We start from the raw sequence: 144,179 nt of genomic DNA, 5'->3' as shown, positions 1-144,179 counted from the left end.
CAAAGGGCAGAGCTCAAAAACGTGCACCAGAGCCATTTTCAAAAGAGGAAGTGAATATGACTTTCTAAATGGTTGCTGTAGCAACCAAAGGATGATCAGCATAGTAAAACAAATGGCAGGGGTTTAAAAAAAATGCAGATAGTATTATCTAATACTACAGAACCGATAAAAAAAAAAAACACATAGCATTTTCACATTTTCCTGCTTTACGACATAGATTTTCTAAATATAATTTTTCTAAATTGGCCTAAAGGCCAATTCCCTGCAATGGGCCTCTCAGGTGCTTGACGGTTTAGCAAATCTGATCCTTGGTGTTCCATGCTTCACTAAAAAAATATTAAGTCAACGGGAGCACAAATAAATAAAATAAAGTTGGCTATAACTGCAGTGTTATGCAAGTGCATGGACCATTTACCGGCATACCCCATTTTACGTACACCCACCTTACGTACACTCGCGAGTACGTACATATTTGCAACTACACCATACCCCTGTTTACGTACGCTCGCTTCGCGAGTACGTACACTAAAAAAAATTTCCCCAGCTGCTTGACGGCAGCGCGCGCGCCTCTCCCTCACCACTCGCAAACAATGAGAACAAGCAGGGAGGTGAAGGACTGGTGAGAGGCGCGCATGCGTACTTTACCAAGGGAAGCCTTGTTTCCCGGACCCGAGGTGGGAATGTGGGAGAAGATGTGAGGCTCCCACACACGGAGTACAGACACTGTCCCAGGTAACCTCATCAAGTCATATGTTTTACAATGAGTGATATGTTTTGGAGAGGAAGAAGGCAGGGGAGGGTTTGCTCCTTGTGATAATTGTTATTTTTCATCAATCACTTGCAATTTGTCTAAGTGGACAGGACAGTACAGCAGCCCTGCTGACTGAGGTCACAGTCACAACACAGCAATGGAGAAGAGCAAATTGCATTTGCTCACAGATCCAAATTACTGCCTTTGCATAGAAGGGAAGTAAAGGAGAAGTAAATGCGTTATTTACATCAGTTATGCACGTATATGACACATATATGGACTTTTGCAGTAAAGTACATGCATTGTAAAGTGTAAAAACGGTAATGCTTCACTTTAAGTACATTTTCGCTTTACATACATGCTCCTCCGGTCCCATTGCGTACGTTAATGCGGGGAATGCCTGTACTCTGAAAAAGGGATTAAAAAAAATCCCTACAGATATTACTTTAATATTCTCCTTCTTGATCATGGCTCAACTAGGGTTGCCAGGTGTCCGGTTTTCACCCGGACAGGCCGGTAATTCCGTTGCCTGTCCGGTATAAAAACGGAGGTAATACCGGACACGTATGCCTCCGGTATTACCATTTTTGCTGTGGCGGGGGGCAGAGCAAGCGCGAGGGCGGTGCGAGGGCAGGCAGTGCAGAGAGTAGTGAGACTGGGGGCGAGTGCGGCGCGAGGGCAGGCAGTGCAGAGAGTAGTGAGACTGGGGGCGAGGGCGGCGCGAGGGCAGGCAGTGCAGAGAGTACTGAGACTGGGGGCGAGGGCGGCGCGAGGGCAGGCAGTGCAGAGAGTACTGAGACTGGGGGCGAGGGCGGCGCGAGGGCAGGCAGTGCAGAGAGTACTGAGACTGGGGGCGAGGGCGGCGCGAGGGTAGGCAGTGCAGAGAGTAGTACCGAGACTGGGAGCGGGGGCGGCGCGAGAGCAGGCAGTGCAGAGAGTAGTACTGAGACTGGGGAAGGCGCGAGGGCAGGCAGTGCAGAGAGTACTGAGACTGGGGGCGGCGCGAGGGCAGGCAGTACAGAGAGTAGTACTGAGACTGGGGGAGGCGCGAGGGCAGGCAGTGCAGAGAGTAGTACTGAGACTGGGGGCGGCGCTAGGGCAGGCAGTGCAGAGAGTAGTACTGAGACTGGGGGCGGCGCGAGGGCAGGCAGTGCAGAGAGTACTGAGACTGGGGGCGGCGCGAGGGCAGGCAGTGCAGAGAGTAGTACTGAGACTGGGGGAGGCGCGAGGGCAGGCAGTGCAGAGAGTAGTGAGACTGGGGGCGAGGGCGGCGCGAGGGCAGGCAGTGCAGAGAGTAGTGAGACTGGGGGCGAGGGCGGCGCGAGGGCAGGCAGTGCAGAGAGTACTGAGACTGGGGGCGAGGGCGGCGCGAGGGCAGGCAGTGCAGAGAGTACTGAGACTGGGGGCGAGGGCGGCGCGAGGGCAGGCAGTGTAGAGAGTAGTGAAAGAAAACCTTATCAAACTTGGCACTCTGTATATCAAAGTGAGGGGTGTATATACAACAGTGAAGTGTAAAAGCAACTTAGAAAAAAATGATAGTGATACTCATACAAACACATATAACGAATGCCGCTGTAACCTGGTGTAGGACTGCTCTCTCAGTCCTCGTGACAAGTGGAAAGGTGTGGATCATCAGGAAGCGCAAACATGTGGAAACAAAAACATATTCTGATGGTGCAGTATTGTAATAATAATGGCGTGGGTGATATATTATCAGGTCTATATGCAGAATATAGAAAGAAAACTCACAAACGTGAGATGGATATGGACACGTAAAGGTATCTTTGGGTGGTGTGCTGCAAACAATGCAATCAGAATTGCAAACCGTCACCAACCAGGTAATCACTCCAATGGACCTTAGTATAAAATAGAACCGGACATAGTGCAGGAGAAACCGAGAAGGTGAAACGCGTAGAGTGACGTCGTTGCATCAACCGGAACCTCTGGAAGCGGATGTCGTCACTTCCGGTCTTCGGTGAGACGCATCCATGACACGCACGCCAGCACAGAGGGATAGCAGAGACACCATCACCCGGTTGCAGAGATCCACTGCGTGAGATCTAAATGCTTTTTTAAACATTTGACCATGTGAGTTTATTGGATTTTATCTACCTTTATAAAATATCCTGTACAGTCTGCACTATGTCCGGTTCTATTTTATACTAAGGTCCATTGGAGTGATTACCTGGTTGGTGACGGTTTGCAATTCTGATTGCATTGTTTGCAGCACACCACCCAAAGATACCTTTATGTGTCCATATCCATCTCACGTTTGTGAGTATTCTGCATATAGACCTGATAATATATCACCCACGCCATTATTATTACAATACTGCACCATCAGAATATATTTTTTTGTTTCCACATGTTTGCGCTTCCTGATGATCCACACCTTTCCACAGTGCAGAGAGTAGTACCGAGACTGGGGGCGGGGGCGGCGCGAGGGTAGGCAGTGCAGAGAGTAGTACCGAGACTGGGAGCGGGGGCGGCGCGAGAGCAGGCAGTGCAGAGAGTAGTACTGAGACTGGGGGAGGCATGAGGGCAGGCAGTGCAGAGAGTAGTACTGAGACTGGGGGAGGCGCGAGGGCAGGCAGTGCAGAGAGTAGTACTGAGACTGGGGGCGGCGCGAGGGCAGGCAGTGCAGAGAGTAGTACTGAGACTGGGGGCGGCGCGAGAGCAGGCAGTGCAGAGAGTAGTACTGAGACTGGGTGCGGTGCGAGGTCAGGCAGTGCAGAGAGTAGTACTGAGACTGGGGGAGGCGCGAGGGCAGGCAGTGCAGAGAGTAGTACTGAGACTGGGGGAGGCGCGAGGTCAGGCAGTGCAGAGAGTAGTACTGAGACTGGGGGCGGCGCGAGGGCAGGCAGTGCAGAGAGTAGTACTGAGACTGGGGGCGGCGCGAGGGCAGGCAGTGCAGAGAGTAGTACTGAGACTGGGGGCGGCGCGAGGGCAGGCAGTGCAGAGAGTAGTACTGAGACTGGGGGCGGCGCAAGGGCAGGCAGTGCAGAGAGTAGTACTGAGACTGGGGGCGGCGCGAGGGCAGGCAGTGCAGAGAGTAGTACTGAGACTGGGTGCGGCGCGAGGTCAGGCAGTGCAGAGAGTAGTACTGAGACTGGGTGCGGCGCGAGGGCAGGCAGTGCAGAGAGTAGTACTGAGACTGGGGGAGGCGCGAGGGCAGGCAGTGCAGAGAGTAGTACTGAGACTGGGGGCGGCGCGAGGGCAGGCAGTGCAGAGAGTAGTACTGAGACTGGGGGCGAGGGCGGCACGAGGGCAGGCAGTGCAGAGAGTACTGAGACTGGGGGCGAGGGCGGCGCGAGGGCAGGCAGTGCAGAGAGTAGTGAAAGAAAACCTTATCAAACTTGGCACTCTGTATATCAAAGTGAGGGGAGTATATACAACAGTGAAGTGTAAAAGCAACTTAGTAAAAAATGATAGTGATACTCATACAAACACATATAATGAATGCCGCTGTAACCTGGTGTAGGACTGCTCTCTCAGTCCTCGTGACAAGTGGAAAGGTGTGGATCATCAGGAAGCGCAAACATGTGGAAACAAAAACATATTCTGATGGTGCAGTATTGTAATAATAATGGCGTGGGTGATATATTATCAGGTCTATATGCAGAATATAGAAAGAAAACTCACAAACGTGAGATGGATATGGACACGCAAAGGTATCTTTGGGTGGTGTGCTGCAAACAATGCAATCAGAATTGCAAACCGTCACCAACCAGGTAATCACTCCAATGGACCTTAGTATAAAATAGAACCGGACATAGTGCAGGAGAAACCGAGAAGGTGAAACGCGTGGAGTGACGTCGTTGCATCAACCGGAACCTCTGGAAGCGGATGTCGTCACTTCCGGTCTTCGGTGAGACGCATCCATGACACGCACGCCAGCACAGAGGGATAGCAGAGACACCATCACCCGGTTGCAGAGATCCACTGCGTGAGATCAAAATGCTTTTTTAAACATTTGACCATGTGAGTTTATTGGATTTTATCTACCTTTATAAAATATCCTGTACAGTCTGCACTATGTCCGGTTCTATTTTATACTAAGGTCCATTGGAGTGATTACCTGGTTGGTGACGGTTTGCAATTCTGATTGCATTGTTTGCAGCACACCACCCAAAGATACCTTTATGTGTCCATATCCATCTCACGTTTGTGAGTATTCTGCATATAGACCTGATAATATATCACCCACGCCATTATTATTACAATACTGCACCATCAGAATATATTTTTTTGTTTCCACATGTTTGCGCTTCCTGATGATCCACACCTTTCCACAGTGCAGAGAGTAGTACCGAGACTGGGGGCGGGGGCGGCGCGAGGGTAGGCAGTGCAGAGAGTAGTACCGAGACTGGGAGCGGGGGCGGCGCGAGAGCAGGCAGTGCAGAGAGTAGTACTGAGACTGGGGAAGGCGCGAGGGCAGGCAGTGCAGAGAGTACTGAGACTGGGGGCGGCGCGAGGGCAGGCAGTACAGAGAGTAGTACTGAGACTGGGGGAGGCGCGAGGGCAGGCAGTGCAGAGAGTAGTACTGAGACTGGGGGAGGCGCGAGGGCAGGCAGTGCAGAGAGTAGTACTGAGACTGGGGGGGCGCGAGGGCAGGCAGTGCAGAGAGTACTGAGACTGGGGGAGGCGCGAGGGCAGGCAGTGCAGAGAGTAGTACTGAGACTGGGGGAGGCGCGAGGGCAGGCAGTGCAGAGAGTAGTACTGAGACTGGGGGCGGCGCGAGGGCAGGCAGTGCAGAGAGTACTGAGACTGGGGGAGGCGCGAGGTCAGGCAGTGCAGAGAGTAGTACTGAGACTGGGGGGCGGCGCAAGGGCAGGCAGTGCACAGAGTAGTACTGAGACTGGGGGAGGCGCGAGGGCAGGCAGTGCAGAGAGTAGTACTGAGACATGGGGGCGGCGCGAGGGCAGGCAGTGCAGAGAGTAGTACTGAGACTGGGGGAGGCGCGAGGGCAGGCAGTGCAGAGAGTAGTACTGAGACTGGGGGCGGCGCGAGGGCAGGCAGTGCAGAGAGTAGTACTGAGACTGGGGGAGGCACGAGGGCAGGCAGTGCAGAGAGTACTGAGACTGGGGGAGGCGCGAGGGCAGGCAGTGCAGAGAGTAGTACTGACACTGGGGGAGGCGCGAGGGCAGGCAGTGCAGAGAGTAGTACTAAGACTGGGGGGGCGCGAGGGCAGGCAGTGCAGAGAGTAGTACTGAGACTGGGGGAGGCGCGAGGGCAGGCAGTGCAGAGAGTAGTACTGAGACTGGGGGCGGCGCGAGGGCAGGCAGTGCAGAGAGTAGTACTGAGACTGGGGGCGGCGCGAGGGCAGGCAGTGCAGAGAGTAGTACTGACACTGGGGGAGGCGCGAGGGCAGGCAGTGCAGAGAGTAGTACTGAGACTGGGGGCGGCGCGAGGGCAGGCAGTGCAGAGAGTACTGAGACTGGGAGAGGCGCGAGGACAGGCAGTGCAGAGAGTAGTACTGAGACTGGGAGAGGCGCGAGGACAAGCAGTGCAGAGAGTAGTACTGAGACTGGGGGCGGCGCGAGGGCAGGCAGTGCAGAGAGTAGTACTGAGACTGGGGGGCGGCGCGAGGGCAGGCAGTGCAGAGAGTAGTACTGAGACTGGGGGGCGGCGCGAGGGCAGGCAGTGCAGAGAGTAGTACTGAGACTGGGGGCGGCGCGAGGTCAGGCAGTGCAGAGAGTAGTACTGAGACTGGGGGCGGCGCGAGGGCAGGCAGTGCAGAGAGTAGTACTGAGACTGGGGGCGGCACGAGGGCAGGCAGTGCAGAGAGTAGTACTGAGACTGGGTGCGGCGCGAGGGCAGGCAGTGCAGAGAGTAGTACTGAGACTGGGGGCGGCGCGAGGGCAGGCAGTGCAGAGAGTAGTACTGAGACTGGGGGCGGCGCGAGGGCAGGCAGTGCAGAGAGTAGTACTGACACTGGGGGCGGCGCGAGGGCAGGCAGTGCAGAGAGTACTGAGACTGGGAGAGGCGCGAGGACAGGCAGTGCAGAGAGTAGTACTGAGACTGGGGGCGGCGCGAGGGCAGGCAGTGCAGAGAGTAGTACTGAGACTGGGGGCGGCGCGAGGGCAGGCAGTGCAGAGAGTAGTACTGACACTGGGGGCGGCGCGAGGGCAGGCAGTGCAGAGAGTAGTACTGAGACTGGGGGCGGCGCGAGGGCAGGCAGTGCAGAGAGTACTGAGACTGGGGGCGGCGCGAGGGCAGGCAGTGCAGAGAGTAGTACTGAGACTGGGGGCGGCGCGAGGGCAGGCAGTGCAGAGAGTAGTACTGAGACTGGGGGCGGCGCGAGGGCAGGCAGTGCAGAGAGTAGTACTGAGACTGGGGGCGGCGCGAGGGCAGGCAGTGCAGAGAGTAGTACTGAGACTGGGGGCGGCGCGAGGGCAGGCAGTGCAGAGAGTAGTACTGACACTGGGGGCGGCGCGAGGGCAGGCAGTGCAGAGAGTACTGAGACTGGGGGCGGCGCGAGGGCAGGCAGTGCAGAGAGTAGTACTGAGACTGGGGGCGGCGCGAGGGCAGGCAGTGCAGAGAGTAGTACTGAGACTGGGGGGCGGCGCGAGGGCAGGCAGTGCAGAGAGTAGTACTGAGACTGGGGGGCGGCGCGAGGGCAGGCAGTGCAGAGAGTAGTACTGAGACTGGGGGCGGCGCGAGGGCAGGCAGTGCAGAGAGTAGTACTGACACTGGGGGAGGCGCGAGGGCAGGCAGTGCAGAGAGTAGTACTGAGACTGGGGGCGGCGCGAGGGCAGGCAGTGCAGAGAGTAGTACTGACACTGGGGGCGGCGCGAGGGCAGGCAGTGCAGAGAGTACTGAGACTGGGGGCGGCGCGAGGGCAGGCAGTGCAGAGAGTACTGAGACTGGGGGCGGCGCGAGGGCAGGCAGTGCAGAGAGTAGTACTGAGACTGGGGGAGGCGCGAGGGCAGGCAGTGCAGAGAGTAGTACTGAGACTGGGGGAGGCGCGAGGGCAGGCAGTGCAGAGAGTAGTACTGAGACTGGGGGCGGCGCGAGGGCAGGCAGTGCAGAGAGTAGTACTGACACTGGGGGCGGCGCGAGGGCAGGCAGTGCAGAGAGTACTGAGACTGGGGGCGGCGCGAGGGCAGGCAGTGCAGAGAGTACTGAGACTGGGGGCGGCGCGAGGGCAGGCAGTGCAGAGAGTAGTACTGAGACTGGGGGCGGCGCGAGGGCAGGCAGTGCAGAGAGTAGTACTGAGACTGGGGGAGGCGCGAGGGCAGGCAGTGCAGAGAGTACTGAGACTGGGGGCGGCGCGAGGGCAGGCAGTGCAGAGAGTAGTACTGAGACTGGGGGCGGCGCGAGGGCAGGCAGTGCAGAGAGTAGTACTGAGACTGGGGGCGGCGCGAGGGCAGGCAGTGCAGAGAGTAGTACTGAGACTGGGGGCGGCGCGAGGGCAGGCAGTGCAGAGAGTACTGAGACTGGGGGCGGCGCGAGGGCAGGCAGTGCAGAGAGTAGTACTGAGACTGGGGGAGGCGCGAGGGCAGGCAGTGCAGAGAGTACTGAGACTGGGGGCGGCGCGAGGGCAGGCAGTGCAGAGAGTAGTACTGAGACTGGGGGAGGCGCGAGGGAAGGCAGTGCAGAGAGTAGTACTGAGACTGGGGGAGGCGCGAGGGCAGGCAGTGCAGAGAGTAGTACTGAGACTGGGGGCGGCGCGAGGGCAGGCAGTGCAGAGAGTAGTACTGACACTGGGGGCGGCGCGAGGGCAGGCAGTGCAGAGAGTACTGAGACTGGGGGCGGCGCGAGGGCAGGCAGTGCAGAGAGTACTGAGACTGGGGGCGGCGCGAGGGCAGGCAGTGCAGAGAGTAGTACTGAGACTGGGGGCGGCGCGAGGGCAGGCAGTGCAGAGAGTACTGAGACTGGGGGCGGCGCGAGGGCAGGCAGTGCAGAGAGTAGTACTGAGACTGGGGGCGGCGCGAGGGCAGGCAGTGCAGAGAGTAGTACTGAGACTGGGGGCGGCGCGAGGGCAGGCAGTGCAGAGAGTAGTACTGAGACTGGGGGCGGCGCGAGGGCAGGCAGTGCAGAGAGTACTGAGACTGGGGGCAGGCAGGAGCACTAGTGTGTGTGTTTCTGTGTGCAGCCTGTCCCTGATTGGAGAAGCGGAGATCCAATCAAAGGACAGCGGGGGCGGAGCCCAGACCCCAACGGCCCAGAGACGTCTGTGTGACTGTCCTTCCTGGTAATAAGGCAAGGACACAGATTGGGGGATTGGGGGGCCAGGGTGAGATGGTGACAGGATGGGGGGCAGGGTGAGAAGATGATGGGGGGAGAGATAAGATGGTGATGGGGGCCAGCCTGGGGAGATGAGATCATGATGATGGGGGATATTTTAAATCTATTGGGGAGGTGGGGGTATTTTTTAAAAAATTTATTTGGGGGAGGTGGGGGTATTTTTTTTTTTTATGTATTTGGGGGAGGTGGGGGTATTTTTTTAAATGTTTTTGGGGGAGGTGGGGGTATTTTTTTTTAAATGTATTTGGGGGAGGTGGGGGTATTTTTTTTAAATGTATTTGGGGGAGGTGGGGGTATTTTTTTTAAATGTATTTGGGGGAGGTGGGGGTATTTTTTTTAAATGTATTTGGGGGAGGTGGGGGTATTTTTTAAAATGTATTTGGGGGGTGTTGGTGTATTTTTTATATGCATTTGTGGGGCGTGGGGGTATTTTTTATATGTGTTCGGGGGGCGTGGGTGTCCAGTATTTTTGTACAACCCACCTGGCAACCCTAGGCTCAACACATTTAGGAAAATAAATCTATGTTTCCATTAGCAGTGCATTTGAAATACTTGGGAAGAAAAGATGAGCAGACTGCTTTACTAAAAAAGTTTGTATTAACAAATTAATACACTACACACCGCTTTTAAATCGCTTTTTCAGGAAACCTCAGCCAGAACCTGACCTATGCCTTTTTAACACATTCTTGCTTTTCAATTCACATTCCTGTCTTCGCGTTAGATAGAATGAGTCACAGCCAGTGGCACATGCTAAAGTAATTCTGACTCATTTCAGCTATATAAGTGCTTTAACTTAAAGCATTAAAAAGTACGGTGAATAGAAAAACAAAAAGGTGACAAACCTTCCACTGTACAGTGTACAGTACATAAAAATACCACTGGTGATGCATTTACATGTCTCAGACAGGTCTGTAACCCGGTCTTTCCCCATTACGGCTTAGCAAACAGTGCTTCCACTGCAGCCAAGAATTCTGGGTAATGTCATGCAAATGAGCAGTGTGTCTCCACCCACACATTTGTGAAACCCCTTTATCATAAGGAGAGGGATGGAGTGGTGCAGATTTCTTATTAGATGGTTTACCTTTAGAAAAGTGAGTGTAGGGTACATTTTTCATTCATTGGCCATGGTGTCGTTTGAAGAGGTTCAAATGCAGGCAGCCAGAACAATTCAAGAGGAAATCCCTCCTAGGACCAAAGCGTACTAATGTCAGTGGCGTGTTTAAGGGGTTACACAATCATGTTTTAAAGTGCATTTGTGAATATGGTGAGCTAAGACTTGGGAGGGGTTTGATGTCTCTGGCTAGTTCCTTTTGTCTGATGTCACTGTCTGTTCAGCAAGAGTGTACAACCCACTTTCTCTCGTCTTACCTTCATTTGCTTATTTGGGGGGGGAAAGGGGATATTTTTTTTTTTTTTTTTTTTTTTTTAAAGAGGCCCTTAAAACACAAATCAGTAATTCATTTTCAGAGAAGCCAACACTTGTTTTAGCATGATTTAAGGAAGAGATCATGTGATAGAAATAAGAGATAAAAGACACGGCCTGGAGTCATGAAGCCGCAATGCGGAACATCACTCCCTATCTTGCGGTACCTGCCAATTACTTGAATAGCCGTTACGAGCAGATTGGGCGTCATGAACTGCATCACATCTCCATGCCTCCCGGCCAATGAGCGCTACAATTCTGGAACATTCAGGAACCATTCTGGTATAAACTTTGAGCATAGCCCAAAAACACACAGAAATTGAACCAGTAACAGCCAGAGCATTACAATAAAAACTCATTAAAACAAGTTCAGCTTGTAGCAGTGATAATCCTCAAAGCAGAAAAATACCTGGGCACTAATTACTCACTGGCTTAAAGATTCTCAGCACTTCCTCTGACCTGGAATCCTTCAGCTAGGACATTGATGACCAGGTAATGATGACCAGTTTTGAGGGGATTAGTACTTATTGCTATAAAGCAAACCATATTGTAAGGAGGACTGGCTCAGTGAGTAAAGAAACAGACTCTGCAAAACAATAACACCAGGTTGGAATCTGAAGAACCTCGTTGAAAGCTTCTTGTGACCTTGGGCACCTCACTATCTGGCAAGAGAGGGAGTGGCTCAGTGAGTAACAACACTGACTGGCACTGAGAGTTTGAAGCAGGGAAGCCCGGTGTCGGCTCCTTGTGACCTTGGGCAAGTCACTATCTTCCTGTGCCTCACGCACCAAAAACATAGATTGTAAGCTCCACAGGGCCTATGCCTGCAAAATGTCTCTGTAAAGCGCTGCGTACAACTAGCAGCGCTATACAAGAACATGCTATTATTAAGACAGCAAAAAAAAGTGAAAGCGCAAGCCTCTGTCGCCTCTATACTCCTGCCAGTGGAAGCCAAAACCAGAGCTTCCCTGATGCTGCCCTGTGGTGACGTTAGCTACTCGGAAGTGAGACTTCACAGAGAAGTTGGCAACTGCAGGAACGAGCGGTCAAATTGCTTTTACTTACCTGGAGCATGTGTCCTTACTTGGATTCTCTGTCCACTGCTCTAGTGTAAATGTTATATCTTTATAAAACCGTGTTGCACTACCTCTACACCTCTTTTCTCCACATAACCATGGGGAGCTCATACTATACAAACGTTCTAAAAGTAAAGACCAAGATTTGATAGAACAGTGAAAAGGCGTAATTTTTTTGATGCCACATGAGTAGTTTAGAATAAATTTGAGCACCATTTATCACCATTATCATTTTAGCACTATGTATATTTTTCTCCTTTTATGATCCTAGAGAGGCTCGGCATTGAAGTTTTTTTGCTGTCTTTGCTATATCAGATGTTGGGAAACATCTTTCGAAAGAGCTGCATTTCTTGTCCAGGGTGATACATTTAAATTAATTCACTTTCAAGGACTTTAAACTCACTTAAGTCTTTTTCCCTCACTGAATTTGAATATTTACATATTTTTGACTTTGTACTATTGGTTCTGTCTGCGCTTGTTTCATTGTTCACTATCTCCGTGCCTCAGGCACCAAAAAAAAAAAAAAAAGGGAGATTGTAAACTCATCCTAGCAGGGACTGTGTCTGGAAAATTCCTGTGTGCTGCATACCGTGCACTATACTGCAATTGTGAAGCACTTTGAGTCCCATTGGGAGAAAAGCGCTATAGGAAATAAAGTTATTATTGTAAGGCAAAATTACAATACTGTATTAAACAAACACTTATCAATGTAATAATTAGACAGTCACTCTCCACTTGGACAAACTTTAAGAGAACAATAGTATCGTAGACTGGAATTTAACTTTAGTTTTGTTGATTATGCCAAGATCTTATTTCAATATAAAACCTGTTTACAACCAAAAGCATGCAAAAATAATTTTAATTTTACACAAAGTCAGAGATTGTTAGAGAGAGAAAATAAGTAGTACTTTACAGACCAACCATGATAACAACATGCATTAGTGGTGTGCAATTCCCATATGGACTGTGTTTTTAGCATTAAGAAGATGTTGTTATCTGTTATTGCAATCAACGCTGAAACCATTTTCTTATGGTTCATAAGCTTCAGAAAAACAAACTAAACTGAATGAAACGTGGCAACATTATAGTGATTCCACCTCTGAACTGATCTACACATTTTCTGAAAATGAAAATATTTTACTTTTGAGACCATTGAAAAACAGAGCAATATAGGAAGCAACATGTAACAAATACAAATAGTAATAAAAAAAAAAAAAAAAACAACCTTTTAAAATAAAACCTTTTGAAATAAATTCCAGGTATATTGAGAACATTTTATTTATTTTTTCTACTTTATTTTGCTAAAGTCAGAAAGTACAATGTACTTGCGTTCTGGATCTTAAAATCAGTTTGTTATGTGCTCTATGGGTGTTATTTAAGATACTGTACTCCGTTTAAAAGGCTTTGTCATCAATTTTGCTAAAAAAATAAAAATAAACCTTATTCAGATCGCTACATTCAATAAAAATTAAACATTACACTTTTTGGGTGAGGAAACTTATTTGCATACAAAAAAGGAGGAAACAATTGTGATAAAGTTTACAGTTTTTTTCCTGTTTGCTAATCTGCTTGAAGCTTCTGCCTTCTCTAAAGAAGATGCCAGGGATGGTAAAATCCCAGTCGCCTGGTCGCCTAGAATTCCCCCTCAGCGACGCCTGTGCTGTGCGCAGTGATGACTGACCTGAATGACCAGTGTGACCGGCAACAGCACCTCTCTCACTCACAGAGACTCTCAGAGTCAGTGTGTGTCACAGATGCACACTGACACACGCAGACAGCACCTCTCTCACTCACACAGAGACTCTCAGAGTCAGTGTGTGTCACAGATGCACACGGACACACGCAGATAGCACCTCTCTCACTCACACAGAGACTCTCAGAGTCAGTGTGTGTCACAGATGCACACTGACACACGCAGATAGAACCTCTCTCACTCACACAGAGACTCTCAGAGTCAGTGTGTGTCACAGATGCACACGGACACACGCAGACAGCACCTCTCTCACTCACACAGAGACTCTCAGAGTCAGTGTGTGTCACAGATGCACACTGACACACGCAGATAGCACCTCTCTCACTCACACAGAGACTCTCAGAGTCAGTGTGTGTCACAGATGCACACTGACACACGCAGATAGCACCTCTCTCACTCACACAGAGACTCTCAGAGTCAGTGTGTGTCACAGATGCACACTGACACACGCAGATAGTGGAAGCCGAAACCATCTCCCCCTCCCCCCCCCCCTCCCCCCCACCAATTGCTGGCTCCTACAAATTCTGTTGGGCTCCTGAGTATTTGATATTTTTGTCCTATATACAGCAGGGCTCTTTAACTTGTTCTTCATAGGGGTCAAATTAGAAAACATTTAGAAGTAGAAGAGTCACAAGTTTATTGTAAGTCACTTTAGAGCCATTTAAATTACAAAATATTTACTATATTTCAACGCTTTGCAATCATGTTTAACATCTATACATTATATATTTACATTAACTTACAAGTGAGTTTCACTGTGAAAAACCACATCAAAAGCCCTTTGCCACATCAAAGCCCTTTGAGAGCCACATTTGACCTGCAGTCCACCAGTTAAAGAATCAATCCAAGCAGCTTTAAAAAAAAAAAAAATGTTTTAATATATGCCACCTTTGATTACTTTTATTGAAAACTAATTACCTAAGCTGCCAATCGATTTGTTCTCCCCAATCAGCAAATCCCCAAAACCCTGCTTCCAGGGTTCACTAAATGGCTGCCTTTCCGTTACAATTCAACCCTTCAGTCAGTGTAACTCAGCAGCTACAATGTATTCTTCATATTACTACGGTAACATTATCTATTGTTACAGTTTGCAGCTCAAACTGCTGTGACTATTGGCAAGAAATTATCACAAACAGGAAAGTGATACAAAAATCTTGCACTGCTGGGGGTGTGAAGCCCGCTATAGAAATCAAAGGATGCTCAGTATATTAAAACACATTAAAAATGGCATTAAGAGTTTATTAACCCTAGTGTCCAAAAAGGCAAGTACGATGCATGACTGCTAGGGTGACCAAGGAGTTCATGGCAGCATTGATTTTTTTCTTCTTCAGTAATTCATTCTATGCAATTGTTCTTTAATATATATGTTGGCCTTATTAGATGGAAGTGTAGTTGGGGTAGGTGGAGTGTGGAATTCAGATCCTGCAGGGGAGAGAGGTTGATGGGTTAAGATGCATAGCCAGTATACCAACCCCACGCTGAGGAGACCCATTAAGGTCGAAATGGCTATCTGTGAGTGGGTTTACTGGCTATGCATCTCAACCCAGGCTGTGCTCAAAGCTGTGACCATGCAGCAAGCTTATAGGGGACCATGTTAAATGGTTTTGAAGCAAAAGGCGTGCTCATTTGCATGTCATTTCCCAGAATCCCTTGCTGCAGTGGAAGCGCTTTTTTTTTTTGGCATTGGAGCCAATTATATTTTCTATATGGTGAACATCATACGGATAGCTGAATCAGCCAGTTCACCCTCCTGAACTAGGTGAAATAAAAATTGTGAACCAGAGGGCTGACACTGCCATATCACTGCTTTGGACTTTTATTGAATAGCAAGTCACTGACTCAAAGACTCATTTGCATAGCAATTTTTGCATTCAGCCAAAGAGAGACTTCGTTTTTAGCTCTGCTGCTTTGAGTACCTCTTCCGTCACCCCCCACCCTATATCAAACAGTGTGAATCCACTGCCCAAGCACATTGAGCAGAATGACTCCTAAGTTCCCACAGTCCTTTTCCTTTTTTATATCCTAGACCAGGGGTGCGCAAACTTTTCCCCGTGCGCACCCCTGTCTGCTCTCCTCTGCGTCTCGCAACCCACCCCCCGCTCGATCCCGGCATCAAGTCAAGCGCGGTAATGTGACCCCGCGACGTCATTTTACGCCAGGATAAAAGGACGACGCGTTGCGGGAAGGCAAGTGTATTATAGAGGCATATATATATATATATATATATATATATATATATATATATATATATATATATATATATATATATATATATATATATATATATATATATATATATATATATATATATATATATATATATACACCCCATCGGCTTTACGCCAATCTTGTGGTACTGAGCCTGTGGAAATGGAGTCCTTGAATATTAAATATAATGGTTTTGCTATTACTGAGCTTAACTCCTTGAGAACTCTTGGATGTATGCCATCGGGGCCAGGTGCCTTATTTACTTTAATTTTTTCAAGTCGCTTATGAACTTCTTCCTCAGTTAACCAATTGTTCATTAATATGGAGGTTGTGGCTTCCTCCTGCGGCACTACTATTGAAATTGATTCTTCCCTTGTAAATACAGAGGCAAAGAATTTGTTTAATAACCTCTGCTTTTTCCTTATCTCCAATAATCTGCCTGCCCATCTCACACTGAAAGGGTCCTATATTTTCTTATTTTTTTGTTATTAAGGTACTTAAAGAACTTTTTAGGGTTGATCTTACTTTGTATTGCAATCCTTTTTTCATTATCCATTTTTGCTAATTTGATTGCCTTCCTCTTGTCCATTTCCTCCCCTACCTGTTTATTTAGCCACATTGGTTTAGACTTATTTCTTTTATACTTATTACCCAAGGGTATACACTGATAAGTGTGCTTTTTTAGCAATGTTTTAAAGACTGCCCATTCATCTTCTACATTTTCCCTGCAAAAAACATCATCCCAATGTATTACTTGTAGACATCAGTTTATTAAAATCTGCCTTTCTAAAGTTTAAGGTCTTTGTTGAACCCAAGTAATCTTTTTTTGATAATTTATTTCAAATTAGACCATGAGCATCGCATGATGGATGTGCAGGGATCTGCTTCTCAGCGACAAAAATATGCCTATTAAAAAAAAAAAAAATTTAAACCAGGTTAATGGATTAAGAAATAAGAAATGTTGGTAATAGCAATGATTTTCTGGGTTCGCTGCAGCACTGACATTCAGGATGAGCAGTGGAATTCCTTCTGTGAGTGCTTACATAAAAGCAGTGCAGAACAGTTGAAAAGGTGTGTGTGGTGTGTGGCGTGTGTGGCCAGAATGTAATTTCTGACAATTTAAAAAAATGAAGATATTTAGCCAAATACTTTTAGAGCATGAACGTCTTCAAATCATATCCAAGTTTAGTGCAGAGTTACGAGTGACTGAAAATGCAATACGTACATCTAAAAGATAACACAAACAGGTTCTTCATACCACATAGTGTAATATATTCCAGGAATACTGAACCATCAAGAGATTTGCAGACGTCTGTAAAAATGACCTTTGAATGCATCCAAATAAAGTAATTTCCACAAAGCGAGAGAGAGAGAGAATGAGAGACATAGAAACATTTTCATCTGAAATTTCCCATAGAAGGCAATTGAGAATTCCGGACAAAAAATAGCCTGCAGGGCCGCTTAGGCTGAATAAGCGCCAATACGTAGTAACCAATAAAAGGGAATAGTAGTAGTGTCTGACCAATTGGGCATCACATTGTTCCTTTGTTCAATTAAAATCAGAGATGGACATGCAGAACAGATCAGGAATGTAATGCAATGACGTCTCAGAAAAATGAGTATGCAGTGATCCAAGTAGCTTAAAAAAAATAAAAAAAGTAGTGGTACCGTGCCAGACTTCAAAATATTCAATATGCTTAGCATTGCTTTTCCTCAATGTTGACCATATTTGAGAATGATTTCTAGAATGGCTAAAAAGCACAAAAAGAGTGAGGCTTCCTAACATACAGTATAATAATTTCGTTTTTTCTTTAAAAAGTGAATTTAAAATAAAAGTCATGGCACGCTAGGATTGTAAATTTAGAAGTAGTACACACATACACACAAATATTCTTAGTAGTTGGCAACATGAATGCTTAATGAGCCAAGGAATGGTATGAACAACAAATAGGACAACACAGAACATGACCAGGCAAGCATTACTAAACTGTGACATGGGAAAGTAAGTGACACTGTCTTCAGGGGTGCGCAAACTTCTTGAGCTGCGGCCCCCCTTCCCGGGAGCCGCAGCGTTCGCGTTCCCCCCTCCCAATGGCTCGGCGTCAAATGATGTCGCGGGTCATGTGACGTCACGTGACCCCATCGCATCATAACGCGCGTTGCCGAAGACCCGGCTGGCCGCAGGTGAGTTACAGAGGCCTTAATACTTAACTGTACCTTATTTGTATTTCCCTGTACTGTTGTGTGTGTACCCTGTGTTTGTCTCTTTAGTGTCTGTGTCCCTGTTCCAGAGTGTGTGTGTGTGTGTGTGTGTGTGTGTGTGTGTGTGTGTGTGTGTGTGTGTGTGTCAGTGACTGTGAGTGATCCCTTCAACTTCACCCCTTCCCTCTTCTCTCCTCCCCCACCACCTGCCGACATCCTCCGCATCGCATCCCCCGCACCGTGGGCCATCCTTCTGCAGGGCCCACCAGCCCCTAACTGAGCCTCCCCCCAGGCTAACTGAAGGCTCATCCCCAGGGCTAACTGAATGCTCCCTCCCCCAGGCTAACTGAAGATCCCCCAGCCCAACCACAGGCCAACTGAAGGCCACCCAGCACCCCTCCCCCTCCCCCCGGCTAACTGAAGGTCCCTCAGTCCCCACCCCCCAGGCTAACTGAAGCCACCCCCCGCCTCCCCCACGAGCCAACAGAAGCCACCACAGCCCAACCGCGGGCCGACTGAAAGTCCTCCCCCTGTTAACTGAAACCCCCACCCGCTGGCTAACGGAAGGCTCCTCTCGTGGGCCAACTGAAGAACCCCCCAGCTCAACCACGAGCCAAATGAAGGCCCTCCCCAGCCCAACCGCGGCCCGACTGAAGCCCCCCGGGCTAACTGAAGGTCCCATCGCGCGTCAACTGATGACCCCCCTGCCGGCCGACTGAAGACCCATCCCGGTGGACCGACTGAAGAGGTACTCCAATTCATCAATACTGTACCCCTTACACCCTTTAGTCCCATACTGTACTTGTACCTTACCCCCCACCCCCAGGCCCATACCTTACCCCCAAGCCCATACCTTACCCCCACCACCCAGGCCCATACTTAACTCCCCCCCAAAAAAGATTCCATGGTGTGTACGCAATGGGTGGGGGGGGGGGGGGGGAGGAGAGGCCTGCTCCCTGCATTTGTCCTGGGCCCCAAGATTTGTTGGCGGCCCTGTATAGAAGAAACCCTTGTCTTATCAATGTATGCATATTTTCAAGCATGTTAACATGTGAAATGATAAAAGACTATTCAAACATTTTTGGGCATGATGTCATGGGACAGCATCTCAAATATGTGCTTAGGAAACTGCAATCACAAAGTTAATTCCGTCATGTCATTTGAAAATATAAAGACTACAATTTATTAAAGACGTAATGTGCTTCTATAGCTATGAAAACATTTGTTTTCAGGTGAAAATCCCCAATGACATCACCAGGGATTTTAAGCAAAAACAAGGGCCGAACAGACTCGTACGACAGTACAGAAGTGACCCCCTAAAAGTTGCCACATTTGACACCCTTCGTTATTACTAGTAAAATGACTTCGCCTGCAGAAATGCAGTTCAGTGCTCCTAGCCTAAAGATTCTATGGATAGATGACAGTAACGAAAAAATACACTCAAAGTGCATCCACACATCTCACACAGGGTCCCATGACCGTTTTAGTACCTCAAAATATCACACAAGTTATTGAAATGCAGATATCGAGATTGTGCATTGAAGATGCAAAATAAATTCACAGGTACCCTGCAGTAACATTTCATATTTATGAGTGCCATTTTTGCACAATATGACTACAATACATTTAGCACCCTTGCATGAATACATTACATCAGCCATCCTGATCTATTTCAAGTATTAATGATCTGCAAAAGCATTAAGTCTAGAATTAATGTTGTCTAGCAACCAGTAATGTTTTTCATAATTTTCATTCAATTGCAACCAATCTTTTTTTGTCCATGCAGTCGCTGTTTCAATGAATCACAAACAGCATGCTTGGTTCCATCCAAAACAATACCTATGCTACAAAATGCAGTGGGAAATGTCTTTTAAGTGCTGACAAAAATTACTGGAACTTCATTAATGACTTAAATGCATGGGATTCATGAACAAAAACGACTCAGACTATCTGCTTTAAGTGTTAAATGGGCAGCTGAAAAACTGTAATTGGCACATCAAGGAGAACCCTTCAAGTTGTGCTCTATATTCCCATTTAAAAAAAACTGCAATCATGAACACAACCAAAGAAAACAGAGCTAACCTATCCAATAATGTAGCATTAGAAAGCACTAAAAGTGTACGCACTGCTGCATTTATATAAATAAATCAGTGTTCTGAAGAGCTAACAATCTAATACCAGTGACCAATTAACCAGGATAAACATTCTTGCCCAAGGTCATGCACATCTGTTGCAATTTCAACATGGCAATCCTACTGAAAAGAATAGGACCAAAATATACACACCTAGGGCATCCCTGCATGTAATAATGTCACTCACAAAGAAAATCAAAACTGAACATAAATTTAATGAGTAGTTCCTATTCTGCGCACCCAAAGAGAGAGAAAAAAAATCTGTTATATATTCACTAAGCAATAAAAAGCCTCTTCTTTCCCATTTACAGCACTCCTGGGTTTGCACAACTTGCTAGCAAGCTAGGACGTGGCTGTATCCAGTTGGTTAGTTAATTATTGTAAAAGTACTAGCCCGGCTTCTCTTTCCTTTCACATCGTACAATTTGATGCTTTTTACTGCAAACTGTTACTTCTCCCAACACGATCCACAACAAAATCTTAAATCCACCAGATCATCTCAGGAGTAGTAGTAAAAGCGTTGATCAAATCCCACCGAGACAGCAGATTCATTTTAACATAACCCACTCTCTTACCCATCTGTACCCCTGCAGGGTCCATGTCAAACTACCATTTGTTGCATGATGATACACTATGTAACCCTTACACAGCTTCTGATCTCTTATTGTATGCGTTAAATACTCTGCCTGTCACCACGCTGTGGTTTATTACCTTTCGGTTGCTGACAGTAGTGCCCGAGTACATGTAATAGGCGATCCCAAGCAGCCACAGGAACGCGAAGCACAGCAGCATTCTAGATTTTTTCCTCATTGTTGGGCGATCGATTGTTTCCAAAACGCAGGGGAAGAGGGTAACGAAGAATGCGAACCAGCTGACGGATGTTCAGAACGTTCTAAGCCAGCTGAACGTTCTATCCTCCTAGCTGAACGTTCTATACTGGCTCACGCTTCCTCCTCCTCCCTCTCCGTCCCGTGTCCCTCTCCTCTGCAGCGCCGATCCCTCCCTCTAGCTCTCCCCCTTTCCGCGCTCAGTGAAACAAGGCCAGCTAGCAGGAAACAGCCAGCATCACCAGGTCATGGGGCAAAGGTCGAGCTTTGCTTGGTTGCCCAATCACAGATCACGGAGAGGGGTTGCCGGCCGAAGTGGGTGGGATCGGAGGCGTCTCCATGGTTACTGCACGCGGTTTCTCTTGAGCTTCCCTCCCCATTCTCCTTTATGTATGGAAGGCTTCTAACACGGTGTGTGCCAAGTGCAGGAATAAATAGGGGGCGTGGGACTGGCCGCGGTCCCAGAACACGGCAGGACTTTCATGTAAAAGGCTTCTCTTGTGGTCTGTTTAGGAATAGGAATTAAGCATTTGTGCAGCTTTATCCGGAGACTCTATGATTTGTAGCTGAAACATTGTCTTTTTTTCCTATTCCTCTCTGATGAAATCCCATCCCACCCAATGCATGTCAGTATAAGGTCTCTTGTTTCTTCACAGATCTGTCTGGTAGGATGTTTCATACGTTGGTAAGTATAAGCTAAAGTCTTCAATTGGGTCATTGATTTCAAGATCCAAGCACATGAAACATTTTAAATATGTGGGATCTGGGCTAATAGATGCAATTTTAATGAAGAATTATACATTCAAAGAGTGAGACACCGCTGATGTCTGTGAGACCATGGATGCTATCAAAAAAATTAGATTGACTATGGAACTCATTAAATTAATGCAACTTCACAGGACTGCAAAACAATTAATTACCAGGAATAAACTCGGTCAGATTTCATATCTCCATTAGATTTCCATCAAAAATGAGTTGGGCGGTCTAGCTGCAAAATAAGTACTGGATCACTAAAGGTAATGTTCACCTGGATATTTATCATAAATGCAGCCGTTATTTATTCTGCAATTGTGTAAATCTTTCAGCTGCAAAACTAAACAAAAAATAGCAACAATAATACCAAAGAAAAAAATCTCATAGCAATCAATATAATTTTTGTGCCATACCCCTACTTCCTTAGTTTATCATGTCATCTGAATTTTGTCTGTTAAAGTATAAAAGCATTTAAAATGTCTTGATTTTGATTCAGGCATCTACTTTACAATAAGTTAATAATTTATATAGTAGATGACAGCAGATAAGAATTACTTAGCGCACATAGTCATTCCAATTTTCTACCTGTGTAAAACCTCAGACCCAATTAGACCTTTTGGCTTTTTCACATTTAGAATATATTTGTCTCTATCCTTAGTATTTTCTTACTGTATTAACCCCATGCCTCTTTTGGGAGGCTATTCCATTAGTGGTATGTCCTCATATTTCTAGCCCTCTAGCTTCAAAGCCTGACCTCATGTTGTAGTATTTCTCTTTCTTGTATTTACTAGAAAAGAAATAATCCCCTTATGCTGCACTGAGAGACACCCTCAATTATATAAAATAAACTTTATTGGATTATTTAAAATATATATGTTTGGGAATAAATCACAACGGCGTAAAAACAATTAAAAATGGAGATCGGCGGGTAGGCGCTACCTGTTATATTACTAGAGGTGTTATCTGTCTTAATGGATATTATTATTATTATTATTATTATACCAATAGTTAGTAGTTAACACAGGAAACACCCCTTGTTGGAGTTTAATTTATATAGAGCAATATCTAGCCTCTATGTCTTGTCACTATTTGGTAACAAGTGTAAGGGTTCCAGTCCAGTCACTGACTGGAACCTGCCCTTACCTGGCTGCTGTGAACTCTGTTATTTGATGCACCTGTTCCAGGGCTTAAATAACAGCCAGTGACTCCCAGTCGCCACCCGAGCATTGTATAAGTTTAGTTGTGTTCTTGGCCACCCTGAGCCTTCCCCGTTCCTGAGCCTTCCGTGTGGCTTGTCTATTTCTGTGGCGTGCCTATCTCTGTGGCTTCCCTGTTCATTGGATTTCCCTGTTACTGACCCCAGACCGTGACTCAGACCTTGCTGCTTTCAGCCTGCCTGTCTCCTGGACTTTGCACCTCTGCTGCTAGCCCTGACCCCTGCTTCCATACCCACTACGGATACTCTTACATGACTCTGTCCCGAGGCCCTGGTCGGTTTGTTTGCATCCCTACCTCAGCCCTGCGGTTCCGCTTCCATCGGAGACGAGCACCGTCACAACAAGATAATCTATTATACTGAAGCTGTATAGAACAAACATTTATGATGCTCGAGCCTAGTATCCCTTAATGCAGTTTTTAAGCCAAAATAATGAGTGGGTTCCTAATATTAGGACCTCTCACCACTAAGCAGATATTATATTTCTGTTTAGATGGGTAATATTCTATGTAGCACTTGGACATTTAACACAGTGTCTACTATAGCTGATGACTACTGAGACATCAATAGAGTAGTAAAGCTTTCTACTGAGTGTTCTATTAGATTCATTACAAATTAGCAACAATAATGTATACTATAAACGTTGTCAGAGCACTATACTGACCACAGCTGCAGTCTCCGAAGTGCCCTATAAAGCCAACCTGGTAAAACGTGCGTCGGGTATGTCAGACGTCACTTCCGGGTGACGTCAGCTCATCGGAGAGGCGTGGGCGTTTGGAGGTCAGAGCGCTTCGGAGACTGCAGCCGTGGGCAGCACAGCGCTCTGACAAAGTATATACTGCACATTATTGTTGCTAATTTCTCCTGTATCTAATAGAACACTCAGTAGAAAGCTTTACTACTCTATTGACCCAATCAGAATATTAACATATAATCCAAGAGCACAATATGTATCAGAAACATTTGTTCATTGCTGATGCCCTTTCAAGGCATCCCAATAAAATGTCAGAAATATTTGATTTGGACAATGGTATTGAAATTTATATTAATACACAAAAAACAAATAATCCTCTGCACTCCTTCCATGATTAAATTTGTTTGTATTCCATAGTACGAAAAAATAAGTAAATCCTGCTTGACACAAAATGGCCATGTTTCGGGTAGCAAGTCCTTTGTTCTGGGCCTCTACACTTAAACCTGAGGCATGGAGGGCCGCCTTGCACATTGAAGCTTATAATAATGTTGTTGAGGCCTGTCAGCCAATTAAGTAATCTCTACGGGAGGAAACCATGTATTCTACTGTGAAAGATGATCAATGTGTACTGAAGTGAAATGATTGGCTTACACACTCTAAACCAGTGACACCTCTGTCGATAGACTTCTTTGCAGAGCAAGAAAAGCTAGAAGGATCGTAAAGTATTTGGACTCACAGCTGTCAAATTGTTAAGCTTAAATCAGCGAGAGGAGATATGTGTAACGCTCGGCCTGTTCACAAGACAGACGAGACCCCGGGACTGAGGTGAAAAGGAGTAATACCACACACCTAACAGTAAACGGGGGCACGGCCGGAGTGTGGAAGTAGGGTAGATGGTCCGGGTAACAAAAATAGAAATGATACCGTACTTGACAGCTCCGGCGAAGAAGGGTAAAGTTCTTAAGCCAATGGTCGTGGATTGGAGAGAGCAGCGTAGTCGATTGTCCGTGAGCCGTGTCCAGAGGTTGTAGAAGTCTGCAGCGTAGAAAGTCCAAAGCGAAGTCCAAGGGGTTCCAGAGAGCAGCGTAGTTGAGTCCAAAGCAAAAGGTCAAATCCAGGGAGGTCAGCAGATTTTTCAGGGACAGGAACGGGACACTGTAAGACAAGAGAGGCTAGGCAACAGCAGACAGCACAAAGGTACAGAAGCTATGCAGAGCAAAGAGGAAATGGTGAAGGGGGACTAAATAGGGGGCTGTGACCAATCAGGGGAAGGGGAGTGGCAGAGGAGCGGCCCGAAGAAGGACCTGATAGGAGAGCCGAGTGTGAGAGTTTGGCACCAATCAGAGTGAGGGGAGGGACAGCGGAGCAGCCAGAGTAAGATCCAGAAAGGAGAGAATTACCAGAGGCTTTGGGAGTGGTCTGAGCAAGGGGAGGAGTGGAGGGACGGACAGGGGAAGGGTCAGGTGGAGAAGAGGGACCTGGGAGGCGGAACTGACGGGGCAGGGGCGTGCAAGGTAGGTGCGCCGCGTCAGAGGAGGCGGAGAGTGTGACGCCCGGCGCCAACTAATGGCGGCTTGAAAATTTTAAAGTAAATAAGGCACCTGGCCCCGATGGCATACATCCAAGAGTTCTCAAAGAGTTAAGCTCAGTAATAGCAAAACCATTATATTTAATATTTAAGGACTCCATTTCCTCATGCTCAGTACCACAAGATTGGCATAAAGCATGTGGTGCCTGTATTTAAAAAGAGAGCTAGATCACAAGCTGGGAATTACAGACCTGTAAGACTAACTTCAATAGTGGGGAAACTACTTGAAGGTTTAATATGGGATAATATTCAGGAATACCTAATGGAAAACAAAATTATTAGTAATAGTCAGCATGGATTTATGAAGGATAGATCATGCCAAACTAACCTTATTTGTTTCTTGGATGAGGTAAGTAGGAATTTAGATCATTGTAATGCAGTTGATGTGGTCTACTTAGATTTTACAAAGGCTTTTGCTACGGTTTCACACAAGAGGTTGGTGTACAAAATAAAGAAAATTGGACTCAGTAATAATATATGCACTTGGATTGAAAACTGGTTGAAGGACAGACAACAGAGTGTTGTCAAAAATGGAACTTTTTCAGGTTGGGCTAAAGTCGTGAGTGGAGTACCTCAGGGATCGGAACTGGGACCCCTGCTTTTTAACTTGTTTATTAATGACCTTGAGGTTGGGATCGAGAGCAAAGTCTCCATCTTTGCTGATGATACTAAATTGTGTAAGGTAGTAGAATCGGCGCAGGATGTAATTTCTCTTCAGGAGGACTTGGAGAGACTGGAAACGTAGGCAGGTAAATGGCAGATGAGGTTTAATACAGATAAATGTAAGGTTATGCATTTGGGATGCAAGAATAAAAAGGCGACTTACAAATTAAATGGGGATAAATTGGGGGAATCCTTGATGGAGAAGGATTTAGGAGTGCTTGTAGACAGCAGGCTTAGCAATAGTGCCCAAAGTCATGCAGTAGCTGCAAAGGCAAACAAGATCTTATCTTGCATTAAACGGGCAATGGATGGAAGGGAAGTAAACATAATTATGCCCCTTTACAAAGCATTAGTAAGACCACACCTTGAATATGGAGTACAATTTTGTGCACCAATCCTAAGAAAAGACATTATGGAACTAGAGAGAGTGCAGAGAAGAGCCACCAAATTAATAAACGGGATGGACAATCTAACTTATGAGGAGATGCTAGCTAAATTAGATTTATTTACATTAGAAAAGAGGCGTCTAAGAGGGGATATGATAACTATAAACAAATATATTCGGGGACAATACAAGGAGCTTTTTTAAAGAACTATTCATCCCACGGTCTGTACAAAGGACCCGGGGCCCTCCCTTAAGATTGAGGGAAAGGAGATTTCACCAGCAACAAAGGAAAGGGTTCTTTACAGTAAGGGCAGTTAAAATGTGGAATTCATTACTCATGGAGACTGTGATGGCAGATACAATAGATTTGTTCAAAAAAAGGTTGGACATCTTTTTAGAAAGGAAAGGTATACAGGGATATACCAAATAATTAAACATGGGAAGGATGTTGATCCAGGGATTAATCCGATTCCCAATTCTTGGAGTCAGGAATGAATTTATTTTTGTCACGCTGTGCAGCCAGCAGACCAGACCAGTCCCATGTACTGAGGTGGGATGTAGAGTATACGCACCGACAGCAGAGGGGGCGTGTCCGGGATGTGGCGTAGTAGCGTGGCCAGGCCTGGATGTAGATAAAGAATGGTCAAGTACTTGCCGAGTCCAAGGATATAGAAAGTTCTGTAGTCAAAATCCGTAGCTGAGTCCGAGCGTCTTTGAGGTAGATTAGTCTGTAGGAAAGCCCAGTTCAGGAGCCAGAGGGGGTATTCAGACGAGCCGGGTCAATAGCTGAAGGAAATAAACACAGAGAGCATGACACAGGTTCCAGGCAACACAGGTAGCCAGGAGCTTTGCAGAGCAAGGAAGTGAAAGCAAAGCAGTATATTTAAAGCGGCAGTGACCAATCCAGATGAGGGGCATGGCGGGGGCTTGTCGAGGAGCTGCTCGTGAGTGGCTGAGAGACCAGGAAGTAGTAAAGCAGAGCTGAGAGTGCTGGAGACATGGTGAAGACTCCCACGCAGAGTGGGGGGCAGAGACAGGCATAATGGATGCGCTATAAATCCTTGAAGGAAGCGCGCGCTCTGTAACACCAGCACCAGAATCCAAGATGGCGGCTGCGGCGGAGTTCAAGGTATGTGCTCGGCGGCGGCATGGGTAGCGATGGGAGGCAGGGGCAGCAGCCGCTGCAGTACTGGTAGTGGGTAAGGATGGGTCATGCCGCAAGGGACGTAGCCCCCAATTCCTTACAATTTTTCCCCTTAATGGTATTTTTTGTTTGCCTTCCTCTGGATCAATGAGTATAGATATAGGATAAAGTATCTGTTGTCTAAATTTAGCATAGGTTGAACTTGATGGACGTACGTCTTTTTTCTACCTTATCTACTATGTAATGGGGGGAAAAAAGTCAGCTAGGGCAAAGAGCATCGGATAGCAACTACCTTATCAGAATGACCATGGAAAAGATTGGCAGCTGATTTGGTGAATTGAAAAGGAAAGAATTTCTGGTTGTGATTGATTACTACTCTAGATGGCTTGAAACATTGCAATTGTATGTATGTCTTTATATAGCGCCATTAATGTACATAGCGCTTCACTGTAGTAATACACGTGACAATCATATAATGTAACGGATCGGGGTCCCCGACACCTCTGTTCCCACGACTTCCAATCACCCCTCTTTCCTGCGTTCTCACTCTCTCCCTCCCTTCTCTCGCGGTCGCTCCTCCGCGGCGAGGTTTGCGTGCCCTGATGCTCGTTCGGGTCACGTGCACGGCTCCCGCGCGGTACCAGCACCCCTCGGCGTGCGCCTGTCTCCCCAGCCCTTACATTACCTTGCTCCTCCGCCTCTCCTTCCCTTCCGCCTCGGGTGCCAAGCGTCCTCCCGGCGGTGCGTCCCTCGCGCCCTGTGACACGCGCGGTGCACATGCATAACACACTTACAGAAGGTGCGCGAACCCACTCCAGTTATTTGCCGCCCCAAAACTCTAGCTCCGCCCCCCGTGGCTTACAAGCTATTTCCCTTGATTATTTCCATTTCTCCTCCCCTGCTCTCTCAGACCTATCCCTGCAAACTCTCACTCAAGCCTTTGCTCCACCTCTCTTCCCTATTGGTCCTCCTTCCTTTATAACCCCTCTCTGTCCTCTTAGTCATTGCTCTGCATAGCTTTCCTGTAGCTCCTGTGTGTGCAGTGTCTTTGCCTAGCTTCCTTGTCTATTTCAGCGCTGGTTCCTGTCCCTGCCCCTGTTTGGATTCCCTTGGTTTGAACTTGTGTACTGCTTTGGATTTGACTACTCTACCTTCTCCTTGAACTCTGGCTTACGTACATCACTATGCTGCTTTCTCCAACCCTTGAACCCTGGCTTACGGACATCACTACGCTGCTCTCTCCAACCCTTGAACTCTGGCACACGGACATTACTCTCCGATCTCTGGCACCCCGGACTCAGCAAGTATACGTTAACCCTTTCTTACCAGGCCCGGCAACGTATTACCACACTCCGGGCATGCCCTCACTGCTGTGGGTGCGTGTTATACCCTTACCCACCTCAGTACTGGGGACTGGCCAGGTCTGCGGGCATACAGGCGTAACATATAAATAACAAATAATACAAATAACAGATCATGGAAATAAGTGCTTCAGACATAAAAGTAACATTGTGGAAGAGGAGTCCCTGCTCAGAAGACCTTACAATCTAATTGGTAGGGAGAACCTACAGAGACAGGAGGGCATTTTGTAAGTGCGTCTGCAGGGGTCCAAGATTTATCTATCATGTATAGTATTAGCCACGGTGCTACTCATGCTTCTTTAAGCAAGTGGGTCTTAAAGGTGGATAGAAATGGTGCTAGTCGGTATTGAGGGGAAGGGCATTCCAGAGGTGTGGGGCAGTCAGTGAGAAAAGTTTAAGGTGGGAGAGGGCTTTAGATACAAAGGGGGTAGAGAGAAGACATCCTTGAGCAGAACGCAAGAGTCGGGTTTGTGCATAGCGAGAAATTAGGGCTGAGATGTAAGGAGGGGTAGAAAGGTGTAAAGCTTTAAAAGTGAGGAGGAGAATTGAGTGTGAGATGTGGTATTTGATTGGAAGCCAGGACAGTGATTTCAGCGGGGGAGACGCTGAGACAGATTTAGGAAAGAGTAGAGTGATTCTGGCAGCAGCGTTAAGGATAGATTGTAGGGGAAAACGGCGGTGCATCTGCTGCTGCTGCTGAAGATTGGAAACCACAAACTGCAAACCACAAAATATCCTAGGTGCAAAAATTTATTTTAGGGCATAGTAACAGCCAAAAAGAACACTCTGACGCGTTTCCTGTGGTATCCCACGCTTTATCAAAGAGTAAAATCACTTACAACGATCACATACTTAAATACCCACAATTCCCTCTCCTCTCCTATGACGCTGTGTAATTTGGGCCAATCGGAAGCGTGGGAGGCGTCACTCCCCTCTAGCTGGTGTAAGGCACATTAGCCTGAAGCAAACCCAGATGTAGATCTTTGCCACGTATATATCTGGTTTCACTCATAATCCATTTTGTCCCTCTGGAACTTGGATTGTTTCTTGGCAATGATGGTTTTGTCTACATTCTTGATATTCACCAACAACACTTTTTATAAAGAGGGTAAAAGAATTACTTAAGTGAAGAGTCTGTGATTATAAAAGACACAAGTTTGGAATACGTGCAATATTGTTTGATCCAATTGTACCTAATATTGAAAGTTACACCACGGTATAATGAGTTTATCAAATTGATTATTTTAATCAAATGATATTCAAGGCTAAGTGTCCTTATTTCAAGAATACAAATTTATTGAAATTAATTCCTTATCTTAGCTTAAACTTGTAAATTGTACTGCACCTATATTCGTGTTTGATGGTACAATCATTTTTGATCTTCTTGTAACCATATAGTCCATAGGACCCCATCCTGTTAAACTACAATGTCATTTTGAATATCATTATGTTTAACTAGAAAGATTTAGCATGATCTAGATATCATGCATATGTGGCAATTATTCCTAACTTAGGTTCTAACTGTATATATTTTCTTTGTGTACTGTGAGGGTAATACACAGCAATTTGTGTGTTTTTATGTATTACTCCACTATAGTGTTGATAGTGGTTTTTTAATTGTCTTACTTCATTATATGGATCATTGTTCCTTTATATATTGCAGCGTTGAACAGTGCTAGACATACTGATTTAATGTGTCTTGAGCGATGATCCTAATGTTATTTGTTCTTAGGAGTATACCCACCATTTCCTTTTCTTGAATAAAGCTGTCAGTCAGTCTTTGTTTACATTCAGGACGTCCCGTTTTTTAAGGCCTATGATTGGCCAGAAGGGCCGTCGCGTCATCAAGGGGAGGATACATTCACCTCCCATGCAATTGCACTGTGAAGCACAGCTGGGTTTGCTTCAGGCTAATGTGCCTTACACCAGCTAGAGGGGAGTGACGCCTCCCACGCTTCCGATTGGCCCAAATTACACAGCGTCATAGGAGAGGAGAGGGAATTGTGGGTATTTAAGTATGTGATCGTTGTAAGTGATTTTACTCTTTGATAAAGCGTGGGATACCACGGGAAACGCGTCAGAGTGTTCTTTTTGGCTGTTACTATGCCCTAAAATACATTTTTGCACCTAGGATATTTTGTGGTTTGCAGTTTGTGGTTTCCAATCTTCAGCAGCAGCAGCAGCAGATGCACCGCCGTTTTCCCTGTACTCTTTTCAATTGTTCCTTGGTAGGAGCACGCAGGACAGGACCAGGATATCCCCAAGGTCAGCAGTGAGTAATCCATTTACTTCATTTATGTGATCAGTCCCACACACGGTTACCTAGACCACCACATAAGACTTACCTATATGGCTAGTGGCATAATCTATGGGAGTGTGTTTAACATTGGACTATCTGGAATCCTGAGTCTTATGAACTGTCCTATGCTATGAAGATGTTTATATTTTTATATCATGATCAAACATTGCCTACTCCTGGTTAGCATCACAAGTGGGAATTAACCCTCCCCTTCCCTTCCATAGATTGTAGGGGAGACAGGTGAGAGGCAGGAAGGCCGGACAGCAGGAGGTTACAGTAATCAAGACGGGAGAGAATGTGGGCCTGCCACCCATGGGATGAATAGTTCTTTTGAAAGCTCCTTGTATTGTCCCCGAATATATTTGTTTATAGTTATCATATCCCCTCGTAGACGCCTCTTTTCTAATGTAAATAAATCTAATTTAGCTAGCCTCTCCATAAGTTAGATTGTCCAGCCCCTTTATTAATTTGGTGGATCTTCTCTGCACTCTCTCTAGTTCCAAGATGTCTTTTCTTAGGATTGGTGCCCAAAATTGTACTCCATAGTCAAGGTGTGGTCTTATTAATGCTTTGTAAAGGGGCATAATAATGTTTACTTCCCTTCCATCCATTGCCCGTTTAATGCAAGGAATGAAACCAAAGAAAGCAAACCCTATTGCAAGCACTCGATATGTTGCGGATGATATGATTATTTAATTAAGATAAATTTTAATGATATTAAAGTAAAATATAACAGAGTGAGTAAGTCACTATGGTGATCAAAACACATACAACAAGACAAACAATGTGTACATAAATAACAAAAACTGCAAACCAAGGTGTAACTGAATAATGAGTACCAATACTCCATCTAAATGATGAGACTTAAATAAGTCACAATAAATAGTTACTAGCTCTTGGGTACAGCACTAATAAGGTGAGTTAAAAAACCTGTTTAAAATAAACAGGTTATAAGCAGACTGAATCGTATGTATGTATGTATGTATATATATATATATATATATATATATATATATATATATATATATATATATATATATATATATATAATTAAATGACTAATATTGTTCCTCCAAAAGCAAAATAATTATCAGCAGTGGTGGCTACTCACATAAGCAAAAGACAAAATGTAATGCTAAGAGGCACGGATCAGTGTCCGTATCAGTTGATAGCCCCTAGTAGTGCCTAAAGGTGTACACAGCAAACGACTAAGGAAGAGCCCACAAAATGTGTTTAAATAGCTCAGAGGCACGGATCGTATCCGTATCAAGTTATAGCCTCCAAAGTAAACAAATAGTCATAAAAAATAATGAGTAGCTATACCATATAATAGGAATAAAGTGAGGAACAGGGGTATCGCAAACAGGTAGGGTGAATTAATGCAGGTGGTCAGGAGTGTATCAAGCAGCAAGCATGTCAGCTGCAAGTAGTACCCAATACAATGTAATGTAATAGATAGCCTAAGAAGTTGCTACTACCACCCTTATTAAGTGGTGTTTGGCACAACCTTAGATAGTTATATGTAGCCAGTGTAGTAATGTAGCAACAATATGTATAATATCCAGGCTCATAGTAAGTTTAGAATGTCAGACCTGCATCTCGGCGACTTGTGAGTCCTACAAGCACTCCGATCAGTTCAACCCCTTACTGTTGCGTCCCAACGTCATGACGTCAGTCTGGTCCTGCCTCCCACCTGACGTACGTTTCGCAGAGGCGCTTTGTCAAAAGTGGTGACGTCTGTGTGGACTGAGGGAGTATTTGTATGCAACTAATCACCAATGAAACAGTGATACACAGCAGCTGAGTATAACCAACTACAGGCTATTGAACTAATGAGGACAACAGAGAGACAGCTCAAACAAAGCAAAACCCAGGAAAAAAATTACATAATAAAGTCTATCTTAAAGACACAGTGTGGTAATTGTGTCAGAAAGAAGCAGAACCCAGAGATGAAACAATTGCATAATAAAGCCTATCTTAAAGACACAGTGTGGTAATTTTGTCAGAGAGAGTGAATAACTCACACATACATGTTAAATGAGATAATCAGAAGCAGGTAAGTAGGGTGAGTGAGGTCAACGACCTTTTAGGATGAAAGTGTGTGGGGGAATTTGAACCACTGCCAAAGTGTGAAAAATTGGGTATAAGCTTTCAAATAAAGGGAGAGAATAAGAAGCCCTCATTAATTCCCCTTGGAGCTAATGTTCCCAGGATATAAATCCATTTGGATTCTTTCTGCAGGATTGGACGGTTCCAGTCCCCACCTCTTGGATTGGGGGGAACACTTTCTATTCCCAGAAATGTTAGGTCAGTGGTATCTCCTTTGTGCACTTGATGGATGTGATTAGCCAAGGGGGTATCAAGATGGTTGCGGATAGCCCCCAGATGTTCTAAAATACGTTGGCGAAATTCTCTTATTGTCTTGCCAACGTACTTTTTATGGCACTGGCATACAACCTGATAAATCACACCTTTCGTGCGGCAGTTAATAAACTGGCGTACCGTAAAGGATTTGGTGTCATTCCAATTGGATAATTTATTCGTTACAGAGAGATGTGAACAGGCTTTACAGCCCTGGCATTTAAAGTTGCCAGTGGACCTATTAGTTAGCCAAGTGTTCAGTACAGGTGGTTTAAGATGACTATGAACCAATTTATCATTGAGGTTCAAGGACCTCCTACTGACCAATGTAGGTGTTGACTTCAAGACTTCTTTCAGGTCTTGAACTTCGGTGAGAATATGCCAGTGTCTGCTTAGTATGGTATTGATTTCAGACCACTGATTATTATAAGTTCCCACAAACCTAATCAATTTTGAGTCCTGAGACTTGGTTGAGTTCTTGCTCAATAAAGTGTTTCTATCAGTAAATTTGGCTCTTCGATATGCTTTAGAAATCGATCTATGGCTGTAGCCATGCTCTGTAAACCTCTCTCTCATCTTACTTGCTTGTATCTCAAAAGCAGTCAGAGTCGAACAGTTTCTGTGGGCTCTCAGAAACTGACCGATGGGGATACCTTCCTTTAATCGTCTTGTATGGTGACTCTCAAAACGTAAAAGGCTATTGGTAGCAGTCGTTTTACGATGTATAGTCGTTTCGACTTTGTCATCAGTACCCCTCATGATTTTAAGGTCTAAGAATGTTATTTCCTGTGAGCTGATCTCATAGGTGAGAGGTAGATTAAAGTGATTGGTATTGAGGATTTTGATAAATTCAATAAACAATGCCCGTGTCCCCTGCCACAGGATCAGGACGTCGTCTATGTAGCGGACCCATAGAGAGATGTGTGAAGTGAATATCTCATTCACTTCTTGAAAGACCACCTCCGCCTCCCACCAGCCAAGATAGAGATTAGATAGGTGGGGGCACAGGTGGTCCCCATCGCCGTACCTCTTAGTTGATGATATATGGTACCATTAAAGGTGAAGTAGTTGTGGGTCAAGATGAACCTCAATAGGTCCAATACCAATTGATTATGTGTTGTATATTCACTGTTTAATGCAAGATAAGATCTTGAATGAGGGCCTGAGTCAGAATTTTAGCAGTCGAGCAACAGAGGAAAGGGCGTATCTTTGTAATATTGCAGAGGAAAAAGTGACAGGTTTTAGATACGTTTTGAATGTGAGAGGAGAATGTGAGAGAGGAGTCAAGTGTGACCCCTAGGCAGCGTGCTTGGGCTACTGGGTGAATGACTGCTAAAACTTTGACTCAGGCCCTCATTCTCTCCCGTCTCGATTACTGTAACCTCCTGCTATCCGGCCTTCCTGCCTCCCCTACAATCTATCCTTAACGCTGCTGCCAGAATCACTCTCCTCTTTCCTAAATCTGTCTCAGCGTCTCCCCTGCTGAAATCCATCTCCTGGCTTCCTATCAAATCGCGCATCTCACACTCAATTCTCCTCCTCGCTTTTAAAGCTTTACACTCTTCTGCTCCTCCTTACATCTCAGCCCTAATTTCTCGCTATACACCATCCCGAATCTTGCATTCTGTTCAAGGATGTCTTCTCTCTACTCCCTTTTGTATTTAAAGCCCTCTCCCGCCTTAAACCTTTCTTACTGACTGCCCCACACCTTCGGAATGCCTTTCCCCTCAATATCCGGCTAGCACCCTCTCTATCCACCTTTAAGAACCACCTTAAGACACAATTGCTTAAAGAAACATATGAGTAGCACTGTGGCTAATACTATACACGATACATAAAGCTTGGCCCCCTGCAGACGCACTTACCAGAATGCCCTCCTCCTGTCTCTGTATGTTCTCCCTACCAGTTAGATTGTAAGCTCATTGTAAGCTCTTCGGAGCAGGGACTCCTCTCCCACAATGTTACTTTTATGTCTGATGTACTTATTTCCATGATCTGTTATTTTTATTGTTTGTTATTTATGATTGTCAAGTGTATTACTACTGTGAAGCGCAATGTACATTAATGGTGCTATATAAATAAAGACATACAATACAATGATAGTACTTCCAACAGTAATGTGGAAGGAGGTAGAAGGGCCAGGTTTGGGAGGAAGTATTAGGAGCTCTGTTTTTGCCATGTTAAGTGTAAGTCGAGAGAGGACCATCAGGATGATATCGCAAAGAGACATTCAGAAACTTTGGTCTGTACAGCAGGTGTAAGGTATGGGGTTGAAAAGTAAATTTGTGTGTCATCAGCATAGAGGTGATATTTAAACCCAAGAGATGTGATTAGGTCACCTAGAGAAAGTATGTACAGAGAAAAGAGAAGGGGTCCCAGGACAGAGCCCTGGGTTAACCCCACAGAGAGATTGATAGAGGAGGAGGAGGTGTTAGCAAAAGAGACACTGAAAGTACGATGGGAGATGTAGGAGGAGATCCAGGATAGAGCTTTGTTACGAATACCAAGAGTATGGTGAATGTGAAGGAGAAGAGGGTGGTCCACGGTGTCAAATGCTGCAGAGAGGTTGAGTAATATGAGCAGAGTGTAATGACCTCTGTCTTTGGCAGCATGGAGGTCATTAGTTGTTTTAGTGAGGGCTGTTTCAATGGAGTGAGCAGTGCGGAAGCCATATTGTAGAGGGTCTAGGAGAGAATAGGTGTTGAGAAAACAGAGCAAACGAGAGAATACAAGACATTCAAGAAGTTTGGAGGCAAAAGGCAGGAGGGAGACAGGTCGATAGTTAGAAAGACAGGTAGGGTAATGTTTGCTGTTTTTGAGTAATGGTTTAACCGTTGCTTGTTTGAAGGAGGAGGGAAAGGTACGAGAGTAGAGGGAAGAGTTAAAAATGTGTGTGAGCGTAGGGATTATAGTAGGAGCAAGAGGTTTTAGGAGATGGGAGGGAATGGGGTCAAGAGGGCAGGTGGTAGGGGGAGAAGAGGAGATCAACAGTGACATATCCTCCTCCGAGATGGCGGAAAAAGAGTCAAGGAAGGCAGGAGGAGAGTTAGGAAGTGTTGTGGGATGGGAGGAGGAAACAGAGGAGATGTTCTGATGTATGGATTCCATCTTTTCCTTGAAATAGTCAGCAAAATCCTGAAGTGAGATGGTGGAAGAAGAGGAGGCAGCAGAGGGTGGTCTGAGTAGAGAGTCAAAGACAGAGAAGAGTCGGAGTGGGTTAGACTTGTGCGTGTTGATTAGTGAAGAAACATAGGTTTGTTTAGCCTGAGAGAGGGCAGAGTTGAAACAGGACAGCATAAATTTGTAGTGAACGAAGTCTGCGAGAGTGTGAGATTTCCTCTAGAGGCGTTCAGAGGAACGAATGGAGGAACGCAGCATGCGCATATGGGAATTTAGCCAGGGTCTGGGGTTAGAATGGCAAGGATGGCAGAGAGAAAGCTGGGCATGTAGATTTAGAGAAGAGGATAAGGCAGAGTTGTAGTTCCTGACCAGGTTGTCAGGGTCTGGAGCAGAACTGCGGGAGGAGAGGGAGGAATGTAAAGTGGAATTGCCAAATATTATAAGTTATGTTATTATTATAAGGCTTTCAAGCATATTTGTCCAATTTGGCATATCAGAAATCGTAGTATCTGATAATGGACCTCAGTTCACAGCTAGTCAGTCTAAAAACTTTGCTAAGATGTACTGTATGACCGCTAATTTCATCAATAGTCCTTACAACCCACATGCAAATGGGATGGCTAAGAGAATAGGTCAAATTGCAAAACGAATACAGTACTAAAACAACATGATCCTTACATTGCACTAAGTTATCGCACTACTCCAATTAAGACAACAGGAGAGAGTCCAGCAAAATTAATAATGGGGCGACATATTCGGACCACTTTCCACACACTGATTGAAAACTTAGTTACTCAGTGAAAAAGAGTTGCTGGTGCACTAAAAATATTCAAATAAATATTTCATTCACAGTGGTATGCTAATTAATTACAGATATGGTGTAATTAGGATTAAAAATGTATATGAATACATGAATAACTTTCAATGTGAAATTCTAAAACCTATATAAAAAGTTGCAAGAAACGATGATGCTCAACAAGTAAACATACAGCTGCAGCGGGCGTTATTCAAACAAATCACGCGTTGTGTACATCGGAATACCGATGTCATGACGCTGGATGTCTTCCAACCGTTCCGCCTTAAGACGCAAGTGCAGAAAATTGAATTTTAGTGTTCTGGTTTTTAAACACCATAAATTGACACAATAGCACAGTACTGTACACATCGCAATTCATTCATTTCATTGCACCCAAAGAAACATAATCCATGAAATTCAACAAAGCAATCGCGATAAGCGCGGGTGCCTGGGGCGATTGGCCGCGTTCTTGATGCGTGGAGTACAGCAGAGCACACGAAATCGGTGCCGTGATTTGTTTGGATAACGCCCGCTGCAGCTGTAAATGTATTATGACCAAAATTTCTGAAAAAACTGAGTTCATGATGTTGGCCTTAACCCACTATGATGTAGCAGGAGGGTGCTACCTGTGCACTGGTTTGGAACACTATAAACCAACAATAGAGAACTCTGAAAAGAATATCAGAGGTCTTTAGAGAAAGAAGCACACTATTGGAGCATAATCATAAGGCATACAGTATAAAACATACCTTTTATATATATAGCCATGCATGATAATGGTATATTACTTTCCTCTCTGTTGGCAGTAAGTCCTGGTAAGTACAGGTATGCCAGCAGTAGTTATGGAGGTTTTCCCTCACACCAGGGTGAGGTGCCCTATGTATGGAGGGAAGTGGCTGTATGCTCTGAGTCCCTGGATAGTGACATCAGGGATGCGCCTGCCTCCTGAAGTATATAAGGCACAACACAGTTAGTTAGAGGGTGGTTCCAGCAGCTGTGGGAAGTTGTTGGGAAGTTATATGTTCCTGCATAAGGGATTGTAGGAACACTTTGTGACCCTAGTGCAGTAACTAGCGGTCCAGGTTGACCAATTAACCTGTCTAAGCCACTCTGTGTCCAGGGACCTGGCACAGAGAGGATATCCCTAGGAGAAGAGGGAATCTCACTTCAATTTGGGAGGGCGTACCTGGCGAAGGGACAGCACGGAGAGATGTGCGGCTAGAGCCGGCAGCTGCATGGGGCAGTCTGCTACATCCCAATCTACAATAAAGATGACCTTGTTAACGAAACCCCCACTGTGTGAGTGTGAAATTACTCAACAGTGGCAGTCACCACCAAGAAGGAGTTCCTCATCAGGACCATCTCCCTGCGGATGCACAGACCCTGATGAGGTGGAGGCGCTGCACATGATGTAAGTTGAACTCGCACCCACTACCTCAGCTGCCTGTCTGGAAAACATCCCCCAATACCATCAAGCGGGAGACTCAGGAGCCCTGTTGCCTGCAGGTGCACCACCAGACACGAACACGTAATGGGGATTAAGTAGACCACCCGGGCCAATGTGAGATTGGGGGGGGGAAAACCCGTTACAATTGGAGGCGCTGCTGAGATATATATCTGTCAACAGGACAGGCTTTAGCTAGGCACACTAGGAAACAGGGAAAGTGTATGCTGCCACTTTGTGCTGTGTTGGGATGGAACCGCAGGAGTAACCTGGGAACCTGAGAGGAGTTAGTGGATCTGGAGAGGGGCTATAGCTGTCCGAGTCACCTTGAAGTAGCGCTAGGGGTAGGATGCCTGAAGGGATAGCCTGTTAACTAGGTCAGGACTCCTGGAGAGGGTCTGCACTAGGCTGACCAAGAGAGGTAGACGCCCAAGTACTGCATGGAAGCCCCAGAGTACTCTAGCCCATTCCAGATCACTTACCGAAGGGAGCACAGACTGGGGGGAAGGAGCTACAGCAGACACGAAAGAGTGAGCCTAGCGTGAGGTAGTGAAAACACGAGTCAGATCTATGTTAGGTACACAAGGTGGTGCACAAGGCATGTTTATTGTACTGATGTGGTAGCTGCCCCGCAGAGCGGAGCTCCATGTACAGTAACCCAGTATACAGTGATCGAGAAACAACCGTCAGAATGGAGGATCTGCAAAGAGCAGAAGGTCCAGGATGCCGGACTGAGGAAGAAGAACTAGCTACAGAAGGGACTTTTGTGAGCTTGTTATGGAATGGCGTGAAAGCCGTGGCTACGCCGTGTTTGTCCTGTCTATGTTCTCGGGAAAGTACCCTCAAGACTAGTGAGGACGACAGTCTTGCGAGATGGGAGGAACGAAATGGACTTTGTTATACACCAATAAACAAACAGCCAGACGCTACCTCAAATATGAAGAAGGACCGTACTCACCAAAATGGCGGTTCCCGTGTTCCCGGGACACCGCATGGGCCAGCTGCAGAAAGTCTTGCAACTTTGCAGTTTGCTAATTGTTGGCCAGGATTGGCGGCAACGAGAAAACTCCACCCTGTTGGGGAGTTTGGCGCGAAAGCTGGAGCCGCGCCCTCATGGACTATGACTCACTCCGCCCCTGTGCTGGGTCAGCCTACAAAGCTGCGAGACATCCCCCTAGTTTCAACAAGGGGGAGTGGTCTGCAATTCCACCCGATGCCGATGGAGGAAGTAGGGGGAGGGATTGCTCAACCATCCCCTGCCCTTCAGTTGCGAAGAGCCATTGATCAATACAGACCTCTAAGACGAGTGCCTCCATTGGTTACTATGGCTGAACATTCTGAGAAAGTGGAACAGAGTCCCTTGATCTCTACCCATCCCTATTCGGTTCCAGGAGGCTTCCTGATTATCCGCGTAGAGGGTGTGGAGACAGTGGTCTGTCTCTGCCTGCAGTGCAGACTGCCGGGCGGAGCTGTGGGCAGCGAGGCTCGATGTCTTCATTGTGGACTGCAATATATGTGGCCCATGACGACGTGTGTGCCGGTACAAGCTGTGGGAGTGAAAGATTCTACCCCGATGTCGGCGGCGGAGCTTCCGGGTGCATTGTGGCGTGAGAGTGCAGGCCCCGCGGAGCAGGAATCAGGCCGGGTTCTCAAGTCAGAGAAAACTAGCCATCGGAGAGGTGACCGAAAAGGAGCCCATCGACGGTCCCCTACTGGAATGCCCCGCCCGAACTGTAAGTTAGAATCCTCGGACGAGGAGTGTGCCAGGCTGGCAGATGCACAGGACTTGTTGATGGAGTACCATACCAGTGGTATCCCGTGGCGGGAGGCTATCCCTCGTGGTGTGGAGACACGGAGTCGAGTGTCCCCAGTACCGCGACACCCCGATCGCTGGAGTCCCACTGCCGTGGTGACTAGCGGGTCGGAAGGAGGTCGATCCACCCCGACGCTGCAGAGCAGTAGGCTAGCTCAGTGCTCGCCGCAGATCCAGGGGGTGGAGGTGAAAGAAGAGCGGATCCAGGGCCAGGCTGGACCGCGTAGCAGACGGGCGTTGCCGGATGTCCTCGTGGAGGAAGAGGTCTCGATTGGGGACCCAACCCAAGATGGCGTCGAAGCACGTGCGTGTACGGAGGAGGTTCCGGACGACCAGAGCGGCATCGAGTGGGCGGTGATCGCGCCTCTGCGGTCGAGCAGTGGAAGTCGATCCCCTACTGACAGACGGAGTGGGCGCTCGAGCCGGAGAGCGAGAAGCTCTGCTGCCGGAGGAAAGAACGGACTTTGTGGCGGAAGCGAGTCAGGTATTGCTGAAGAGCAGGCCGTAACCCTGCCGATACCTACAGTCCGGCCCCGTCCCCCAACCCCGTCCATCCCCAAAGTTAGCCCCAAGGCCCTAGTTAAATCCCCTGTCCCTGTCACCTGTTCATTCGGGTCTACCTCTAGCCTGGGGATGTCAGGGGATTCCCGGGGTACTACCGAGGAACGGACTGAAAGCCTGGACTGGGGAACTTCGGATGATGGATCGGAGGGTGGAGGGAGGATTTCCCGATGAGGGTCGGTACCCAGTGATTGTACTAGTGTGTTGGGTATCACGGGTGGACACTGGTCACAGTGTAAGGGAAAGGTTACGCAATCTGAGGGTACTTCAGGGGTATCATCGGGCGGGCCTGAAGAGGAAGAGCCACTAGAATCCAACTCGGAGGAGGTACGGGAAACTAGATGGTGGGCACCACTATATGAGGGTTATGTCGCCTGGATAGACCGCACCCGTTTCATTTTAGAAAGGGATGGGGTAGTTGACCATTGGTGGGCTCCTGGGGATTTCAGCGATGAGGCATACCTCAAAGAGCTGCGAGTGAGGTGGGACCGAAATAAAGGGGGTTTTATTACCCCAAAGGGATCTGAAGGGTTAGATGATCCGGTGGAGTCAGATGAGCCCTTGTCATGGGTATTACTGGGAAAGGCTGGGCAAACTAAATTAACCCGGGCCTGCCGGGCTGAACGGGCCATTACAGCCAAATATAAACGGTCTCATGGGCTTGAGTACCCATATGTCCCCGAACCTCTGATGAGGGAGATAGAGGACAATCGAGAGAGGTGGCTTCGTAATGACATAGAATATTATATTGTCAATAAGGGAGGAGCCATTAAGGGAGTTCAGGCTGAGCAGAGGGTTTCCCAACTGATGAGGGTTTGGAAAATCGGGCGCAGCATTTACATGCACAAAGTGGTGTATTGTAATGAGCGAGGCCTGCTCCGAGAGTATAGCGTGACAGTCACCGATGCAGCGGGACGGGAGGTGAAGAAACCAGACCCTCGACACTATTATTAGGTCCCGTCAAGGAGTGGTCTGACCTTTTCTTTAACGCTCCCTGCTGGTCAGTGAGCGAAAGGTTCTTGCATTATTATGTAAAGGTGATAATGTTTGACGCTTAATTTGTGTGTTCTTTTACAGTGTTTCCTGGAGCAAGGTACACCAAATTTAGGCCCCAGCCAGGACGGTGGGGATTCACCAGGGGGAGTATATAGCCATGCATGATGATGGTATATTACTTTCCTCTCTGTTGGCAGTAAGTCCTGGTAAGTACAGGTATGCCAGCAGTAGTTATGGAGGTTTTCCCTCACACCAGGGTGAGGTGCCCTATGTATGGAGGGGAGTGGCTGTATGCTCTGAGTCCCTGGATAGTGACATCAGGGATGCGCCTGCCTCCTGAAGTATATAAGGCACAACACAGTTAGTTAGAGGGTGGTTCCAGCAGCTGTGGGAAGTTGTTGGGAAGTTATATGTTCCTGCATAAGGGATTGTAGGAACACTTTGTGACCCTAGTGCAGTAACTAGCGGTCCAGGTTGACCAATCAACCTGTCTAAGCCACTCTGTGTCCAGGGACCTGGCACAGAGAGGATATCCCTAGGAGAAGAGGGAATCTCACTTCAATTTGGGAGGGCGTACCTGGCGAAGGGACAGCACGGAGAGATGGGGAAAAAAATGTCCAGGCCCTTGTAGATTCGGGCTCTGGGAAAACTCTGGTCTTCCAGGAACTGCTACCGCCTAATGTGTGTTCTTTTGACTCCCCATGGAGTATAGAATGTATACACGGCGATGTAAAGCGGTATCCGACGGCCAAAATCCGGCTACAGGTAAAAGGCCAGGAGGCTTACCTCGAAGTAGGAGTTGCTCCTTGGCTCCCTGCCCCCGTTGTGCTCGGCCGGGACTGGCCTTTCTTTTCGGACCTAATGGCTCCAGTCTCTCATAAGGAGCCTTATTCTATGGCTCAGGAGAACCCTGGCAAACTGTTCCCCTTCTCGGCAGACCTTTTTCCTAGTAGACACCGAGTTCAAAAGACTCGGAAGCAAAGCCGCTCTGACAAACAGGACTGGTTGCAGAAATCTGTGTCTCAAGGTGACCATTCTAATAGCCAGAAGTCACAAGTGATGACTGGGGATGACCAGAGGGAGGGGGATATGGGCCCTGGAGATTTACCAGACCTATACCTCCCTGATTTTCGCCAGAGGCAAAGGAAAGACCCAGTCCTTGCTAGACAGTATGATAAGGTGGTAAAAATTGATGAGCAAATTTTGAATGCACAGGGGGTGATAGTATTCCCCCATTTTGAGTTATCAAATGATATCATGTATAGGGTGAATAGGCAGACACAAACAGGGGAGGTAACCAGACAGATATTGGTTCCCAAGGCGTTTGTTAAATCTGTGTTCACTCTAGCCCATACTGTCCCTTGGGGTGGTCACCTGGGCAGGGATATAACATTGGACCGTATTTCGTCCCGATTCTATTGGCCAGGGATGCATAGTGATATTGCTAAGTTATGTGCGGCATGTCCAGAGTGCCAGCTAACTAGTCCAAAGGGACAAAAACCAGCCCCTTTGGTTCCTCTACCCTTGGTGTCAGTTCCCTTTGAGAGGATTGGGGTAGACTTGGTAGGACCACTAGAACCTTCTGAGAAAGGACACAGGTTTATTCTTGTAATTGTTGATTATGCAACAAGATATCCTGAGGCGTTCCCCCTGAGAACAGCAACAGCAAAGCAAGTAGCCAACAAGTTGTTGGAGCTGTTCTCACGGATTGGACTTTCCCAGGTTATGTTGACAGACCAAGGTACAAATTTTATTGCTAAACTGATGCAGGATGTCTTAAAATTACTAGAGGTCAAGTCTGTTCGGACATCGGTCTACCATCCACAGACTGACGGATTGGTGGAAAGATTTAACCGAACTCTAAAAGGGATGCTGAGGAAATTTGTAGATTCAGAGAAGAGAGCCTGGGATGAACTTCTCCCTTTTCTGCTGTTTGCAGTGCAGGAAGTTCCCCAGGCCTCCAATGGGATTCTCCCCATTTGAACTGCTGTATGGCCGCCACCCCCGGGGTATCCTAGACCTCCTAAAGGAGTCCTGGGATGAACATCGGTCCCCTTGTAAGAATACCCTGCAATATGTACTAGACCTTAGGAAGCGCCTAGATGTGGTCGGCCATTTTGCTAGGGAGAATCTTAGATCAGCCCAGGACAGTCAGGAGAGACATTACAATCAGAATGCTCGCATGAGAGTGTTTCACCCGGGAGACCAGGTGATGTTATTATTACCCAGTAGCGAGAGTAAACTCCTGGCCAAATGGCAGGGCCCATTCGAAGTACTCCGCCGCACGGGTGATGTGGATTACGAGATCGCTCAACCAGGGTCCAGGAAGGGTAAACAAATTTACCATGTGAACTTGCTGAAACCCTGGAAGATGCAGCAGGCTCTATTCATCCACCCGGTGGAGGAGGAAACAGACTTGGGTCCTCAGGCCCCACGGGAGAACATCGTGGGTGACGATAAAATCCCAATGGGTAAACAGTTGTCCTCTGAACAAAAAGGGGACTTGTTAGCAATAATTACACAATTCCATTATGTTTTTTCTGATTTACCAGGGCAAACTAACTTAATTTCACATGCGATCGAGACAGCACATGGGGTAAAAGTACGTTCCCGTCCTTATAGGTTGCCTGAAAGTCGTAGGGCCCTGGTAGAGAAGGAGGTATAAGAAATGTTACACTTAGGAGTGATTGAGGAATCATGCAGTGAGTGGTATAGTCCACTAGTTATGGTCCCTAAACCCAATGGGAAGGTAAGATTTTCTGTGGACCTCCGAACGGTCAATGCGGTATCCAAATTTGACGTATATCCGATGCCAAGGGTGGACGAATTAATTGACGCCCTTGGTAACGCGGAATATATATCCACGCTGGACTTAACAAAAGGATACTGGCAAATACCCTTAGAGGAAAAGTCCAAGTGCAAAACAGCCTTTGCCACTCCCATGGGTTTATACCAGTTTGTGACAATGCCATTTGGACTGCATGGACAACCAGCCACATTTCAAAGACTCATGGATAAAGTGCTGAGACCCCATAGGGCTTATGCTGCAGCCTACCTAGATGACATTGTCATTTATAGTAAACACTGGCAGGCCCATCTAAATAGGCTGAAAGCGGTCCTCAAATCTCTAAGAGAAGCAGTGCTCACAGCCAACCCTAAGAAATGTGCCTTGGGTAAGGCAAAAACCAAATACTTAGGGTATGCAGTGGGAGGTGGAAATGTAAGGCCACTAGCTGACAAGGTAGTTGCCCTGAAAGAAGTTCCGACCCCCCAAACAAAAACGCAGGTATGCTCTCTGCTGGGTTTAGCAGGATACTACTGGCGGTTCATCCCCAACTATTCGGAAGTGGCAGTCCCTTTAACGGACCTCACAAAAAAGTGTGCTCCTACACTAGTGGTATGGTCAAGGGAGTGTCAGAGAGCCTTTGAGGACATAAAAAGGTGTCTATCAGAGGGTCCAGTCCTTAGAAGCCCAGACTTCAACAGACCTTTTGTAGTGCAAACGGATGCATCAGAGATAGGGCTAGGGGCAGTGTTGTCACAACAGTTTGAGGGAGTTGAACACCTTATACTTTTCCTGAGTAAGAAATTGTTCCCGAGGGAAAAAAAATACTCAGTGATTGAGAAGGAGTGCCTCGCAGTAAAGTGGGCAATCGAGGCTTTAAGGCATTACCTGGCAGGAGTCCATTTTACTCTGGTGACAGACCATGCTCCACTGAAGTGGTTAAATAGTATGAAATATTCCAATGCTAGGTTAACTAGGTGGTATATGGCCCTCCAACCCTTCTCATTTGAGATTCAGCACAGGCCGGGAAAAGAGAACGCAAATGCTGATTTCTTTTCTAGATAAGGGGTGGATGGTCGGGCTCCAGCCATGCGTAGCCCCAGCCACACACTAACAGGGGACGAATGTGACAGGGTAAATAAAAGCCACCAGCTGTATGCCTGGCAGACATATGTTTAGTCTGCAGTGCAGCAGTGATGAGGTTAACTTCAGCTGGGAAGCTCATGGCAATTAGTTGAATCCCCGCTGCCTAATCAAGGATGTGTTAAAAACCCCAGGATGTGCACACATGCAGCTAGCTGGTCAGGAGACAGGAGTGAGTTACTGAAGAGATTACTGATACAAGGTCTGTTTGAAAAGTACATGGTTTATGAACTGTCTGTCTCCTGCATACAAAAGAGTAGCTGCCTTATTTTTGCTCTGTCTGCTAAAGAGAAACTTATTTTTGTTTTGCTGCTGAAGAAAAAGCCATTTTTCTTTTGTTTACCGATGAGAAGCTATTTGGTTTTGGTGTGCTGTATGTTTTAAGGCTAAAATAAATAAGCCTTATCCACAGAACCCGCGTGTGTAGTTGTATGTACGCTGCAACATCCTCCATTTCCAGTATTATGTAAAACGGAAAAGTAAAATCAGACAACTATGGAGCCATGCTAGAGACATCTCACATGTTACTAGAGAAAACATGACACAAACACTACAGAAAGATCAATAATTAGAATAGCGTGAACATTCTTCATAATTTGTCACTGCATGCTAGGCAAGTCTTACAGCTGCAGCGGCCGTTATTCAAACACAATGCGTTTTGTACATCGGAATACCGATGTCATGACGCGGGATGTCTTCTAACCTTACCGCCTTAAGACGCGAGTGCAGAAAATGGCATTTTAGAGTTCTGTGTTTTAAACACCTTAAATTGGCACCGTAGCACAGTACTGTACACATTCAATTCATTCATTTCATTGCACCCAAAGAAACAGAATCCATGAAATTCAACAAAGCAAACGCGATAAGCGCGGGTGCCTGGGGCGATTGGCCGAGTTCATGCTGCGTAGAGTACAGCAGAGCACACGAAATCGGCGCCTTGATTTGTTTCAATAACGGCCGCTGCAGCTGTAGGTCAATAGCCAATTATATAAAAGCTTCAAAAACACAATTATATCACAATGTGTGAACAGAAATTAGAAACGAGGTCAAGACTAGACTACCTTTGCAATCAGTTGCTCTTCATGCCTGGTTTTTTTTACGGCTAAATGCAAAAGATGCTTGCCATGATTGACCAGGCAAAATTATGTATTTCCTGATAGTACACACTACAAGGAATTTAGACATAAGTAACATATGTTCCCACCCAAAATAAATTCTACCCGGAACTCTTTGTTAAAAACCATAGTATTCATAATATTTCTCATATGGACACTAATTTTGGACATTACATCAAAATGTATCATACAAGCTCAGTATAATTGCTAGGCGTAGGTTCTCTTGGGCTCAGGTAGTGGACGAGACTTGTTGTATCCTGCTACCAGAGACCTGCCTGACTCTTCTAGCTGCTATCTGCCTTGACTCATGCTTACCTGACCCTGCACATTCCTGATACTTGTGACCATGTACTACCAGGTCTGTCTAGTTCCAGCTATTGGAATCTACCTTGCTATATAGAGCCCACAGCGACGGGCTTGACAGCCAGTGAGCAGCTCTGCAGTTGGATCCAAAGTCTGAGGAAGGAAGAAGGCAGCACAGAGGAGGCTTGTTGTATCATGCAACATCCTTTTGTTCTACGCTGGAGCTTACATTGGGTCAGGCCTGCAGTCCGAGCCATTAGAAGGCAGCACAGTCTGGGAGAGGTGAAGGCAGCTCCTGCAGCTTGATTACGTGAAGCAAGGATAAAGCTCAAGATAGCGAAAATGTGGGTGTAAATTTCATAGGTCCTATTGAAAAGTTATGCCATTTATGTTAAACATATTACATTATATTTTCTTTCTTTTTTTTTAGTTTCCGCATATTAACCGGATCCACTACAGTACCTGTGCCCAATAGAACCTACGTGTAGCAATTTTCCACATAGGGTTTTTTGAGAGAAACCCAGGTTTTGTAAGCTTCAGGACATTGTTCCACTTAAGAAACTTCCTACTGTACTTATTTTGGACATTTTATCACTTGTTTTTGTGTTTATCACTATTTGATCATCACCATTCAATCACTATAGAGGCACGATTTCGTGTTAGCACTTGTGTATGCTGTCTATTTCACAAGCTAAGTATAATAATGTAAAGGAATACTAAATATTTTAGGCCTGGGTCTCCTGAGTGCATTGATACCAGATGTAAAAAGTTCACACCATCATTGGCAAGGCAAAACTGCCCTCTAGCTTAAAAATGCCCACATGAAAATATATATTTTATTTACAATATATATTTTACAAGTATATATTTTACACCACAACGAATTTAGACATGTCTAACTTGTTTCACCCCACAAAAATATTATACCCCGGAATTTTCGGTGAAACCTATGGATTTTTTTCACTTAAATGTAATTAGATTTCTTGGCAAGACGAAACATCCCCATAGCATAAGATATACTCTCAACAAAAGTATATATTTTCTGAATGTATACATCCAAAGAAGTCCAGACAGGGATTTGTCTTTCCACACAAAAATATGTTTCCAGGAATCGCCTTTTCACTGCCATGGGTAGTGGTTACCTAGGAAGGCAAATGGAATTTTCTAATTTTTGCAATACATTTTTTAGACCTTGATTTCTGTGTTAGTGTAGTGATGTACCCAAGCAAACCATACTGTATGTCAAAAGTTGAATTTTAAATTGGTGTTTGTTCCATGTGTATATTTGGTCATGAGACCTCACAAATCTAATTACAAAAAAAATAAGGTCTAATCTTTCAAACTTTATAATGCAGTATAAAATATGGCTATTCAAATTTTGTCTTTATAAGCCTCATTACACACCATAAACACCACATTTTGTCTTATTTAAAAAAAATATATAATTTAATAAAAAATATTTAGTTAATATTTTTACATGCGACAAGTGTGGCCGTTCCCAAAGAAGCATTAGACAGATGTTGATGCACCGCTATGAAACTAGATAATTAGAAGAATCCTTAACTGGGTCACTTTAAACTGTATAACAATGTCCATCATTTGACATACAGTATAGGGTTTTCGACTGGATTCCAAGAGAGATTAAAAGATACTTATGATGACCAAAAGAATGATGGGAGGATGAAATCAGAAAATTCTTAGGAGCAACGTAGAGAAGAGAGGCTTGAAATTGGAGTATCTGGAACATCATTGGGGAGGGTTTCATCCAGAACTGGATCAACAAGGGATGATGATGAACATACATGTATAAAAAAAAATCCAAAGGTGGACCCGCACTCAAATTGTCATCATATCAAAATTAACAAAAAAAAGCCATAGGGGACAAAAAATAAAAGGAAAAATAATAAAAATCAGAGGAACTCACTCAGGGGTGCTGTTTTTTTCCGAATTGCCTTGGTTTAATACATATTAATCAGTGGTTAAGAAGAAAAAGCAGTTTAAGTTATACACTCACATCCAGAGGAATAAATGGTAAGATTGTAAGGGTTCAAGTCCAGGGTTTTGCTGGATCTGGCCCTTACATGACTTTTGTGGCCATCTTGGGTCCTGGCAGGTCTCTTCCTGAACTTCCTGAATTTGCTGCACCTGTTCCAGGGCTTAAATAGCTGTCAGTGACTCCCAGTCCCCGCCCGAGCATTGTATGTATTTCCTTGTGTACCTGGTCCCCTTGTGTTCTGATTCCTGAGCCTATCCTGTTCCTGAACCCTCCCTGTTCTTTTGGATTCCCCGTTGCCGACCTCAGCCAATTTCACCGACTCACCGCTCATGTGCTGCTTGCCTGACCCCAGCCTGTACCCGGACTTGCACCTTTGCCGCCTGCCTTGACCTCTGCCTGGATCACGACTACTCTAACAGGACTCTGTCCCCTGGTTCTGGTTCTGGTCAGTGATCTTATACCCCTACCTCAGCCCTGCGGGTTCGCTTCCTATTCTGAGACGAGCAACATTACAAAGATACACAGGGGCTTATTCATTAATCTTTGATAAGTGCATCAATGCACTATAAATGCCCTTTTAGTATGATATTGCATGTGAGCTATTCACAAAGCTCTGATAACAGTGCCATATCACAATAAAACAGCTTTTTAAATAGCTATATAACTCTGGCTTTAACAAGTGGTGCAATAGCTGAAAAAATGCCCAAATGCACATTTTTTTTGCCAGCAACTTCTATTCACAGAACTCTGATATACATATTGTACTATAAAAACGTGCTAAAGGGTGGCGAGATCAGATTTGTGATATGCATAACAAGCATTTTCTTTTTACTGCATAGGATTGAAACTGGGGGTTTCCGCGTGTCTCCGGGGGCCTCCGGAGCTGACCCGCATATTTTTTTCAGCTCCGGCGACCCCCGGATTCAGTACTATGCAGTAAAAATAAAATTACAGACAGTTTCTGTAAGGGGTTGAATAGCAGGCACTGCTTTTTTGTTGGTACAGGATGTGGTGAAGCTTGTCATTACCCCAGGGTGGGTGTTTATGCCTTGCGGGAGGGTGGCAGGAGAAGTTAACCCCTTCATTACCTTAGCTGTATCAACCGGTAAGGTAATCAAGGGGTTAAACCCTCGTGCTACCCTCCCGCAAGGCCTAAACACCATCCTGAGGCAAGTACCACTTCACCCACCCCCTGTACCAACAACACTACACCGGAATGGGAAAAAGTGCTATTAGCCAAAGATGGCTAATAGCGCTTTTCCCCATTCAAAAAAACATTACAGTGCAATATAATAAAAATCAATACAACCCCCATACCCCCCCCCCCCCAAGCCCCAATACACTGTAATGGGCAAAATTACTATTATCCATATATAGCGCATTTGCCCATTATAAATACAACATTGCTCAGCCAGCATGAATTAATGTTGTACTTACCCCTGCCCAGTGGTGGGATTCTGCCAGTTTGCACCGGTTCATGCAAATCTGTTCCTACAATTTTCAAAGTTCGCCGAACCGGTACGACCAGCCCTTAACTCCCCCCTCTGAGACTCCGTTCAATGCGAGGACCCCATGGCCAGTCAGCCAGTCTCACCTTCATGGCGCCACGTCAGGGGAGGTATGGAAGCTGCAGAGTCAAGTTGCGCAAACGCGCTGTGGAGTGGAATCGGGGCTGGCGCGTCACTCAATCCATGCTTGTTGAAGAAGGATTACTTGCCCAGCATTTCTCTTTTCCCTGACCGAGTCGACACTTGTGGTTACCAGGTGAGTGCACTGTGAGGCTAAACCGCCGGAGGGCCCCCCTCCCCCCATCCTGTTTTTAACTAACTGCAAAAAAAAACAGGAACATGTGCAAAAATCTTTAGGGGCATTTGTAGAAGGAACAAAATCCTGATAATAAACGATGTGAGAATTGAAGACAGTGAACTGGGACTTTTCTTTATTTGTTTTGCATTAAACAGAACACTACAGGAACCAACATGTTTTTTTTAAACAATGCAGAAGGGGTTAAAATAACATTACAGTCTAATATAAAACATTTAGTGTTTACAACAAAAAAGGATATTTACACACTACATTTTTATTAAAGTAAAATTGTTAATATTGGGACATTAAAATCTAGGTAACAAACCATTGGTCATGGATACAGAAATGTCTTAAACACAATACCAAAAACAATTTAGAATATGAACCAACAATTTAACTGTACATTAACCGCTGCTAAAATTGCAACATGCTATCAAGACTGATTCCAGCATTCATTTATTTATTTTATAATGAAACCTGAAACAATGTAACAATGTATCTCTGCCTCAAGTTACACAACAAAGTTTAGATTTCAGAGTCCACATTTACATTCTTGCCAACACCTACATTTCCATATCGCTAAATACATCTGCAGAATTTATGATTAATGAATTAGTCCCAACTAATTTTACAATTGCTTCCTTGGCAAATCTCACTTTTTTCCCTTAAAATACATGTTACTTTTTCTCACTCCTTGGATGTTTCCTGGTTGTTTTACTCCCAATAAGTTTTTTTTTGGTTTGTTTGATTTTTGTTCTTCTTACTAGACAGAAATACTTTGGCCGAATTTCTGGGGGTTCAAAACGGGATTTCTTCTGTCTATTGGAAAAGGCTATTCTGGTTTCAAAATGGTAATCAGTTAAAGCTGCAGTGGTGTCTGCAAAAAAGGGTCCTGCCACTACGCACGGGGCTTCTTTTGGGGGGGGGGGGGTGCAGGGGTGGGGATGGTCTTCATACTTTTATATTGATGCCTTTTTATCTAGCAGCAATTGGCTTGAGCAGCAGGCAGGGGTTAGTGTAAACAGTATAGCTTGTTAGGTATTTAGGTGGAATGGAGAAAAGAACCATATAACAGAAACTTCTCCAGTGTGTGTGTGTCCTTCTTTTTTTGGTTATTGATTGCTATTATTCCTGAATAAGGGCTTGTCCAGGCTGAGAGCGAGCGTGCTTCCGCTCAGCGTGCTCAAACACAGTGTGACACAAACTGCCCCTGCTCTCATGGCAGGGTGCTCGAGCAAGAGTGCGCTCGCTCCCAGCCTGGCCGCGGCCTTATCTGCGTATTCACAAAAATTATTGTTCACTGGATATTGATTACAGCATAGCACAGAACATTTCAGCAATAACTTAATCAATACTTGTTTGCTGTAAGGAATCCACTACTGGCTTTGACTTTTGCCTTGCAGACCTGTGCAGTTGCAGGCTTCCTCTGGCAATCTATGCCACAGGTGCTGCCTCTCATTGCAGCTTCTGCCCTGTGCTACTTCATTGGAGGAATTCTCACACACCCTCCTCCTGTGATTGGATCTCCGCCCTTTATATTCTAGGCGTTGGCTCTGAACCAGCGCCGAGCATAATTATTCCTACCTCTATGTTACTGTCTCTGCCACAAACCACCCCAGGCCTCTCTCCTAGCGTTCTTACCTTCCAAGTTCCTGAGTATCCAGAGGCCTGGTCCTGGACGTCTGTGCTGAAGCGTTGTTGCCAGCACTGGTCTGCCGCTATTCTCCTGTAGTGGCCTATCCTGGACGTCTGTGCTGAAGCGTTGATGCCAGCACTGGTACTGCTGCATTCCCTCCTAGCAGTGGCTACCCTTCCTTTCCTGCGGCCTGCTGCTATCTCCTTGCAGTGGCCTGCCCTGGACGTCTGTGCTGAAGCGTTGATGCCAGCACTGGCCTGCTGCTATTCTCCTGCAGTGGCCTACCCGGGACGTCTGTGCTGAAGCGTTGATGCCAGCACTGGTACTGCTGCATTCCCTCCTAGCAGTGGCTACCCTTCCTTTCCTGCGGCCTGCTGCTATCTCCTTGCAGTGGCCTGCCCTGGACGTCTGTGCTGAAGCGTTGATGCCAGCACTGGCCTGCTGCTATTCTCCTGCAGTGGCCTACCCGGGACGTCTGTGCTGAAGCGTGTTGCCAGCACCGGTACCTGCTGCATTCCCTCCTAGCAGTGGCTACCCTTCCTTTCCTGCGGCTTGCTGCGATCCTCTTGCAGTGACCTGCCTTGGACTTCTGCGCTGAAGCGTTGGTTCTACCCGACGCTGCCCTGCGGTGAACTTCGGCCAGCCTGCTGTCTCCTCCTGCTGAGATCGGCGTCATGGGCCGAGGCCGCTCCTCGCGCAGAAGCCACCCCCGCGCTCACGCTCCTAAGCTGAAGCGGGGAAATCCTGACTACCTGTTGCCGAACTCCTGCTTCTATAACGACGATGCTGCCTTCTCCAATCCTGACCCTGCGATGTACGACTACGAACTGCGCACTCCGGATCAGTCTGCGTGGACTCAGGTCGGTGATTATATAACCCCACCTCAGCCCCGCGGTCCGGTCCCGGTTTGTGGCGAGCATCGGCGTAACATTTGCTCATGTATTACCCAAACATTCAAAACATGCCTTAGAAAAATCTGTGGCTATCTTACAGAAATGCTGCAACATTTCTGTGATATTTCTGCAGCCAGACTAATGGCCCATCAGCTTGACACAGCGGGTGTCCCTGCAGTCCAATTCAAATGTATCAGTCATACATATACAGTATTATTATATAGTAGTGCTGGTGGTCTTAAAACTAATATCAACCATTGTCTATCACCTCTCTCACCTCTGATTTCACACATTCATCCCTGTTTAATAGTTTAAAAAATTACATATTTCCGACCCAAAAATGAAGCGACAACAGGTTTTATTACATTATTTAATTTAAAAAAAACGAGATCTGCAATTTCAAATGAAGATCCCAGTGAACATTTCACACCAAGAGGAGATGAAATGTCCACTTCCAATACTGCACAAATCAGAGATGAAGATTCAGCATCTGTATCTGCAATTTGGAATGAGGATCCCAGGGAACATCTAACACCAAGAGGTGATAAAATATCCGCTTCCAATGCAAGAGATGGAGATCGAGCAGCTGCTCTTCCTGATTGCAGGAATATGAAGTAGGTCAAGGAATTAAAAAAAAATATATGATGGTTTGGCTGTTCGCAACAAGAAACTGGGTTGTGATCACTGTACCAAATGTGATGCCATAAACATGAAAGGAATTTATGTATTGAAGGAATGGAAAGGCTGCAGTATTGTAGCATCAGGAAAAAATAAAGTCGTCCAGCAAGCTTCTCTCTGACAAAAAAATGAATGAACACTTTTCATCATAGGCACAACAACACACATCATGTGTGGCACAAATGAAATGTCGTACTGATGATGTAATTACCAAATGCATAGACAAAATTAACCAAAAATATATCAGCGCTACATGTAAAGTCTTCAATACAGTTTACAGCATAGCAAGAAGAAATAGGTAATTTTCTGACATTGAAGATGAGATCGAACTGCAAGTAAAAAATGGTTTGAATATGGGAGTGGGACTCGGAAAACTGCTGTAAAAATAGTTGATCACATTGCAAGAGAAATGAAAAAATATTTATTTACTAAAATAATAGAAAAAAAAAAAAAACTTTGTCGTCATTGATGAAGCTTCAACCATATCTAATAAAGCAGTGATCATCATTTTTGTAAAAGTTGAAGATTGTCATCTATCGCCTACAATTTACCTTGATTTGATTGAGTTGGAAGCACAGGATGCTGAGACTATACAAAAAACTTTGTTAAAAAGTTTGTGTGATGTTGGATTTGATATTGGATATTTGAGAAATAATTTGGTTGCATTTTGTTCTGATGGTGCAAGTGTAGTGTTTGGTTGCAAATTCCGGGTGAGCACCAGATTTCCAAAAGAATTTCCAGGCAATCACCATCTGCAACTTGTCTTAGATGATTCTATCAGTGAAATAAAACAGGTGAATCACTTCAAAATGTTCATAGATAAAATCTACACGATTTTTCACCAATCAAACAAAAATTAAATGGCACTTTTCAACATTTCTGAAGAACTTGGACTAGAAATTACCAAGATTTGTAGAGTTTTGGGACCAAGATGGGCTGCTTGCAACTTAAGATCAACACTTGCTGTATGGCGTGCTTATCCAGCTTTATACAAATAATTTTTTTTCCAAATATTTTTATTGGGTTTTCATAGAAAAAAAAATAACAGAATACAAGAATAATCAGATTACCAGATAGACTAATAATCAAACAAATGGATATCAAAATGACAGAATTAGAATGGGCAATAGACATTATCCATAGAACAATAAACATAGTCAGTCAAAATATTCCTTTGTATGCATACCTGAGTAGTTTGGATAGACCATGGGCCCACCCGCTAGTGCTAGTGCTACATCTGGGTGTAGATTGTACTCATGGTAAACAGACAGATAAATACTTAAGAGTAGCAAAAGGGAAAGAAAGGAAGGAGAGGAGAGAGGAAGGGGAGTGGAGAGGAGGGAGGGGGGGGGGGAATATGGGGATGAATCCCCTGTCTTTTCCGTCCGCCTCTAGCTTTGGAGAAATATCTCACATTGATCCAACTTTTGGCTCCAATATCAATTTGTTTTAATTGATTGATTATTATTTATTATTATCCGTCCAAAAGGGAGCTTATTAAAAAAGTCTTTGGGATATCGTGGATCATTCAAGCCTAACCGTCCTCCTCTCGTCTTAACTCTAAAGCCATGGATCCCAGGTTTTATAAAATTCATCAGTGGATTGTTTAAAAAAAGCTGTCAGCTTTTCCATGAACATCACTTTGTTCATTAGTTTCTCTACTGTCTGCCTAGAGGGGGGGGGAGGTGGAGTGGGCAATTTTCTTCCATGAAGCCGCTATTGAGCATTTAGCTACTGTTAGTATAAATGAAATCTGCCGTCTCAAAGGGCGGCTAATATCTTGTACTGGTTTAGCCAGTAGGTAGACCAGTGGGTCGACAGGAATTGTTAGCTCTGTTATATTACGAATAATATTTTGGACCATTAACCAACAGTTTTGAATGGCAGGGCACGTCCACCATATCCCCCTTTTGTCCACAACACCTCCAACACAAATCAGACGGCTCTGGGTAAATTTGCCTCAGTCTACTTGGTGTTGGATACCACTGGATTAAGATTTTATATATATGGTCTTTGGTTGTTGTGCAAATGGAAGTCTTTGCTGCGGATTTCCAAATATCCTCCCAGTAGTCCCAGTCAATTTTCATATTAAGATCTTCGGCACATTTGAGCATATAGTTGTGGTCTGGAGAATTTACTGACGATTCCATTCCTAAATATATCTTTGTGATCAATCCCTTCTGGTAGATCCCACTCCTACAGTACAACTCAAAATTTGAGAGTTTAGGAAAAACAAGATTCTGGGAAATTTGACCATGTGAAGGTCCGGAGCCTCATATTTACTTCGGAGTTCTTTGAAGGAAAGAAACTTCTCTTTTTCAACAAAGTCTGCTATTATCATGATATTTTTAATTTGGAATTGACTAAATTGTTTTGTGTCACAACCTGGGGGAATATTTTGGTTATTAAAAAGAGGGGTTAGTTGGGACAGGGAGGACGTAAGCTTATATTTCATTTTGGTTTTATTCCAAATATTCCAAGTGCACCTCATCCACCCCAACTTGAACATCTTAGCATTAGGCATCCCGGACCCCAGGAGCCCAAAGAGACATTGGCAGAGAGGAAGCCCTCGTGTATTGAGATTCAATGGCAAGCCAACAAAATAGTTTTGGGTCAGCGTTCCAAATCAGCACCTGCCTCAGCTGGGCTGCTTGGTAGTATTTTAGCACATCTGGGACCCCCATGTCCCCTCTTGCCCTTGCGGCCACCATAACCGACGTAGTTGTCCTCGGTCTCTTGCCTTGCGATATAAATTGAAAAATCCTACTTTGTAAATCTTTTAGTTCAGGTCCTGGTATCTGGACCGGGAGAGTCTAGAAATAGTAAAGCAGTCTAGGAAGTATATTCATGTTAACTGACACTATTCTCCCAATCCACAATATCTGGAATTTGTTCAAGTTCGCAGGTCCTTTTTGATCCTGTCAAACAGGGGTGGGGGGTAGTTACATTTATACACAGAGCCATAAAATCTGGCAATTTTAACTCCCAGGTATTTAATATGGGAGGAGCTCCATTTATAATTAAAATTCAATTGTAATAGCTTAATTTCCAGGGCTGGAAGGAATAAATTCAATGCCTCCGATTTATCATTACTAATTTTATAGCCTGATATTTTGCCAAATTCCGTTAGGAGGTTTTGGATATTGGGCGGGGGCATTTGGGGATTGGCTAGTGTTAATATTATATCATCTGCGAACAAAGACATTTTATAATTTATTCCACCGATTGTAATACCCTGAATATTTATATCATCTCGAATTTTGGAGGCAAGCGGCTCGATCGACAAGGCAAAGAGGAGAGGAGACAATGGGCAGCCCTGTCTAGTTCCATTTTTGATCTCAATCATATCTTAGTTGTTTCCCTGGAGTTTAACTAGGGCTGTGGGTTTTTGATAGAATATAGGGGGGTAATGGGTGCTCCAACAGTCCTGGAATATATTCTTATGTTCGTGAATGATAAGAAAACAGATGTGACTCAAATTGTGGAGTGGGTGAACTACTGGGTGAGTGAATCAAACGGGATATCTCCCTTTTCCCTTAGCCGCTAAGGTAATGAAGCTGTTTAAATGTAAATTTCAATAACATAGTATTGTTGTAGGGGGTCTTCTGAGCGGAACCACATTAATTTCAGCCTCAGGGACCCCCTGCTTCCAAAGTTATAGGCCCCGGTATGGGGTGCCGGTATCTCCCTGCATTGTTTAAATGTCCCGCGTCACGTTACAGGAGATTTAAATGCGCAGGAGATACTGGCACCCCATACCGGGGCCTGGAAGTCGGTAAACAGGGGGTCCCCGAGGTTGAAATTAACGCGGTTCAACTCAGGAGACCCCCTGCTACAATACTCTATTATTTAAATTTACATTAAAACTGCACGATCGCCTGTAAGAGCTGTGCAGGGAGATGCAACTCTCTCCGTGCAGCTCTTCCAGGCTCCAGTTTAAGCAAACAAGTTTAAGTGTGATAAGTCTATGAAAAAAAAAGCAAGTAGTGCGATGTTGCATTTTTACCGAGCTTTAAAAAAATCTGTGATTTTTTTTTTAGTGTTTTAACACACATTTTTAATAGTGCGATAAGAATATGCAAAATCGCTCGGCAATGCACTGAACTTATCGAAGTTTATAAGCCCCATAATGTTATAGACAGAAAAATCTTAAGCAACATCTTAAGGCCCCAGACTCCTTTCCCAAGCTTACCATTATATACAGATTCCCAACAAGCTCTGAGAAACCCCAACCATTACCACATAATATATATATATATGCATATAAGTGTCAAAAGGAGTGCTAGTGGGCGTGGCTAAATGTATACAATGTTCTAAGCTTACCATTGGTAGCTAAAAGCTCCCATTTATGGATCTCCGGGCTTGCACACGTAGTCAAGACCCAGACGTGTGACACAACGTACAGTGCCATTTTGTATGATGTATTTCCGGTTCATCCGGAGTAATATACCCAGTACACCTATTTACATTCTTCACTTCTGTTACGGCCGGACATATTTGTTTGGTGCATACCATAGGGCACCCAAAGGCATTATGCAGGCTGGTTTATGCTCACCAATGCAAACTAACAGGAGGCATCTTATCTAAAATATTAAGGAAATTCTAATATTTTTTCAAATGAAAAGTAACCCAATGTGAAAATACACAAAAAAGTGTGATATTTATATATACTATAAGCACATAGGTTTACCCCCAAACACTATCCACCTATGTGCCAACAGGGATCATCACAAAATCATCACAACATATTATAATGTTAAAATGTTAAATGACAGGTACTGTAGTTTATTAATGACCTTAAGGTTGGCAGGGCGCTCTACATTAGTTAGTAAAACTTGCTTGATTGTTGGGCAGGGGTTGGGATCAGGTCTGTATTTAGTATTGTCGGTGGCATAGTGATGGGTCTGACAGTAGAAACAGTGGAGGCAATTGGATCGGTGAGGTGGGTGACTTTGGAGAGTTTTGGAGAGACTTTAGGAAGTTCTAGGAAGGGCTAGGGAGGGGGCAGATTAAATTTTGTGGGGGAGCCTGTTCCAATGGAGGGGGGTAAGTAAGGAAAACGATCATAACTGAGAGGGGGCACAGTGGGCAGCGGGCGGGGGTGACTGAGGGTTGTGGCAGACAGGGAGTGAAAAGGACGGGAAAGTGTGGAGCAAGAGATGAGTGCTGAAAGGTAAGGCGGGTCAAGACCATGGAGGGATTTGTAGATCAGGGTGAGGAATTTGAAGAGAGAATGCTGTTGGATGGGTAGCCAGTGATGTTGGCATGGGCAAAGTGGGGGAGATTGAGAAGTGTAGGGACTGCAGAGTTTTGGATTTGTTGGAGGGGTATGGTGGACTAGATGGGGAGACTGAGGAGAAGGGAGTTACAGTAGCCGTGATGGGTGAAGATGAGGTAGTGGATGAGATATTTTGTCATGTAGGTGGTAGAGACAGGTGGTAGTGATGGAGGTGATGTGTTGGGCGAAAACGAGGGAAGAGTCACAGGTGACATCAAGGTTGCAAGCAGAAGGGGATGGGGAGATGGTGAGGGAGGAAAAGGAGATGGTGGGGATTGAGGAGAATGAGAGGGAGAAGGATGCAGGAAAGAATAGAAATTCAGACTTATCTGGGTTAATTTTTAGAAAGTGGGAGGACATCCAGATGGAAACAGTAGAAAGGCAGGTAGAGATACGGGTGGAAAGTTCAGGTGAGAATAGTGGGAAGGAGAAATATATTTGGATGTCATCTGCAAAAACATGGATGTTGAATATATGGCAGGAGACGAGGTCAAAGAAAGGGGTAGTGTAGGGGAAAAGGAGGAGAGGTCAAAGGATGGAGCCTGGGGCACACCCACTTGGAGGCTCGTGGGCTGAAAGGATGAATTGTTGAAGGTGACAGAGTAGGAGCGGTGGGATAGATAGGATGAGAGCCATGAGAGGGCAGTGTGAGTGATGGAATGGTTCGTGACTATGGAGATGAGAGTGAGGTGATCGACAGTGTCATAGGCTGAAGAGAGGTCGAAGAAAATGAGGGTGGAGGAGAGTTTGGAGTGGCAAGCTTGGGAGAGAAAGTTTTGGATGATAAGGAGGGCTATTTCAGTACAGTGTGAAGGATGGAAGCCAGACTGGAAAATGGGAAGGAAAGAATGGGTTTGGATGGAGAGCTGTTGTGAATGATGCACTCGAGGAGTTTGGAGAAGTATGGATGGAGTGAGATAGGGTGAAAGTTTTAGGGTTTAGCATGGTTGAAAGATTTGTTTTGAGGAGAGGGATGACTACCACAGTTTTATAGGAGTCTGGGTATTGTCCACTGGATAGGGAGAAGTTGAAGGAGTGGAGATAGGAGAGGATGAGTGGAATGAAATGGAGGAAGGAGTGCGGAATGGAGTCAGAATGGGATGAGCTGGGATGAGAGCGTTTGATGATTGCGAGGAGATCATCATCAGAGGTTGGGCAGAAGGTGGGGAAGGAGTGGGTAGGGGTGGTGGATGGAGGGGGAGAAGCAGTGGTTAAGGAAGCACAGATGTTGTTAATTTTTTGTGAGAAGTTGGAGGCAAGGTCCATTGCTGAGGGGGAGGGTGACTTAGTCAAGAGAGATGGGGAGGGTCATAGCAGATTGTTTTGGGTAGAAAACAATTGGTGTGAATGATGTGAGTGATTTGATAAGGGAGTAGAGTGGAGGTGTATTGGTGAAGCAGAGATTGGAAGTTGTTAAGTGAGGATGGGGAATGGAAATATTTCCATGATTTCTGTGCGAAGGGAGAGATGGGTGAGCCAGGTGAGTCAGAGTTGAGGTGGTTTTGTGGTGGGATGCACAGGGTGGAGTTGTGTGATTGAATCGCGGGAGGAGGATAATGCAGAATTGAGGGTGGATAGGGAAGAGTTCAGTGGGACAGAGGGAAATGATGTGAGTGGGGGGAGGAGTGAGAAGGTGGAGGAGATAAGGGAGGATGGGTCATTGGATTTCAGGTTTCTATGAAGGATGGGATTGGGTGGGGGTGAGGAGGGAGGAGGAGCAGAGAGGGTGATGCAAAGGATGGTGGAAAGGAGGAGATGATCGGTAAGTGGGACAAACAGTGCGTGTCATGGGAGACCAGGACTAATACCAGGGATCAATATCACCAGATAGAATACGGGAGTTTATAAAATTAATTTATTGGAAAAGTATATCCACAACTATACAAAACATACAAACATCACACATACCCAACTTGTTATAGTTGCAGGGACCTCCTTGCAGAGATTTCACCTGTTCTCTCTTCTTGCCCAGTGCCTACAGGACTGGTTTTCAGACCGGAGACCAGCACTGGAGTGAACACTTGCTTTCTCCCTGTCACAGCAAAATCTCTGTAACTCTGCAGGCTCTGTCTGCTAGGGGTCTCCCTCCCCACCTTTTTATACACTTAAAACATAATATTGCAACACTCAGGGCCAGGTGATGTCTACATGCCCAGGCCCTGATTGGTGGGTAGAATGGCAACATAACATTTGCAACATAACAAGGATACAGGGAAAGGTCGCAGACCAAGTTCCAACAATTCTCCTGCAAACATATTAACCCCTGATTCCTGAGGTTCTGGAACCAAGCAAAGACATACACATATACATAACATATAATACAATACCAATGTATTACTGACAGGTAAGGGTAATGGCAGACTTAACCTTTATTAACAGCAGCCATATTTACCCCTACCATCACACCTCCCCCTTTAAGCGAAGAGCTCTGGGGTAGCAACCCCAGTGGGTTCATCCCCAAGCGTGACTCCTGAAGGTCAGAGCTAAGCCGGCCCGGGATCGTCTTGCCGGGAAAGTCCACCGGCATTGCCGTGCTCACTCCCTTTTTTGTGCTTTATGGTAAAGGGCTTTTGTGGCTTGACAAAGGGCTTATAGCCTGAAACGCGTAGGTGTGTTACCTGCTGCTGCTGTGGGGGGGTATGTTTGATCCTTTTACTGTACACATTAAAGTGTTTTTTATGCTACCATGAGCCTCCTCCTGCTTCCTTGGCAGTGCACTGCCCTTCTCATCCATTCCTGCTCAGTTCTGCCTGGTGGATTGCACGCTGCTGATTGCTGCTTTGGGACTGCTCCTCTGGATCTTGGAAGTTCACAGTGAGTTGCATTTATGGGATGATACCCTCATTTTTCACTGTATGGGACAATTTATGTACTGCTTATTGGTGTTTTATGGCACTAGGTACTAGTCCCCTACCCCTATTAGGGTTATCATAATTTATAGAAGCATATTTGGAGTGGTCCCAGCGCTATTCTTATTCCTTTAAAGGATGGCTTATTTGGAAGTACTTGTTTTCTACATCACTGCTTTATGGTAAAGTCATATCCTTGGAGGGTCAGACTCCACTGCAGCAGCCTGGCGGTATCCCCTGACAACCGCTGCAACCAGCTCATTAATGTGGTCATTAATGACCATAAAAGGGCGGCCATACACATATTGTTGAAGCTTCCTGAGGGCGCATACTATAGCCAGGCAGTCTCTCAACCGTAGCATAAGCAGCCTCCTGATCTAATAACTTGCGGCTCAGGTACATGATTGGGTGTTCAAATCGGCACCCACCTGACAACACTTCACCAATGCCAAAGTTAGAGGCATCAGTTTGAAATCAGGAACCGTTTATCATAGTCGGGAGCTGCTAGGATTGGAGTGCTTGCCAGGGCAGCCTTGAGAGCTGAGAAAGCACTCTCACACTCTGGTGACCGGGTTACCATGCGAGGGAGCCTCTTTTTAGTCAGGTCAGTCAACGGTTTGGCCACAGCAGTGTAATTGGGTTCAAATTTTGAGAGATGTCCAGTTCCTAGGCAAGACTGTGAAGTTCCTTTTTAGAGATTTCCAGTTCTGTGCGGCAGCTGCTGATCTCTTGGTGTGAGGCATCCAGCTCTATGCGGAGAGTATGAACCTCATTCTGAAAGACTTCCAACTCTCTATGGCAATTGAAAACCTCTTGCTGATAGACTAATCTCTTCCGATGCCTCCTTATAATTCCGTTTCAGGTTAGCAATCATTTTGTCAGATTTTCTCTGCTTTTTATTCATGGCGGTAATAATAGTGTTTGCCGTTTTCAGCTCAGTTGTTAGGTCTTCTAAGTCACTACATAAGCAACACTCCATGTGCATCACAGTCCCACAGTCAAAGGAGAGTGTGAGCAGACCACTCTGTAGCATGGCGTTAGCTTCCATCTCCAGTTTATTGTTTTTAGAGGAAATCCCAGTCCTGCCTGGCAGTTTGCAGGTCACCATCAGGGCTGGTCAAGGGTTCGTCACTCTTTGGTTCCGGATCCACTTCCCTGGTATATTTTGAGGGTTTCTCACAGTCAGCACCACACAGACACTTCTTTGTGGTACACGACTTCTGCCTTGGGCCCTCTGAATATTCTGTCATCTGTGGGAGGAATCCTCCATTTCCTCTAGGCTGCAGGGCATCTCTGTCCCCCCTTTCCTCCCCGGGATCTGTGGATGTGTCCGATCCTTCCATGGTAAATGGAGAACTTCCTCCCCCCCCCCCCGCCTTTTTGCTTTGGATGACTCCGTCCCATCAGGGATACTGGGGTCCCCTTCTTTGTTTGAAACTTCAGTAGTTTCACAGCATCCACCATCCTTTTCTTGCAGTTGCAGTAGCTGTCAGGAATATTCGGGGTCATAGAGACCTGTTTTTTGGTGCATACTGAGTTAAGGCACCTCCACTATCCTAGGGGTATTCTGTGGGTTTGACTCGTTTCAGGCCCCACATTAGAGATATCTTCATTCTCATCCATATCTTCGTAGGATCAGAAGGGACACTCTTTTGTGCGGCCAGGTTCAGTAGAGAACACTACATTTTGCCCTACATTTTGGCAGTATCAGGTGTATTCTTCCCCCTGACCTCGGGAGGCGCTATTGCAGTGATTTTATCTGTATATGGTAGAACCCCAGCTGTCCAGTCCTATAGGTGGGCAGACTTCACTTGCAGAGTTTGTAGCTCTCACAGGAGTCTGTGTAGACTTTTCCTTCTTCTTTACTTTTGTAGATTCTGAGACATCAGCAGTTCTGTGCACACATTCTTTCTCATCAGTGATACTGGATGTGCACTTGCTAAGAAAAACTTCTGCATTTTCCTTGTGACCACAGCGCATTGCTTCCTGCTGCAGTTCGTTGGCTCGTTAAAAAAAATATTCCTCTGGCTGCTACCCTTTTTTAGGGCCACATAAGCCTCATCATCAGAATAAGGCCTGAAGGCACCCTGTTCTGTGTGGCTAGGCTCTTTATACCAGGAACACATTTTCTTCTCCATTCTTGCAGAGTCTGTACTTAACTTCAGCTTGGCGGCCATTTTAAAAACCCACAGGTTTTTTTTTCTTCACAAGTAGTTGTGTAGACTCCGGTCACAGCATCAGTACCTTGTGTGGGTCACCGTCTGTCGCAGTCCCCTTAGTCAAACTGTTGCATTGTGGCTTTCTTTAGTGCAATGTACAGTCGATTTCCTGCCTTGATATGATTCTGGTCACTTCTGTTCTTTGTTTTGTTGTGATGGCAGCCATTTTTTTCTGGTGACATAATTTTAAAGGGAGGGAAACATTAAGATGATGTCACAAACTTAAAAAATAAATTAAAAAAACCCTTGTCACATGGTAAACCAGCCAAAACGCATGTCCCATCTCATTTGAGCTTAAGAAGTCGATGGAACAACATCCGCACCATTTTCCTAAATTGAGTGAGATTTCTCTCTCCCCCGATAGAGACTGGTCCCACGGAAGAGGTGCACAGGGCTCTGTCACATTCTATCCTCTCCCTTAGGGGAGCGGGAGTGAGGACTATACCTCCTGCTCCATTAGGGAGTAGGGGAAGAGCAAGGACCGACCTTTGGGGCCCATGCCTGAGGGTTTGAGTCCAGGGACCATCACAAGGCTGGGAACCAAGGGTATGCTGATTGTTACTGTTGAACAATAAAGACATTTCCTGTTTATAAAATATTCTCCTGCCTCTGTGTAACGGATCAGGGGACACGCGCTTCCCAGCGGGTCCCCTTCACCTCTAGCCCCAAGGCAGCCTCCTGCCCTGCTTCTCCGCTCTCTCAGCAGCTTACCTCCTCCACACCGAGCCGTTCCTCCGCGGCGCGTGCCGCATCTGCATGCACGCGATCGGGGCGCGCGCATGGCAGCCTTACAGAAGGCGCACGCACCCGATCCTCTTACTTGCCCTCCCGTGCTGTTGGCGCCACCCCTCATCGGCTGCAGGCCATTACTAGCTATCACACCCCTGCCTCCCTCCTGGATCTATCCCTGCGTTCACTCAGACAGGCCTCCGCTCCTCCCCTTGCCACCATTGGTTCTCCGTCCTTTATTACCTCAGTCTGCCCTCTCCGTCGTCGCTCAGCATAGCTTCTCTGTGGCTCTTGTGTGCAGTGACTTTGCCTAGCTCTCTGTTTCAGCTCCCTGTTCCTGTCCCTGCCTCTGTTTGGATTCCCTTGGTTTGATCGCGGCTCGGCTTTACTACGTGTACCTCTCTATCCCTGGACTCTGCTTTGGACATCACCACGCTGCTCTCTCCTGCCCCGAACCCCTGGCTCTTGGACTTTAACCCTCCGACTTCTGGCACCCCGGACTCTGCAAGTATATGGTTGACCCTTCTCTCACCCTGCCCGGCAACTAAACTTACCACACTCCGGGCACGCCCTCACTGCTGTGGGTGCATGTTATACCCTTACCCACCTCAGTACTGGGGACTGGCCAGGTCTGTGGGCATACAGGCGTTACATTATACTGAGCCCAACAAATGCAGACCCCCCTGAGGTGGGCCAAGGTGTCACTATGGATCACTGGCAATTTTTAAGTGACCAAGTTACTGCTGTGGCGCAAAAACTCTCTACACTCTCCCTGCGGGATTCTCCAGCTGTACCGTCTTCTCCTGCCCCACTACCTACGGGTAATTTGGAACCACGTATTCCATCTCCTAATCGATATGCCGGAGACCCCCTTACTTGCCTGGGATTCTTGAACCAGTGTGACATCCAATTTGAAATGTCCCCATCTCGGTTTCTCTCAAGTCGTTCGAAGGTGGCCTATGTCTATGCTCTGCTCACTGGTGATGCGCTCACTTGGGCTTCCCCCCTCTGGGAACACCGATCAGACTTAACCCAAGGTTATCCCAAGTTCCGGTGAGATTTCCAGCTTGTCTTCGACACACCAGTGCGTAGAGAGACTGCTGCTTCTTCTCTGTTCCATCTTTCCCAGGGACGCCGGCCGGCTGCAAGATACGCGGTGGAGTTCCGCACCATCGCTGCAGAAACCCAGTGGAACGATGAGGCTATCGCCGCGCCCTACTGGCAGGGTTTATCTGAATCCCTCAAGGATGACCTCGCAGCTCATGTTCGTCCTTCATCCCTAGAGGAACTCATTGCCCTCAGCATCCGGATGGATCAGCGCATTCAAGAGCGACTTCACGAACGCCAGCGCCCTCGCTTTCTGTCTCCAATGCCTGTTTCTCCTAGGTCTCCTCCCTCGGCTCTTCCGGCGTTGGATGCTCCCGAACCGATGCAAATCGGTAGCCAACAGCTTCGGGCCGCTGAGAGAATCCACCGCCGAGATGAGGGACTCTGCTACTACTGCGGCTCCCCGGGAACACCAACTACGTCACTGTCGCCTGAGACCGGGAAACAAGAACGCCCAGTAAAGATAGAGGGGCTTCTACTGGGTACCATTTCGCCTTGCCCCTTGTCCCCCAAGGAGCTACCGAAGAGAATCCTTCTTCCCATAACTCTTCTGGCTCCTAATATCAAGGTAGAGGTTGAAGCCTTCATCGACTCCAGGTATGGTGGCAACTTTTTGGATTATGACTATGCTTGCAATAATCGTATCCCGTTAGTCAAGAAGAAGTCGCCCATCGGCCTGAAGGCTATCGACGGCCGACCGCTTCAACCAGCCTTCATTATTTGGGAATCTATTCCCCTCACCATGACCACCGCGGATGGTCATTTTCAAATCATCATCTTTGATGTCTTTTACTCCCCCACTGTCCAGGTCATTTTGGGACTGCCGTGGCTCCAGCTTCACAACCCGCGGGTTGATTGGACCAACGAACTACCGATCCAGTGGGCTCCTACCTTGGAGAAGACGGTCTCACCTCCCGCTACCGTGCTCGCTGGTCTCAATGCCTCAACTCCTTCTCTTTCTTCCCTGCCAGAGGTATACCACGACTTTTCGGATGTCTTTAACAAGATCCAGCCTGAAGTTCTTCCTCCACATCGTTCGTACGACTGTCTGATCGAATTAATTCCTGGAACCACTCTTCCCAAGTCAAAATCATATCCCTTGTCTGACCCCGAAACCGAAGCGATGGCTACCTACATCGAGGAGAACCTTAAGAAAGGGTTTATTCAGAATTCTACCTCCCCTGCTGGGGCCGGTTTCTTCTTCGTGAAAAAGAAGGATGGCTCTTTAAGACCCTACATCGACTTTCTTGGGCTTAACAAGATTACAGTCAAAAATCCGTACCCACTTCCTCTAATTTCCGAACTCTTCGACCGGCTCCAAGGAGCCTCTTGTCAGGAATCCACTCCTGGCTTTGGCTGGAGCCCATCCATCCGGAGCTTTGCAGGTTCCAGACAAACTATTCCCTGCTTCTGCAATCACCTGCCTCCTGCTGCCTCCTGTGCAGCTCTAGCCTGATTGGCCTCCTGTGCTATTTAGTGCCTGCTCCGCCCTCAGGAAGTTGCTGGACATAGACTTTGCAATCCAAGTTGCAAGTGACTTTGCTTATCACAGACTCCCTGTTTGGCCTGCTAGGCCTCCTCGTGCCTGGTATCCTGCTTCCAGTCCCCTGCTTCACAAGGCCTTCTTGCTTAGCAGCCCCGGCGCTGCTTCCCTTGTTCCTGGCAGCCGCCGCGCTGAAGCGGCTACGCTGGTGTCCCCAGTGTTTCCTGTGGCGTGTCTGTACCCCTGGTTCCTGTGGCCTTCCTGTTTGCAGTTCCTGTTCCCAGTGGTATCCACCACTCTCAGCTATACCCGGCTAGGGGGTGCCATTCTGTGCTGTAGCACTGGATTCTGCAGTTCCTGTTCCCAGTGGTCTCCACCACTCTCGGCTGTACCCGGCTAGGGGGTGCTGTTCTGTGCTGTAGCACTGGATTTCCAATTCCTGTTCCTATCCCTGAAGTACCTTCTCCCAAGATTTCCTGTTGATGACCTCGGCTTGTTTCCTCGACCACCGCTCCTGTGCCGCCTGCCTTGACCCCTGCCTGGATAACGTTAACCCTTCTTTCTCCAATCCTGACCTGGCTATGTCTGATTACGGAATCCGCACTCCGGACCTGACTCCGTGGCCTAAGGTCGGTGCTTATACATCCCCACCTCAGCCCCGCGGTCCGGTAACAGTTTGTGGCAAGCACGTACGTTACAGTATGTCCAGCCTCACAAACTCGGATCCCGCTGAGGTGGGGTTAGGCCGGTTCCCCTCTGAAAACCTGGCCCTCTCTGAAAACCGGTCCCAGTCTGTAAACCAGCCCCTGTCTAAGATCAGTATATATTTGAGAGACTGCCTCCGCCTGAAACCCAGTCCCTGTTTATTGGCCTAACCCCGTCTGAGAAACAACTCCGTAAAGAACTCCTGATTAAGGCCCAGCGCCTTAGAGAGCTAAAACAGACTATGATTTCCTATGTTCCTGCCCCTGGCTCCCCTGTGACCTGGGAAAACGTGAATCCTGTGAAACTGGCGCAGACTCAAAATATGTTTCATGAATTATCCCTATCTTTGGACCAGCACATAAGAGAGCAGGATCCTATCCTTGCCTGCGACGCTGTTATGGGACTGCTTCCCTGCGCTACCAGTCCTGTTGCTAAACCCTTGGGGTTACCTCCTTCTCCTGGAAATTACCAAGCTGATTTTGTTCCTCTTAAGCCTAAGGGAGAAGCTGCCACGGTCCCTAGTCCTGATTTAACCTCCCTGTCTGAAAGCCGGCCCCTGTCTGAAAGCCGATCCCTGTCTGAAAACCTGTCCCGGCCTGAAAACCTGACCCTGTGGGAAAAAACAACCCATTTTTCTGACTCATGCAGGGCCTGCTTTTACCCATGCTACTTCTCAACCTCTGGGTTTAAAGACAGACCTTGCATATTATGCTCCTCCTAAAGCTCAAGCTACCGAGCCTGTTGGGATTTACTGCTTTCTCCGCTCTGCCCCAACTAAAGTTCCCACTCCAGAGACCAGCGTCCCTGTCTCTAAAACCTTTGCAGCACCTAGTGTTACCCCTCCAGTTTCTCAGAAGGTTGAAATCCCTGCCTGTGTCTCTAAATCTCTTTCTTTAGAGCCTTCCTTTCCTGCATTGACAGATCAGGTTTCCAACTCAAAGTTCTCTTTCACTCTTTCCACTGCAAGGCTTCAGCCCCCTGTTACTGTATCTCAGAATCAAGTTTCTAAGTCAAAGTTTCCTTTTTCTCCTTCCCTGCAAAGTGCCAAATTCCTGTTATTGCATCTAATGATTCTCCAGCACTTCCTGTGTTAACATGTGCCACTGTAAAAACCCCTGATGTAATAGCAGCCTTCCCTTTCTCTGATTCCCCTGTAGTATGTGATATGTCTGAGTTTTCTGCCATTGCATCTAAAGCTCCAGTTTCTCAGTCAATGTTATCTTTGTCAAAGTTTCGTAATCATGTTGTAGTACCTACTGTAGCAGTAACTCTCCCACGCCCATTTCAGAGACCAGTGCACTTTTCTCCAAACCCTTTACAGGAGCAAGTGTAATCACTGCTCAGACATTTGAGATTTCTGCCTTTGACTCCAAGCCTGTTTCTTTAGAGCCCCCCACAGCATTTGGCTCTCCTTTTGGTGTTTCTCAATCTACCACTTCAGAGATCAGCCTTTCTGTCTCTGATTCCTTTGCAAATTCTCAGTTCCCTGTTACTGCATCCCAGGATTTTCCAGCAGTTCTTGAGTTCATTTGTGAAAGTTCCAAAGCTCCTGATGAAAAAACATGTTTTCCTTCCTCTGCCTCCCCTGTAGTAAGTGATTTATCTGTCACTAAAACTCCTGCTGTAAGAGGTGTTTTTCCTGATGTCCCCGCATGGTTAAATGCACCTAGCACTGTTTCTAAGGTTCCTGCCATGAAGATTCCCCCAGGTTCTGTTATGCCTATTGTTGTTCCTCAATTATTCCCTTCTGAGACAAGCGCAACTTCCTCTGATTCTACTGACGCATCTACTCTGGCCATTGCTGTTTCACAGATATCCACTTCAGAGGCTAGCGCAATGCCTTCTGACTCAATCAGAATACCTAGTTTGGTTCTTGCTGCTTCTCAAATACTCAGTGACTGTTCTGCACATCCTGTTATAACCATGGTTAAGCCTAAGATCCTCACAGTAAAGCATCACCCTTCCCTCCCTATCCCCCCCACAGTACCTCATGTGTTCTCTCTGGATTTCACGTTGTCATTGTCAAAGCCTGCAACGCTCCTATTGGACTTCCTTGCCTTGCCTGAGGTGCCGTCCCTGCTTCTTGTTCTCTCACTCTGGGCACGGGCATGCTTCTCTCTGCTTTTTCCTTCGTGCCTACTGCGTTCTATGTGGATGTACAGACGTCGGACCTGATGTTCTCTAAACCTCACCTACCTAGGGGTGCTGACCCCCTATTGATTGCAGTGCCACTGCTTTTCCGTTTGAAAAAAGCGCTCATTGACAAACGCCCTCGGCGCAGTTCTACAACTATACCCAGAGGGTTCAGAAACAATTCCATGTCGCCCAGACCTCTGTGGGATCCTATCTCTGCTCGTCCGGAGGCCTCGCGTGAAGGGGGGGGGGGGTAATGTCAGGAATCCACTCCTGGCTTTGGCTGGAGCCCATCCATCCGGAGCTTTGCAGGTTCCAGACAAACTATTCCCTGCTTCTGCAATCACCTGCCTCCTGCTGCCTCCTGTGCAGCTCTGGCCTGATTGGCCTCCTGTGCTATTTAGTGCCTGCCCCGGCCTCAGGAAGTTGCTGGACATAGACTTTGCAATCCAAGTTGCAAGTGACTTTGCTTGTCACAGACTCCCTGTTTGGCCTGCTAGGCCTCCTCCTGCCTGGTATCCTGCTTCCAGTCCCCTGCTTCACAAAGCCTTCTTGCTTAGCAGCCCCGGCGCTGCTTCCTTTGTTCCTGGCAGCCGCCGCCACGCTGAAGCGGCTACGCTGGTGTCCCCAGTGTTTCCTGTGGCGTGTCTGCACCCCTGGTTCCTGTGGCCTTCCTGTTTGCAGTTCCTGTTCCCAGTGGTCTCCACCACTCTCGGCTGTACCCAGCTAGGGGGTGCCGTTTTGTGCTGAATCACTGGATTCTGCAGTTCCTGTTCCCAGTGGTCTCCACCACTCTCGGCTGTACCCGGCTAGGGCGTGCCGTTCTGTGCTGTAGCACTGGATTCTGCAGTTCCTGCTCCCAGTGGTCTCCATCACTCTCGGCTGTACCCGGCTAGGCGGTGTCGTTTTGTGCTGTAGCACTGGATTTCCAGTTCTTGTTCCTATCCTTGAAGTACCTTCACCCAAGATTTCCTGTTGATAACCTTGGCTTGTTTCCTTGACCACCGCTCCTGTGCCGCCTGCCTTGACCCCTGCCTGGATAACGTTAACCCTACTTTCTCCAATCCTGACCTGGCTATGTCTGATTACGGAATCCGCACTCCGGACCTGACTCCGTGGCTTAAGGTCGGTGCTTATACATCCCCACCTCAGCCCCGCGGTCCGGTACCAGTTTGTGGCAAGCACGTACGTTACACCTCTATATTTTCTAAACTTGACCTGAGAGGAGCCTACAACCTCATTCAAATACGAGATGGTGACGAATGGAAAACTGCATTTAATACTCGTTCAGGCCATTATGAATACCTGGTAATGCCGTTCGGCCTCTGCAATGCTCCTGCCGTCTTCCAAGAATTCATGAATGATATTTTCCGGGACATTCTGGGAATTTTCGTCATCGTATATTTAGATGACATCCTCATATTCTCCAAGAACCTGGAAGAACATATTCGTCACACTAGGGTGGTCCTCTCACGTCTGCGTGCTAATCGCCTCTACGCGAAGATGGAGAAATGTCTTTTCCACCAATCTTCCACAGCCTTCCTTGGCTATATAATCTCCGATAAGGGTTACATCATGGATCCTGAGAAATTGAAGTCTGTTTTGGATTGGCCGCTGCCAAATTCCCTGAAAGCCGTGCAGCGACTCCTGGGTTTCTCTAACTACTATCGAAAATTCATCCGTAATTTCTCCACTATCGCACTACCCAATACGGCTTTGACCAAGAAGGGTGCTGATCCCACAGCATGGTCTTCCGAAGCCATCAAAGCCTTCGAGTTCCCCAAAAAGGCTTCTCGTCACTGACCCCATCCTTCAGCATCCGGATACAGCTCTTCCCTTCACAATAGAGGTAGATGCTTCTGATGAGGGAGCCGGGGCAGTACTCTCACAAAGATCCTCTCCACAAGAAAAACTCTACCGATGTGGATTCTTTTCCAGGAAATTCTCTTCTGCCGAGAGAAATTATGATGTGGGGAACTGTGAACTTTTGGCTATCAAATTAGCTCTGCAGGAATGGAGACATCTTCTCGAGGGTACCAAAGAGCCAATAGCCATTCTCACCGATCACAAATATGTATTATATATCGAGGGGGTTCGTCGTCTAGGATCCCGCCAAGCACGTTAGGCAATGTTGTTCTCCGTTTTAATTACACGATCTCTTATATCCCCAGTACCAAGAATATCAAGGCCGATGCTCTTTCTCGCCAATTCTCTACAGAGGAAGGATCTAACGAATCTTCTGAGACGATTCTTCCCGCAAAACATATAATTTCTGCCAATAATTTTGATATCCTGGATGAAATCAATAAAGCTCAGGCTCATATTCCTAGGAGATTTAAGGTGCCAGAAGGTCGTCTGTACGCTGCTCCACGTTTTCGCCACAAGATCCTTGAGTGGGGGCATTCTTCGAGGTCTGCGGGGCATCCAGGCTTCGAGAGAACTGTGGACCTTATTAAACGGACCTTTTGGTGGCCCAAAATGAACAAGGACATTTTTGATTTCACCAGAGCTTGCCCAGTCTGTGCTCAGAGCAAGTCAGCCCGACACAAACATTCTGGTCTTCTCCTGCCTCTTCCTATTCCAGAGTGGCCTTGGAAGCATATTTCTATGGACTTTATTGTGGAACTACCTAATTCTTACGGCATGAATATGATCCTCGTGGTAGTGGACAGGTTTTCAAAGCACACACACTTCATACCCCTCAAGGGTCTTCCCAATTCAGCTACCCTGGCTGACATTTTTTCTAAAGAAATTTTCAGGTTAAACGGCGTACCACTTTCCATTGTTTCTGACAGAGGTACTCAATTTATCTCTAAATTTTGGCGAGCGTTCTCACAAAGACTCTGCATCTCCCTTCTCTTCTCTTCTCCTCGGGTTACCATCCACAAACCAACGGCCAGACAGAAAGAATGAATCAAACCTTGGAGCAGTATCTCAGATGCTTTGTATCAGAATCTCAAGACAATTGGGTGGACCTATTACCCTGGGCGGAGTTCGCTATTAATTCACTGAAGAATGAGTCCACGCAAGAGTCGCCTTTTTTTTAATTATGGGTACCATCCCAGCAGTCTTCCCCTCTCCTCCCTCCCTCTGGTGTTCCTGCAGTGGATACTCATGTTTCCAATCTACAGAGTTCCTGGAAGAAAATTCAAAAAGCCTTACAAGGGTCCATTCAAAAACAAAAGACGCAAGCAGATCGGCGACATCAGGTGGGCCCAGTATAAAAACCTGGAGACAGAGTGTGGCTTTCCTCAAGAAATATCAAACTTAAAACTCCTTCCCAGAAGCTGGCTCCTAGATTTTTGGGTCAAGGTTCTCGAACGGATCAACCCGGTAGCATATCGACTTTCTCTTCCTCCCACCATGAAAATACCCTCTGTGTTTCACGTATTCCTCCTGAAACCTTTTGTCCAAAATGTACACTTTCCGGACCTCCCTCGGAGACCTAACCCCGTCACAATACAAGGACAACAGGAATACGAAGTTCAGTCCATTCTTGATTCACGTTGGTTCAGGGGCAGACTCCAATTCCTCGTTCATTGGAAGGGATATGGCCCAGAGGAACGCTCATGGATACCTTGTCATCACATCCATGCTCCAGCCCTTCTCAAACAATTTAGTCGGAAATTTCCTCACAAGCCTTGGGAGGATCGTCCAGAGTCCGATCCTCAAGGGGGGATTACTGTAACAGATCAGGGGACACGCGCTTCCCAGCGGGTCCCCTTCACCTCTAGCCCCACGGCAGCCTCCTACCCTGCTTCTCCGCTCTCTCAGCAGCTTACCTCCTCCACGCCGAGCCGTTCCTCCGTGGAGCACGCCGCATCTGCATGCACGCGATCGAGGCGCGCGCATGGCAGCCTTACAGAAGGCGCGCGCACCTGATCCTCTTACCTGCCCTCCCGTGCTGCTGGTGCCGCCCCTCATCGGCTGCAGGCCATTACTAGCTATCACACCCCTGCCTCCCTCCTGGACTTATACCTGCGTTCACTCAGACAGGCCTCCGCTCCTCCCCTTGCCACCATTGGTTCTCCATCCTTTATTACCTCAGTCTGCCCTCTATGTCGTCGCTCAGCATAGCTTCTCTGTGGCTCCTGTGTGCAGTGACTTTGCCTAGCTCTCTGTTTCAGCTCCCTGTTCCTGTCCCTGCCTCTGTTTGGATTCCCTTGGTTTGATCTTGGCTCAGCTTCACTTTGTGTACCTCTCTACCCCTGGACTCTGCTTTGGACATCACCACGCTGCTCTCTCCTGCCTCGGACACCTGGCTCTTGGACTTTAACCCTCCAACTTCTGGCACCCCGGACTCTGCAAGTATATGGTTAACCCTTCTCTCACCCTGCCCGGCAATGCAACTTACCACACTCCGGGCACGCCCTCACTGCTGTGGGTGCGTGTTATACCCTTACCCACCTCAGTACTGGGGACTGGCCAGGTCTGCGGGCATACAGGCGTAGTGCAATCTATCAGGGGAGTATTCGAGTGTTCTCTCGCAGGGATTGTCTCCGGCACTCCTGGAGCCTGCAGGGGGTGGAGACGCTGAACCAACGAGAGAAAGATTAAACATCACCCCAAAAGCTTGTCCTGTCTACTCCATACCACCGGCAAAAAGCTCAGCATCCTGTGAACCAGCAGGTAAACAGCATTACACACCCTGTAACAGGCAGATCTCCCAGAAGGTGGGGGAAACACAATTACAATGGTAAGAAAAACATTGATTGTATTTTATTTAATTGTGTATTTAAAAAAAAAAAAATGCCCATTGACTGCCAATGTACTTATCTATGCCCCTTTCAGGCTATAGATAAGCACAGTGACAAGCAATGCATGTTTTTTGGCAAATGCTTGTTTTTGTTTATTTGGTGAGTTTTATTTGGTTGCCCATTCATTGTCAGTGTGACAATCCATGCCAATATACAGTGGGCATGGTTTAGCACAGTCACAATCAATGGCTTTATTGTGAAATGCTTGTTTTATTTATATGTCATGTGTTTTATTTTGTGCCTGTTTTTTTTTTTTTTAGCATGCCAATTCATTACCATAGTGGCAAACAATGCCCATATGATATTTGTTTATTGGCATTTTTTTTTATTTTGAATGAAATGTAATGTATTTTATTTTGTTCTTGTTTTTTTATTGGTAGATTGTCCATTCATTACTGTAGTGGCAAACCATGGCCATATTATGTGCATGTTTCACATTGTGCCAATCAATGGGTAGTGGGGGGTGCGGGTAATTATCCCAGGGAGGGTGGTTAGGCCTGTCGGGTGGCTAATGGGAGTGGTTACCACTGCTTTGGTAGTGTAGGGGATAACTCCTCCCACAACCTTTCTAGGAGGCCAAACCACCCACCCTGGGGCAACTACCCCCTTCATCCACCCCCTGTAACTTCAACAAACCAGGTGCTCAGGTTGCCGCTAAGTTAATGAAGCTATTTTTATTTACATTTGTATAACAGTGTACTGTAGCAGGGGGTCTCCATAGCTGAACCATATTAAATTCAGCCCGGGGACCCCTACTTCCCGAGTTACAGGCCCAGTAAGGGGTGCCAGTATCCCCCTGCAATTTTTAAATCTGCTGGTCACGTGACTGAGACATTTAAACACATAGGAGATACCGGCACCACATACCGGGGCCTGTATCTCAGGAAGCAGGGGGTTCCCGGACCTGAAATTAATGCAATTCTGCTCTGAAGACGCCTTGTTTCAAATGTAAATAAAAACACTACGATCGCCTGTGAGAGCTGTGCAGGGAGATGCGGCCCTCTCTGTGCAGCTCTCTCTAAGCAGCTCTTACAGACTGCAGCCAGATTCCACGGGAAGAACTTTGAGAGAGGCTAAAATCATATCGCTGCTGTCCTGTACGGTATTTGCATTTTCCTACCTCACGGTTTGTGACTTGTGGAAAGGGTTTCTGATTCTTTCTGAATACTGTGATAACACAAATGTCAAACCGTTTGATGGGGTCATGCCAAACCGTTCGAAATAGCAGCAATGTTATCGAAGCTACTAGAATAGGCTCCATCCAGTAAGTTGTGTTACATATGTAGTGTCGTAACATATAACAATACATTTGTTTAGATTATTTAATTGGCCTTATCTTCTATCTCCTACTTCTCTTCACAATTGTGAACTAATTACACTCCCCTAATGATTCTCTGATTGCTTTGTATCAACCAATTTTGTATTCCTTTACAAATATTTACATTAATATATACAGTATGTCTGATACTTTGCTTGCAACGTTATAATAAAGGAGAGCATTCAATGCTTTTCCATTGGCCTTAACAAAATTTTCATTGCAGTTTTTAGTATAGTGGAGGAGTTGTCTTTCATTGGTGATCGAGGGACTATTTCGGCATTACAATGTGAAGATAAGTATATTTTAACAGCAAAGTGAAAAGAATGCACAATTGCGCACCAGGGATTAGTGATAGGTAATTTATTAAAAATGTACACAGATACTGAGGGGATCCAACCCCACCTCAGATGAAAAGCTAAGCAGCTAAAACTCAGTGTTGATAGAGAGTACCTCCAATTCTAACTAAACCCTAAGCTGCACAGCATACAGATTACAATAAAAATGCATATAAGTAATAAAACATGAGACAAACATGAAAGAAAACTATCTAACGATTTGTGATAAAACCGCCATAGAAATATACAACTGGCAAGGGGAGACGGACACTCACACTGAGACAGGAAGCGGGCTCGCGGTGACCGCAAAGGATCCGGATCTCAGCACCACGAAGATGGAAACCACCGCTGCTGTCTCCTGCAGGCTCCGTCACAGCTTGCCAGCAAACACGCGCAGGATGACCTGTCGTGACCTCTACGCGTTTCGCACCACGTGCTTCATCAGGAGGTCACGTACAGCGTCATCCGCGCGCATTTATAGGCGGCATCTAGTCAAATAGGACGGCCCCCTGAAAAGAACACCCTTTGTATGCCTGATTGCTGCGCTCTTGATGTAACCTATACATATTATAGAGGATACTAGGCAACAGAGTGTGATCATACTCATATAGGGGATGCATAGATTGTATTACATAAAGTACATCATAACCAACACCTGTATGAAAATATACATATATTTGACCTCTAATACCATGTCTATACACATATACAGTATTAACAGAACATGGTAATATAATGTATATTGAAAAGGGAAAAAAAGAAAGAAATAACAAACAAAAAATGTGTAAAAATATGTACAAAAGAAATGCTGATACAAATTCATGTTATAAAATCATTATCTTAAAAAAGGAGTTAATTCAATGAGTTCATTAAAACCATTAGGATGTCTAGTTAACATTTCATAGATCCAGAATTGCTCACGTTTTAATAAATGATTCTCTCTGTTTCCCTGTCTACTGCTTAGTGATACACGATCAAGTCCCTTAAATGTAATACAGCCTGGGTCGTTGTTATGCACTTCTTTAAAGTGTTTTAAAAGCGGAGTACTGTAAGTGGCATACCTTTTGCTATTATTTTTGGTATGTTTTTAACATTTCTCAGGTGTTCTAACATACGCATTTTCAGGGGTCTTTTGGTCTTACCAATGTACTGTAGATTACAGCTACACTGTAGGACATAGACCACATGCGTCGTCTGACAATTAATAAAGCTCTTTATATTGTAGACATTTTTAGTAACTCCTGACGTAACCGTTTTCCCTTGACAGATATGGTTACACGCCTTACACTTTCCGCATTTATAAGTGCCCTTAATTCCCAAACGTGTTTTAATGTCTCCAGATGCGGTAGCTTCTCTGGAGACTTGACTCAGAGCCAACATATGTTTGAGGTTAGGTGCACGTTTGAACACTATCCCAGGCTTGGACTTTAATTGGGGACCCAAAATGGGATCTGCTTTTAATATACCCCAATGTTTTTGCAGAATTTTTCTAACGTTATAATGTGTATCACTAAATTGAGTAATAAATGCTGGGATTTGATTTTGTCTCTTATCATTCTTTTTATGATGGTATTTCATCAAAGATTTCATTGGAATTTTTTCCAGTTTTTTAAGCGAAGAATTTATTAAGTCGCTATCATATTGTTTTTCCAGGAACCTATTCTTTAAAAAAGAAGATTGTTCTTCAAATTCCTCAGCCTTAGAATCATTTCTCCTCAACCTAATATTGACATAATATTGAATTATTTGGAAAATTGGTTGAACAGGATTTTAAAGATATGTGTAAGAAAAAACATCTTGGATCACATTCCAATTTAACTTGGGAGGAACACAAAAGTATCAAACAATTAAAGTCCAATCCAAATATTGTATTAAGGTCAGCTGACAAAGGGGGTGGAATAGTTCTCTTGAATACAGAGGACTATTTTAGGGAAGCTCATCGCCTTTTACAGGATCCAACTTCATATGTTACACTAAAGAGGGACCCTACAAAGGAATATTTGAGCCTAATAAAAACACACCTGAATGGGGCTTTGGAAGTTGGAATAATATCAAAGTCAGAGTATCAATATTTGCTTACTGAGACTCCCACTGTCCCTATTTTTTATTATATCCCTAAGATACACAAATCACTTACTTCCCCACCTGGACGTCCTATCATTTCAGGGATTAATTCCCTCACTTCTAATTTATCCACTTATATTGATTTTTCCCTACATCCATTGGTCACTTCACTCCCATCTCACCTTAAAGACACCACTATGGTTTTACAAATATTAGATGGTTTTGCTTGGCAAGATAATTATAGATTAGCCACTTTGGACGTTCAGGCATTATACACCAGTATCCCTCACCAAAAAGGGGTGGAAGCTATTAGACTTTCTTTTGACACCACAAACACTACCCATCACACAGGTTGAATTCATTTTATCATCAATTGAGTTTATCCTTGGTCATAATTATTTTTTGTTTGATTCCCTTTATTTTTTGCAAATCCTGGGGACAGCGATGGGCACAACATTTGCCCCATCATTCGCCAATCTGTATATGGGACAGTGGGAGTCTTTAGCAATCTTTGGATGTACTCCTCCGCAACTCAAGCTGTGGAGGAGATACATCGATGATATTATTACTGTGTGGGAAGGGACAGAGGATTCTTATCTTGATTTTGTTGCACTTCTGAATAAAAATGAATTTAATTTAAAATTTAGTTGTGAAAATAGCTCAGCAAATATTCATTATCTCGATCTAGAGATCTACATTGAGGCCAATACTGTACATACTAAAACGCATTTTAAGGCCACAAATGTTAACTCGTATTTAGACCCATTCAGTTGTCATGATAAGAGATGGGTCCAAAATATTCCATTTAATCAATTTCTCAGGTTGAAGAGAAATGATTCTAAGGCTGAGGAATTTGAAGAACAATCTTCTTTTTTAAAGAATAGGTTCCTGGAAAAACAATATGATAGCGACTTAATAAATTCTTCGCTTAAAAAACTGGAATAAATTCCAAGGAAATCTTTGATGAAATACCATCATAAAAAGAATGATAAGAGACAAAATCAAATCCCAGCATTTATTACTCAATTTAGTGATACACATTATAACGTTAGAAAAATTCTGCAAAAACATTGGGGTATATTAAAAGCAGATCCCATTTTGGGTCCCCAATTAAAGTCCAAGCCTGGGCTAGTGTTCAAACGTGCACCTAACCTCAAACATATGTTGGCTCCGAGTCAAGTCTCCAGAGAAGCTAAGGCATCTGGAGACATTAAAACACGTTTGGGAATTAAGGGCACTTATAAATGCGGAAAGTGTAAGGCGTGTAACCATATCTGTCAAGGGAAAACGGTTACATCAGGAGTTACTAAAAATGTCTACAATATAAAGAGCTTTATTAATTGTCAGACGACGCATGTGGTCTATGTCCTATAGTGTAGCTGTAATCTACAGTACATTGGTAAGACCAAAAGACCCCTGAAAATGCGTATGTTAGAACACCTGAGAAATGTTAAAAACATACCAAAAATAATAGCAAAAGGTATGCCACTTACTCCGCTTTTAAAACACTTTAAAGAAGTGCATAACAACGACCCAGGCTGTATTACATTTAAGGGACTTGATCGTGTATCACTAAGCAGTAGACAGGGAAACAGAGAGAATCATTTATTAAAACGTGAGCAATTCTGGATCTATGAAATGTTAACTAGACATCCTAATGGTTTTAATGAACTCATTGAATTAACTCCTTTTTTAAGATAATGATTTTATAACATGAATTTGTATCAGCATTTCTTTTGTACATATTTTTACACATTTTTTGTTTGTTATTTCTTTCTTTTTTTCCCTTTTCAATATACATTATATTACCATGTTCTGTTAATACTGTATATGTGTATAGACATGGTATTAGAGGTCATATATATGTATATTTTCATAAGGGTGTTGGTTATGATGTACTTTATGTAATACAATCTATGCATCCCCTATATGAGTATGATCACACTCTGTTGCCTAGTATCCTCTATAATATGTATAGGTTACATCAAGAGCGCAGCAATCAGGCATACAAAGGGTGTTCTTTTCAGGGGGCCATCCTATTTGACTAGATGCCGCCTATAAATGCGCGCGGATGACGCTGTACGTGACCTCCTGATGAAGCACGTGGTGCGAAACGCGTAGATGTCACGACAGGTCATCCTGCGCGTGTTTGCTGGCAAGCTGTGACGGAGCCTGCAGGAGACAGCAGCGGTGGTTTCCATCTTCGTGGTGCTGAGATCCGGATCCTTTGCGGTCACCGCGAGCCCGCTTCCTGTCTCAGTGTGAGTGTCTGTCTCCCCTTGCCAGTTGTATATTTCTATGGCGGTTTGATAACAAATCGTTAGATAGTTTTCTTTCATGTTTGTCTCATGTTTTATTACTTATATGCATTTTTATTGTAATCTGTATGCTGTGCAGTTTAGGGCTTAGTTAGAATTGTAGGTACTCTCTATCAACACTGAGTTTTAGCTGCTTAGCTTTTCATCTGAGGTGGGGTTGGATTCCCTCAGTATCTGTGTACATTTTTAATAAATTACCTATCACTAATCCCTGGTGCGCAATTGTGCATTTTTTTTCACTTTGTTTTGCAGGGTGCTCTTCCCACTTTTCAGGGGGGATCACCTTGAAGTAGGAGCTATTGGGGAGACGCTCTATGTGCATGCTGCAAAGGGATTGTCCATATTTCACCACAGCACGAGCGCTGAATATCCTGCCTTTTCTACTCTCTATATTTTAACAGCAGTTAACATGGTCTCTTTTTAGAAGTTTTTTGGGCAAAAGCTCACATAGGTGTAATATAGCAAAATTAACAGCTGCACAATGGCACATTATGAAGCTAAGCCATCTGGGGCATGCAAACTCTGTAACCATTAACATCTACTGTTTTCAGGTACATTAAGAATAATTATTGGTCCCGCTGCGGTGCTATACTGTGTTTTAGAGTAATAGCAAAGTCACATAGGTACACTGACATCCTGCAACTACTAGAACAAGTTCAAGCAAATATAAACAATTCAAAATAATACTTGTTTGCTCACTGGCTATTTGGGGTGACAAGGGCAAGAAAAAAATAAAATAAAAAAATGGTCCTGTACCATGACTACCATGTGTTTGAAACACAGGGAAAGATGACTGTTTCCACTTGCAATCCATAAATCAGCAAATTCAAAGAGCCTTAACAGGGTCCATTCAAAAACAGAAGACGCAAGCAGATCGGCTACGCCAGGTGGGCCCAGCATACAAACCTGGAGACAGTGTGGCTTTCCTCGAGAAATATCAAACTCAAAACTCCTTCCCAGAAGCTGACTCTGAGATTTTTGGGTCCCTTCAAAGTCCTCGAACTGATCAACCCGGTAGCATATCGACTTTCTCTTCTTCCCACCGTGAAAATACCCTCTGTGTTTCACGTATTCCTCCTGAAACCTTTTGTCCAAAATGTACACTTTCCGGACCTCCCTCGGAGACCTAACCCCGTCACAATACAAGGACAACAGGAAAACGAAGTTCAGTCCATTCTTGATTCATGTTGGTCCAGGGGCAGACTCCAATTCCTCGTTCATTGGAAGGGATATGGCCCAGAGGAACGCTCATGGGTACCTTGTCATCACATCCATGCTCCAGCCCTTCTCAAACAATTTAGTCGGAAATTTCCTCACAAGCCTTGGGAGGATCGTCCGGAGTCTGATCCTCAAGGGGGGGTTACTGTAACAGATCAGGGGACACGCGCTTCCCAGCGGGTCCCCGTCACCTCTAGCCCCGCGGCAGCCTCCTGCCCTGCTTCTCCGCTCTCTCAGCAGCTTACCTCCTCCACGCCGAGCCGTTCCTCCGTGGAGCACGCCGCATCTGCATGCACGCAATCGGGGTGCGCGCATGGCAGCCTTACAGAAGGCGCGTGCACTTGATCCTCTTACCTGCCCTCCCGTGCTGCTGGTGCCGCCCTTCATTGGCTGCAGGCCATTACTAGCTATCACACCCCTGCATCCCTCCTGGACTTATCCCTGCGTTCACTCAGACAGGCCTCCGCTCCTCCCCTTGCCACCATTGGTTCTCCCTCCTTTATTACCTCAGTCTGCCCTCTACGTCATCGCTCAGCATAGCTTCTCTGTGGCTCCTGTGTGCAGTGACTTTGCCTAGCTCTCTGTTTCAGCTCCCTGCCTCTGTTTGGATTCCCTTGGTTTGATCTCGGCTCAGCTTCACTATGTGTACCTCTCTACCCCTGGACTCTGCTTTGGACATCACCACGCTGCTCTCTCCTGCCCCGGACACCTGGCTCTTGGACTTTAACCCTCCGACTTCTGGCACCCCGGACTCTGCAAGTATATGGTTAACCCTTCTCTCACCAGACCCGGCAATGCAACTTAGCACACTCCGGGCACGCCCTCACTGCTGTGAGTACGTGTTATACCCTTACCCACCTCAGTACTGGGGACTGGCCAGGTCTGCGGGCATACAGGCGCTACACTCATAGTGCAATCTATCAGGGGGAGTATTCGAGTGTTCTCTTGCAGGGATTGTCTCTGGCACTCCTGGAGCCTGCAGGGGGTGGAGACGCTGAACCAACGAGAGAAAGATTAAACATCACCCCAAAAGCTTGTCCTGTCTACTCCATACCACTGGCAAAAAGCTCAGCATCCTGTGAACCAGCAGGTAAACAGCATTACACACCCTATAACAGGCAGATCTCCCAGAGGGTGGGGGAAACACAATTACAATGGTAAGAAAAACATTGATTGTATTTTATTTAATTGGGTATTTTTAAAAAAAAATGCCCATTGACTGCCAATGTACTTATCTATGCCCCTTTCAGGCTATAGATAAGCACAGTGACAAGCAATGCATGTTTTTTGGCAAATGCTTGTTTTTATTTATTTGGTATGTTTTATTTGGTTGCCCATTCATTGTCAGTGTGACAATCCATGCCAATATACTGTGGGCATGGTTTAGCAGAGTCACAATCAATGGCTTTATTGTGAAATGCTTGTTTTATTTAAATGTCATGTGTTTTATTTTGTGCCTGTTTTTTTTTTGTTAGCATGCCCTTTCATTACCATAGTGGCAAACAATAACCCATATGATATTTGTTTATTGGCATTTTTTTTTTATTTTGAATGAAATGAAATGTATTTTATTTTGTTCTTGTTTTTTTATTGGTAGATTGTCCATTCATTACTGTAGTGGCAAACCATGGCCATATTATGTGCATGTTTCACATTGTGCCAATCAATGGGTAGTGGGGGTGCGGGTAATTATCCCAGGGAGGGTGGCTAATGGGAGTGGTTACCACTGCTTTGGTAGTGTAGGGGTTAACTCCTCCCACAACCTTTCTAGGAGGCCAAACCACCGACCCTGGGGCAACTACCCCCTTCATCCTCCCCCTGTAACTCCAACAAACCAGGTGCTCAGGTTGCCGCTAAGGTAATGAAGCTGTTTTTATTTACATTTTTATAACAGTGTACTGTAGCAGGGGGTCTCCATAGCTGAACCATATTAAATTCAGCCCGGGGACCCCTGCTTCCCGAGTTACAGGCCCGGTAAGGGGTGCCAGTATCCCCCTGCAATTTTTAAATCTCCTGGTCACGTGACTGAGACATTTAAACACATAGGAGATACCGGCACCACATACCGGGGCCTGTATCTCAGGAAGCAGGGGATTTCCGGACCTGAAATTAATGCAATTCTGCTCTGAAGACACCTTGTTTCAAATGTAAATATAAACACTACGATCGCCTGTGAGAGCTGTGCAGGGAGATGCGGCTCTCTCTGTGCAGCTCTCTCTATGCAGCTCTTACAGACTGCGGCCAGATTCCACGGGGGAGAACTTTGAGAGAGGCTGAAATCACATCGCTGCTGTCCTGTACGGTATTAGCATTTTCCTACCTCACAGTTTGTGACTTGTGGAAAGGGTTTCTGATTCTTTCTGAATACTGTGATAACACAAATGTCAAACCGTTTGATGGGGTCATGCCAAACTGTTCGAAATAGCAGCAATGTTATCGAAGCTACTAGAATAGGCCCCATCCAGTAAGTTGTGTTACATGTGTAGTGTCGTAACATATAACAATACATTTGTTTAGATCATTTGATTGTCTTTATCTTCTATCTCCTACTTCTCTTCACAATTGTGAACTAATTACACTCCCCTAATGATTCTCTGATTGCTTTGTATCAACCAATTTTGTATTCCTTTACAAATATTTACATTAATGTATACAGTTTGTCTGATACTTTGCTTGCAACGTTATAATAAAGGAGAGCATTCAATGCTTTTCCATTGGCCTTAACAATATTTTCATTGCAGTTTTTAGTATAGTGGAGGAGTTGTCTTTCATTGGTGATCCAGGGACTATTTAGGCATTACAATGTGAAGATAAGTATATTTTAACAGCAGTTAACATGGTCTCTTTTTAGAAGTGTTTTGGGCAAAAGCTCACATAGGTGTAATATAGCAAAATTAACAGCTGCACAATGGCACATTATGAAGCTAAGCCATCAGGGGCATGCAAACTCTGTAACCATTAACATCTACTGTTTTCAGGTACATTAAGAATAATTATTGGTCCCGCTGCAGTGCTATACTGTGTTTTAGAGTAATAGCAAAGTCACATAGGTACACTGACATTCTGCAACTACTAGAACAAGTTCAAGCAAATATAAACAATTCAAAATAATACTTGTTTGTTGACTTCCTATTTGGGGTGACAAGGGCAAGACAAAAATAAAATAAAAAAATGGTCCTGTACCATGATTACAATGTGTTTGAAACACAGGGAAAGACGACTGTTTCCACTTGCAATCCATAAATCAGTAGCCATACTTCTCGGCCCATCAATACAAAGAAATACTTTATCAAACATCAATGCATGATTTATTTGCTCCACATCCCTGTTCATGCCCGAGGACGCTGTTATTTTTCTCTATGGGGCTGGTTCAATATGGTCTGAAGGGATCAGCCGAAAACTGCTATTGAACACTTTGGAGTATATCGAATCAGTCCCCAAAATGTTACAATCCCCATTAAAACCAGTGCAATTACTTATAAATCATACTAGTGATACTTATCATTATGCTTATTTGTTTTCCCTGTTCCAACCTTGTGGCATTAAATCTGCCATAATAGTAGTAGCCCAAAGGCAACAAAAAAGATAAGTAAATGCAGAGTTGGGATTTCTAGAAAATAGAATACATTTGCTTCTTGGGAATGGGGAAATTAAATGTCTCAGACTTTATTGTATAGTCACCAAACCATTAATTGCAGGAGTAAATTAAAGGTTACTCTGTGATCTTCTGACATGGTCCTGGCTACAGCAGCAGTTAATCTTGTAGATGTAAACGTCTGAAATGTTAAGGACAATGCATACTACCTTTGGTCAAAATAGCAAATCATTGCTAGGCAACTCTAGCCGGCTCTCTCTATTTCTCTCTCTGGAATACTTTATTAGAATGACTTAGGAACTTATTCTACTGTATATCCTCTGAAGTTGAGCTGTTTTCTGCCAAAATTCCCCATTGACATCAACATGAAATTTCTGCAGAGTACAGAACAACCAAATGCGTTGGCAGATATAGAATAAGCCCCTCAGGCAATTGAGTAAGAAACGTATATAAAAGCCCCACCTTTCTTGCTCAGTACTGTATCTTGAAAAATCAAAATCAATGGCTGTTAGTTCTTTGCAGTTTCTGGAGATTTTTGCAATTCATTTTTTTTGTGAAACAGTTTTTGCTATTGTTATAGTTTCATTAACTGGATTTGGTTTCCTGTAAAAAAAACATTTAATTAAATTTAAGTAATTGCTTTCAGGTGAATTTAGGATAATTCACAAATCACACGCAGTAACTGACAATATTTATCTGTAGGCATACAGATAGGCATTAGCATGTGAATTTCGGGCATAAATTCCATTTGCTCCAACCAACAAATGGTAAATTCAAGTACCAATGCAATTCTGCAATACATAAATATTAAAATATATTTGTTTTCCCCATCAGAATTATACGTTGCATTAGCAAAAATTGTACCAACTCCTTTGGAAAAAAATCTGAATGCAATGATTAGGGTAGTATTGCTCTAGGGGTTACAGGGCGAGAGTTATAGGGTATTTTATACTCTCAGATTCATTTGGGCTTAAAACTATTCTCTCTCCCCACCATAAATGTCACAAAAGATTGATGAGTGGGAGTTAAGTCACATCCCCACAAAAGGTTGACCTGTGCTTTGTCATAAAGGCAACGTTTTTAGCTTAAAAAGAATGAGTTTGATTGCAAAATTCAGAATTCTCATATTTCAATCTCACGACCTCTTGAGTCTAATAGGTGGTTACAGATTACACATTCTGTTTTTATTATTTTATGAAACTGACTGTGTGTGTGTGTGTGTGTGTGTGTATATCTATATATATATCTATATATATATATAGATATATATATATACAGTGTTCGACAAACCTATATGTAACGGGTTTTCCCCCCCCAATCGCAGATTATACTGTGTGGGTGCAGGAACATATATTGTTACTCGGTATTTGGTGCTATACCTGTTGGCTCACAGGAGGGCTGAGCTTCCACCACGGGGAACCTGGGGCAATTATACTACTAGGGACAACTACTTACAATAGGTGCAGCGCCTCCACCTGCGATGGCTCCCACCAGAGGGGGAGTGGTTCCTCGCAGGACAAACACAATAATCAGATAGACAGCATGTATATTAAGCATAACCTTTTACTAACATGCATATGACACCTCACATTGATAATAACCTGTGTCCCTCTCACGAGGAGACACTAACCGTGACGTCTCGCAGGACGTTCCCCCAACACCAGGTGATCCCACCCAGTGTCCAAAGAACTCCACCCGATGTCCCGCACTCTTGCAGAGAGTCAATGGGTGACTGCGCAGTCACTAGTTAAGCTAAGGGCCCGGTGGTGCACTTAGGAATGTGTGATACCTGCTGAGCACTCCGGTGCTCGGGTCAGCAACGCTTCACAAAGGATCAGTCGGGCGATGCCTCCTTCTGATCCTCCAACCGAACTCCTTGCACGTGGACCGTCAGGGCGGTCCCACTCCGGAATAGTCTCTGCGGACCCCAACGTGGGTCCGAACCGCTTCAACAGGAACAGCAGCAGCCGCTGTGTCCCTATCTAGTCTAAGTGGCACGTGCTACACTATAGGCCGTCCCTATTGCACAGCAACCTGTAGTGGCTTTGGGGAAACTCCTAGGGGCCTACATGGGTTAATGACCTGTCCCACTCCCCTAACTCTCTAAGTCCCCTAAGCCTCACTAATCCCAGCGCCTGCAGCAACAAGCTGTGACCCACTGGATGTTGGCAGCCAACGTGCTGCGCAACAAGGTGCCTGCCTGTCAGACCTCACAGCACTGACCGCTGTGACTCTGACAAGGCAGCACTCTAAACTAAGGGCAGCGTCCCTATCTTGGGCCTCCCTCAGCAATTACCCACTACCCTAGTGGGGGTTGGGGCCTACCCGGGGTGTGGGTACCTATAGGGCCGCAGGAGCTGTACTCGCTCCCTGCGCCCTTCCTTCCCTCACAGCTCCCCTGCTCCAACGGACTAACCTGAGTGACAGGGTCCCTCTTTCTAGAGCAGTCCCTGGCAACACTCTCTCTCAGAGGATACTCAGCTACCTCAGACCCTGGGGGTGCTGGCCTAGTACAGTGAGTCCAGGACTCCTGTACCCTACCTCCTTCCCTGGGCTGCTCCGGTCTCTGACTGCTCCCTGACGTGCTCCAAGCCCGCCAAATGTATCTCTTTTCCAGGGACAGCTTAAGCCCTATTGGCTCCCTGGTGTCACATGGGGCATGCAAAGGCTCTTGGGATATGTAGTCCCAGCTCAGAGCCTTCCCTGGTAGGCTAGGGCTTTGCGGGCTTTTCCCTACCTCTCCTGCGCCTGCGCAAGCTGTCCTGGGCTGCCTCAACCTTCCCTGGGCTCTCCCTACTCTCGCGTGACTTCTCTGGGGGCCTTCCGCGCTATCGGGTCCCTGCACATGCGCAACCCGCATCGCAATGGCGGCGCCCTGCTTCACCGGCCGCCGGGACCTTAGAGACGCGACCGCGGCCTTAGCAACGGCCCGATCGCGTCCCCGGCAACCGGCCGCATGCGGGGAAAGCCGCGCTGCTCCCTGCTCCAGCCCCCACCCTTGGAAGCAGCCGTCGGTCTGTCGGCACCCGTGACCGCGCTGCACCAAGGGAGGGGGGTCTCCAGGAGCCACGGGAGCTCCAGGCTACACTCTCCCCCACCTGGTGAAAAACCCAACGTCCCCGCTTGGGGAACGCCATTGCTCGGTACATAGTTATACAATGAAAATACAGTGCATATGTACAACTTATCATTTGGGACTCTACACAGCATGGTACATGACAATTCCCATACTATACCCGAGTCTAGCTGAGACCATTTGTGGGGTGCCGCTAACTGAACATGTGGGGGTACCTCACTTTTGCGTCCGTGAGCCTCCCCCAGAAAAATTTCTTGAAGAGCACACTCTGGAGTGACAGTCACTGGTTCGGTACTACTTCGTCCCCCTGGTGGACAGAATAGCACCATGTCTCTTAAACAGGCTTTTACCCGGTCATCCGCGGTTTGGATGCGGTAGACCAGGAGGCCAGGACCTTTCCCGCGGTCCACTACCTGGTGAAGGGAACGTTCCTCTTTGGGCTCCAAGGAGAAAATTTTCACTACACAGTCCTTGTCCCTACGGCCCTGTGAGGCTTCCACTGGGAAGCGAAAACTGAACAATGTCTCCTTCCTCAAAGTCTCTGGTTCACCCGGCAGGGGGTAAAGGGTTGATAACTTACCACTGCAGTGATTCCCGGTGGCCAACAGGTCCTCGGGGACGCTGTCAGTTCCCACCTCGGCCGTATCGGGACCTGTCCACAACACTTCTGGGACAGTCCACTCACTGACTTGGAACTCGGGAGCGTTGGATCCCAGTCCTGGGACCATTTGGGTTGGAGCGCACCGGCTCATACTCAGTTCAGGAACCGTAACTCTGGCCCTCTCCATGGCCACCTCCATCGGAGCCTGTGGGGAACAAGGGGGTTCCTTACCACTCTGCTGGCTTGTGATGGGTTTCTCTTCATCTGGACAATTATCTTCCAAGGAGGACACCTCCGCCAGGACGCGATGCAGAGGGGAGCCCTTTGCCCGGGTGACCAGACTTAAGGAGCCATCGTGCTCCGCGGTCACCTGGAGGCTCACCCCCAACACCCCTGGGGCAGTCAACTCACCCTGGTCGTCGGTAGGTACTGGTTCCCATTCTAGGACCGATGGTACCATAGGAATACGCCGGACAGGCCATTGTAGGGCACACGGGCCCACAGCAGGGTCCGCAACATCGGGATACACTTCCTCTAGGGCACACGGGCCCACAGCAGGCTCTGCATCCGCCGAGATAGTGTGTTCATTGATGTCACTAAAGTGGTCCGCTGGCAGGCGCCTCACCACAAGTGATTGGTCACTGGATTCACTAAAAGAAGGTGGGGGTATATACACCTTACCCTGTGATTCCTCTGTATCATCGCTGGGGTGGTTTGCCGTTAGGCGCATCGCCACCGATGGGACTTCAACCTCGTCCTCTGCGGGTTCTGCAAACTGGGGCACAATAGGCTTCAAGAACCGGGCACCGCAACCGTCACATTTAGGCTCCCACGCCAATGCCTCCTAGAACAGTCACAGGTAGGGCTAGAATACTGTATGCTCAGCTCTCCGTCCACTGTGCCGGTCTTGCACTCCAGCGGTAGCTGAAACAGGTCGGCTCCATAGACATAAGCTTCTTGCAGGCAAGTGCACATTCGTGTAAGGGCTTTCACTTCCGGCACATACCAGGCCACATACACATTGGGGTGTACCCCCTTACAGTCTGTTTCATCCACGTTTGGTAGAAAATCACAGTGCTTGCTCCCCCTGGTGGAATCTGAAGGAGGGGCACTTTCTACAAGGGAGTGGGTCTGGCTCTGCACTGACTCACTCACATTGCAGGGGCGGGGCTTAGGTTCTCGCGCCAAACCCGGACAGATTGTTGCAATACTTTCCTGTGCCGGTGTGCAGTCAGCAGCACGTGCGCGCTCCTGTTTTGGCAGTTCAGGGTACACCACAGGACAGCCTGAACCGGCCGAGTCGTCCAACCACAAGCTGGACGGACCTTGGCCTTCATTTATATCTTGCCCGAAACTCACTAACACGGAGCAATACTTCTCGTCCTCCAAGTGCAAATCTACCATGGCTATGGGGGCAGCCCCCCGGAGATGAGGGTTTTGTCCCAGGGCCACTCGTATATCTGGTGACGGAATATCTACAGGGACACGGCACACCGCAAGCGTGTGGAGCGGTGGCACTCCCAACTTCATGGCCCAGTCGTGGACCTCGTGTCCGGACTTTACAACCATGGTGGACACAAAAATATAAATGGAACAATTTGGAAAAATTGAAAACAGGGCACCCCAGGTCTATCTCAGCAGCGCCTCCAATTGTAATTTGTTTCCCCCCCCCCCCCCAATCGCAGATTATACTGTGTGGGTGCAGGAACATATATTGTTACTCGGTATTTGGTGCTATACCTGTTGGCTCACAGGAGGGCTGAGCTTCCACCACGGGGAACCTGGGGCAATTATACTACTAGGGACAACCACTTACAATAGATGCAGCGCCTCCACCTGCGATGGCTCCCACCAGAGGGGGAGTGATTCCTCGCAGGACAACACACAATAATCAGATAGACAGCATGTATATTAACCATAACCTTTTACTAACATGCATATGACACCTCACATTGATAATAACCTGTGTCCCTCTCACGAGGAGACACTAACCGTGATGTCTCGCAGGACGCTTCCCCAACACCAGGTGATCCCACCCAGTATCCAAAGAACCCCACCCAATGTCCCGCACTCTTGCAGAGAGTCAATGGGTGACTGCGCAGTCACTAGTTAAGCTAAGGGCCCGGTGGTGCACTTAGGAATGTGTGATACCTGCCGAGCACTCCGGTGCTCGGGTCAGCAACGCTTCACAAAGGATCAGTCGGGCGATGCCTCCTTCTGATCCTCCAACCGAACTCCTTGCACGTGGACCGTCAGGGCGGTCCCACTCCGGAATAGTCTCTGCGGACCCCAACGTGGGTCCGAACCGCTTCAACAGGAACAGCAGCAGCCGCTGTGTCCCTATCTAGTCTAAGTGGCACGTGCTACACTATAGGCCGTCCCTATAGCACAGCAACCTGTAGTGGCTTTGGGGAAACTCCTAGGGGCCTACAGGGGTTAATGACCTGTCCCACTCCCCTAACTCTCTAAGTCCCCTAAGCCTCACTAATTCTAGCGCCTGCAGCAACAAGCTGTGACCCACTGGATGTTGGCAGCCAATGTGCTGCGCAACAAGGTGCCTGCCTGTCAGACCTCACAGCACTGACCGCTGTGACTCTGATAAGGCAGCACTCTAAACTAAGGGCAGCGTCCCTATCTTGGGCCTCCCTCAGCAATTACCCACTACCCTAGTGGGGGTTGGGGCCTACCCGGGGTGTGGGTACCTATAGGGCTGCAGGAGCTGTACTCGCTCCCTGCGCCCTTCCTTCCCTCACAGCTGCCCTGCTCCAACGGACTAACCTGAGTGACAGGTTCCCTCTCTCTAGAGCAGTCCCTGGCAACACTCTCTCTCAGAGGATACTCAGCTACCTCAGACCCTGGGGGTGCTGGCCTAGTACAGTGAGTCCAGGACTCCTGTACCCTACCTCCTTCCCTGGGCTGCTCCGGTCTCTGACTGCTCCCTGACGTGCTCCAAGCCCGCCAAATGTATCTCTTTTCCAGGGACAGCTTAAGCCCTATTGGCTCCCTGGTGTCACATGGGGCATGCAAAGGCTCTTGGGATATGTAGTCCCAGCTCAGAGCCTTCCCTGGTAGGCTAGGGCTTCGCGGGCTTTTCCCTACCTCTCCTGCGCCTGTGCAAGCTGTCCTGGGCTGCCTCAACCTCCCCTGGGCTCTCCCTACTCTCGCGTGACTTCTCTGGGGGCCTTCCGCGCTATCGGGTCCCTGAGCATGCGCAACCCGCATCGCAATGGCGGCACCCTGCTTCACCGGCCGCCGGGACCTTAGAGACGTGACCGCGGCCTTAGCAACGGCCCGATCGCGTCCCCGGCAACCGGCCGCATGCGGGGAAAGCCGCGCTGCTCCCTGCTCCAGCCCCCACCCTTGGAAGCAGCCGTCGGGTCTGTCGGCACCCGCGACCGCGCTGCACCAGGGGAAGGGGGTCTCCAGGAGCCACGGGAGCTCCAGGCTACATATACATTTGCTCGCCCCGGGCGAGTGGATTTAACATCGTGGCGAGCTCCTATTGGCCCAAGCAGCACACGTTGGTACTAGGTGGCGAGTAGATTTTTTTGTGTGGCGAGTAGATTTTTTGGTGATTTGTCAACCACTGTGTGTGTGTATATATATACATATATATATATATATATATATATATATATATATATATATATATATTTATATATATATAGGAAATGACTGTGATTCATGTCCATCCTTATTCAGGACTTTGGGCTCGATGCAGTAAGCACCGAAAAAGCACTCTCGGTATTCAGTATTCAGGAAGGGCCGAATCCCTGGCGAATCACTGCGAAAGCAACACGCCGAGTAGCCGGTGGCGAGACAGTCTGTCTGCTCATAACCTGGCGATACGCCGTCCCCTGCCGAGATGTGTCTGCAGCAGAGAGAGATCCACCGCTCTCTCTGCGCAAACTACGGCAAAATAAAAAATATTTAAAATCAATTTTTATTCATAGTGTAAATGTGCAGGGGGTCTCCGGAGCTGAACCACATTGGTTTCAGGTACGGGGACCCCCTGCTTCCCGATATACAGGCCCCTTTATGAGGTGCCGGTATCCCTCTGCATTTAAATGTCCCGGTCACGTGACTGCGGAATGTAAACAAAGCAGAGGGATACCGGCACCCCATAAAGGGGCCTGTATCTCGGGAAGCAGGGGGTCCCCGGACCTAAAACCAAAGCGGTTCAGCGCCGGAGACCCTCTTCACATCTACACTATGAATAAAACACCCATATCAATAAACAATCATTCCTTACCTTTGCGGCTATCTGCTATGGTAATGAAGCAGCATTAATGTATTTTTAATAATAGTGTACGGGAGCAGGGGGTCCCCTGAGCTGAACTGCATTGATTTGTGGATCAGGGACCCCCTGCTTCCCAAGTTACAGGCCCCGGTATGGGTCATCGGGTGCCAGTGTCGCCGCCATCTTTATAGCATCCCATACGCGACGTGCCCGCTATAAAGATGGCGTTGACACTGGCACCGATGCCCCATACCGGGGCCTGTAACTCGGGAAGCAGGGGGTCCCTGAGCCACAAATCAATGCGATTCAGCTCAGGGGACCCCCTGCTCCCGCACAATATTATTAAAATACATTAATGCTGCTTCATTACCATAGCGGATAGACACTAAGGCAATGAAGGGTTTAAGGCATAATAGCATGTTTATTGGTGACAATTGCCTGCAATAAACATTGCAATAAACAACATACACTCCCTGTGCCCCCAACAACCCCTATACCCCCATTACATATATTATATTTTTGGGATGCACAGCAATGATACTATAGGCCGGCGGTGGCCCTCGGGTGTTCCCCGCAGGCCTGCAGTACCAATTCTGTGCCCCCTAAAATATTAACAACACATAAATACTTTTCAATAAATACACCCCCCTTAACACATACAGTATAGTAATGTTCAAAATTACTATTATCCACATATGGATAATAGTGAATTTGCCCATTTAAAATACATAAAGAACAATAAATACAATAAATACATATAGCACTCACCCATGTTTGGCTGCCACGATGAAGGCCATCCTCATCTTCATCACCGTCCATGCCCCCTCCGATGCTGCAAAACATAAACAAGAATAAAAACAGCCAATGTAATGTCCCCTAACCCCTTAATCACCATAGCGGTTAGTAACCGCTACAGTCATTAAGGGGTTAACCCACCCTCACCCACCACTCGGGAGGCCTACATACCCTCCCCCACTACCCCCCCCACCCCGTGAGGCCTGATCACCTTCACCCAATACCTAGCCGGGAGGCCTACCCACATACCCTTGGGGCCGATACTCCCTTCCCCCACCCTCAGTACCCACAATAAAAACAATACACAGTCTCACAATAAACATCATTATATTTATTAAATACATAACCCACCCCATGTGCCCCCCCATAAATACATGATTTATTATTTTCCATACAGGGTTAATACCCCAGGCCCACGGGAGTCCCCGGTGGGCCTGACGAGTGTCCGTAGACCTCACAGTAGCCCAGCACCATGTTTCAAACAGGGTCTGGAGGCCTACGGGTGGTCCCCACCAGATGCCGTGGTCCACCAGGGGGTCTCCGCGGGTCACCGTGGGCCACAATGGGGTCTCCACGGGTAGGCCCGCGTCTTTCTGGGGGGCCCCGGGTCAGACCCACAGGTGTCTGAGGGGCTTTGGGTGGTTCCCACGGGGGCCTGGGGACCCTCGGGTGGTCCCTACAGGTCTGCGGTGCCCCCACAGATGTGGGGCCACCGGTTCTTCCCCGCAGGTGTCCCCCGTGGACCCGGCAACCGTTTACCCGTGAGAAGTCCGAGGAGACCTCAGGTGGTCTCCATAGGTCCCCCGCAGACCTGAGGAAACAAACCTGTATGTAAAAAAAATAAACCTGTCCTATACATTAAATACATCAATACCCCTCCCCCCAAACAAATACAGTACAATAATGTGCAAAATAACTATTATCCAGATATGTATAATAGATTATTTGCCCATTATTAAACACATTAACTAGCATAATAAAATAAATCAAGTTCTACTAACCTGATCAATATGAAGCCCCCTCCACAGAAAATTCCATGTCCTCCGTTGCCAACAAAATACATAGCCAATACATTGCAATTACAGTCTGATATCAATTAACCCCTTAATCACCTAATCGGATAATAACCGCAAAGGTAATTAAGGGGTTAAGCCACTCTGGGCCGAAACCCACCCTTCACCCATTCATTTGTACAGTGGCTTCATCATGCAACTATATTATATATATATATATATATATATATATATATATATATATATATATATATATATATATACACACACACAGAAAAAACAGGCGCACTCATAGCGTAAAAGGTATAACAATATATTTATGGAGTCAAGGATTTAAAAATGCACACTCACAAACGTAGCTTAATAAAAACATTTTTGAGTAAAACTCAGCCAGACAGACGCAGGAACCCGGTAGCAGATGACTTTGGTATAGTGTCCGGTGTAGGTACACTGCAGCAGCCTCTATGGATACCTCCGGAGCCCGGGGAACACGAGGGACGCCGCCTTCCTCTCAATCCTGCGTCACACAGTGAGTACTCGGCTCCAGATACCGCGAGAACTCAGTGACGTCAGTGGATTCAACCGGAGAAAGTTCCCATGTATGCAACGAGTGGACAGCTGAGAGTAATACTTCAAAAAAACGCAATAAATTGCTGTAGCAAGCCAGTGAGTGGAAATATAATAAAACTGGGCAGTAAACCTCCACACAACACTCTCTACGCGTTTCGTCTCAAAGAGACTTCATCAGGAAACACTACACCCCATCACAGGCATGAAAGGTGTCATTAAACTACTGTACTAATATCTATTGTGTCATTGAGACCCCCTGGACACAACGTACCAAGTACATAGAAACTGTGTGTCAGGGAGACCTACTGGATATATGTACTTGGTACGTTGTGTCCAGGGGGTCTCAATGACACAATAGATATTAGTACAGTAGTTTAATGACACCTTTCATGCCTGTGATGGGGTGTAGTGTTTTCACGGAGGTCTGGGTTGAGCGATGTAATTCGTTCCCTCCGTGGTGACATTCATACTATCGCACTGGTATAGTTGATTGTTCCCTTTTTGACAATGGTTGAGATGTGGTATATCTATTATAAGATCTTACTGTGTATATAGCTATATCAGCTCTGCTTGCGTGACCACCATTGATCCAAAATCCTTCTCCGTCCATTCCTCCATTTTGTCCATTCCCTCACTTCTTTTCCTCCCCTATTCAGCCCCCTCCAATTCGTCTCCCTCCCCTCCCCCCCCTCCCGCCTTCCCCTACCTTTCCCTTGCACTTCCCCCTCCCCCTCCCCCCCCTCCCGCATCACTCTATTGTCTTTTGTGCTTTGGCCTCTCTGAATCTCTGTATCATTATCTCTGTATATGTATTATCTAGTAGAGACCCATTTATTTAAATCACTAGGATCAATGTTATCTCTCTACTAACATCTGTTTATTATATTATTATATGATTTTGCCAATGATGCAATATTATGTTGTATGATGTTATATTATATTTTGTTGTAGTATTTAAATGTATTTTAATTTAATTTGTTTAATTGTATGTTATCACATGTATCTGTTTATTTGGTCACTTTCTTTAGTATTGTTGGTCCACTTTGCCTATATGTGTTCTGGAACACATAGGGGTTAATATTATCCTTACATTGACCGTGTGTTCCTGATTAGCAATTAGTAGTCTTCTTTGCCCTGATTGGTTCATCTTACTTTAAAACTATGTCCCCTATCTATGCTTTTATTTCCTGATGAAGTCTCTTTGAGACGAAATGCGTAGAGAGTGTTGTGTGGAGGTTTACTGCCCAGTTTTATTATATTTCCACTCACTGGCTTGCTACAGCAATTTATTGCGTTTTTTGGAAGTATTACTCTCAGCTGTCCACTCGTTGCATACATGGGAACTTTTTCCGGTTGAATCCACTGACGTCACTGAGTTCTCGCGGTATCTGGAGCTGAGTACTCACTGTGTGACGCAGGATTGAGAGGAAGGCGGCGTCCCTCGTGTTCCCCGGGCTCTGGAGGTATCCATAGAGGCTGCTGCAGTGTACCTACACCAGACACTATACCAAAGTCATCTGCTACCGAGTTCCTGCGTCTGGCTGGCTGAGTTTTACTCAAAAATGCTTTTTATTAAGCTACGTTTGTGAGTGTGCATTTTAAAATCCTTGACTCCATAAATATATTGTTATACCTTTTACGCTATGAGTGCGCCTGTTTTTTCTGTGTTTTTATAGATATCTTCAAGGAAGTGGTGTTCCCTTCTATCGGACTGCAGAGACTCTTTTGGATAGCAATTGGAGCATTTTTTAGGATTTGTATATTTTTTTATATATTTTTTCTGGACTTTTCATCTGTTATTTTTATATGTTTGTGTATTGTTTGTACTATGTTTCTCCACCTTGTATAGTATAGGGTTTTTTTTCATCATTTATATTCATTTAGTGGTTTAGGTTGGCGCCATTTTTTCTTTTTGTTGTGATATATATATATATATATATATATATATATATATATATATATATATATATATATATATATATATATATATAGCAACTGTAAATATTCCTGTATATTCATTTGCATGTCTTAGACAGGTCTGCAACCCTGTCTTTCACCATTATCACCCAGTCACCCAGCACACAGCACTTCCACTGCAGCAAGGGATTCTGGGAAATGACATGCAAATGAGCACACAGTGCCACCTTTTATCTCAAGCTCACATTACACGAGCAACCCTTAGCTAATGCATGCTGCTTTAGACACAGCTTTTAAGCAAGGGCTTGGGCTTGCTTCACTTTTTTTTACCCACCATAACCTTAATAAGTGTATGTATATATATATACAGTGTTCGACAAACCTATACATTTGCACGCCCCGGGCGAGTGGATTTAACCTTGTGGCGAGCTCCTATTGCACACGTGTAGTACTAGGTGGCGAGTAGATTTTTTTGTTCGGCGAGTGATTTGTCGACCACTGTATATATATATGTATAATTGTATGTACATTACATATATAAAAAATATATATACAGTGGTCGACAAATCACTCGCCGAACAAAAAAATCTACTCGCCACCTAGTACTACACGTGTGCAATAGGAGCTCGCCACAAGGTTAAATCCACTCGCCCGGGGCGTGCAAATGTATAGGTTTGTCGAACACTGTATATGTATATATATATATATGTATATATATATATGTATATATATATATATATATATGTATATATATATATATGTATATATATATATGTATATATATATATATATATATACACATATACACACATACACATATATACACACGATTAACCAATATACAAGACTTGTTTAAGGGTTAACAAAAACATGCACAAATAAAAATACCACTTCTCCATATCAGGCACAGTATAACAAAATCCTATTTCCTAATACAACCATTCTCTTCTTCCAATTAATATCCTCAAATTCCAATCAAAACATTGAATTCATATTGTATACATGATGCATAAAATCTGTGCACCATGTACACTCTGCCAATCAATGTTAACAATAAACTATTCAAAACAAAATACAATGAAATCCAAACAAGTATACTATTTAAATGAAGCAAGGCAACCAAAATAAATTACCATTAATTAATCAAATCCCCAAAAAATTAAAATACCATCCAAATCAATTACACAATTAACTCTTTTAATCGTTAAACAAACCCATTCTCCAAAAAAGTTAACATCTGACAAAATAGTAGTACCAAAAAAAACCACTATAAAAAAGCAAGCCTCACCCTGACCTGGTGCATACAACACCAAAAATTACATCTATCTAATTAAAAATGACATTACACACATTTAAGATTGGGTCTAGTAGACCATGTGACAGAGGCTTTGGGGAGAACAGATGTGACGTCAACTAAAGCCTGTTACATGGTACTAGAGCCAATCAGAGTTGGGATGTATTTCCCATGCTCTGATTTGCTACCGTACCATGTGAGTGCGGCCATCTTTCTTTTCATGACGTCATCTTTAAGGCAAATTAAGCACAGCCACTCTGATTGGCTGGCGTCATTGCCTTTAAATGACGTCATCCAAATTAATTCCCCCCCCCCCAAAATCACATGGTTTTCTCGACCCAATCAGGGCCGTGGGAACCATATGACGATAATGTGACGTCATAGGCCTATAAAAGCCTATGTCGTCTCATTTTGAAGGCAGACGCAGAGGAGGAGGGACCTCCGAAAGGAAGAAGAGGACCGGGGCGTGGCAGCAGACGGTAAGAAGACCCCCAGAAGATCCCAGAAGACCCCAGAAGAACAAGAAAGGAGACGGAAGAACACAGATCAAGATCCCGTTGACACTTTGGATTTGAAAAAAAAGTCTTGCTTTATTTTTTATGGTTTTTTATTTTATGGGTTCCTGTTGCTGTGCGTGGATTAGTTCGAGAGCTTGGTGTTCAACGGGAGTCGGTGAGTGGGGCAGCTAATGGTAAGTTAACAAAAGAAATTTTTTTTTTTTAACTTTAACTGTTTTTTGTAATTTATTATATGTGATACTATTTTTTTCTATTATCATTTCTTGCCACTGTATGTATGTATGTACAGTTAGGTCCGGAAATAATTGGACACTGATACAAGTTTTGTTATTTTGGCTGTGTACCAAAATAAATTCAAGTTACAGTTAAATAATGAATATGGGCTTAAAGTGCACTCTATCAGCTTTAATTTGAGGGTATTCACATCCAAATTGGAGGAAGGGTTTAGGAATTACATCTCTTTAATATGTAGCCCCCTCTTTTTCAAGGGACCAAAAGTAATTGGACAATTGACTCAAAAGCTGTTTCATGGACAGGTTTGGGCTATTCCTTCGTTATTTCATTAAGCAGGTAAAAGGTCTGGAGTTGATTCCAGGTGTGGCATTCACATTTGGAAGCTGTTGCTGTGAACCCACAACATGCGGTCAAAGGAGCTCGCAATGCAAGTGAAACATGGCATCCTTAGGCTGCAAAAAAAAAAAGAAAATCCACCAGAGAGATAGCAGGAACATTAGGAGTGGCCAAATACACAGTTTGGTACGTTCTGAGAAAAAAAGAACTCACTGTTGAGCTCTGCAACACAAAAAGGCCTGGACGTCCACAGAAGACAACAGTGGTGGATGATCGTAGGATCCTTTCCAGGGTAAAGAAAAACCCCTTCACAACATCCAGCCAAGTGAAGAACACTCTCCAGGAGGTAGGGATATGATTATCCGTGTCTACCATAAAGAGAAGACTTCATGAGAGCAAATACAGAGGGTTCACCACAAGGTACAAACCATTCATAAGCCTCAAGAATAGAAAGGCCAGATTAGACTTTGCCAAACAATATCTAAAAAAGCCAGCCCAGTTCTGGAACAGCATTCTTTTGACAGATGAAACTAAGATCAACCTGTACCAGAATGATGGGAAGAAAAAAGTATGGAGAAGGCTTGGAACGGCTCATGATCCAAAGCATACCACATCATCTGTAAAACACGGTGGAGGCAGTGTGATGGAATGGGCATGCATGGCTTAGAATGGCACTGGGTCACCAGTGTTTATTGATGATGTGACAGAAGACAAAAGCAGCCGGATGAATTCTGAAGTGTATAGGGATATATTGTCTGCTCAGATTCAGAAAAATTCAGCAAAGTTGATTGGACGGCGCTTCACTTTACAGATAGATAATGACCCAAAACATACTGCGAAAGCAACCCAGGAGTTTTTTTTAAGGCAAAGAAGTGAAATATTCTGCAATGGCTGAGTCAATCATCTGATCTCAACCTGATCGAGCATGCATTTCACTTGCTGATGACAAAACTTAAGGCAGAAAGACCCACGAACAAACAACAACTGAAGACAGCTGAAGTAAAGTGAAAAAAGGAAATAGGTGCGCAACCCAAAAAACAACCCAATTGTGTTAGAAGATCAATGTCTAAAAGTAATACCACTAATTGGTGTAAACCCTCCTTCTTGTAATATCTTTATACAATGGTTTCAGGCACAACCCTACTGTGGAAGTGACCAAAAATGATATATAACCATACATAACCGTTGGTGTGTTGCGTATGCTGCTAGAGTTACGGAGTGGCTCGGCACTCCCAAGAACTAGAGACAAAAGACAAAAAACAAGCGCATAAATTAGATTGCATGGCCCCCAAAGGGTTAAACGAAGACCTGGATGTCTGGGCTTTTTATTAAACTGTATGTGAAATAATGGTATAATTCCTGACCCTTTTGGCAATTTAGCTCCATTGAACAAGCATAGCGATCTATTATTGTCATTTAGCAAGTTGTTTATTTTGTATAGTTAATATTATGTCTTTTCTCTTTTCTTTTCACAGATTTTATTTGTATTTTAATAAAGATATGTTATTGATTAAATTGTATTTCCATGTAATTCAATACAATACCCTAGTCACTATTTCAGTGCACCTGATTGGGTCCCGGTCTTAATTAGCTGACCAATACGGGAGGATGTGTCTGTATATAGTGCTCATGGGTAATGGTAATGAATTTATCCCTGAAGAAGTAGCACTTAGCTACGAAACGCGTAGGATTATTGCTTTTATTGGTACCTTTTATGTCCATTACTCTTATCCTTTAACAATTTTGTTGGATAGTTATTAAGCTACATTTTTTGCTGCCGTGTACCTATGTTATACCGCTCGGGTGTCTCCAGTTGGAGGTACGCCCCTTGTGTGATGTCACACGTATGCGCATAGCGTAACGTCACTGTCAGCCAACGGACTTTCATGCACAGACGCCTAACACGCAACTGTATCCTGTCAGCATTGATACTCTGTTGAGTGGACTTAGAAACTTTGTCCCAATGCCCACATAGTGTGTTCTTTTGGAGCAAGGACTTTTCATCACTACCACGGAGGCGGCAACGGAGTTCCTGCAACACGTGACTTGGAGACAACCTGGACGCTGGTGACTAACTGCAGCCACGGAGTCAGACGACATCTGGAGAGTGCTGAGGTCTACCTACCTGAGGAATCTCCTTCCATCGCCTACCCTGATGCCAGCTGTGTGGTAACTCGTGTATTGATACACGAAATGCTTATGTTCTATTTTTTGATGTACGCAGAATACTTACCCTTTTTTTACACTAAATATGTTTTGATATACTTCACCATTTGCGTTTTGCGCTTGTTTTTTTGTCTTTTAGCTGAAGTAAAGGCCTGGCAAAGCATCATAAAGGAGGAAACCCAGCGTTTGGTGATGTACATGCGTTCCAGACATCAAGCAGTCATTGCCTGCAAAGGATACTCGACAAAGTATTAAAAATGAAAATTTTATTTATTATTGTGTTAATTTGTCCAATTACATTTGAGCCCCTGAAATAAGGGGACTGTGTATGAAAATGGTGGCAATTCCTAAACGTTTCATACAATATTTTTGTTCAACCCCGTGAATTAAAGCTGAAAATCTGCACTTCTATTGCATCTCGGTTGTTTCATTTCAAATCCATTGTGGTGGCGTACAGAGGCAAAATTATGAAAATTGCGTCAGTGTCCAATTATTTCCGGACTTAACTGTATGTCTCTATCGATATATACATACAGGGTAAAAAATGATTTGGTTGGAAATGCTTGTTTTGCACTATTTAAATGTATTTTGATATGCTGCTATTCTTAAATGTGTGTAATGTAATGTTTAATTAGATAGATGTAATTTTTGGTGTTGTATGCTGTACTTTAGGTCAGGGTGAGGCTTGCTTTTTTATAGTGGTTTTTTTTTGGTACTACTATTTTGTCAGATGTTAACTTTTTTGGAGAAACGGTTTGATTAACGATTAAAAGAGTTAATTGTGTAATTGATTTGGATGGTATTTTAATTGTTTTGGGATTTGATTAATTAATGGTAATTTATTTTGGTTGCCTTGCTTGGTTTAAATAGTATACTTGTTTGGATTTCATTGTATTTTGTTTTGAATATTTTATTGTTAACATTGATTGGCAGAGTGTACATGGTGCACAGATTTTATGCATCATGTATACAATGTGAATTCAATGTTTTGATTGACATTTGATGATATTGATTGGAAGAAGAGAATGATTGTATTAGGAAATAGGATTTTGTTTTACTGTGCCTGATATGGAGAAGTGGTATTTTTATTTGTGCATGTTTTTGTTAACCCTTAAACATTTCTTTGCATATTGGTTAATCATGTGTATATGTATGTATATGTATGTGTGTATATATATAGTATATATATATATATAGTATAAAGAAAGAAAGAAAAGGCAGATGGCACACACATATTGCAGAAAAGTAGGTGCTTATCCCATACAAACAGTAAGTATAAATAAGCTCCTTACCAGGCAGATCCAGAGTCCCAGAAAGGTCCTGTTTCTAGGACCGAAATGTCGGTGAATGTGCCTGTTTTCTTCTAATACACTTCTTTTTTATACAACTGAGTGTGCTGTCTCTTCCTTGCTTTGTGGGACTGGGACTCTGGATCTGCCTGGTAAGGAGCTTATATATATATATATATATATATATAATATAGTTGCATGATGCCACTGTACAAATGAATGGGTGAAGGGTGGGTTTCGGCCCTGGGTGGCTTAACCCCTTAATTACCTTTGCGGTTTTTATCCGATAAGGTGATTAAGGGGTTAATTGATATCAGAATGTAATTGCAATGTATTGTCTATGTATTTTGTTGGCAACGGAGGACACTGAATTTGCTGTGGAGGGGGCTTCATATTGATCAGGTTAGTAGAACTTGATTTATTTTATTATGCTAGTTAATGTGTTTAATAATGGGCAAATAATCTATTATCCATATCTGGATAATAGTTATTTTGCACATTATTGTACTGTATTTGTTTGGGGGGGGGGGGTATTGATGTTTTTAATGTATAGGACAGGTTAATTTTTTTACATACAGGGTTGTTTCCTCAGGTCTGTGGGGGACCTATGGAGACCACATGAGGTTTCCTCGGACTTCTCACGGGTAAACGGCTGCCGGGTCCACGGGGGACACCTGCGGGGAAGAACCGGTGGCCCCACATCTGTGGGAGCACCGCGGACCCGTAGGGACCACCCGAGGGCCACCAGACCCCCGTGGAACCATCCGAGGCCCCTCAGACACCTGTGGGTCTGACCTGGGGCCCCCCAGAAAGACGCGGGCCTACCCGTGGAGACCCCATTGTGGCCCACGGTGACCCGCGGAGACCACCTGGTGGACCACGGCACCTGGTGGGGACCACCCGTAGGCCTTCAGACCCTGTTTGAAACATGGTGCTGGGCTACTGTGAGGTCTACGGACACCCGTCAGGCCCACCGGGGACTCCCGTGGGCCTGGGGTATTAACCCTGTATGTAAAATAATAAATCATGTATTTATTGGGGGGCACAGGGGGTGGGTTATGAATTTAATAAATATAATGATGTTTATTCTGGGGCTGTGTATTGTTTTTATTGTGGGTACTGGGGGTGGGGGAAGGGGGTATTGGCCCCAAGGGTATGTGGGTAGGCCTCCCAGCTGGGTATTGGATAAGGGTGGTTAGGCCTCATGGGGTGGGGGGGTAGTGGGGGAGGGTATTTAGGCCTCCCGAGTGGTGGGTGAAGGTGGGTTAACCCCTTAATGACCGTAGCGGTTACTAACCGCTATGGTGATTAATGGGTTAGGGGAGATTACATTGGCTGTTTTTATTCTTGTTTATGTTTTGCAGCATCGGAGGGGGCATGGACGGTGATGAAGATGAGGATGGCCTTCATCGTGGCAGCCGGACAAGGGTGAGTGCTATATGTATTTATTGTTCTTTATGTAATTTAAATGGGCAAATGCACTATTATCCATTTGTGGATAATAGTAATTGTGCCCATTACTATACTATGTGTTAAGGGGGGGGGGGTGTATTTCTTAATAAGTATGTATGTGTTTTTAAATTTATTTGGGGAAGCACAGAATTGGTACTGCAGGTATGTGGGGACACCTGCGGGTAACACCCGAGGGCCACCGCCGGCCTATATTATCATTGCTGTGCATATATGTACGGTCTGTTAGGGGGGTATACGGGTTGTTGGTGTAATATATATATATATATATATATATATATATATATATATATATATATATATATATATATATATATATATATATATATATATATATATATATATATATATATATATATATATATATATATATATATATATATATATATATATAAAAACAAACATCACAGCTTGCACTCAATGTACTGGTTCATATAGACAGGTGCTAGTCTCAAATAATAGAAAAACAACATTACCATTCTCTCGTCCGGTAAAGAAAGACTGCACTCGGTTCAGTAATCATGAAAAACTGTATTGGGCATCTGAATAGAAAAGATAAGTCACCCAATCCGACGTTTCGGTCCTGGAATAGGACCTTTCTCAAGGGGGTGCAATGAAAGACTGATAGACAAGCATATATATACCCTCACCACATGTGACAAACACACCTGACTCACATTACCTACAATCCAAATCTCTGCAAAAATCACCTGCCAGGTGTGTGTAATGAGCCGTCGCCATCTTGGCTCTCCTCGGACTATGTATACTCTGGCAACCCGTGATCACGGCTTGGACCTCGGCTCTCCTCATCTCTCCGCTCCCTGACCTCGGCAAGGGATCCACTATTCTACTCCTACACCCGGTACCGGCAAGTATTGTCCAAGATGGCGACGGCTCATTACACACACCTGGCAGGTGATTTTTGCAGAGATTTGGATTGTAGGTAATGTGAGTGACTTATCTTTTTTATTCAGATGCTCAATACAGTTTTTCATGACTACTGAACCGAGTGCAGTCTTTCTTTACCGGACGAGAGAATGGTAATGTTGTTTTTATATATATATATATATATATATATATATATATATATATATATATATATATATATATATATATACATGCATTTATTGTGGGGCTGTTGTGTGTGTTTTTTTTTATTGTGGGTAGCGGGGGTGGGCAAAGTGGGTATTAGCCCCAACAGTGGTTGTTTAGGGCTTGCGGGTGGGTAGAGGGAGGCTTAACCCCTTCATGACTGTAGCGGTATTAACCCCCCCGCAAGCCCTAAACAGCCACAAAGGGCCAAATACCCCTGTCACCCACCCCCACTACTCACAATAAACCTGGCATGGGTGGTTAACCCCTTCATTGCCTTAACGGTTAGCCGCTAAGGTAATGAAGTGGGCTTTAAATGCATTTTTCCTGCCTCGGATGCATGCCGGGGGGCTCCAGTGCTGGTATTAATGGGTATCAGCTCCGGAGACCGCCGGCATCAATCCCAGGCAGGAAAAAGGCCTGATTTTTTCTAAGTGTTGACCTTGCCGATGCTTCTCCCACAGCAACTTAGTACTATGGAAAGAGACCTCGCTCAAACCCCTAGATGGAGTAGCGACGAAACATGCTGCATGTCGGGCATTTGCCGACACACCACTACTTTTGTATTACCTAACAGTACTGCTGAAATGTTTAGTGCTTCTCATGGCATCTTCACTTGATATCTAGATCGTGCACTCCTTGATACACCCACTTAAAGAGGTGTCCAGCACTGCTACAACTTTGACAGTGCTCCCTGTGCTCACCCACAAACTATATATAACATATGCGAGCTGGCAATGATTCCCTCAGTTACAAAGGGTTAGAACTGTAGCTGAGACAGGGTGCACGTATACCTGTATAAGACCACATCTCTATATGGTGATTTGAGCTAATAGAATCATGATACATACACCAGCTGGACCTTCCATCTGATATACAGGGTGACTCTACAATTACAATAGGAAAAAACCTGTCCCGTTTTTCAATGCCAAATCAATAGGAAAAAACCTGTCCCGTTTTTCAATGCCAATTCTTCTGTTTAGTTTTGGACTTTAGCCTTTTCATATCAGCACATTACATCAGTGCAGGCAGCTACCATACAACCTAGACTTGCTACACACACTATTAAGATTTGGCTGAGTATCAGTAAACATTTGTATGCATTGATCTTTCACACACTGCCTCAAACACTTCCTATTTTGAGCCATTTGGCATGAGATCACTATCCCACACTGGCACCGACTAGGGATACCCAGTAGTAGTATAGACTTATCCAGTCTATTTTTATCTAAGTGAATTACACCACACAACATTGTAAAATATTTAATAAACTTTTTTTATTTTATCTTGTGCTTTGTACATTTCATTCACCCCTGACCATAGTATATTATAAGGGTCTGCTGTGCGCCAATATAAGGGACCTTTTGTACCTGTCTCAGGTACACTCCCCCATCTCCCACAGCAACTTGCCAACTTTAGTTGGCGGGCTGGATTGCTGTACAAATCTTAATTCTAGTGTGCCGATCAGCAGCGAAAAGCTGATCGGGCCTACTAGAATTGAGCGTGTTTCAGAATGTGCCAATAAGTGGCTTATCGCCAGCCGGCTGCCGAAAAGTTTTTTCGGATATAAAAAATGCAGATGTTTGGAACTTATCGGCGCTTACTGAATCGGAGAGGCAATATTGTGTGTGTGTGAGTGTGTGTGTGTGTATATTACATAGTTACATAGTTACATAGTAGATGAGGTTGAAAAAAGACATAGGTCCATCAAGTTCAACCCATGCTAAATTTAGACAACAGATACTTTATCCTAAATCTATACTTACTTATTGATCCAGAGGAAGGCAAACAAAAAACCCCATTAAGGGGAAAAATTAATTCCTTCCTGACTCCAAGAATTGGCAATCGGATTAATCCCTGGATCAACATCCTTCCCATGTATACTTATTTGGTATATCCCTGTATACCTTTCCCATCTAAAAAGATGTCCAACCTTTTTTTGAACAAGTCTATTGTATCTGCCATCACAGTCTCCATGGGTAATGAAATCCACATTTTAACTGCCCTTACTGTAAAGAACCCTTTCCTTTGTTGCTGGTGAAATTTCCTTTCCTCAAACCTTAAGAGATGGCCCCGAGTCCTTTGTACTGCCCGTGGGATGAATAGTTCTTTTGAAAGCTCCTTGTATTGTCCCCGAATATATTTGTACATAGTTATCATATCCCCTCTTAGACGCCTCTTTTCTAATGTAAATAAATCTAATTTAGCTAGCCTCTCCTCATAAGTTAGAATGTCCATCCCCTTTATTCATTTGGTGGCTCTTCTCTGCACTCTCTCTAGTTCCATAATGTCCTTTCTTAGGATTGGTGCCCAAAATTGTACTCCATATTCAAGGTGTGGTCTTACTAATGCTTTGTAAAGGGGCATAATTATGTTTACTTCCCTTCCATCCATTGCCCGGTTGATGCAAGATAAGATCTTGTTTGCCTTTGCAGCTACTGCATGACATTGGGCACTATTGCTAAGCCTGCTGTCTACAAGCACTCCTAAATCCTTCTCCATCAAGGATTCCCCCAATGTATCTCCATTTAATTTGTAAGTCGCCTTTTTATTCTTGCATCCCAAATGCATAACCTTACATTTATCTGTATTAAACCTCATCTGCCATTTACCTGCCCACGTTTCCAGTCTCTCCAAGTACTTCTGAAGAGAAATTACATCCTGCTCTGATTCTATTACCTTACACAATTTAGTATCATCAGCAAAGATGGAGACTTTGCTTTCGATCCCACCCTCAAGGTCATTAATAAACAAGTTAAAAAGCAGGGGTCCCAGTACCGATCCCTGAGGTACTCCACTCACGACTTTAGCCCAACCTGAAAAAGTTCCATTTATGACAACTCTCTGTTGTCATAATATGTATAGTTGCATGATGAAGCCACTGTACAAATGAATGGGTGAAGGGTGGGTATCGGGCCAGGGTGGCTTAACCCCTTAATTACCTTTGCGGTTATTATCTGATACGGTGATTAAGGGGTTAATTGATATCAGAATGTAATTGCAATGTATTGGCTATGTATTTTGTTGGCAACGGAGGACACGGATTTTGCTGGCGAGGGGGCTTCTTATTGATGAGGTGAGTAGAACTTTATTTATTTTATTATGCTACTTAATGTGTTTAATAATGGGCAGATAATCTATTATCCCTATCTGGATAATAGTTATTTTGCACATTATTGTACTGTATGTGTTGTTGGGGGGGGGGGGTGGGATTGATGTATTTAATGTATAGGACATGTTTATTTTTTTTACATACAGGGTTATTTCCTCAGGTCTGCGGGGACCTATGGAGACCACCTGCGGTCTCCTCGGGCTTTTCACGGGTAAACGGCTGCCGGGTCCACGGGGGACACCTGCGGGGAAGAACCGGTGGCCTACATCTGTGGGGGCACCGCGGACCCATAGAAATCACCCGTGGGCCCCCAGACCCCCGTGGGAACCACCCGAGGCCCCTCAGACACCTGTGGGTCTGACCTGGGGCCCCCCTAAAAGACGCGGGCCTACCCGTGGCGACTCCATTTTTGCCCACGGTGACCCGCGGAGACCACCTGGTGGACCATTGCACCTGGAGGGACCACCCGCAGGCCTCCAGACCCTGTTTGAAACCTGGTGCTGGGCTACTGTAGGTCTGTGAGGGGACCCATCAGGCCCACCGGGGACTCCCGTGGGCCTGGGGTATTAACCCTGTATGTAAAATAATAAATCATGTATTTATGGGGGGGCACAGGGGGTGGGTTATGTATTTAATAAATATAATGATGTTTTTTGTGGGGCTGTGTATTGTTTTTATTGTGGGTACTGGGGGTGGGGGAAGGGGGTATTGGCCCCAAGGGTATTGGGTAGGCCTCCCGACTGGGTATTGGGTGAGTGAGGGTGGTTAGGCCTCACGGGGTGGGGGGGTAGTGGGGGAGGGTATGTAGGCCTCCCGAGGTGGGTGAGGGTGGGTTAACCCCTTAATGACTGTAGCGGTTAATAGCCACTCTGGTGATTAAGGGGTTAGGGGACATTACATTGGCTGTTTTTATTCTTGTTTATGTTTTGCAGCATCGGAGGGGGCATGGACGGTGATGAAGATAAGGATGGCCTTCATCGTGGCAGCCGGACAAGGGTGAGTGCAATATGTATTTATTGTATTTATTGTTCTTTATGTATTTTAAATGGGCAAATGCACTATTATCCATTTGTGGATAATATTAGTTGTGCCCATTACTATACTGTATGTGTTAGGGGGGGGGGGGGGGAGTTATTTCTTTATAAGTATGTATGTGTTTTGACATTCATTTGGGGGGGCATAGAATTGGTACTGCAGGCCCGCGGGTAACACCCGAGGGCCCCCGCCGGCCTATAGTATCATTGATGTGCATATATGTGTATGTTAGGGGGGTATAGGGGTTGTTGGTGTAATATATATATATATATATATATATATATATATATATATATATATTTAATTATATATTTATTTATTTATTTAGTTATAAATTTATTTATTTATTTAGTGTGGGGCTGTTGTGTGTGTATTTTTTTTATTGTGGGTAGCAGGGGTGGCCGAAGTGGGTATTAGCCCCAAAGGAGGTTTGTTTAGGGCTTGCAGGTGGGTAGCGGGAGGGCTTAACCCCTTCATGAAGGGGTTAAGTGCACCCTCAACCCCCCCGCAAGCCCTAAACAACCACCAAGGGCCACCAAGGGCCAAATACCCCCTTCACCCACCCCCTCTACCCACAATAAACCTGGTATGGCTGGTTAACCCCTTCATTGCCTTAGCGGTTAGCCGCTAAGGTAATGAAGTGGCCTTTAAATGCATTTTTCCTCTGATGCATGCCGGGGGGCTCCGGTGCTGGTATTAATGGTATCAGCTCCGGAGACCTCCGGCATCAATCCCTGGCAGGAAAAAGGCCTGGTTTTTTCTAAGTGCTGTTCCACCGCTCATCCGCAGCCTCTCCCCAGCAATTTGTCAACTTTTTCGGGGCGACACGAATTGGCGTGAAAATCTCAATTCTAGAGTGGCGCAAACCTACTCGCCACTACTAGAATTGAGCGGATTTCAAAACATATCTAGTTGCGGCGCAAAGTGCCTTTTCGCCGCGCCGATGGCGGGACAAAAATAACTGCCAACAAACTTGGCGTTTTTTTTATTTTCGCCAAGTTTTCGCCCCTTACTGAATCGGGGTATGCATTTTTGGCGCAAAAAGGGCGAAAAGTGCCTTTGCGCCGCTTACTGCATAAGGCCCTGTGGCAGGACGGCCTGTAGCCGAGGTCAGGGAACAGTCCACACGTGTAGTTTCAGGATAAATGAAAACATTCAGTGGCTTTATTTCTCCACAGCAACATAACATGCGGGTACAATGTCCCTTTAAGCAAATAAATCCTGCTCCACGTTGGGAGAAAACTGACTAACACAGCAGTCCTAGCTAGCAGGCTGGCTGGCTAAACCATACCCAAACCGTAAGAGTCTTTTTAAGCAGTCATGCAAACAAATGAAAGAAATCTTACTTTGGCTGCAGTAAGTAGTGTGCTGTATCCTTCTGGCTAGCAGCACATCTATCCATGTGCTCTCATCTGGGACAGGCAGCTACTGCTGGTAACAAGATCCTTATCTACCTTGCTGGCTCTCAGGTGTCAGCTTACATCATGATTAGCTAGCTCCACCTGAGTTAACCCTTATGAGTGCTGGATGAAGCACTCAGACATATGTTTCCAGGCATAACTGATAGGGGTTGACTTCACCCTGTCACATACCTCCCCTGTTTGTGTGTGGCTAGTGTCCCACAAGGCTGAAGCCCGACCCTCCACTCCTTCTCTGGCCAAAAATCAGCATTTCCATGGTGTTTTCCAGGTCTATGCTGAATATCAAAAGAGAAGGGTTGGAGGGCCACATACCACCTGGTCAACCTTGGATTTGTGTCCTTCATGGTGTTTAACCACTTCAAGGGCGCATGGTCAGTGACCAGGGTGAAGTGTTCTCCGGCGACATAATGTCTCAAGGCCTCAATTGCCCATTTTACAGCGAGGCACTCCTTCTCAATAACGGAATACCTCACTTCCCTTGGGAACAGCTTCCGGCTGATGAACAGTATGGGGTGTTCAACACCATCAAATTGCTGAGACAGCACTGCTCCCAGTCCTACCTCTGAGGCATCCATCTGGATGATGAAGGGCTCTTTAAAATCTGGGCTCCGAAGAGCGGGGCCCTCTGACAGGCACTTTTTTAGCATCAAGTGCGTCAAGACCATTTAACTTGGGTCGGGGCACTCTTTTTTGTCAGATCTGTTAGGGGTGCAGATATTTCTGAAAAATTGGGGATAAACCGCCGGTAATACCCTGCTAACCCCAAAAGGGAGCGGACCTGTGTCTTTGTCTGTGGGGTGGGGACTTCCTTTATGGCGGCCACCTTGCTAGCTAGTGGCCTTACTATCCCTCCCCCAACGGCATAGCCCAAGTACTTTGTAGTGGATTTACCCAGGGCACATTTTTTTGGATTTGCAGTGAGCCCTGCTTCTCTTAAGGGCGTTAGGACTGCCCTTAACCTTTTTATATGAGACTGCCAGTGTCTGCTATAGATGACAATGTCATCCAAGTAGGCCGCGGCATATGCCCTATGGGGTCGTATTACCTTGTCCATTAACCTTTGGAATGTGGCTGGAGCCCCATGTAACCCAAATGGCATAGTGACGAATTGGTATAACCCGAGAGGGGTGGCGAAGGCAGTTTTGCATTTGGATTCTTCCGCTAGAGGTATCTGCCAATATCCTTTCGTGAGATCTAGGGTAGAGATATACTCTGCTTTCCCAAGCGAGTCAAGCAATTCATCCACCCTAGGCATTGGATATGCATCAAATCTGGATACAGCATTTACCTTTCGCAGATCCACGCAAAACCTCACCTTCCCATCTGGTTTAGGGACCAACACGATAGGGCTACACCATTCGCTGTGGGACTCCTCGATCACGCCCAATTCCAACATGTCTATTATCTCCCTCTCTACCAGGTCTTTTCGGCCCTCTGGCAATCTATAGGGACGGGACCGTACTTTTACGCCAGGTTCTGTTTCAATCCTATGGGACACTAAATTAGTCTGCCCTGGCAGCTCCGAAAAAACATCTGGGAACTGGTCACATAATTCTAGTAGGTCTGACCTATGTTCCGTTGTTAACTGGCCTCCCATGGGAACCTGATGGTCATTGTACGTACTACCCTTTGGAAGCTGCGGACCCAAATCCTTCTCTCCTTCCCGCGGGTGGATGAACAGCGATCTCATCATTTTCCAGGGTTTCAGGAGGTTCACGTGGTAGATTTGTTTACCCTTCCTGGACCCTGGTTGAGAGATCTCATAGTTCACCTCCCCAGTGCGGCGGAGAACTTGGAAAGGACCCTGCCACTTCGCAAGGAGTTTACTCTCTGATGTCGGTAGTACTGTAGTAGCATCACTTGGTCCCCAGGTTGGAAGACCCTCAAGCGAGCATTTTGGTTGTACTGCCTCTCTTGACGTTCTTGGGCAGATTTGAGGTTTTCCTTAGCAAACCGACCTATCATGTCTAGGCGGTTTCTAAGGTCTATGACATACTGAAGGGTATTCTTGGAGGGGGAAGGCTCCTCCTCCCAGGATTCCTTCAGTAGGTCGAGAATACCCTGAGGTTGGCGTCCATATAGGAGCTCAAACGGGGAGAAGCCTGTGGATGATTGGGGAACTTCTCGTACCGCAAACAACAGGAAAGGGAGAAGTTCATCCCAAGCTCGCTTTTCCGTGTTCACAAACTTCCTAAGCATGGTTTTTAAAGTACGGTTAAACCTCTCTACCAATCCATCAGTCTGAGGATGGTAGACTGAGGTCCGGACGGATTTTACCTCCAATAACTTTAGGATATCCTGCATTAACTTTGCCATGAAATTTGTTCCCTGGTCAGTTAACATTACTTGGGGAAGTCCTACCCTAGAGAACAGTTCTAACAGCCTGTGAGCAACCTGTTTAGCAGTGTCAGATCTCAGAGGGAAGGCCTCAGGATATCTGGTGGCATAATCTACCACAACGAGTATAAATTTATGTCCCTTCGCAGAGGGTTCTAAAGGTCCGACCAGATCTACCCCAATTCTCTCGAATGGGATGGCTACCAAGGGCAGAGGAACCAAGGGAGCCGGCTTTTGTTTTTTTTGGCTAGTTAACTGGCATTCAGGACATGTCTCACATAGTTTCATGATGTCACCGTGTATGCCTGGCCAGTAAAACCGGGACGAGATGCGGTCCGTGGTTTTATCTCTGCCCAAATGACCACCCCATGGGAGAGTAAGGGCTAGGGTGAACACCGTTTTAATCAACCCTTTAGGGACTAGTATCTGTCGAATGACCTCCCCTGTTTGTTTAACCTTATTCACACGATATAGAATGTCATTCAAGTTCAAAGTTGGAAACACTTTTATACCCTGTTCATCCATTATCTTATTGTTGACCTGTACCACCTTCTCATATTGTCTAGCCAGAGCTGGGTCCTCCCTCTGCCTCTGACGGAAGTCAGGAAGATCCAGGTCTGGCAAAATTCCCGTATCTATCTGTTCCCCACCCTGGTCATCCCCGGCCATGACCTGCAGTCCTTTGGGCTGACTAATGTTACCAAGAGTCCCAGCCTTTCTTAACCAGTCCTCTTTTTCCGCACGTCTCTGTTTACGTGTCTTTGGGACATGGTGTCTACGGGGAAAAATCTCTGGGGAAAAAGGGAACAAGTCTCCGGGCTTCTCCGGTACCAGAGTAGTATGCTCCGTAGGAGTAGGGGCCAATAATGTTTCGAGGTAGGGCCAGTCTCGGCCAAGTAGAACAGGAGCAGGTAGCCAGGGAGCAACTCCCACTAGTAGGCTAGCCTCTTGATCCTGGATACGCAGTAGAACGTTCGCCGTCGGGTATCTCTTTGTATCCCCATGGATACACTCGATATTCCAAGGAGAGTCATAAGATAGTCTATTGCTTGGAATTAGGCCCTCTAGGATCAGGGTTTTTCCAGAGCTCGAGTCCAGCATGGCGTTTACTTTTGTCCCCTCCAGAGATGCTGGTACTAACCACGGATTGTGGTCCCCTCGGAGACAAGCTGTGGCAGTGGTTCTGCCATATGAACAGTCCATCTCATCATCTCCTGAATCCGCAACCTCGGTCGTCAGCGGAAGCTCTCGACGGGGCTCGGTGTTTGGACCTCTCCGTTGTTGGATGGGGTCCTCCCTTCTGGTTGGTGGGGTTATCCTCTCCACCGGGTGGGTGACAGGAGTCCAGGTTCTTGGGGAATACTGTGGGTGGCGGCCTCCCTTGAGTGATCCAGTGGCCTCGGACCCAGGATGGGCGTCTCTGCGGGAGTTTGTACCAGGAACCCTCCAAGATAGGAAAGGGTCTTCCGATCGGGTTGACTGGATCTCCCGAGCTGGCGGGTTGTAGACCCCTCGATTGTCTGCTCTCCTGCCTCTAGCATCACCGGAAACAACTGGTGTTTGCACCGGCCGTTCCCAGCTATCCTGTTGGGTGTCGTCGCCCAGGAAGTTTTCCACCAAGCGGACCGCTGAATCCAGGGAAAATGCAGCGTGTCTTTTTACCCAGGAGCGGGAGGAGGGGGGCAGTATCTGTATGAACTGCTCGAGCACAAACTGTTCAAGGATCTCTGCCTTGTCATGTTTTTCCAGTTGTATCCACCTGGTACATAAGTCTACTAAGCGGTGGGCTACGACCCGGGGTCTGTCTCTGTTTGTATATTTGACTGTCCGGAACCACCGTCGGTAGGTCTCTGGAGTGAGGCCTAGGCGATCCAGAATAGCAGCCTTTAGTTGCTGATAGTCCATGGCCTCATCTGCTGGAAGAGCCTGGTAGGCTGCTTGAGCTTCCCCTATGAGGAGTGGAGCCAGAATCGTTACCCAGCGATCAACTGTCCAGCCGTGGGCCGTGGCTACCCTTTCAAAAGTAAGGAGAAATGCCTCTGGGTCTTCGTTTGGCTTCATTTTATGCAGCATCACCAGTGGGTTATTTGGAATCCCTGGTCTGCCTGGGGCTGGGCCTTCGGCCAGCAATTAGAGTAGCTTTTCCTCTCGCCGGGCCTGTCGCTCATCTTGCTGGGCCTGTCACTCATCTTGCTGGGCCTGTCGCTCAGATTGCTGGGCCTGTTGCTCAGCTTGTTTCTCTGCTAGCTGGAGCTGTTGCTCAAGGAACTGAGAAAAAATTGTCTCCATTTTTTCCCCCCCCGTCTGTGTGTGTGTGTGGCCCTTCAGATACAGGGCCCGTCCAACATCCCACTTCTGACACCACCTGTGGCAGGACGGCCTGTAGCCGAGGTCAGGGAACAGTCCACACGTGTAGTTTCAGGATAAATGAAAACGTTCAGTGGCTTTATTTCTCCACAGCAACATAACATGCGGGTACACTGTCCCTTTAAGCAAATAAATCCTGCTCCACGTTGGGAGAAAACTGACTAACACAGCAGTCCTAGCTAGCAGGCTGGCTGGCTAAACCATACCCAAACCGTAAGAGTCTTTTTAAGCAGTCATGCAAACAAATGAAAGAAATCTTACTTTGGCTGCAGTAAGTAGTGTGCTGTATCCTTCTGGCTAGCAGCACATCTATCCATGTGCTCTCATCTGACACAGGCAGCTACTGCTGGTAACAAGATCCTTATCTACCTTGCTGGCTCTCAGGTGTCAGCTTACATCATGATTAGCAAGCTTCCACCTGAGTTAACCCTTATGAGTGCTGGATGAAGCACTCAGACATATGTTTCCCAGGCATAACTGATAGGGGTTGACTTCAGCCTGTCACAGGCCCTTTGTCTTGTAATGATTCAAAGTTAGAGACACTCCTCTGAGATGTCCAAATTGGGACACACCTCCTAAATTAAGTTATCAGTTAGTGAGATCAGTTAGTGATAGGAGTTATTGAGTTCAGCTGATAGGGAGAAGGACACAGAAGAGTTCTCCCCCTCCTGCGCACCTGGTTAAGGAGGGAGGGGAATTATGCTGCTAAGAGCAGGATGGCAGAGAATGCTGAACAGGGCCTATGCATGCAGAGAGACAATGCTGTGTATCATGCTGTATGCTGCTCTGCTGAATAAAGACCAACAGAAAAGAGATACTGCTGTGTGGAGTCACTGTCTTTGGTGAATGAGGAGTGTCAGTGGGGGTCCCTCCTCTGAAGACCCAGAGGATTCCTACTGGCTGGAGGCGCTGCTACCACCCAGAGATGACCCAAGCAAGGTACCAGTCTCAACCCCTGTCCCTGTCCTGGGTTCTCCCTTCAACATCGCAGAGCCTCAGCCCTCCTGTTTGCCAGCAGGTCAAAGCACCAAGACCCATTTAATGTAACCAGAAGGAGGGTACCCCCCCAATCTCACGTAGGGGGGGGGGAAATGGGGTTACATATATATATATATATATATATATATATATATATATATATGGAAAAAAGGAAAGAGAAAGAAACAGGCGCACACCTAGTGCATTACCATAATAAAAATTGTATTAAAGGAACATAAAATCTATCAAATGCCCACTCACAAAAGTACAGCAATCAATAGCATGTATGAGATAGGCTCTCATGTGCCAGCAGCTTGATCATCAGCGACCGGCTCAAGTCAATGGCGTCGTCACGTGACCCTCCTTCGTGCAGCCGAAACCGGAAACGGAACACCTCACATTCAGTGTTCAGCGAGAGAGATCCCTCCAGGAAACAATGTCGTGAAAGTCCTTTGTATGGTTGTAAAACAGCCGTGAAGACACACACGAGAGCTAAAATCGCCCCCTATCCCCGCCCCCACTTTTAAAAAAAGGAGTAAATTCCTACTAAGTATTGAGTATGTGAGTGTGTGACTAGTCTGGGTGGGTGGATGAGTGTGTGACTAGTCTGGGTGGGTGGGTGAGTGTGTGACTAGTCTAGATGGCTGGCTGACTGACTGACTAGGTGGCTGGCTGACTGACTGACTGACTGGGTGGCTGGGTGGCTGACAGACTGGGTGGCTGATAGACTGGGTGGCTGACAGACTGGGTGGCTGACAGACTGGGTGACTGGGTGACTGACAGACTGGGTGACTGGGTGACTGACAGACTGGGTGACTGGGTGACTGGGTGACTGACAGACTGGGTGACTGGGTGACTGACAGACTGGGTGACTGACAGACTGGCTGACTGGTTGACTGACAGACTGGGTGACTGACTGACAGACTGGGTGACCGACTGGGTGACTGACAGACTGACAGACTGACAGACTGACAGACTGACCGACTGGGTGACTGACAGACTGACCGACTGGGTGACTGACAGACTGACCGACTGGGTGACTGACAGACTGACCGACTGGGTGACTGACAGACTGACCGACTGGGTGACTGACAGACTGGGTGACTGACAGACTGGGTGACTGGGTGACTGACAGACTGGGTGACTGGGTGGCTGACAGACTGGGTGACTTGACTGGGTGACTTGACTTGACTGGGTGGATGACTTGACAGGGTGGGTGACTTGACTAGGTGGGTTGGTGGGTGACTGGGTGGGTGGGGGGGGACATTTGGCTGGCTAGGTGGGTGGCTGACTACATATACATCCCCCCCCAATACATATTAAACAACCCTTCCAATACATATTAAACAACCCCCCAATACATATTAAACAACCCCCCCAATACATATTAAATAACCTCCCCCCAATACATATTAAACAAAAAGCAGACTTACCGAAGATACGTGGGGGTGCCTGCAGCACCACTACCGGGATGAGCCTGCTGGCTGCTGCAGACAGCCCGATGGGGGGGGGGTGCAGATGCCTCTGCAGGGGCCTGTGGCAGATGGGCAGATGGCCTGATGGGGGGGGCGCTGCGGATGCCCCTGCAGGGGCCTGTGACCGACGGCCCGATGGGGGGGGGCTGTGGATGCCCCTGCAGGGGCCTGTGACAGACGGCCTGATGGGGGGCAAGTGGGGGTGCGGATGTCCCTGCAGGGGCCTGTGGCAGATGGGCAGATGGCCCAATGGGGGGAGGGAGGGGCGCTGCGGATGCCTCTGCTGGGGCCTGTGGCAGACGGCCCGATGGGGGGGCTGCGGATGCCCCTGCAGGGGCCTGTGGCAGACGGCCTGATGGGGGGCAAGTGGGGGTGCGGATGTCCCTGCAGGGGCCTGTGGCAGATGGGCAGATGGCCCAATGGGGGAGGGAGGGGCGCTGCGGATGCCTCTGCTGGGGCCTGTGGCAGACGGCCCGATGGGGGGGCTGCGGATGCCCCTGCAGGGGCCTATGGCAGACGGCCCAATGTGGGGGGGGGGGTGCAGATGCCCATGCAGGGACTTGTAGCAGACGGGCCGATGGGGGGAGAGGGGCAGATGGCCCGTTGACCCGATGGGGGGGAGGGGGAGGCACTGTGGGTTCCCCTGCAGGGGCCTGTGGCAGATGGGCAGATGGCCCGATGGGGGAGGGATGCTGCGGATGCCCCTGCAGGGGCCTGTGGCAGACGGCCCGATGGGGCGTGGGGGGGGTTGCGGATGGCCCTGCAGGGGCCTATGGCAGATGGCCCAATGACCCGATGGGGTGGTAGCACTGCGGATGCCTCTGCAGGGGCTTGTGACAGATGGCCTGATTGGGGTCGGGGGGGGGGGGGGGCTGCGGATGCCCCTGTGTCAGACGGCCCTATGAACAGCTGTGGATACCCCCGCAGGGGCCTGTGGCATACGGAGGCGTGATCTGACGGGGGAGGAGGGAAAGCACTGCTGAGAGGCAGGGGAGGAGGGAAAGCACTGCTGAGAGGCGGGGGAGGAGGGGAGGTGCTGCTGAGAGGCGGGGGAGGAGGGAAGGCGCTGCTCAGAGAGCCAGGGCGGGGTAATCTCCCGCAGCAACATGAACGCGCCTCCGGCTTTTTTATTTTTTTCTCCTTCAGCGCGAGTGGGGGAAATTAAACAGCAGCACATGGGCTGCTTGGGCCAATCGCCAAGGGGCAATTTTGGGTGGCCACAGGCGACCGGGCGACTGGGATTGTCAAACACTATATGTATATATGTATATATATAGTGACAAACGCCCCTCTTTGTATCGCTGACATCTGTCTGGGCTCTTCACAACACAGGTGCCTATGCAGAAAGCTCCTGAAAAAAAAATCGCAGCGGGTTTTGATTTGCTATTTTTTGCCGTTTTGCTCTCACAGTATGTAGAAAGGCCCGAATACCAGTGAGAGAAACATTTGTAAACATGGCGAGTAGTCAGTGGCGTGATTCTTGCCTGTGTGAAAATGAGGAAATGGCGTGGCATGTAAATGAATCATGTTTTTTTTTTTGCATTGTGCGAGAATCTCGCAAGAACTTCAATTAGTTGAGCGACCTATTTAAAAAGTGTATTTTGGTTAATCTTTCTCTGTGTTCTTTGGAGTGGTTGAGAGGCAGACAGAGGTAGTATTTGTGAGGATTTGAGATTATTATAGTTGGATTGAATTGGATTGAATTGTGATAGTATTGTGATAGTGTTGTGATAGTGTTGTCTTGTTTATTCTAAATTTATTTCACCAATTTTTTGTCTTGTTAGGTTGAAAGTGTTTGAGTGTGTCATTTAAATTCTTTATTTGTGAATGTTAGAGGTATGGAAGGGAGGAGTGGGAGTAGGCGTGTGAGTGATGGTGATGTGACTGGGTGGTGAGTGGTGATGCTGGGGTGAGTGGTGGTACTGGGGTGACTGGTGGTGCTGGGTCTGGGGTAACTGGTGGTGGTAGGGTGACTTGTGGTGGTAGGGTGACTGGTGGCTGTGAGGTGACTGGTGGTGGTGAGAGTGCAATTCTCCTGCATTCTCTTGAATTGGAAGACGGAGAGAGCAGTCAACAGCAAACCTCAGTGGTTGGATCTGGGCAGGAGAAAACTATTGCCAATAAAAGGAATGTAAAATTCAACGATGAGGAAAACAGAGTCCTTGTTAAGTGCATTTTTGAGATTTATGATTGTCTATTTGGTCATTTAGTAGGTAAGAAATTAATTAGCAATGAATTTCACAATTTATCTTGTAATTAATTATATCATTTGTCGTCATTCACATAGAACTGACATTAACATAAATGTCATTGTGTATACGTACAAACGTTATATTATAGTCTTGGCAACCATGTTACAAATAGATGTATTGTACAATAGTATGTAAATATTATTGTTACATCTATATTAATTGTAAACGTATGCCTACAAATAGTTTCTATAGACATGGGCTTAACATAAACTCTGGCAAAACATAATCTCAAATACTGTAAATGTTATCTGAGTTCACACATTTAAAAAAAATTTAAACATAGATTTGAAGATATGTCCATGATCAAGGTTATTTTCTTGTATATTTAAATGAAAGACATCGGCATTGGTGAAAATGAAATTGTGGGAACACATTCGAGTGTCTGTATCTGGCTGTGGTAATCAAGTTCGAAGTCATGATAACTGTCGCAAGAGGTTTGACGATATCAAACGGAAATTGAAATACAAATTACAATCACAACATTTACATGCTTCAGGCACAGGGGGAGGACCTCCTGCACCCAATTTAAACCTGACTCCGTGGGAGGAGCAGTTGAGTGCAAGATTGCCGCCCATGTAGGTTGAACGCTTGCCAGGGGATCTGGATATTGGGTGTATGATCATCCGTTTCCTGAAGGTAATTATTTGTGTTGATGAAAACAATTTGATAGTAATACAGTTTTGTTGTTGTTTTCACAATTCTCATCAATTATGAATACTAAACAATTAACAGTGTCATTACTTCATAATACATGGCAACATTATTTCGTGTAATAGTTTAATATTTATTATGTGATTCAAAATTTACACTATTACCCACCCCTTCCTACATATATAAATTAACATGATATGATAACATATGAACATATGTTATATTTCATTTGTTACATACAAACATTCTTGCTATGTACCATAAACAGGTGGTGATTTTCACACATCAATTAATTTAAATATTTGGAGAGGTGATACATTAATACATAACATTATTTAAGTAACAGAGAATTAAGCGTTCATATACTTGCTTAGTAACAAAATCCATTTATATACTCCATAGTGTGCCCGCTCGGATCAGATGTGCCACCAACTACAGCACAGGTCACCTCACATATGGCATCCCCTGCATCACAGGAGTCATTACCATTACTTGAAGGTGAGCCCATCAATGAATACTATAATATAATAGTGTAGCACCTTCTATGCCACAGGTACACTTGCATAGGACCTTGTGACAGTTGCAAATGTGACTGAAATAGACCGACTTTCTTCTTCACTACAAATACACGTGATGTAGCAGCAACATATAAATAGTGTTGTTGATGTCTTTAATCAATCTAATTAATGATGAAATAACAGAAATATAGATATTTTGATGCATGTCACATGAAGCAGTTTGTTTCCATATGGCTAAAATTACTGATTCCCAATTGTCCATCATCTATTGACTTAACAATGTTATTTCGTGTCAAATAGAAGTTATTATTGCACACCAAATCAGCAGGCATTGAAATAACTACAGTAACTGTGATGGTCATTTAATCTGTATCAATAAATTAATTTTGTTATAATATTGATTTTTTATAGATATACCGAGTCCTGGAAGAAAATCTGGATTAATGGATTCTCCGTGCTTATCGTTAATGGATAGTCCTGTGAAAAGCCAACACCAACCTGCTCGTGTGAATACTGATCCTGCCCACCAGGAGCACTGGGATTCAATTGAAAGAGTAGAAGAATGTTTAATGCAAAGCCAGGTATTACGTCATGATCAGTTGATGGTTGTTCATGAGAAAATGGTTAGTGAAATTCATCAGGTGAAATAAATTTTGCTGAAGAATAGTGCAGAATTCACCATACATAATCAGTTCATGGAATCCATTGCTTCCAGTTTGGTCAAACAAAATGACCTTCAGTACTCTGCACTGGCATCTTCATTCTTTCCTGCTTCATATGTAGGCTCATTCCTGGAAGCACTATTTTCTCCTGCAAAATCTACTGACCAACGTGATCAAACAATAGAAGTGTCCCACACCCACGAATGCCATGTTCACCAACAACACAAATGGAATCATGTCCAGAGCCAGTAATACAATCGTGTCCAGAGCCAGAAATGGAATTGTGTCCAGTGCCAGGAAGAGAATCGCGTCCAGAGCCTGGAATGGAATCGTGTCCAGTGCCAGGAATAGAATCTTGTCCAGAGACAGAAATGGAATCTGCTCTAAAACAAGAATCCTCTACGCACACACACACGGAAGTGTGTCCGCAAACTGCCATAGAGGCGTCACAAGAAGTAGAAATAGCCCAACCACCTGCAAAAAAACTTTAAACAGGACATAAAAGAAAAAGAGAGGAAATATTGGTGCCCACATTCCTCCACATGGTTAACACACAAAAAAACAAACATCCACTCTGCCCACACCAACACCAATGCCAGACCAACCAGCATGACCACGACAACACCAATACCAGACCAACCTTCAACCAGCATGACCACGCCAACACCAATGCCAGACCAACCTTCAACCAGCATGACCATGCCAACACCAATGCCAGACCAACCTCCAAACATAATGAGCATGCCTACTTCCATATCAGACCACCTTCAGCCATTGTGACCCTGAAAACAACACAGGAATCCACAAATGTAATTCCAAAATTGTGCAAACCGCGTCACCGAGATACAATACGTTCAGAAGATCAGCAAATGAAACATCCAATGACTCATTCCCAAAAATTGCTGTCATAAAATAAATAAATATGACTGTTCAGTATTTTGTTGTTGTTGCTGCTGTTATTGTGTATTAACAAGAAATGGTCCAGTTAGTGTTCTATTCTTCCAAATTTATACATTTGTTGAACAAATTATGTCCATGCACATACAATTTATATCTATCCTGGCTGTTACCTGGCTGTGCTCCGTTGCATCCTGCCACGGATCTCCACTTCAATACGTAGTGCATGTTACTAAAACATGAACATTTATAACATCATCCAGTCATACATGTCCAAACATGATATACTTTAAACACATGGTAATTAGAAAATACACACATTATATTACATACAATGCATGTATGTCATGGATTTTTAGCCACAAATTATGTAGTGCACAATTAAATTAAATTAGTATATACATACTGTAACAGGGGACTTATCCCTGTTTACAAATGTGCCTCTAATCCAGCAGTGTGGTGGTTAACTGCTGGTAGGCAATTAACTAACACCACCTGGATGATTACAGGTGGTAGAAAAAGCCTGCCTTTGGGACAGGAAGAGAGACTCCTTAGCTCACACCTGAGCTGAACTAGGAGACAGAGCAGAGATTCCTTAGTCCACAACTGGGCTGAACCAAGGAAGGACAGATGTCTTGAGCGACAAGCTGACCACAAGACAAAGGGGACAAGATTCTAAACTTGGAGCCTGACATTGCCTGTGCACACAAGGGTGCGGTTCCAAGAGAGCAGAGACGCTTCCCCTACAGCAGCCCAGCTAACAGATAAGACCTTTCGTATAAGACTATTATCTATGTCTATGTGTATTGATAAATGTCTCCATGATTTGGGGCTGGTAAATAGCTTAGCTAACCAACCCAGTCAGAGAGGGCTGAGCTACATGTGTAGATAGTCTCCAAAGCAGAGATAGTTTTTTTGTTTGGCTTATTCTCTTATGTTGATTTTTGCTGTGTTTAAAGCGACAGGCACAATAAAGCCTTGTTATAATTTCACCGTAAAACAGTCTCCATTGTGTACCTCTGCACATGTCCTCCTACATGTGGTGTGTGAAGTGGGATGAGAGGTGGCTTTTGAAGTTAAAAGGGCCCGGAGATGGACTTTGGAAATTTTTGTTGTTGTGCTTTTTACCTACAAACAGCCTGAGCAACATAAACAATCACATGCAGCAGAGATCAGAGTTAAAGCGACACACCCAGGCAGGAAATCTACACTGCACTGAAATTCACAAAACCATAGATGGGCTCTTTTTCCCAAGAGGAGAGAGAGAGAGACTGCTGAAGCAGGTAAACCTTATTTGCCTATCACAATAAAGTGTAATACAGTATGGTCATTGAAATAGGGGTTTTGCCTTCCAGCCATAGTCAGGGTTCAAGAAGTGAGTTAGCCCTTAAAAGGGATAGGCGTTTGTTTTTAAATGTTTCGCTGAAGCAGTGAATGGAGTATATGCAGAAAAGTGTGATAATTGATGCAAGACTGTGCTGAAGCAGGGGAATTTTCAGCAAACAAATGCTGAGTGTAAAATTGCCCTACCGGGGAAAAAGGGATTGCTGAACTGTGTAAAATGTATTCCAAAGCCAATTACTGAGTGTTGAGTCACCCTGCCGGGAGTGAAAGAAATATTCCACTGCAAAGAATGTTTTTTTTTCTGCAAGTAAAAAAGTCTGCCTATATATCTTGGGAGTAAAACAGGCAACCAAAGTGTGAAGAGTGAATGCCATAATACCCAAAGATGAGACTGAAAATGACTGAACTCAAGCAGAAAACCAAATTCTGTTGCTGAAGCGGAGGGATTGCACATAGCAAGTAAATGGTTTAAAGCAAATGCTTTTGCTGAAGCCAGAAAATGGGCAGCTAGCAAGCATTGTATTTAAAGAAATAGAACCCTGGGAATTTAAAATAGCCACACAGCTGAAGTCAAATACAGACTCTGTAAAAATAGGGAAGAATTTTTTTTCCTGGTGTAAAGAACCCCACCACACGGAGCAGTGTCCCTTCAGGCCTTATTCAGACGATGAGAGTGAATGCATGCACAGCACTGCTAATATTGTAAAACTTACCCAAGGGAAGAAAAAGTCTACAGAGAGGCCTGTGAGAGCTACGACCTCTACAAGCAAAATATGCCCACCTGTAGGACAACAACCATTTGGGGTTCTAGCAAATACAGTGACAACAGCTGCAATAGCGCCTCCTGAGGTCAGGAAGAAAAATATACCTGATAGCCCCAAAATGGAGGACAAAATACAGCGTTCCTGTAATGAACCCTACCCCACGGAAGAGTGGCCCTTCCAGTCCGATGAGGAGGAAGACATCTCTTATGGGGAACCCAAACCGAGTTACACCCACAAAACACCCCAAGAATGGTGGGGGTGCCTGAACTCGGTAGGAACCGAAAAAACCGCTCCCTATGATGACGAATATGACCGGCAGGAGAAACAGCGGGACCAGCGGATCACCGAATATTTCCGTCAGCTGTTACAGTTGCAAGAAAAGCCAGGTGGATCCAGTGACGCTGCTAAAATTTCAAATGAAGATGGAGACCCCAGTATCCCTGAGGGGACGGTGTCATCCAAAACAAAAAGGCGAAAAAAGAAAAGCGGTTCTTCACTTACCGTGGAAGGAACAGACACATCTGCAGATCTTGCGGAGGAAAAGGGGGTCCGAAATGCCCTGCAGCCTAGAGAAAATGGAGAAGTCGTCCCGCGGATGACCGAATATCCAGAGGGCCCAAGGCAGAAGTCGTGTACCCCAAAGAAGTGTCTTTCCGGTGCTAATAGTGAGAAACCCTCAACCAACCATCCCAGGGAAGCGGAGCCGGAACCGGTGAGTGACGATCCCTTGACCAGCCCTGGGGATACCCTGAAGGTTGCCAGGCGTGACTGTGATCGGCTCCGGGAAAATAACGTGAAGCTACAGGAACATGTGCTCGCAATGTAATCTTCAGCCAGGACAGAATTGGACAATCTCAAGACTGAGCTAGATACTGCAAATGCTACTATTTCCGCCATGGATGAAAAGCAGAGCCAATCTGATAAAATGATGGCTAAGCTGAAGCGGAAGTATGAGGAGGCACTGAAGCAGATGACAGTCTTCCAGCAAGAGGTTCACACTCTTCGCATAGAGCTGAATGCCTCACAACAGGAGGTCAACAGTGTCTGGACAGACGTAGATGTATCTCAGAAGGAGGTTCATACACTCAACAGAGCACTGGATGCCTCACATCATGAGATCAACAGCTGCCGCACAGAACTGGAAGTCTCCAGAAAGGAACTTCACAGTCTCACTGAGGAGCTGGACATGTCAAAGAAAACTATCCTACATCTTAACTTAGATCTCAAAGTCTCTCAGAAGGAGCTTCAGAACCTAAACCTGGAGATGGAAATCTGACGCCAGGAGACAGTCCGCCTCCAAGCAGATGTGCAAAAATGGAAGGTGGACTGCAAGGAGGCCCTGAATAGTACAGAACAAGAGACAGGGGGTGCCCAATGCTACAACCAATTGACAAAACATATATGATGAAAAATATAAAGTAAAATACTTCAATAATAATAATAATATTAAATACTTGGTTATTTAGTTAACCCTTTGGCCAAAGGCGTCATAAGCCTGCATACCAACGTCAAGGTATAACCACAATAATGCAGGTCCTACACTACACTACATTGTGAACCTTTCCTTTTACCTCTGTAAGAGGGGAAGAACCATTATAGGTCTTGTTCCTGCAGCAAGGGATCTTCATAATATCGATGTATCATCCTAATGTGAAGTGTATAAGTGCTACTGTATCGATGCAGACTCGACACAATGAGAATATGCATGAATACGTCCATCTCACATGAGCGCGCAACTTACATTGTGCATGGCTATTATGCTGAGCGACATGAGAGACGCTTATATTCAGTAAACTACGATCAGCACTTTATAAGTGCAATGATATTAGTTTTATTATATTACACATAATTATTAACAGAAGTGTACCTTCTGTTGCGCAAGTGTACCTGCAGCATTGCGCAAATTGAGCTGCGCAATATTTGCCATGTGTGGTGCTTGCGGTTGCAGAGGCCCCGCGCTCTTCCCACAGGCATTTAAATTAATGCCATGGGATAACATGAAGCCTCTATAACTCATTTACCTTCTCTTCGGCGACGCCTCGCCATGGCAACGCGGCATCAAATGACGCCGCAGGGTCATGTGACGTCACGTAGGCATGGCAACGGAACATCACATGACCCGCGGCGTCATTTCATGCCGGGAGACGAAGAGAAGGTAAGGAAGGTAAGGGAGGTAAGGAAAGGGGGAAGGGGGGGCGTGAGTCAAAAATATTGCGCATTGCTGTGTTAACGTATACAATGTTGCATACATTATATTCTGTGTTACGCATGGTTCAACGCAAAAATATTTTTAATAAATATATATTTAATTATCCATATTTGTTTTACAGAAATTATTATCGAACAGCGACAGTACTAATATCTGATTTGACGAGACTAAAAGAACATCTTCAACAACAATTTAGGTTTATGTCTAAGACATTGTCTAGCTTAATCATCAAGTAAACTGTTAAGGGTAGTTGTAGACGGACGTTCACAGAGGTACACAATTGGAGACTTTTATAAGGTGAAATTATAATAAGGCTTTATTGTGCCTTTTCCTTTTCACCAGGAAATCATCCAAACACAGGGGGGAAACAAAGCTTCTATTCACTTGGGAGTATTTCTAGTGAAATCCTATGCAATTAATTCACATCTCCCTTAGTTAAGCATTTCTCCCAGCCCCAAACAAATAGCATGTAATAAGCAGTCTCTTAATAATAAAAGTCTTATCTGTTAGCTGCTGTAGAGTAAGCTTCTCTGCTCTCCAGGAACCGCACCCGTGCGTGCACAGAAAATATCAGCATCCAGGTTTAGAAGTCTTATTTGGTGTCTTGCAATCAGCTATGCTGGGCAGAGCTCAAGACCGGTCAGCTCCAGAGATATGTGTTCTCTTGGTCAGTCTCTCCTGGGAGACTCAAGAACACTGCTCTGTCTCCAACGTTCAGCTCTCAGTCAGAGCTAAGGAGTCACTTCCTGTCTCAACAGACAGGCTTTTGTAAGCAATCTAGATCAGGCATGTGGTGTTTATTAATTTACTACCAGCAGTTAACCACCACACTGCTAGATTAAAGGTACATTACTTGAACAGGGATTACTCCCCTGTTACAGTAGGAATGATGAGATATTTGATGTCATGCATTATATACACTAAATGTAGGACATAAATACTCCTTCATTGTAACGCGTAGCTCACCACAAACTAAGCATGACCACGGTGCTGAGGTAAAGAATTGGTTAACGCCGACCCACAGCCTAGAATGTAGAGTAGTCGTTCAAGCCAGGTCAGGATTATAGATAGGAGAATGGTTAACGTACTTGCCAGGTTCAGGTGCGGAGAGTTACGGATCGGTTGAGTGCGTATCCAAGTTCAGGATTGGAGAGTAGCGGATTGTTGGGTATGTAGCCAGGTTCAGGATAGGAGAATGTCGGATCGTTGGAGTACTTAGCCAAGGTCAGGACTGGAGACAGGAGAATGGTCATACAAGCCAGATCAGGAGTGGAGAGAAGTGGAGTCCAAGGTACTAGCAGGGTTCAGGCAATGAGAGGTTAACACACGCGTCATGAAGGCCATGGGGCGGAGCTCAGATCACGCGTCACTCCCAAGCTGATTCTTAGAGCAAGAGGGGATGGGACCAATCACGCACCGACCCGCGCGTGTCTCGGAGATCAGGGGGCGGAGCCGAGAATTAGCGTTATTCCCATGGCGATCCTGACTTTCGCCAGAGTGGGGGCGTGGATTGAATCGTGCATCAGCAGGGAGGCTGGCCGAATGCACCCATCGTGCGTCAGAGAGGGGGATGGGATTATGAATCAGCGGGCGGAGGATCAGGGCGCGCAAGGTCCGCGCGCGCTTACTGGGACCACGAAACCGCATATCGTGAGTGTCCATCACGGAAGGCTTGTTGGGGCGAGGAGAAGGTCTGCGACCGCCAGGATAATGAATCCTCACATTCAGGAGCGACCTCTGGGCGACTCCACGATGGTTTCTCCGGAAATTTAACATGGAACATATGGACCACCGCAACTGAAAAGGCATTCTGGACCACCGGTTTGAGAAGAGAAACGTGAAATACAGAGGGGATCTTCATGGATGGCAGAAGAGCGAGACGGTACACCACCAGATTGATCCTTTCAGAAATCGCAAAGGGTCCAAGAGATCTAGGTGCTAACTTCATAGAGGATACCTTCAGCCTGATGTTCCTGGATGACAACCAGACCTTGTCGCCAGGTTTAAGGTCCAGAGCAGGTCTGTGGTGGCGATCTGCCTGATTTTTTTGCCTATTGACTGCTTGCCTGATGTTGACCTGAATCTTTTTCCACAGGTCCTGTAAGGTTTTTATCCTGTCATCCACCGCTGATACCCCTGAGGAAGGTAAAACAAGAGGAAGAGTGGAAGGGTTGAAACCGTAATTTATGAAGAACGGCAACTCCAGGGTAAAGCTGCTTTATGCGTTATTGTCTGCGAATTCTGCCCAGGGTAAGAGTTCTGCCCAGTCATCCTGAGATTCCGACATAAAGCAATGTAGATACTGTTCAAGGGACTGGTTGGTCCTCTCAGTTTGACCATTGGTCTGTGGGTGGTATCCCGATGAGAAATGGAGGGCGAAACCTGGCTGGAGACAAAACTAGCGCCAGAAACGAGAAATGAATTGCGATCCTCTATCTGAAACTATTTCCAAGAGGTACTCCATGTAACCGAAAAATCTCCCTGATAAAGATGTCAGCTAATCTGGGAGAGTTGGACAGGCCCTTGAGTGGTATGAAATGGGCCTGCTTCGAAAAACGGTCTACTACTACAAGAATCGTGTCCATACCCTTGGAACTAGGCAAGTCCACAAAGAAATCCATAGACAAATGTGTCCATGGCCAATCCGGAACAGGTAGAGGTTGAAGGAGACCTGCAGGAGGTATCCTGGGAGTTTTAGACATGGCACATGTAGGGCACGCAGCTACAATTTTTTTAAATGTCCTTTTCCATTCCTGGCCACCAAAAGGTGCGAGAGATGAGATCCAAGGTCCTTTTGGTGCCTGGATGGCCTGCAGATTTGGGCGAATGACTCCATTTGAGGACCTTCTTATGGTGTAGGGGTAACGTGAAGAGACGGTCCTGTGGAGGCGAGATGCCAGGAGGGATGTGGCTTTGTTGGCGGACAATATCCTTGAGTGCTCCAAATGATGTGGCCGCGAGAATACATTTGGGCAATAAAATGGGTTTTTGCTGATCCCCAGTCTTGTCGTCCAGGGGGAATTGTCAAGAAAGAGCATCAGCTATAATATTCTTGGATTCGGGAAGGTAGGAAATTATGAAATTAAACCTAGAGAAAAACAGTGACCATCTGGCTTGACGGGCTCCCAGGCGGCGTGTACCTTCAATGTAAAGCAAGTTCTTGTGATCCGTAAGGATGGTTATCGGATCTTCAGTGCCCTCAAGCAGGTGTCTCCATTCTTCAAGAGCTAGCTTCATGGCCAAGAGTTCCCGGTTCCCGACATCATAGTTGCATTGGGCCGGAGAATAAAAAAAAAAATGCACAAGGATGCAACCTGGACAGGGAATTCTTTCTTTGGGACAGGACGGCGCCTATGCCCACATCTGAGGCATCGACCTCAAGAGTAAAAGGAAGTTTGGGATCAGGATGAATGAGAATGGGAGCAGATACAAAGGCTATTTTGAGACGGGCGAAAGACTGGAGAGCAACAGCAGGGTCCGCTCCATTCTTGGTTAATTCCGTAAGTGGTGCCACTAGAGAAGAATTTTTTGGGATAAACCTACAGTAATAGTTTGAGAATCCAAGGAAGCATTGTACTGCCTTCAGGGTGGTAGGTTGTGGCCAATCTAGGACGGCTTTGACCTTGGCGGGATCCATGGTGAGTCCGGAATCGGAAATGATGTAACCTAGGAACGTTGTGGATGTTTGATGAAAATGACATTTCTCCAGTTTAGAAAAAGTTTTTTCTGACATAAGTGAAGGAGCACCTGTTTCACATGAGAGATGTGTTCCATTTTGGATTTGGAGAAAATTAAAATGTCATCAAGATAAACGATTACAAAGGAGTTGAGATCTCTGAAAATATCATTTACGAAATCCTGAAACACGGCTGGGGCATTGCACAGACCAAAGGGCATGACCAAGTACTCATAATGTCCATCTCTGGTGTTGAAAGCCATCTTCCGTTCATCACCCTGAAGGATCCTGACCAGATTATAGGCACCTCGTAAATCCAACTTCAAAAAGATACTAGCTCCTTGTAATCGATCAAACAGTTCATTATTGAGGGGCAAGGTATAGCGTTTTTTTACGGTGATCTTGTTAAGGGACCGGTAGTCTATGCAAGGGCGTAAGGTCCCGTCCTTCTTCTTCACAAAGAAAAACCCTGCGCTCGCAGGAGATGTGGATTTACGAATAAACCCCTTCTGTAAGTTTGAAAACACAAAAAGAGAAAAGGGGGTCTGGTGCAAGCATTCAAAGTTAGCATGACAATTAGAAAATTTATTTTATTAGCAACTTCTGTAAGTTCTCCGCAATATACTCTTTCATTGCCTTAGTCTCAGGCATAGACAACGGATAGGAAGTCCCTCTGGAGGGTGTAGAGCCTGGAAGCAGATTGATGGGACAATCAAACGGGCGGTGGGGGGGGAGAACCCCCGATCTGGCCTTATTGAAGACATCCCAAAACTCAGCGTACTCATCTGGCAATTGTACCTTCTGCTTCTCCTTCTCCTCGGACACGTTGGTACCCCCGATGCTACTTGCTTCCAGAATGCAGTTCTTTTTTTTGTAACTTAATTTTTATTGGTTCAAATTAAATACAATGTTATAGGGTACAGTTTGTCTTAGCAATCAACATTATGCTATAAAGGGAGATAGTAATAGTTAATAGTTAATAGTTAAACACAAATTGTCTTACAGGGGGGACAAGACGTACTCAGTCACAAACCGACTTACTAGCAGACGGACAAACAATCAGACAGACGGACAGGCAGACAGACTGACTAACAGACAGACTGACGGGCATACATCTAGGTGGGAGGACAAACAGACAGAGAAACTGGTAAACGGGTGAATCGGCAGACAGATCGGGGGGACAGACATGTAAACAAAGAGGATAGGGGGGGAAAGGATGGGGTAGGAGGGGGGATAGGTAACCTGGGGGGAGGGGGGATGAGGCGCTGTTGATCAAGTGTGCATCTTGGGGCACCCGAGCGGCCCGCTCCAACTCACAGAGGCCCAGGCTCTTCCCCAAGTGCTCTTGTACGTATTTCTATAACAATACGGGCTCCAAATAATTGCTGTGAGATCAGTTTGCATTTCCCAAGGAGAACGAACCTGTTGCTATCATAGCCATATTGATGTCCTTTCAATCCCCTGGATATCTGTCTGTGCCAACCAGGGCGTCCAGACTTTTAGAAAATTGTCGCTAGTGTCGTTAACTAAACTCGATAACTTTTCCATCTGGCAAATAAACCAAATGCGATTCCGAATTTTTGGGATGGTTGGAATGTCTGGGCGTTTCCATAATGCTGCGATCTCACACCGCGAAGCAATTGCAAAATGGGCAATTAGCTTATTGTGAGCTTTGGAGAGGCCCGCCAATGGTCTGTTCAATAGAAACAGCCACGGGTCTGGGGGAAATGAGAGATCAAAAAATCTATGTATCCAATTTCGATTTGTCTCCCAGAGTGGGGAGATCCGCGGGCAAGACCACAGCATATGTAACAGGTCTGCCGATCCTCCACACTGACGGGGGCACAGCGGGGAGGATCCCGGAACAAACCTAGATAATTTCAGTGGGGTGAGGTACCATCGCATCAGGACCTTATATGCGTTCGCTACACGTAAAGAAAACCCGCACTGCTAGTGTTAACCTCAGTGAGGTGCTGACTGGATGGAGACGTGATAGTATCAAATAGGAGAAAAAGAACCCAGTCTTGTGGCACTCATTCACAACAAATGTATAATGATAAATTTAAAATACTTTATTAATAACTATGAATAAAAAATAGGGTGTTAAAACGTAATTAAATACTATATTGAACAGCACGTGACTGTATCCGTTAGTAACCCACCCTGGTCTAGGTGGGTAGATATGGTGTGATCCCTGATAGATACTCGGGATCAGATGCTATAAGTTATAGCTACCTAAAATATAGGAGAGGAGCCAAAGAGAGCCCACCGAAAGGACTGTCTCTATGTGAGTGTATCTAGGCGTGTAGTGTGCTCTAATTGGATACACTCATGATATATGTGGCATATACTGCACCGACACACTTTATTCGAGCAAATACCCGGTATGTACCTGGCAGATACCTGGAATGCGCCACTCCTCACCTCTGACAAGCCCCGTTGCATTTGCTTTCCCAGCCTGGGTTCATGCCTGGCTGATGGGCGGCTGATCTGTTAAATGATAATGATTAGGATTTAATAGGCTGCAATGCTTCGCGTGTCTACCAGATGGCATAAATTCATGAATTGTAATGCAGTATATATATATATACTGTGCAGTATTGCAGCCAGCTGGAATAAAATGCTTCAATCCCTGCCTGGAAAATAACTCAATGCACTCGGGCAGAAAACAGTCACAAACCTCAATACACCCGGGTATACCCGAATTCGTGGGACTAGCCGAGCTCGAATAAAGTGTGTCGCCAGTGTAATGCGCTAGGTTAGACCTATAAGTATCTACCCCAAATAGAGATTGCACTGGTTGCTACATAGGTTCACCAGCGCTGTCAGAGCTAAATCTCTATTAAGGACATATATTGCCCATACTCTTAAGTGCAGACTGTTAGGCAGGCACTCAAGTATAGTATAGAATGTCTGCAAGCTAGGGCATCTAAAAGAGATTACCAAAACACCTTGGAGGTAATGTGAACCCAAATAGGCACTCCCTCACTACCGTCAGTAAGGTATTGGTGATATCTGCTATTGTAAGGGTGTTCGTGCATTGCACCTTGCAGCTCATGCAGAATATTATCTTAACAGCCACATGTACACACTCTGCGCACATAGGTAATCACCCTTAACATGACAGGGTGATATAGTGCACAGAAGGAGGAGGCTCATGTGAAAACAACCTCCACAGTGTTGCGTGGGTAAGTCTGTTAGTAGCGCTGACTGATAGGGCTAATATATGCACATGAACAGCTGAGATATACTGAGAGGCTACTCAGCAAGTAAGGGTTAGATGCACTTGCCAACAGTTACAACTAGTGCTGGAGTACACAGGGGGTTAATTGTAAGATGAGGTCAATGCCCCAAAACACCCCACCCCCCCTCTCTCAGAGTATAGAGCAATTATATGCATTAGATTGTAAGGTGGGGAGCCGGTCTAACTAGTGATCGCATAGTCCCCTATATCACTGATCCTGGTTATATCAGTGCCGATATGCTCGAGGACATGCCTGTCTGTCAGGTGAGTGGATCAAAGACTCCTTGGGGCATAGAGGGTCCCGCGATAATGGTATATAGCGCGATCCCAGGTTACACATGCACATCAGGGGAAGCTTAAATGCGATAACCCGGATCAATATCCTTAAACTATTTTGTTTGAATAAACAAGCGTCCCGCGTGTGCAGGGAGAGAATGGCCGACGCGCGCGTTTCACGTGTTAAAACGCTTCTTCAGGGCACGTAGGGGGAGGTCCCTGAGTGTGTAGGTAGGTTTTTATAGTCAACGTGAAAATTTCTGTTGCCTCACTTAACCCCTTCATTACTGGTGCATGACAGATAGAATATCCCACTTCTAGGAGTGCACTCTTTGTGGTATGCAAACATGTAACTGCCTTGTTGCCAGATTCAATGTGTCCATGAACTGTTGCAAATGTGTCAGACTAAATGCAAAAGTGTTATGGGCTGAATAGCTATGGCTGTGATGATGTTTGTATATGTGATGCATTAATGTCATAATTGCTCACATAGGCTATGGGGTATTGTGTTTTGTCAAATTTAATATTCATTGAGATTTGTGATGGTTAGTCACTGATAGTGATAAGGTATATCTTATTTTCCAGATTATACCTGTTGTAAATACACTGTATTCCATCAATTTGATTGTGAAAAGAAATAATAAAATAAATAAATTGAAAATATATATGTAGCGGTCATGTAAAATGGCTACAGTCATCTCTCCTGCTGACAGTAAGGCCTGGTAAGTTGTGGGCATGCCAGCAGTAATTATGGAGGTTTGCCCTCACACCCTGGTGGGGTGCCCTGTGTATGGATGGGAGTGGTCACATGCTCTGACTCCATGGTTAGTGATGTCAGAGGTGTGTCAGCTTCCAGAGTGTACATAAGGCACAGCACTGTGTCTAAAAGTTAGTTCTGAGCAGTTCTGCCCGAGTTCTATCTGAGTTCTGAGTTCTGCAGGAGTTCTGAATAGTCTGCAAGAGTTATGTTATAGTAGCTGAACAGGAAGACTGTGTCCAGGGACCTGGCACAGGGTAAAGACATCCCGGCTGGGATAGGGAATCCCTATTAAAGGAGAATTACACCTTTCAAAGGGAAGCACTGAGGGACAATGAGTGGCTAGAGAAACTACTGTGAGGGGCAGCTAGCCCACCTCAATCAATAAAGATGCTCTTAATCACAAACCCTCTCGTGTACATGTGTGGAGTGAATGTACAGAGAGGAGCACCACAGAGGAGTTCCTCGTCAGGACCATCCCCAAGTGACCGAAGGGACCCTGATGAGGTGGAGGCGCTGCACTGGAACTAGGTAGGACTCAGCACACTACCTCAGCTGCTTGTCTGGATGGGTCCTCCCCACACACCATCATGCGGGAGACTCAGGAGTCCTGTTGCCAACAGGTGCACCACCAGACACTACCACACTGTAATGGGGACCGGTTAGACCACAGGGGCCAATGTGAGATTGGGTGGGTCAGGCCGGGCCAGAAATACCGTTACATATATAAAGCACACTTTGTCATTTTTTCATCATTTTGTTTATACTTGATTTTGATAATATGATATATTATTTGAATGTAGGTGTGGGCGGCTGCTCTAAACCGAAATTTATATTGTATTAGTGTAAGGAATCCACTACTGGCTTTGACTATAGCCTTACAGAATCATGCAGTTGCAAGCTTCCCCTGGCAATCAAAGGCACATGTGCTGCCTCTCAATTGCAGCTTCTGTCCTGTGCTACATCATTGGAGGAATACTCACACACCCTCCTCCTGTGATTGGATCTCCGCCCTTTATATTCTAGGCGTTGGCACTGAAACAGCGCCGAGCATAACTATTCCTACCTCTATGTTACTGTCTCTGCCACAAACCACCCCAGGCCTCTCTCCTAGCGTTCTTACCTTCCAAGTTCCTGAGTATCCAGAGGCCTGGTCCTGGACGTCTGTGCTGAAGCGTTGTTGCCAGCACTGGCCTGCTGCTATCTCCTTGCAGTGGCCTACCCTGGACGTCTGTGCTGAAGCGTTGATGCCAGCACTGGTACTGCTGCATTCCCTCCTAGCAGTAGCTACCCTTCCTGTCCTGTGGCCTGCCGCTATTCTCCTGTAGTGGTCTATCCTGGACGTCTGTGCTGAAGCGTTGATGCCAGCACTGGTACTGCTGCATTCCCTCCTAGCAGTGGCTACCCTTCCTTTCCTGCGGCCTGCTGCTATCTCCTTGCAGTGGCCTGCCCTGGACGTCTGTGCTGAAGCGTTGATGCCAGCACTGGCCTGCTGCTATTCTCCTGCAGTGGCCTACCCGGGACGTCTGTGCTGAAGCGTGTTGCCAGCACCGGTACCTGCTGCATTCCCTCCTAGCAGTGGCTAACCTTCCTTTCCTGCGGCTTGCTGCGATCCTCTTGCAGTGACCTGCCTTGGACTTCTGCGCTGAAGCGTTGGTTCTTCCCGACGCTGCCCTGCGGTGAACTTCGGCCAGCCTGCTGTCTCCTCCTGCTGAGATCGGCGTCATGGGCCGAGGCCGCTCCTCGCGCAGAAGCCACCCCCGCGCTCACGCTCCTAAGCTGAAGCGGGGAAATCCTGACTACCTGTTGCCGAACTCCTGCTTCCATAACGACGATGCTGCCTTCTCCAATCCTGACCCTGCGATGTACGACTACGAACTGCGCACTCCGGATCAGTCTGCGTGGACTCAGGTCGGTGATTATATAACCCCACCTCAGCCCCGCGGTCCGGTCCCGGTTTGTGGCGAGCATCGGCGTAACAGTATGCTCGGCCCATTAAAACCGGACCGCGCCGTGGCGGGGGTTGGTAAATTTTTTACTGTACCTATGTCCCAGGCTGCGGACCAGTCCCTGTTTGGAAGACCATACCTGTTTGAGAGACTGCCTCCGCCTGAGAGTGAGTTCTTATATAAAGGTTTAACCCCTCTGGAAAGACTGAGTCGTAAAGAACTCCTTACTAGATCTCAGCAATTTAAAGAGGAAAGAAAGACTCAACAGGCCCTGTCCTCCCAGATGCACCTTGCTAATTCCACCGCAGATCGAAAGACTCTAGATCAGATTCTAGATGCCGCCCGTGTGTTATACCAAGATTTTGACCTAATCTTAAGTGAGCGGGACCCTTTTCTCGCTGCCTACGCACTTTCTAATCACAATTTCTATGCTGCCAGTCCTGTTACTAAACCTGTGGGGTTACCACCCTCTCCTAAGAAAGGCCAAACCATCTCCCTGTCACTCCCCGCTAAGGAAGAACCTGCCACGGTCCCTAGTCCTGAGTTAACCTCCCTGGGTTCTATCCCCGAGGTTCTTTCTGTCTTAACCCCTGCTAGACAGGCCTATGAGTCCCTCACTGTAAATCCCTGCATCCCCCAGGTCAGTGTATCTCTCCCAGCACCAGAAAATGCATCCTGTTTGCCCTCTCGTTCTAAACCAGAATTTCTAAGTTCTGTTCCCGAGGTTATTTCTGTTTTAACCCCTGCTAGTCTGCTCTGTGAGGTCCCCATGGTTAACCCTTGTATCCCGCAGACTAAGCTGAGGTCTCTAGGGCAAGAAGCTGAAAACCCTATGTCCCCACTCTCTGAGATTAGTGTATATTTTCCTGATTCTCAGCTACAGCCTAACTTTACCCTTGAGGTTTTTCCTATGTTAACCCCTGCAGGTCAGCCCTGTGAGTCTCCCTTGGTAAATCCCTGTAGTCCGCCAGTCAAGGACACCTCCTTAGCCTCAGAGGATGAACCCCTTATGTCCCCTGATTCAGCTAAAATTCTCGGGGTTACGCCCCCTGAACTTTCGGCAATAATACTGGCTCCAGTTAAAGGTATTCTGGAGCCGTTTGTTTCTCTAAACCTGTTCACAGAATCCCTACTCCTAGGTATTTCTCTGACCCCGTCTGTCACTCAGAGAGCTGAGACCCCTGCTTCTGAGCATAGACCCCTTTTCATGGAATCTGTTGTCGTTTCTGATGTCCCAGACACTCTTTCCCAAATACCCACTTCAGAGACCAGCACAGTCGTGGTTGCCCCACTTGCACTGTCTGTGGTCTCCTTTTCTCAAATCCTAGGGTTTAAAGTGAACAGTACATATTATGTTCCTTTCCAAGTGACCCCTTCTGAGATCAGCATATCTGCTGTTGCACCCTTAGTACTATTACAGTCTGGGTTCCCCGTTTTGAAGGATCAAGTTTTCAAGTGTAAAACTCCCTTTGTTCCTGATTTTGTAAACCTGCAGTCCCTTCTCACTGTAGTTAAAGGTTCTCAAGCAGCCGCTGAGTTAAGCTCTGCTGCTGTAAAGTCTTCTGTTGTAGAGGCAATCTTGCCTAGCTTACTTCTGTCAGTCCTTTCTGTGATGCCTATCACCTTTACTAAAATTTCTGTTTTGCAAGGCATTTCTCCTACTAAGTCTGTGATACCTGCAATTCCTTTCATTGGTTCCAAAAACCCTGTCACTAAGTTTCCCATGGAGTCTGATGCCCTCACTAGGGATTCTCTGGGACCCAATTCTGAAACAAGCGCAATGTTCTCTGATTTCATTACAAGCAAGTTCTCCCTTGTTTCTATTGGAAAGTCTACCCCAGTTTCTCTCACGGATCATGCCACAGCCTCCGGGATCATTAAAGATGACTTTAAGTCTGGGATGCCCACTCCTGTAATAATACTGTTTCACGCTGATTTGCCCACAGTATTCGGGGTATCCACTACTGACTGTATGTCTACTATCACGAACTCAGGGGTATCGCATTTGGAACTTTCCATTTTTTCAGAAGATCCCATCTTTAAAATGGACTTATATTTTTCTGTGTCTTCCACAATACTTGGGGTACTTGATATTGACTGTCCTGTCCCAAAACTAGGGTTACCTCTCAAAAAGGTGTCTGGAGCTACCGATGTTAAAAACCCTATGTTTAAAACAGTAACAATTTGCATTGCTTCTCCCACAGTATCATGTGAGACCTGGGTACCTGGGACCTCCACTCCGAAGCCAAGCTCTAGTTCTCTGTCTTCTTTCTTTGTGTTGGAGGCACCCAGCTTTAACCCCAAGACTTTTTTCCCTAAGGCTGATGCACCGTTTAACCGCCTGCCTTTTTTTTTGGATAAAATCTGTTTTCTCACCTTTCAAACAGACTCCTTACACGCAGGTCTCTGTGCGGTGCCCAAAGTGCCCTTTCTGGATGGCATTTGGCCTTTCTCTAAGACGAAGATACCCTTACTGGACCTCGTCGCTTTACCTGAAGCGTCCGTCCCTATTCTCTATGGGTCCATTATGGGTATAGACATGCTTATTATGTCCTTCACCAAGGCCACAATTTCGGAGTTGATTCTCTCTAGAGTTCACAAACCAAAGGAAGCGGATCCTTCTTCAACTGCCAGTACCATGACCAAGGGTTGCATACACACTGCTACAGACTCTTGCAAATTGCCTAGTATAGCAACCCTGTTTTGTATCAAAAGTACCGCTGCTATAGTGTGTAGTGTACCCTCCCGCCCCATTCCCTCGCTAGCCATCACCCGGAATTCCTTGGAAGCTAAAGACTTTCTCAAATTCCTCCGTGCTGATTTCATTAAAGACATTGCCTTCTCTGAAGATCCCTCTGCTAATTTTGTCCGACAATCTGTGTCCTGTGTCCCGTACTCTTGGACTATTACTATGCACCGGACACCTGGCTTCTGTCCTTCGGATGTTCCCATTCCGGAGCCCTCGGGTCCCATTGTCCATGTACCAAGAACTGCAGTGCCACCGCTGTCTTTTATGGCTCTCGCCAATGTACACCTGGATTGTGGACCTAATTCTCGCCGGAGACACTTCGTGAACAACTCAATGTCTCCCAGACCTATGAATGGTCCTGTCCACCCAGGCTTCTCACCCAGTGATGGGGGTACTGTAAGGAATCCCAACAAACTATGGGCTTTCAATGCCACCTCTCGCCTAAGGAGGTTTAGGAACAATTCCATGTCCCCCAAATCTGTGATGGTTCCTGTTCGTCCGGAGGTCTCACCTGAAGGGGGGGGTACTGTAAGGAATCCACTACTGGCTTTGACTATAGCCTTACAGAATCATGCAGTTGCAAGCTTCCCCTGGCAATCAAAGGCACATGTGCTGCCTCTCAATTGCAGCTTCTGTCCTGTGCTACATCATTGGAGGAATACTCACACACCCTCCTCCTGTGATTGGATCTCCGCCCTTTATATTCTAGGCGTTGGCACTGAAACAGCGCCGAGCATAACTATTCCTACCTCTATGTTACTGTCTCTGCCACAAACCACCCCAGGCCTCTCTCCTAGCGTTCTTACCTTCCAAGTTCCTGAGTATCCAGAGGCCTGGTCCTGGACGTCTGTGCTGAAGCGTTGTTGCCAGCACTGGCCTGCTGCTATCTCCTTGCAGTGGCCTACCCTGGACGTCTGTGCTGAAGCGTTGATGCCAGCACTGGTACTGCTGCATTCCCTCCTAGCAGTAGCTACCCTTCCTGTCCTGTGGCCTGCCGCTATTCTCCTGTAGTGGTCTATCCTGGACGTCTGTGCTGAAGCGTTGATGCCAGCACTGGTACTGCTGCATTCCCTCCTAGCAGTGGCTACCCTTCCTTTCCTGCGGCCTGCTGCTATCTCCTTGCAGTGGCCTGCCCTGGACGTCTGTGCTGAAGCGTTGATGCCAGCACTGGCCTGCTGCTATTCTCCTGCAGTGGCCTACCCGGGACGTCTGTGCTGAAGCGTGTTGCCAGCACCGGTACCTGCTGCATTCCCTCCTAGCAGTGGCTAACCTTCCTTTCCTGCGGCTTGCTGCGATCCTCTTGCAGTGACCTGCCTTGGACTTCTGCGCTGAAGCGTTGGTTCTTCCCGACGCTGCCCTGCGGTGAACTTCGGCCAGCCTGCTGTCTCCTCCTGCTGAGATCGGCGTCATGGGCCGAGGCCGCTCCTCGCGCAGAAGCCACCCCCGCGCTCACGCTCCTAAGCTGAAGCGGGGAAATCCTGACTACCTGTTGCCGAACTCCTGCTTCCATAACGACGATGCTGCCTTCTCCAATCCTGACCCTGCGATGTACGACTACGAACTGCGCACTCCGGATCAGTCTGCGTGGACTCAGGTCGGTGATTATATAACCCCACCTCAGCCCCGCGGTCCGGTCCCGGTTTGTGGCGAGCATCGGCGTAACAATTAGGTACATTGCTGAATACGTGGGAGTTTATCCATACATATATCCCTTTTAATGGGGGGGGGAATAGTTGTGGTTTAATATGTACAGGGATTATTGGATTTATATGAAGGGGCTGAAAACAAAACCCTCATTTAGTCCCCATGGGCTCAATGTTCCCAAGGTATATATCCACCTTGATTCAATCTTCAATAATTCATTGTCCCAGTCCCCACGTCTAATTCCTGGAGAAAATTGGTCTATCCCCATAAAGGTGATAGCTTTTGGGTCTCCCGGTTGACACCTATTTGCATGGGTAGCCACTGGAGTATCCAGTTTGTTTCGGATGGAGCCCACATGTTCCAGTATCCGTATCTTTAGGGGGCGACGGGTCTTTCCCACGTACTTTTTCCCACATTTACATGTTCCCATGTAAATTATTCCCGGTGTATTGCAATTTATGAATTTGCGTATAGTATAGTGTTTCTTATTGTTGTGGTTACTGAATGTTTTTGAAACTGTCATGTACTGGCAAGCCTTACATCTTTGGCAATGATAGTTTCCATTTACACGAGGTGGTAACCATGTGGCCCTTGGTGTTGCCATATTGTAGTGGCTATGGACCAGATGATCTCTCAAATTCTTGGCCCGTCTACTGACCATTGCTGGAAAAGATGGTATGGAGTCACGTAGATCTTCGTCCGCCCTGAGTATGTGCCAGTGTTTCTGTAAGACTTCCCTAGCCACCCTCCATTGTTTGTTGAAGGTGCCTATGAATCTAACTGTTCTTTGTTCTGGCTGCATTCTCTTATCCATGACCAGTTCTGATCTTGCTTTCTGCTTTGCCCACTTGTATGCTCTTTTTATAGTTTTTTGACTGTATCCCCTTGCGGTAAATCTGTCCTTCATGTCCCTTGCCTTTTCTTCAAAGTCTTCGTCCTTACTGCAATTTCTCCTTAAGCGAAGAAATTGCC

General features: G+C 46.0%; 1 protein-coding gene and 1 long non-coding RNA gene across 3 annotated transcripts in view; one reads left to right on the top strand and one right to left on the bottom strand.

The window, feature by feature from the left end:
* GALNT2 (polypeptide N-acetylgalactosaminyltransferase 2) overlaps positions 1-20,980 on the bottom strand; it is a 363,681-nt gene extending 342,701 nt beyond the window's left edge. The window contains exon 1 of one of the 2 annotated variants that reach the window (XM_075596873.1): positions 20,507-20,980. In XM_075596873.1, coding sequence (XP_075452988.1) covers positions 20,507-20,605 — 99 coding nt within the window. In that variant the 5' untranslated portion in view covers positions 20,606-20,980. The remainder of the gene's footprint in view (positions 1-20,506) is intronic. The other variant, XM_075596875.1, reaches the window with a different exon arrangement.
* A 9,223-nt stretch (positions 20,981-30,203) lies between these two features.
* On the top strand, positions 30,204-124,597 carry LOC142492046 (uncharacterized). Its single transcript, XR_012800691.1, has 3 exons — positions 30,204-30,698; positions 122,921-123,016; positions 123,448-124,597. It is a non-coding gene; the product is annotated as an uncharacterized LOC142492046 (long non-coding RNA).
* The last annotated feature ends 19,582 nt before the right edge of the window (positions 124,598-144,179 follow it).

The sequence above is a fragment of the Ascaphus truei genome, chromosome 4 (genome assembly GCF_040206685.1).
Source record: "Ascaphus truei isolate aAscTru1 chromosome 4, aAscTru1.hap1, whole genome shotgun sequence".
NCBI lineage: Eukaryota > Metazoa > Chordata > Amphibia > Anura > Ascaphidae > Ascaphus > Ascaphus truei.
Note: the sequence above shows the minus strand (reverse complement) of the source record. Positions and strands in the feature narration are given on the sequence as shown.